This window comes from Chelon labrosus, assembly GCF_963514085.1.
Source record: "Chelon labrosus genome assembly, chromosome: 5".
Lineage (NCBI taxonomy): Eukaryota > Metazoa > Chordata > Actinopteri > Mugiliformes > Mugilidae > Chelon > Chelon labrosus.
In genome coordinates this window covers 20,929,449-21,033,856 of record NC_140341.1, presented here as the reverse complement: position 1 = coordinate 21,033,856, position 104,408 = coordinate 20,929,449, and the positions used below count along the sequence as shown (strand labels likewise).

Here is a 104,408-nt window from a genome sequence, read left to right as displayed (position 1 = left end):
TTCCTCGTTAGTGTTTGAGACTGGCCAAAAAAGGCTGGAAAAGGATGTGGATAGAATGTCACTGGTTATACTGGGCGTAGTGGAGAGTACTTCAGATCCAAGGGTCTTCACATGAAGCCAGAACTGAAAGACAACAAGAGAGAGATTTCAATGACAATGTGTCTGGATGCAGATTAAATGTCAACTTAAAGCAACGCCCTGTGAGGCTCTGGGCCTTCGTCGTCAGTCTGGATGCTCGTCTACACAAATCTGAAATGTTAGAAGGTGGTGGTGAGACTTTATGCGCATCTTAAAACAGCAAATCACTGATGACTCATCCATTTCGCCGCCCCTGCCAGCGACACGTGCAATTTTAAGGACGCTGAGTATTTCCCGAACATACACCAGCATCAGTGTTCAGATATGCTCCTTACTTCTTACGGTCCTTGTCCTTCTTGCCGTTGGCGGTGAGGCTCTGGGCCTGCAGGAGCTGAGCGGCGGCCCGTCTCTTGCTGAAGGAGCTCTGGTCGTCGTCCAGAAGCCGCTTCTTTTCCTCCAGAGACGCTTTCTCGTCTGCGTGGAGGCGCTTCAGCTGCTCAAAGCGGCCTTGCAGCTGGAACGGATACAGTAGAGGACTCACATTAGTTACCCAGCACAGGAGAGTTTTATTTTCTCACTAAAACTGTGTGATACTGTAGAGAAGAAATCAAGCATTAACTTCTTCCCACATTTGTAATAAATAGCTATTAGTGATGTGCAGACTATGGTTTTATCCATGGGTTAGACAGGATGGGTCATAAAAATGGGACTGATCTTTAAAATGTGAACTGTTGTCTGGTGCAACATTCATACTAGTGGAAATAGTGGAGATTGTGGAAATAGTTGTCGCCAATTTTCATTTTAGAAAGGAGATAAAGTTTTAAGATTAAGTGCTTCAAATAAATTGTTGTTTTCTTTATCTTCATGCCAGCCTACCTCAGGGTAAAGTTACCACATCATCACGATTAGACAAATCTCATTGAGAAATAATTGGGTGCGTGCCTCCAAATCGTTTTTTTTTTTTTTTTTTAGGTGGGTGGATGATTCATGCAGATCCGGATGGCGTCAGAACCCATCCTCGCATCGCTAATAGCCATTTTAATTTCTGTGGCTGATGCAAGATTTCAACAACGGAAGAAATTCTATTGAAATGAGGAGTTTGTCTGTTTACATCTCTCTCAGCCTCCTTCAGCTCAGCTTCCTTCTCCTTCACCCTCTGCACAAACATCTGCCTCATCTCATCCTCTCTCCTCTGCAGCTCCACCAGGAACTCCTGACGCTTGGCCTCGTACGTCTGCTGCAAACTGTAAACACGCACAGTCAAGCCATTAGTCGCGTCGCCCAGTTGTACCATTTGCGCGGACGTTTCGCAGATGTGCGGCCAGCTGACCTGACAGGCTTGCACTCGGGGTCCGTGTCTTTGAAGCCCATCTCCTCCAGCTTGCAGCGTCTGTACAGCTCGTAGTGGCGAGTGTGCGTCTGCTCCCGGAGGTCCTCCATGTTCACACAGATCAGCATCTCCCTCAGCTTCACGAAGTCGCAGTGGTTCTCGTTCTCCACTGACGCACACATCAGCACACATTAGACAAACTACAGGGGCTTTTCAAAAAGCATTTCAACTGTGAAACTGAAAGTCACCGGAGCAAAAAACTAAGATTAGGCTGGTTTCAAGGCAGTTTTTGTTCTCATTTCTAGATGGGGAAAAGTGTGAGAATTCTTTCAAGCGGATTAAACTGTCAATGTAACACTACTATTAACAGAAATATCTTTGGCAATACTGGATACATTTTATAAAGTGATATACAAACACAGCCTGGAAGCCAGCCTAAAGTTTAACCGCCCACAAAATTTTAGAGGGTAAATTATAGTCTGGAGTCGCACAGTTCGGAAATAAATGATTAAATTGTGCCCACTGAAGATATGCAAATACAAACACACAATAATCCATCCTACCTTGCACTACGCCCCATGGGTACTGGCGAGCTTTCACCATCTTATTTCCAACTGAGACCTCCTCTGTGCTGCCTACCACAGCAAACGGCAAATGGCCCTACAAAAACAAAAGTGTGCATGAATACGTGGAAAACAAACTGCATGCAGAGACACGACACAACCGAACACAATCTCGACCTTTAGACGCTGATGAAAAGATTAAGAGAGGAGTGTGTGTGTGTGTGTCTCCTTACGTTCATAGTCGTGTTGACTTTGGCCACAGTCTCATCGTCCAGGGGGAACTGGTAGATCTGGACACCATTGCTGACCAGCTCACTCATGATTTTGATCTTGAACTTGTGCAGCTCGCTCTTGCTGATGGTGTCGGCTTTGGCGATCACCGGGATGATGTTCACCTACAGGAAGATGTGATGGGATTCATTTTACCATGATAAACAGCTGTCATTATTCAATGCAAATGCAGGCTTTTAAATAAAATAGCATAGTTTTTGATGTACATAAAAAATAAAAAATAAACATTTTATTAACTAAGAAATCATCTGGAGTATTTTTCATCTCAGGTCTGATCAGTCACATGTTCGCATCAGCCTTCAACTCTGTCAACAAACTGTGTTCCCTGCACAAAATGATGAGACACTTTCAGTAAAGAATGCCAAGTAGCACCAGGATCATTATAAATGACTCACTCCACTTAAAAAGATGGAACAGCAGAGAGAACGAAGGCAGGGAAGCTACTAGAATTCCTCCCATGTTAGAGGAAAAATATTTTTAAATTACATATTATGTCTTCATATAGTCATAGTAGCAATAGTTAAAAAAAACTGATGACTTCAAGATCTAATCCAGATGACTGCAGAGACTTTGGTGTGGTAGAAATATGCATTTATTTTTGTATCAAACACTTCCTTCAGGACAACATTTATGAGGCTAACTTCTCCAAACGGAGCACGTCCCATTGGCTGTGGCCTTCAGTAATCAAGCTATCAAATTTCATGTCTTAGGTCAGGAATCTACATGTAAAACAATTGAAAACCTCCAGTCTGTATATAAAAAAGCAGCATTTAACAAAAAACAAACCGTATTTGTTTATATTTCTTTATCTGAAGTCCTCCCTTTCGATAAGCCTTATATAAACCATGTTTTCTGGTGTTATTTCTGGCCCAGCAGTTCAATCTGCTGTCCAAGCCACCCCACATTCCTGCCTGTCTGTCATCCTGTCGTACCAAAGAGAGGCTTGGAATGAGTTGTTGTCACCGGGCAAGCTTCTGGGCCAGACCACACACTCGTATACGCATACAGAACACACACTGATCCCAGCAGAGAAAACAAAACAATGCTAGGAGATCTGTTCCAACAGCTGTCCGAGTGAGTGACTGTCTATCCGTCACTGCTGCCCGTTCAACAATTGGCTCTTTCTGTGTGTATCTGTACAGTGACACAAAAGGACAACTCAAGTGTGTGTGTGCGTGAGGTGATTACAGCATTCCACTGCTTTTTCTGGTCCTTTCAGACGCAAATCCAGGGTTACTGACACTCCGCAGCAGTGAAACCGCGCAAGAAAAACACAAAGTCACAACACACAGAGAGCATGGGAAAGTTTCTGACCATTTCAAGGGAAATGGAAGGGGGTTCAGTTAGCTGGATGGTGAACTTCTCCCAACAGCCAGACATAAAAACAACCACAACATAGTCCCTTACACAGAACCTCACACTGTCTCTCACACATATATCAACTTGCTTTCAAGTAGTGGTCACGTCAGCTTCCACAGAAAATGCTGCTTCCAAACTAAAAAAGACCACTGAAAAAAGCAAAGTCTTCCAGTAATCGCTTCCAAGTATGGCATTTATTTTCAGAAAATGGTGAAGCATCACAAATTTCTTTTTCCCCTAATTCCTTTAGAGAAGACAAGATCAGCAATTTTGGCAGCTCTGTCATTTTACAGCTTGTTAAGCTGCCCCCCCCTCCCCCCCCAGTTAACCAAGTCCAAGTGCAAGTTGCAAAACCAGGATGTTGTTGTTAGCAATACCAGTGGACAACAATGCACTTTGTGGTATTTTGCACATAGAAACCGTGTGAATAAATGTTCACCGATTGAAGCTGGGCAGCACTTTGTGTATGACTGATGTAATGACACACAAATAGACAAAAGAACACCTTTCATAACTGCAGAGCACTGTTGGTTTCCAAGGACAGAGTTGGTGAGATTCTTTTGACTTTCAGACAGAAACCTAGCTGAAATTCCAACCGGTTAAAACCATCATTAATTCAGCCTTCACTCCAGTTAAAAGGCTTTTGCAATCTCTTCCAAAAAGACCTATTGCAATTACTATGTGAGACAACTTCAGTCGAATGAACTCAAATGTAAAACTGCCTGATTCCCTTGAATATTCCCTGTATATTCCTGTCTGGGACATACATGTTGTATGGCACCTTCAACACAACTGAACACTGCGGTCCTTCTCCTACCTTGCTGTCTAGTTTCTTCATGGTGACCAGGTCCAGGGATTTAAGAGAATGGCCAGAGGGTGAGATGAAGTAAAGGCAGGCATGGACTCGTGAGTCATGGTAGTTGTGAAGAGAGCGCTTGATTTTTAGCTCCTCCTGCAGATAACTCTCAAACTGCCTGTCAATGTAGTCCACCACTGGCTGATAGCTACGGGAGAAAAACATGATGATGATCACAGAATAGTTTAAAAAGCCAGTAAATACAACTAAAAAGACATTTACCGTAACGCTTATTCATAATAACATTCATTACGCAGACTCTCAGTTAAAAGTCAGTCAGATATCTTATACACGCTCACACATCTCTTAGTCTCACCTCTCTTGTTTGTTCATTTGGTCTCCAAAGCCAACGGTGTTGACCACGGTGAGACGCAGTCTGACGTTACTCTCCTGCAGGTCGTAGGTTTGAGCCCGCAGCTTCACCTGAGGTTCAAAGTGGGACGACTCGAAGTTCTCAAAGTTGGTATTAAAAAGAGTGTCCATTAGTGTAGACTTCCCAATGCCGGTCTCACCTAGAGCACAAAAGTTTAAGAGGCAAGTTTGAGTAACTGAACTCGTAGAAGATACAGAGATCCAACTGTAGTGTGATCATTAACATGCCAGATACATCCAGTATTTCTGAAAGTAACTTTAAGTAACATCAAGTAAGTATGACAAGATGAGAAGACTGGATTCTTCTTATCACTCAAGTGTTAATATACACAATAAACACAGTACAATAGTACTACAAACCACAGCCTCCAAAATGAAAACACAACTGAGTCAATAGCTCTCTCTCGGTTATTTTATATAAATGCTGAATACAACAACCTTCGTAAATCTAAGATTTAGAGCAGGACTGTTGTATTAGAATGCACTCATTTCCACTAGTATACCTAGAGAACTGGAAAGTGTGTGTAACTTCTTGTCTACAAGAGCCAACAAGTAAAATTTACTTAAGGTATTAAGTCCTGACACTGTGGTCCGAAATGCAAAGGAGATCGTCATCCTCAGTGGTTAAAGTAAAGGTGTGTGTGTTTGTGACAAGGTACCGATGCAGAGGATATTGAAGCAGAAGCCCTGGCAGATGGATTTGTTGACGAGCTGATCTGGAAGGCTGTCAAAACCCACATGGCCGGCTAGAGACAGAGGCCGGACTCCTTTATTCTGTGGGAATGAATGGCGCACACACAGACAGTTCATACATGTTTTAATAATGCACTCATTATTAGTAACACACAGCAAACGGCCAAGACTCCAATTCAACAGCCAAGTCTTACTTTAATTCAGTAAAAATGTATTTGCTTTGTCAGTTTAGACTACTGAATTGACAACTGGCTCTTGCCATGTTGTATAAAAGGTCTAAATGTCTGTATTGGGGACAGTGACACACAAATATGATGAGATATGATATATTAGTATGTTTCTCCCAACATGTGTGGACTACACAAAGTTTAGAGTCTAATGAATGTTTCACATCCTATCATCTTCCTCTGACTTGACCTCATCTGAACTATTCAAATACTCAGATCTAGTTATGGTTTGGGGGTAAGATTGCAGAGGTAAAGGGAAATCCTCATGATATGGAATCAGCTTTTAATAGCTGTACTCTCTAAACAAAAACAAATGTTTATTGCTGCACAACTGACTTGGTTGGGTGTGAACCAAAGCCAAATTTCATTCAGAAATGTAGCCAAAAGCTTCCCTTAATAGCTAAATGGGTGTGTGAACTTAATGGCTAGGATTGCCCACATAACTTTGCGATGCGTGTGCTAGTGACTGTGGTATGTGAGTGTTTAGGTGTGAAGCAATTCATACTATTCAGTATAAGACAGCTAGTGTTGTGTTAGCATGCTAGCACCCTCCGTACTTTGGTGAAAGATGCAACAATGAATAGCTTTTTAAAAACAAGTTAAACACTGAAGATGACCGCTTGGTGCCCTGGAGATATGTCAACGTGAATGGCAAATATGTTGTTTCCAGTTCTAGAGAGTAGTACCATTTAAACTGACATGTTTTCAGTAACTTTAAAGACTGAAAGAAGTTGTCGGGTTAGCAGAAGCTAACTTAATGATAGCCCTGGACACTCCCTTCTCAACTCTCAAGAACACTGTCAATTGTCAGTCACAGAAGAGAAAAAAATACTAACCGGCTGCCGAGCAACGTCCGAAGAAGCCATAGTTTTAGACAGAATTTAATTTACTAAATACGTTCACAAATAATAAAACTAAACTGACAAAGAGCAACTTCTTTTTTTAGAATCTTGGTCAGTACCGCCTCACAGCGTTCACCGTCGACAACTGGACAGATTAGTCCACTCAAAACAATGTAGGGATGAGGCGACAGGAAAAAAAATACGGTTCTATATATTATGGTTACTGTCACGGGAATTCAAATAAATTTATTTACTTTGTGCATATCGTACACATTAAATCTTCAAGACATTGTCGCAAAACGATAATAATTTAGTGTTTCAACAAAACCCTTCCCCCTATCTTTGTAGGATGGTACAGCGCAACTTAATTTTCCCTGTCGCTCCCATTGCTTGTGTTATGTTAAGGATTAAAGGAAAAACGATAAAGTTGAATTCGGGGTAACTAAACAGCTGCTCTTGATGTTGATACTTAATCTCAGGCATGATTTTCACCTCAGAAATTTCACAAAATTATCTTAAAGAAGTTTTATGGACCGCAGTATGTGGTATTGACCATAGACAGATTATGATTACTCTGGAATTTATTGTATATTATTTAATCTATATCAATTCGTTAATTGTTTGATGCATACACGGAATAGATTTCTACTTCATTTTCCGGTTTAGTGACTTAGTCGACACATGAAGGAAAACACAATTTCCAAAAGTTACGATGTCTCCACTCAATAGTTGATTTTACCAGTGCTTGGAAGTCCGAGTTTACGACGAGTACGTGAATGCAACATGATTCTTACCGTGGCGAGCCGTTTTGCTTGGTTGTGCGACCCCTATCTGCAGGAGCTGGACACTGGTCTTCCCCATGGAGGAGAGGAGGAGGCCGGAGAGAAAGATGCTGTCATCTGTTGTCACCGACCTAAGTGAACGCGCTTGAACATGGGTTCATTTTGCACCGTTCACGCGTAAGTAACTTAGTTATCACTGCGCTCCGTGTGTGTTGTTGAGGAGGATGATGGCGTCCCGGTGCACGGAGCAAGCCGTGCAGGAGTTCCTGCTGGAGAGAGGAGGGAGGGTCCAGCAGATGGAGCTGATCGATCATTTCCTATCAGCCTGTGGGAAAAATGACCAGTCAAAGGAAGGTGTGGATCGGGAGGTGCTGAAACGCATCGTTGACGGCGTGGGTGTCGTGAAGGTGGAAAACGGCGTGAAATTTGTGTGCTTAGACGCAGAGATCGGCGCGGGGTCGGTGATGCGTACGAGCGCAGGCGGCCACGATCACGCGGAGTGCAACGGCAACATCCAAGAGACGCTGGACAACAAGTATGTCAACGGTAATCCTGACAACGGAGAGCAGGCAGGTGAGGAAGGATTTCATTTGATTTCATCCACGTGCTTTAACAATAATTTTCCTTTAGGTTATATTTCGTTATGTACATGTTTACATCATCTGTTATTGTGTTTAGGTTGTCTTGCCTCGTTGGTCCTGGTGTAGAATAATAAACACGAGGATTTTCTAAGGGTTTGATCATTGTTTTGAAGGCCAGTACCTATTGTTTTGATTTTATATGCTCCAAAAATCTCATTATCTGTCAATTTTGACCCATTACATAACCGATATCACACACATTCTCCTTGTTTTTAAGATTAACACTATATTCAGTCATATTAATTTTCTGTGAGATACAATGATGTGTATACAGTGATATCTGTCCTATTGTATAATATATAACTGCATGGAGCTGATTGACAATGACAAAAACTTTTCAATGGTTCTGCAGGAGCACAGCGTCCACTGTCTGCCAGCTTGGACAATGACAAACAGTCAAATGGCAATGGGCAGCCTGCAGCACCGTCCCAGTGTAAGACCAACACGGGGACTCCTAGCCCTGCCGGAGGAGGGGAGGTGAAGCTGAGGGACAGGAGGAGGCGAGAGTCGGCTCCAGTTATCGGGGTGCCTGATCTGGACCAGGCCCACTCCGGGGGGTCCCACGTCCAGCAGGTGAGAGGGGCACGCAGGGTGTCCAAAGGCTCCCAGCGGGCCATGCTGACCAGCTGTCTATCTGAAGACAGCGCACTGGAGGGGCTGGACCCTATTGGTGATATCAACACACCCAAAGGAAGTCGCAGGAACTTCATAGAACTGATGATGAGTAGCTCTCCTCAGGTAGGAAATATTGTGATCATTCTATTAGTTTGACAGCTTTATTAAACACTCTACGGGCCTCAAATGTCGCGCTGCTTTTAGAAGTAACAACTATTTCATGTGGCATGATACAAACAACCTAAAAACAATCTAAAGAGAATGCTTTTTTATGTTGTGCCCACAGGTTCGGAGGTCTCTGATCAGCCGTGGCTCACGCCTCAGAGACTCAGTGAGGAGCGACGGCGACTCAGCCTCTCTCCTCTCCTCAGCCACCGACGAGGACTGCGCCTCAGTAACCCTGGACCCGCTGGAGCACGAGTGGATGCTGTGCGCCTCGGACGGACTATGGGAAAGCCTGCAGCCTCTGCTGACTGTCGAGCCGAGCCTAGTGGCCAAGAGAGACTTTGTGACGGGCTTCACCTGCCTCCACTGGGCAGCTAAGCAGGGCAAAGCCGAGCTCCTCTCCCAGCTGCTGGCCTTCGCCAAGGAGAACACTATACCCGTGAATGTAAACGTGAGATCAAGTGCTGGCTACACGCCGCTACACCTGGCTGCCATGCATGGACACACACAGGTGGGTTGCGGGGACGGTGGTGAGAGTGGGGTGTCATGTGTTACACCTGCTCAGTGAGGCAGCACACAGTTACCTGCACTCTGTCTGCTCAAGCTAGAGTCATTACATTAGCTTTAAGACAAAGTAAATGCATTAAATAGAAGTGGTGAGAAGCAGAATTAAAGAATTAACTTTAATCACAAAATCAGATGAAAATATTCAATTATTTGCATTAAATAATACTTATTAATTGTAGAAGTGTGATATCTTGAAAATTAAAGGTTTATTTGTAAACAAGCTAAATTTATGTTTTACTTCAGTATATTTATTTTTATCAAATTGTGTTCAGTGCAAACTTTAAAACCTGCCTTGTTTGCATCTGTAGTTGATTTTCTTCTTTGCTGCTTTTTCTGACATATTAGTGTTTTCTTATGATGGCATATTATTGCCATCTATAGATTAGTACAGTTGCAGGATTTTACAGTGTTGTGCATCTGGCAGTTGCATGCGTGTCCACGTCCAAGGAACAAACAAAAATCCTGTAAAATTTTCCACATTATTGGAGCATTAGAAATGTCTTGTGTTTGGGGTGTTTCAGAAACAACGCTGAGGTTTCATCCTGTGTGCTTTGGATATCAAAGATGGGTTGTAAGGTTAACAAAGACATTTGGGAAATTGTCGCTAGATAGAACGCAGCAGGGAAATGTGCATGCAGTTCTCTGGTAAGAGGAGAACAATAGACAGATGCTACTGTTACACTAGAAAAGTTATTCATAACAGCAATGTCCAGCGTGGCTGTTGGAGTGAAGAAAGCTTAGATACCAGCATGAGAACACCATTATTAAGACATTTTAGGAAGGTAAATTGATTGTTGATTTGTCTTGTATTGAAACCTCAGAAACAGTTTTTGATATCCATTATGTTTTCCATTTTCATGTAACTGCCTTAAGTGAAGAATATGTGTATGTTACAGTTAGGAATGCATGGATTGCTTTGTGATTTTCAGATTTTCAGAGTTGTATAAGCTTAACTTTAGCCACTAAAACACCAGTTCATCCCATACGAATGGCCGTAAAACAAAACTTCAGTGCCTAAACTTTATGTGTGATATGTTGTGATTGACAGGTGGTCCGTGTGCTGCTGTCAGACTGGGAGGCAGACCCCGAAGCTCGAGATTACAGCGGTAGGCGAGCCATCCAGTACCTGCCAGCGCCGCTGGCCGCCAACCTGCAGGAGGAGGGAGTGGTCACCTCGCCGGGGGCTGAGTCAGACAGTGAAAACAGTAACAGCAGCAGTGGTTGGGGCCGTGGCTGGAGGTTTCCCAGAGTCCTGCAGGGCAATCTGAATCCGCTGCGGCTATTGAACCCCCCAGCAGAGTCAGCGGAGGATGGGACGGGGAATGGGAAAGCCAAGGGGGGCATACAGAGGAAGTCTTCCCTGAGTCGGCTCAATGCCCGGCTGCACCGGGGGCGCCCCCGAGCCCAGATCATACATAGCGCCTCCTTCAGGGACACTGGGGAGGTGGGAAGAGGGGAGGACCTCCCCAGCAGTCCTCTCCGAACCAGACCGCTGTCCAACCTGTTTGGATAGCACCACTCTAAACCAGTTTTCATTCATACCTTTATAATCTGACAGGTCAGATATTTTTATGACAAAAATGAATAGTACACATTCTAACAAAGTTGATTTTAAAGTTTTATTATTATAGGATTTACGTTTTTCTAAAACTAATTTATTTTCGTTCCTATCGCAGTTGTTAGGTGGGTTTTTTCACAGGGAGACAGCACAGTTCTCACAGTAGCATTTTGTTTGCCACAAAAAATTTTTAAGGTCTTATTTGGAGCAGGTAGCAAACATTACACCACTAATTTAATTTAACACATTACATTTGATTGGCGTTCACACAAACGCAAAAGAAACAGGCGGCATCATTATCAGTTTTCACTTAAGTTTAGGAGTGCAATTTAAAAACAAGCACTTTGGTTTCATTCTTTTATCCAAAATCATATTTGTGTTTGCAGAGTAATATATTTCTAGAACTCTACATATTTCTACATTTCAACCCTTTGTAGTTGGATGGTGCTGATGTTTTTTAGGACATTTCTGTCAAGTGAACAGATATTCATATTTTTTATGTAGCAGATTTTAATATTCAAACTGCCGTAACCACAGAATTCTTGTACCGATCAGCGACGTACAGTCATCTTGTTTGCACTCGTCACTTTGAGGATGGTTGGTGAATATGGGGGGAAACTGCACAAACTAAAACCATGACAGGTGTTTTCGGTTGGAGTTATAGCTACCATCAAGTCAATACACGTTTAAATGCACAGTCTGCTCTTTATATGAAAGTATGATTTTGTTTCCTACACCTTTCACTTTTGTTCGTCGATTGTTGGCACCAAAAAGAGAATGAGTTGGTAAGTGTTACTCGCACTGATGGGGAGATGTTTCTAAGAATCCTTTAGTTTGATCCAGTGATTTACCTTAAGACATTTCACAGTAAGGCTGTTTTATTGTGTGAAAGCACAGAGATCACATAGTTTACATACAGTTTTCTACAGATTGCAATGTACCTCAAATTTTCTGAAACTGGTTCACTTTTTGCTACTATTCTTTGTGTGCAAGGGTGTGTTTTGATAACTGAAAATCAATTATTTCTATTTGACTGTATCATTCCAAAATTCTGGTCTCACACAGTTTTAACACCTTAAAAACCCGCTGAGAAGTAAATGAGAAACAGTTCCAGACAACCACAGTTCATCACTGGCTTGGGCCTTGGGGCTGTCTTCCTTTGTGGGTGGAGGAAAGTTGGTCTGGAGTCACTCTGTTAGGAACTGATTATGCCCCGCCAAAGATCAAATCAGGCCAGTCTAATTGTTTGGTGGGCTTTACGAGGTGATGAGCAGAAGAGTAACTGCGACGTAGTCAAACATGTCATCCGATTGCATATAGGTGTATTTTTCTGTCTTGATAGAAACACGCCCAATAACAAAATCCAAATACCGTGTTACCAGACACGTATTCTGATAAGAAGTCTGGCTATACCAGGACAGATGTCCAGTATAGCATCCATAATTTTATAAAAAGTAAATATGCAATCAACTGCATCACATTAAAACTGAATATAGGATCCATATTGTCAGCCATGTATTGACCCAAGCTTGCATGTACACAATCATTTGATCACGCCATCTGTGTGTTCAGCTGAGGAGCACAGTGACTTCTTCCTGGTGTCCCAGATATGTGAACCTTACCTACACATCCCAGATTTCTTGAATGTTCCCTTAGTATTTTGTAGCATTTGTACTTAAACTATAGGGCTCTATGTAATTATATGGTTTGACACTTTGATGTAGACATGTATTATAATACAGAAGTACTCCGACGCTGCTTTTCTCCGCTGCATGTAGGGGAGAAAACGTAAATGTTATCCACTGTCAGTTTTCATGTCTGTAAATAACCGTGTCTGTCTCGTTTGTGAAATACTGTGAAGTTTCTACGTGGTTTGAAATGAATGAGTCACTCATGTCTCTACTCATATCCCTAAATGTGAAATAAAGCAATAAATGTCTGCATAAAGTTTCTAAGTCAGTTACACTGCATTTTATGTCTGTATACTGTCACAACAGCGCAAGCAAACAAGTGCAAGTTAATTCATAGGTCTGAGGCAGAACGATATGGGAGCTCATTAAAAAATCAACACACATGATGAATTCTTATGGTGAAGTCAGTCAGAATGGACTAAAGCCCCAACGCTGTGTCGGTCGCTCTTCCTGCTGACACCAAGTCATTGTCCTTGTCTGGTGGTGCTGAATAATTGATGATCTGATGACCCCATGTGCCAGCTTTGGTCCAGCATTTACACTATATCCGCGACTTCCTGTCTAAAGCTGCCCACACTGCACAGCACCAGATATATTCACAGCCAGTCTCATTCTGCGGGTCACGTTTATCTGTGTGTGTTCACTTCTTGTGTTACAAAGACAAAGTGAAGTTCAGAGTGATCTGGACTGTTAGTGATAGGATGGAAACCATCCATAAAACACCTTAATCTGCAGAATATACCAATTAAAATGCATTTTCCATTTTTTTTTTTATTAGTATATTATGCTCGATTAGTTAGATAGTTATTAGTAGGTTTACTGTAAGTAGAACTTTTATCTTCATTATGCAATTTATAATCTTACATACAAGAAGATCAAGATGGGCTGAACAGCACTCTGCTGCAATAGTAAGAGGAGATGGGGACCAACAGGGAGTCCCTTAGGTTTGCACATCATGGCTTCCAGTCTTGTCACTGATAAGACGCCAAAGAGGACATGTAGCTTTCATGTTTCCCCTGTGAGCAGAGATTGTACAGCCCTGCACGTCACTGAGGGAAGGAGAATTATATATAAATATATTTAATTCTATATAATGTTCTTAAGCCTTCATGTTTTCAAAGAGTGTGATATAATCGGTGCCTGGAGCTGCGACAATCCTCTTGTGGCACTGATGTTTTTCTGTCACCCATCCGGCTCTGGTATTCATGTTTACTACATATAATCAACCATATAAAAGTAGGATTACATGTAAACCATCTTTATTTAACACAAATATGCAATTTCTCCTAAATCAGAGTCTATTACTCTGATTACTGTTTTCCTTCAGTCATCTATGAGTCCAAATAGATTTGTAGAGGTCAGAAGTGATGAGCTTTTCCGGGCCCTGCAGAGTCCAGGGCAGCCTTAGGCAGCCTATCTATTAGATGACTGCTGATCAAGACCCAGTAGAGAGCCTGTCTGACTGCAGCTACTGACCTACATGCACAGTGAAGGGAGTAATGCCTGTTATGTAAATTCCACTGCCATCTTTTCAGGGAAACCGTGCCAACTTTTTTGCCCGGGGGGCCTTCTCTGTCTGATTAATCCATGCCCAGCCTATCCACGTCTCTCGCTTTGACAGAAAACTGTTACCACAGTTATGATGAGATTCATAACAGTGCCAAACAGGCATCAAGACTGTATAAACAAAAGTGCTCTATCATCAGGGAGTTCTTTTTTGTTTCGCCACTTACAGCATCTATAAAAAGTATTTTTGATTGTCTTACAACGATGAATCTAATTTAATGTGGGTGTTTTTTTAAAGAAAAAGATTTTATACAAATGATCTGAGTCAAATGTCAGATGCAGAGTCCTCAGGTTTACACTTCATACAGTTATCAATCTTCTTCTATCAATATTTCATTAATTATGTGACTCTAAAACCAAATGGTTGAACCAGACATATGTGATTTATTTACATGTGCCATACTAAATAGGGCAAATACAGTTTATGTTGTATTTTATTTATGTAAATAACTTTACAGGAACCGCTTTGCTGGAATAAGGGATCATTTTTCTCATTGATAATGAAAAATGTTTGATGAATCGTTCGTGTTTCTCCACATCGTTCCACGTGGTGTCGCTGTTATGAAATAACGCCAATGGTGTTTTTACCCTAGGTGTTACACGTTGGTTCTTTCTGAGGTCAAAGTTCACTGCATGCGGAAGTGACCTGCAGTTAGCCATTTAGTAATGGATGTTGATTGTTTTAGTCCTCTGTGTTTGTTTGGTTCCCAGTAAAATATTACAATAAAGTTGCTGCTATTTTGTTTGCCAGAGGCTTATCGATGTCAGGTGGGTTTGGAGTAATTCTTCCGTCATGTTAGCATAACGTTTTGTAAAATCTCTCGGATGCTTTTTAAAGGCTGAAGCGTCAGAGTAACTGAACACTTGAAGCTAACTAGCTAGCACCTGGCTAGGCATAACAATACCGTTGGCTGTTGTTACGAAACAAAACAGTTGTCACGTAGTAACGCATATTTTGTGCAACATTTCTATGTAATGTTTATGTTATCTAGCTTGACATTTCATTCATTTTACAGCCTTCAGTTGTGCATTTTTTGGAACTAACGCTAGCTTTAGCGTCAGCTTCAAGCTAATACTACATTTACGCTAAAAACTTTAAACATTAAAGGCAGCAGCTTTTACGCGTTAGCATAAAATTATAATTTGGTAACATTTCGGCTATCGACATTGTTTATCATATGCACAACTGGCATGTCTACACAGCCCTGTTAGTGCCTCAGATAGCATTATTGTAATGCAACCAATGTAAATCTGTAGAAAGGTTAACATTTGTAAACATAAAAAATGCCGTCTGTATTTCAAATTTAAAAGGGGTGGTGTTGGCATTTAAACACTTCTGAAGCACTGAGCATGAGGTCATAGTGATAAACAGTATAACCCTGCAACATAGAATTTTATTTTGTAAACCACCCTTTTAAGCATTAAGGGCAGATGAGAGTCGTTGATGTTTCTCCAACTATTCTTTTCTCCAGCTCCCTCTGCAACAATGACCACCATCGTCCATGACACTGCAGAGGCAGTGTGCCTCTCCGCTGAGTACAACCTGTACCTAAAGCCCATTGCCAAAATGACAGTCAGCGTGGGTTTGCCCCAGCTCAAACTGCCAGGCAAGAGCATCTCAAACTGGGAGGTAATGGAGAGGGTAAAGGCCATGGTGGTCCCCGAGCAGTTTTCAGCCCTGCGAATATCCAAGAGCACTATGGACTTCATCCGCTTTGAGGGCGAGGTGGAAAACAAGACAGTGGTCAAGAGCCTGTTGGCCCGTCTCGATGGGAAGACCATCAAACTAAGTGGATTTACTGACGTACTAAAGGTAGGGTTTACATGGTATTGTGGCAGCTGTACTTTGTTGATATGTGGTCAATTTGATGACTGCAGTTTGCCATTAAAGCTGATGAAGCTGGTTTGTGGTCTCACTTTTTTTGACAGTGAGAACTATGACACAAATGATCTATGAATTCATATTTTATCTGCTCACTAGTTCTGCCACATGCGTTGACATAGTTACGTAAAAACAGGGAGATTTCCGTGTCTCATCTCGGCTACTAAAATGACCAAAACATGAAAGCAACACCTTCCAGCATGCACTAGATATTATTTAAACCATACTGGACATACATTTTGGCAACTGAGTGTATTTATGTGCCTCTCTTTCCTCAGGTACGTGCTGTAGAAAATAAGGTTGACTTCCCTACACGACATGACTGGGATTCCTTTTTCCGTGATGCCAAGGACATGAATGAGACTCTTCCAGGAGAGAGGCCTGACACTATTCACCTGGAAGGCCTACCATGCCGCTGGTTTAGCCAGAAGGACAGTCCGTACCCAGACCGACCCTCAGAAGAGGTCCTCATTGCTGTTTTTCAGGCATTTGGCAAGGTGGTTCATATTTCTGTTTTTCCACATTTAAAATAACATTTATGAATTTATATTTCATTATCTGTCTTTAATTTTCAAAGTATTAGTAATATTAAATAATTGACCATTGAAAAATAACTTTTACTATTGATTTTAGGTGCGAAATGTTGACATCCCCATGCTGGACCCATATAGAGAGGAGATGCTCGACAAGAACTTCAGCACATTCAGCTTTGGGGGGCATCTGAACTTTGAAGGTTATGTCCAGTATCAGGAATACTGTGGTTTCACAAAAGCGATGGACACTCTGCGTGGCATGAAGCTAATGCTGAAGGGAGACGATGGAAAGGCAGTTGCCTGCAACATCAAGGTACAGCAGGTTACAAAAGTTGTAAAGGAGGAAGCAGAGCATTTAAATGTTATTCTTGAGAGAGAAACTTAGCAGTACAAACTGAAATGGTTCAGGCAGTAAAGACACTTCCTTCTCCAGTTAGGCTAACAGCAAGTAGTAGAACTTGTGTTTCTTTTCAGTTTAATTTCAGTGAGACTCTTGCATTGATAAGGTAATATGCCATGAAAGCTGTATTTCTACTTTATAGATTCAAGTTGTGAATCCTAGGGCTAAAAGGATTGTCCCGGTCTTTCTACAACTCTGAAGTACTTCCACGTAGTATTATAAACCACTATGAGGTGATTGCATCTGATTGAATCTGCCATTCTTAAATAATGTTTAATTTTCTTTCTGGCGCCAGTACCCCCCAGATATGCACACCTCTGCAGTTTTTGGTCTAAACTACTGCTAAGGGCATAACAGAGATGCCTCTCTTTTTGTGTGTGAGGCCACCAGTGCATTACGACTGCTAGAGAGATATTGTGGTTGTCTGCAATTTAGCAATGAGATTGTTCTGTCCAGAGTCACAAAGCAGCTTTAAGACCTTTTACCGGAATGAGAACTGAAGGCGCATCATCATTATTTCCAAGGTAATGAAGGTAGAGAGAGCAGGGTCTCTTAATCCACAGAATAAAGCTGTGGAATCCAAATGAGGGTTAGATTAGAGAAGAGTCTGTGAAAAAACTTCTTCTGCCGGTTTGATACAAAGAGATATTGTTAAATCTCACAAGCACTTACCTGAACACGAACTGTTTTATCTGTCTTGCATATCATATTACTGTCTTTTTTTAACTCAGGCATTGGGGTAAACAACATTTATTCAGACAGTTTATACAGTCTGAAGGGAATAAATATATTTTGAGAATCTAGCTACCGCAATAGTTCAGTTTTTATCGTCTCACAAAAAGATTCTGCTCTTAAATAGAAGCAAGTCACTTGATATGATGTGCATGAATGAATTTTCCTTAGGTGACCTTTGACACCAGCAAGCACCTTAGTGAGTTGGCCCTGAAGAGGAGGAGTCAGGAGAGGCTGAAGTTACAGGAGCTGGAGAGGCAGAGAGAAGAGCAGAAACGGCGAGAAAAGGAAGAGGAGGAGCGGCGCCGGGAGGAAGAGAGGTATGATTGAAGATGAAATGGAAAATGAAAAACAAGGACCACAGAAGTCTCTGAGTTTAAGTTTAGCTACCCTAAGTTTAGCTACCCTGTTGTCAGACTCTTGTGTGTTAAACGTTGTTAATATGTTACCTGTCTGTGAAGTTTACTCTCCTTCACACCTGTCTGCTTCCACTACATTAAAATAGCAGGTGTTAAACTTTTTTTTTAAATTAAAATGACAAAAAAAAGTGAACAGTAATAAGATGAGGATTTTAACCATTTGTTCAGGAAACAGAAGGAACACGAAGAGGAGGAGAAGGAAAGGAAGAAGGAGGAGAAATTGCGGAAGCGAGAGCAGAAGCTGCGAGAGAGGGAGGAGAGGAAGAATCTAAAGAAGGTGAGGCGGCAGCAGGAGGAGGAGCAGAAGAAGCTGCAGATGAAGATCGCCATGGAAGAGAGGAGGCTGCTGCTGGCTCAGCGCAACCTGGAATCAATACGACTCATTGCTGAGCTGCTGGCTAGGGCTAAGGTATGCAGCTGAACCACAGTCCACACTGCGCTTTCTGATCTTAGCTGAGCATTTTAACCAAAGACACCGTAGGCAACTTCTGTAGCTTAACAACTATTTAGACACAAAACACAGTACGTAAGTTACTGAGCAGCTCATGTTGAAGCTACTAAAGCTTGAACAATTCCTTTTGCTGAAATCCCTGCAATGCAGTAAATAGAGATGGTGTGTATGAGGCAGAAATAGGGAGTTAGGGAGTTTTCTGTGCTTGTCCAGTCACTCATAGACTTGGATGAGGAAATGCATTTTGCACCAATCACAGTAGTTGTGGTCAGCGTCACTGTGACATGTAGTAAAATTTCTGAGGAGAAGCATGTCAGGCTTTTGTGTTGGGTGCGGATCTGATGCAGGACCGTAAATCCGGCTCTAAGAAGAACAGTATGTTTAGTTTAAAGATATCAAGAATTAGTCTGCCGTTGAACCTGTTATGAAACCACAAACTATGAAATACACAAAACATGACACCAAAAATTTAAGTTGCTGACACTGTAATGTTGTTTCCCATTCACTCGGATGTTAGAACTTTTTGTTATGACTGTCTTGAAATGGATTTGGGTAACCATGGTCCTGGGACACATTTATTTAGAAACACAAACATCGGGCTTGCATTCCACATGGCATATTTTTTTCATCCTTATAGTTTCTCTTCTCTTTTTCCGTGTGTTCTCCTTCTCCTCAGGCTCTGAAGCAGCAGCAGCAGGAGAAAGAGAGGGCTGAACGTGAGGAGCAGGAGAGGCAGGAGCAGGCTCGTCAAAAGGAAGAATTAGCCCGTCTTCAGCAGCTGGAGGCCTGCCGACGCGAACAAGAGGAGGAGCTGCGGAGGGTGGAGCTGGAGAAGGAGCGAGCACTGGAGCTCCAACGTAGAGAGAAGGAGCTCAGGGAGAAACTAGTTTGCAACATGTTGAAGAAGAGCAGCGGGAAAACTACAGGACCTGCAGGCGCACAGGACCCGACTGGCCCCGTAATGAGTGATGAGACCTCTGATCCTGGGGATGTGATGATGCTGGGGGTCCCGGGTCAGTTGAATGGTGTGAAGGCAGTTGACGGCAAAGAAAAAGAAGTAGCCAGATCTAGCACGCACTCCCAAAGTTTGGGAAGAAATAAAACCAGAGAGGAGAGGAGGGGAGGGGAGGACAGGAAAAAAGACAGAGACGGAAGAAGAGAAGAGGTAGTTAGGAGCAGGAACAGTAGGGAGCGAGCAAGGGGCCACTCACAAAGAGACAGGCAATCACACAGTCAGGGAAAGAGGAGGAGACGCTCTCAGAGCAGGAGGAGAAGGAGTTCCAGCCGCCGAAGGAGGAGCCCCAGTCACCACGGCAGCAGGAGGCGCAGCCACAGCCACTGCAGCAGGAGCACCAGCTCCAGCAGAGATAGGAGCCGGAGCAGCAGCGGGAGGAGTTACAGCAGAGAGAAGAGCCACAGACGTAGACATGGCAGAGGGAGCAGAGGCAGCTCAAGGAGCAGTGATAAAAGTCGAGACCGGAGGAGTCACAGTCACTACAGTCGAAGTTACAGGAAACACAGCCACAGCAGGGATAGGAGCCACTCCAGGCGACGTTAAACTCATCAGTATAATAATTTCACTGACTGATATACAGTATATACCAAGTGGCTGCTTGACATAAAACAAACAAAAAAAATCTCAGATTTAAACATTTCATATGAAAAGTTAATTTCACAAAATCGGTTCAAACCACATACTTGAACCGTGGAAGTTGTTGCACCTGATTCTATAGCTACATCCCCCCAGTAGAATCTGTGTGTTTTCACTGTTTTCACACAAATACTTTACATAAAATACCAGCTGTCCTTTTTGGTTTCACTAGAATGATATTCTTTCCCAAGTGTGACAGATGTATCAGTGTTTGGTCTGCCACATTTCTCTAAGAATGAGGAAGAAAAAAATCTAGCAGTGTATTCAAATTTGGTCCAAAGTTATTAATTATATTCATTATATTGGAAGTTGACAGGAAAAATCTGAATTAAAGGTGTACTTTGAATTCTAATGCTTGCTCATGCAGAAAGCTCTTCTGACGAGTGTCTGATCTGTACAGTATGGCTGCTATAGTTGTGGAGGACTTAAGAAGACTACTGGCCTATAATGAATGGCTACTGCTGCATTACAAATGTGAAGTTTCCACAGACTTTAATTACTTTACTTCTGTTTTAAGGTTGCCATGTTAGCTGCCTAGTTGTTTCTTGAAATACTGTGCCAGTATTGGCTTTTTTCTCTGATAAAGTCTCAGACCGACACGCGACTGAATTCAACAGCAAAGGACTTGACGACGTGACTTAACATCAGCATTTGTGATGATCACAGTTTTAGTTGACAAAGAATAACTTTTATTTTTATTGAGTGTTTGGAAGAAATGTTCAAAAGCATGCGTTATGTGACGACTTGATATTCAAACTCGTAAAGGTGCATACAGACAATTTTTTATTTTTTTATTTTTTTGGTCATTTGTGACTCCAGGTTAAGAGTGATGGATCTGAAGACTGTGGTGTTTATGTCTGTGACAACATTAAGTCTTTAGGAAACCAGCTTTTGAGATTCAAGTCAAGCAGTACAACAGTTGTAGTAAAAATGGATGTTGCAGTGATTTGCTTTCTTTCTTATCAGCTTTCGTTCTTGTAGCTGAAACTGAGCTTGGGGCACGTCGACCCCACTCTTGTTGACGCTTCATTGTCACCTGTACTTGCCACGGAAAAGCTCATTTGTTCTGTATTTGTTCACGATCCACTACTAGAGCATGTCATGGCATATGCTTCAAGTTGGTTAAAATAAAAATCAAAGCTGGGATCTTTTTTTTAAAGCACTGTTTTCTTTTGTTAAAATGTTTGTAATACCGCCCATTTTATTTTCTGCTTTAACAGTGTGTTTTGCGCCACTCTTATCCATGAAATTGAAACCCTGTATTAATCTACAGTGTATTGGGTCCGTGCACTACTTGTATAATGAACTGTGTGACTGAATAATTAATAGTCAAACTGATTAGTGTGTGTAATCTCATCAAGGCATGTGACGTGACAGACTGCATCATTAAGTCTGATACTACCATTAGTATCAAACCTAATTAGAGAAGGCGAGCATATCTTTCATTAGATTCCCTCAAAGGTTTGCTCGTCCCACACTGTTGATTCCATTTAGGGGTCATAAAAACTTTGCTGGAAAGCAGGTCTGGTTTGAGAATGCAATGGGTGAGTGATAATGAACAAGGCAGCAGTGTTTCCACAGAGTTGTTTCTTTGTCTAAAAGACTGAGCCTGCTCTCTAATCTGGGTTATCTGGCTCTAATCAGCTTAGCCCACTGCTACTCTCACTGCTGCTGGGTGGGCACTTTCTCTACTTCTGTCTTTACCGTTGTTCACGCAAACACCTGCTGAAGTGATAGATTTGCAGGGAAAATTCGGTTTTACAGGTTTAAGAGCTTGGAGAAACACTTTCAGGGAGACAAGTCTGAGCTGTGGCCATGGCTGAACGTCAAGAGATGGGTTCAACTGAGGGGGCACCTGCTGGAGACACGTACCCCAGAAAAATATTGGAATATATGGAGGGCTTCCTTATCTCTAAGGTAACACACACACACACACACTCAGTCTAAAGTTGCTCACACGGTTTCCCATCTTCAGCTTGAGGGTTATGGACTCCAGAACTGTAATTTTAAACTTTTTTCATTTGCTGTGGTGTATTTGAGACGAGTCAAGAGACTACAGGTGATTTTTAACCACAGCTTGCTTTTGATTTGCTGACATGATTATTGTATATAACACGTACAACATGTTGAATGATAAAGCTCATCAGGCAACTGAAAAAAATATTATTGCAGGAGCAAACAAAGGCCAGTGAAGGGAATTGGTGCTACATTTTAACACAGAACACAGATTTGGCATAACACATCAAAATGTCTTAAATCCAAAAAAAAGATCTTTTACCACTTCTCCAAGTGGCTTCTTCTCTTCTTCATCTCTTCTTCATCTATGACTGAAGAAGTCACTTGGATGAGTGGTGTAATGTCTTCAAGATAACTCTAACATGTCCGGTTGTTTTTAGCTTTGGTTTTTCTTTGAGTATGTGCTCAGTGTCTTTCTGTCAGACTGGTGGGTCGCATAATTCTTGTTGGATATTTAGTTTCTGTCAAGCCACAGACCTCATAAAATAATAGATATATAAGGCAAACTATACTGCCTTAAATCACTTTTCATCTTTGAATTAGGAGTATAATTAATATATCATGTGATGTGAGTCATCTATTACTCTGCACAGTCTGTCCTAAATATGTGATTTTGCTGATAGAATGTAATAAGGGTAGTAATTTCAAGTCTATGTGCTCTACTACATTCTGCTCTAGCCTCTTAATCTCTACTCTGTCTCCACTGTCTGATCTAGACTTTGTTCACATCCTGCGAGCTGGGTGTGTTTGACGTATTATCGGGTGCAGAGCACCCTCTGTCTGCAGAGGAGATCAGTGAGGCCGTGGGCGCCAGTCTGGACGGCACCCAGAGGCTGCTGGCTGCCTGCACGGGCCTGCAGCTGCTCAAAACACGCCAGGACGACGGACGAGGTCAGCACACGCACCAGACATGACAAATGAAGATGATCTGTTTAAAGCTGTTACAGTTCAAGGATTTAAAAGTACAAAGATGTTTGTAAACTGTGGTTTGAAACACTGATTGTCAAACTGTCCCCTGCACTCATTCATTCAAGTCATCTTCTTCTCTCCTGCCACCTGTTTCAGTGGTTTACAGTAACACAGAGCAGGCCAGTGTCTACCTCACCCGCTCCAGTCCTTTGTCTCTCCACCAGTCCATCCAGTACAGCTCCAGGACCATCTACCTCTGCTGGCACTATCTGACCGATGCCGTCAGGTCAGTGCACACGGAGCGTGGCCACATCTATCCAAGCGGTTTGGACACATTTCATGCTAGAAAGAGTTTATGCAACATTCATGCCGAGAGCCACCATCCTGGAAAGTTAGTTTGAAAACATTTCAGAAACGAATACATTTTTTAATGTTCAAACCAGCACTTGACACGCTACTTGACATGCACTTAGTGAAGTTTTGTAGCTCATTATTTTTACATCTGCAAGTCATTACTTTTTTCCCTTTTGGGTGACTGAAGCAGTAAGTAATTTATTTTCAAAATCCAACACTGTTAATAAGTTTTTTTAATTCAAACTTTAATTAGCTCTACAACACCTACATAACATGTAGAGCAATTCCTGTCATCATTAAAATCTTTTTGACTTTGACTACAAACACTAAGAAACTACACATATTAACAACTGAGAATGAAACCTGATCATTGTTCTTTGAGAAATGGCTCGAACTTTTCATTGACTCAATGACTTTTCATTGATAAGTTGGATTTATAAAGTTAGCTTTGTGATATCCAGATGCTTGTACGATTGTTTTGTTAAAGAGCATTAAGGAGAGTGAAGAGAGAGCCAAATCCTACACAGCAATGTTTTCTTTTAGAACTGCACATGGATTTCCTTTCTCTGTTTGAACATTCTCTCGAGATGGATTTCAGTCTCATTGTTATGTTTGAGGAAGGACAGCAGGCAGCTCTCAGGCAACGTGAATGGATTTACTGTGGCTGACAAGTGAAGTCCCATCTGTGAGCGAAACTGAAAAAAGACATTGGAGTAAAGAGGATCTCTAAAAAAAAAAAAATGAAGCAGATGTTAAACAGTGACAAACTCAATACTTAGATCTCTTATTATATGCTAATATCATACATATAACAAGTGAAATATAAGTTATATATAAATATATAGTATACATACACTTATTTCTTTGTCTTTTCCATCTCCCAGAGAGGGAAGAAACCAGTATGAAAAGGCTTTTGGAGTCAGCTCTAAAGACCTGTTTCAAGCCCTCTACAGGTAAGAGGCTTTCTTTGTGTTGAAGTCACACACAGACACATACACACACGGATGAAACACATGTTCCTGCTCATTTAGATTCTGTTCTTGTCTCTCCATCCTAAGCCTGTCTGTCACTTTTTTCTTCTCCGTCCTAAAAAACTGACTTGTGGGATTCATTAGGAGGCAGGAAATGTCTGTGCGTGTGTGTGAGATAGAGAGAGAGAGAAGGGGGGGGGGGGGGGGAGCAGTGATGTGAGGAAGCTCTAGGCAGTGAGAGAGAGAGAGAGGGAATACATCCGCCATTGTCCTTGAGGTCTGGTGTGTTTATAGTATCTTGTGCCCACAGTTTTAACGCTTCACTGATCTGCTGTTCAGCAGTTTTCAGGGGTCACGCGCTCATAGATTCGCACTTTCTTTGCTAACAGACTCTGATCAGCCGGCCCGAGGCCCCCTACTTTAGAACACAGCCAGACCCAAATAACCAGGATGTGTCCAAACTGAAACATAGGAAATATCTTGTTCTGATCACGATATGATTTGCAAAAGCATTGTAATGTGATGGAAGTGGATCTGGACAAGAAGGCAGAATTATTATTTTATGTCAGAACAATGAAATGTTGCCTAATATACCAAAGTTAGCCCATTTTCAGTGCAGAGAACCTGAGCACATGACACTGCAGAAGAAACATGCAGTATAGAACTAGATATAGTTTGGTGAATTCTGAGCTGTTGTACTCTTTGAAGAATGGTATCTCACACAACGTTACTTTTTATGTTGCTGGCTCTTTGAGACTCATGAATAAATTGCTGTATTTCTGTTCTTTTTTTTTTGTTCTCATATCTTTTTGCAAAAGCAGATGATGATAAAACAGCAACCGGCTCATTAAACAAAAGATGAATATTCAAAATACGAACCACGCACACAGCGCAATACACAAATTCCCAGTTCAGCTTCAATTGATCTAAAATGAAAAAAATAAAATAAAATAAAATAAAAAAACTCCTTCATCTCCTGCACACAATTGATTTGACATGGAGAAGCAGTTGTTTGTCCCCGCTGATTTCCTCTGTGAATACTGTGGGCAAATTAGCAAGGGGGGGGGGACAACCACCGAAGTCATTCACTGCATTCCTGGAGCTGTGCAGCAGGAGCAGCATGACTCAAAGCTGGAGGGATGACTCAGACTCCTGTTTACTCATCGCCTTTTAACAGTCATGTGCTGCACCTGAATAATTTACACCCAAGTCCCGTGCACGGCTTGAGTTCTCATACTTGGGAAAGCAGCAAAGATTTGGAGAGTTAAGTGGCGAGAGAGAGTGGATCTAGAAATATTTAGAGATTTCGCACACACACAGACACATGGGTTTGCACAGTTTAATCTAAATATAAGTTCTACATTTAGAAATGATGGCATAGAGAGGAGTTAGATAATAAGTAGATGCAGTCACTATTTGGTATTGTGATCAAATTAAATGGGAAATAGAGAAATTAATACTCTGTGGGAGTAGTATAGGCTGCTGACTGCTTAATGAGCTGCTCTTATGTGTAATTATTACAGGGCGAGTATCACATCTGAATGGCCACTTGTCCCCCAGCATGTTTCTAAAGAGCATTTCCTATTATAGAACACTTTTATTCTAGTTGTAAAACCTGTTTTTAAAACTATTTATAATTATTTGCTCGTTAGTGGGTTTTTTTTCTCATGATACAAGCAAGGCATGCGTTAATAAAAGTAAATCTAATAGCACAATAAAAGGCAACTTCACATCACCTCAATCCTGACCTCTTCCAATCTACTAACTGTTCAATTTAGAACTGACTGTAAGATTTAACTGATCACTTGTAAAGCACATTTAGGTTTGACATGACAGAGACTTTGACCTCGTTGGTCCGGGGCCTTCGATCTTCAACTGGGACCCTTCTGGGTTTTCCAAAGCCAAGGCTTAAATCTGAAGGCGGCAGTATTTTTGTCAACAGTGCCTCCCGGATTTGGAACGACCCACCCTCGCAGAGTCAATGACTTCTTTTAAATCACTTGTTACTAGCCATTCCTATAGCTTTGAATTGATGTCATCTCTTCCTTTTCCAGTTTTTATACTGTTGTATGGTGTTTTATTGTTGTGTTCCTGTTTTTTATTCATATTTACACTATATTAGTTTATTCATTTATTTCATGTTTTCACTTTTGTTTGTCTTCTTATAACTCCATGGTTTGTTTCTATACTTTCTATGTGAACATTTTATACTCTGTAGTTAACGGTTTTAATCAGTGTGGCAGACAGCAGTGTACACATGGACTGTGACAGTTTTTATCTGGATTGTTCTTTTCTGCAACAAGTTCCTGAAGGTGTCTCACCACCACTGTCCTCAATTAGATTTTCTGCCCTGCTGGCTTTGCCTCAACCAACAGAGTACCAGTATATCGTAGCAGTGATAAATCATGTAAATATCAACATGCTGGCAGAGCTGAAAGCACAAACCCATATAAAGTGGGTCACATTTGAAACATGTCCGGTCACTCTTCTTTTAGTGGTGGGAGCATGTAGCGGGCGAAGCATCAAGACAAACATTAGCTATAACTCAGAGAAGCACAGATGTGACAGGGACCTGCGGGGACGTTAAGGACATAAGACATGTCTGTGCAGAGGGCAGACGGATCATAAACCACAAGTTCTAATGATGTATACAAGGACAAGGATAACCAGGGTAAGCACCTTCTCCTTTATATAATTGAAGACAGGATGAGATATCGTGCAAGTAAATGTCCTCCCTCATGGGCACAAAAGGTCTGAAGCTGGGGGTGCATTCAATATCGAGTGCCTAAAATGCTTTTTTCAAATTAAAGTTGACAGTCCGCTGTTTGGCCTCACAGTCATTTTATCTTTTCACATCCAATGCAATCAGAGTCTGAAGCCAGCAGTGAGTCACTTTCAAAGTTCTTCTGGAGGTCACCGTGTCATCTGAAGTTGCCTTGCATATCGGACGACCGATCGCTGTGCTACAGCATCGTTTGGATGAGTAAAATCCTGGTGTTACGGAGCGGAGGGTGTTTGTGTGTTTATGAGCATCCCTCTCGGCAGGGCTGAGTTCTGGTTGATGAGGTGGAGATTCCTCAGAGCAGCAGCAGTCACCACAGGCTCTTGTGTTCTGCAGCACCCTGTCTCGTGCACCCACACGCACACCGTGGTGTCGCCACAGGGAGAAACTTTGAATATGACAGCAGCCACCATGTGTGGATGTGTTTGTGTTAGCGAGCTGACCCTTAGGGGACAGCTTGCAGAAAACGATAAAGAGACTTTTGCATAGATGAAAGGGGGGCCGTAATAAAAGTAAGTGTTCTTTTCGTTGTGTGCGTGTAGGTCTGATGAGGAGATGGTGAAATTTATGCAGCTAATGAACTCTATCTGGAACATCTGCGGTAGAGATGTGGTCACGGCCTTTGACCTTTCACCTTTCAAAGTCATCTGTGACCTTGGAGGTAAGTTTCGCGAGTGTGTTTATCTTATTTCCATAAGGTTGTGGGTTCACGGTCATTAATCACGTGTTAACGGAGAGACAGCTGGCTCAGCCACACACGTATTTATACAAGATGTATGTGCGCACAAAAAGGTAGAACACACACAATCAACTGTGACCTTTATATAAGATGCCACCCTCAACTTCTGTGAGTTAATGACTTTCAGTATATTAGTCAGTCTTTGCAACACACACACACCTGGATCTGCACACATACCTAGAGTTTCTCTTGTTGTTTTGCCAGAGATTTGAAAGACTCACATTATAGTGCATCTGTAACGAAAATACACGTAGTACATAAATACACATATGAAACATTGAATTTAAAACTGTGTTTTGCTAGAGAAATTAGCAAGAAGACAGATTATTGAGATGTAAGATCAATACCTTTTTGTGAAATTCTTTGATACGGTCACTAAATTGTTAAAAAATATTTTGGTACATGAAACTTGACCTCATGGATCCCCCTGCCACTGGTGGCTCACCTGTTTTGGCAGATAATAGTCTTGAAATTATTTATTTATTTTTATCATTTTTTGTCCCATACTAGTCTTAATGTTGTTTCATGCTAATTTCATGCTATTTTCTTTTCTTTTCTTTTCAAAAATCCAATAGCACCTTTAGAATATGGGACGACTTTTATAGATCTACAGTATATGTTTCAGCTTAAACCCTTTGTGAGGGTCGTCAAGAAACAGCTGACGTTTTGAAGTTGCTCCAAAAATCCAACTCCACTTCTACACCTTCCTTTCACGTTAAAATCATTAGTCCTTTATTTCTTTCTGGGCAAAGTTGTTGATTTTTTATTTTTTTTCTCAGTTGACTTCCTGGTTGAGAAAGGCTAAATAATATATTTTTTTGAATTCACTTCTACACAAATTTCTCAAGGCCACAGTTGCAAAGAGAAACCATTTTTCTGATTGTATTTCAGACCGACTGTTGTCAGAATAATGGGTAACGTTTATGTTTATCAGTGCATTACGCTAATGCATTTGTTTAGAAGCTGAAACGGGAAGATGTCATTAAGAACTGTGTGCTCCTCAACGGTGAAAACATAATCAGAGTTTACAGAGAGACAACGGTCTGTTGAACTCTTCTCCTTACCAGATAATGACTGTAACACGTGACTTTAGTTTGTATCTAGTATTTTTTTATACGATTTGAGCCCTATCACCACATTTTTGCCAAGTTCCTGGCAGACAAGCAATGTTCATCTGCCGGTAAATAAGGACAAACATTTAGCTCCATCTTTTGTTCAACAGACTGGTTGAAGAGTGTGAATCCTCTGAATATGAAACAAGATGTCACACACAGCCAAGTCTGTCTTCTTAGGATACTTAAGAAGAGGTGGCTTTGTGACTTCAACTCGTGTGCGCTGGCTTATCAAATCCGATTTATTTATAAAAACCTCTTTGAAGAACAGGTTCCTTACAAAACACTTTACACTTAGAGTGAATGGTGCTCTGATTAAAATGTGTCACGGAGAAAAAAGACGGAACAAACACAATGTGAACTCCGCGATGAATGGACCTCTAAAGAAAAGCAGATAAACACGTCGACAATGCAGCAGGATCAAATAGAAAGCACGGAAAGGAATATAAAGGCGAAAAATTAATCTGTTGAAGAGTTTTCATATAATGCTAAAAAATGCCTTTACACGGGAGCTTTGCTCCTAAAGATATTGTTCAAAATCTCTTTTTTCCTGGCTTACAAGTTGAACAAAGAGCTGAACATTGCGATGGATTATAAATCATAACTTAGGACTAATAAACAATTTGAAGCTATTATCTCTAAGGATAAATGTGTAGTCGTTCACTGATAAGACCACGCTCAATGATAATTACATCATTATACACCAAAATATCAACAAGGAAAAGCTAGTATTGGTAACTTTGAAGAGTCCCCTCTGTGAAATCTGGTTAGATGTGGAGATGTGCTAGATGTGAGAGGTATTGGACAGACTCCAGTTCTATTCTGTTGATTCAAAAAACTACAACTGCAGGCTCATTCAGGCTACGAAACAGTGAGCAGCTTACTGTATACCACCCACATCTGGCCACCTGCTGCATGTAACACCTCAGCTGACCACACAGGGGAGCTGTGAAGCCACTAATTCTCTCTTCTGTCTCTCTTGCACACACACACACACACACACACACACACCACACACACACACACACACACACACACACACACACACTTGTGTGTGCACACAGACAGCCAGGACAGTTTCAGTGTCTGTTCCCACTCCTCTCTGACTCTCCCAGCATGAGGTTATGTGTTCATACTTATGCATGAGGCTGCATCACTCAGAAGTGTGTGTATGTGAACAGAAGGAGTCTGAAGGGTGTGACTGCAGCATCCCATGTAGAGTTTCTCTCTCACACAGCATCTGTTGTGTCTGAGCACACCTGCTGCTCAGGAACTCACTATTTTCTATCTGTCGATCTGTCCGTCTGTCCGCCTTTCCGCCTGTCCACCTGTCCGTCACTGTTTCCGTGTGTAGGCACTTCATCTATTTATTTTAATGTGACATTTTTCATTGGTATGTTTTCTTTAAAAAAAAAAAGAATTATCAACTTAAAGGTTACAATAACCTATTCTGACTTTACATTTTGAAGCTGATTGTTTTTTCACATGCTTCATCTTGCTTGTGTATTTTATAGGTGAAGTGGTGGAAAAACATGATCCATGATCAGATTGTTTTTTGTTTTTACATCTGCTTCTTAATGACTACATTACTGATGTAAACACATTTTAGGGGCCTCAGAAATCTCAGCTGACATATTATCAAGCTGAGAGTTGTTTATTTTCTGGCTGTTTGATTCTGTGTAACGGTAGAAATATTTAATCAACATTTAGTTGGCATTTGAATGTTAATTTTAGATTAAAATGGTACTCCGGTGACAAATAAGTATGCTATGCCTATTAATGACTAATGACTCAAACTATATGAAGCAAGTTTAGTTCTGTAGTATGGATCCACTTCTATGAACACTTGTCGTGATGTATCTCAGTGATGTGTTTTATAAGACCTTCTCTGCAGAAATCTTCACTGTGTTTTAAACTCGTCCAAGTCCCAGACCTGATATCTCTCAGCTGTCCGCACAGGCTGACTAGTACTCTCCATTGTCCCCATCCTCCTCCTTGAACAGGTAGTCTCTGATATCCAGTTGCTGACACACTACTAATGAATACACTTCTTACATATCTCTATGCAGTTAAAGCTAGTGAGTTTTATGAAACAAAAATAAACATATACTACTGTAGATTTGCACATATGTAGAAATACACTGATCAGACATAACATTATGACCACTGACAGAAGAAGTACGTAACCATCTTGTGACAATACAATGTTCTGCTGGGAAACACCCACCGAGATCAGACCAGACACCCCCACCCCATAGCAATGACACTCCTTGATGGCAGCAGCCATCCCCAGCAGGATGCAGCCTGACACAGACACACAAAAACAGTTTAGGAGCAACTAAAAAAACATGACAAACAGCACAAGGTGACCTGGCCTCCAAATTCACTAGATCCCAAACTGATCAAGTATCTGTGGGATCCACAGAGGCCCCTCCCCTCAACCCACAGGACCCAGACTCCCCCACTAACAGCATTGTGTTTCCAGACCCCACAGGACACCCTCAGAAGGCCCATGTCCATTCTCTGATGAGTCACAACTGTTTTAGAGGAACAAGGGAGACCTACACAATATTAGGAAGGCGGTCATAATGCTTTGCCGGATTGGTGTAAATGCTTATTAGGTACTCACAGAGTAAACATAAAAGCAAGTAAAAAAAAAAATAAACAATGTTGCAGAAAATCACAGACCCTTCAAAGGATTTCACTAACAAACTGAAGCAGCCAGGTTAGCTCGAGGTCTTGAACAGCGTGCCGTGTTTGGTTTTGCTCTTCCTTGTTGCTCTTTGATTTTTGTCCTCCACTGACCCCTGTTTGATGTGAGAGCGTGATGTGTGTGTGGGAAAGAGTGTGTGTGTGTGTGTGGGTGTGTGTCAAAAAGGAGAATGCTTTGTAAGAATACAGACTGGTAGAGCAGAGAGAGGTCATGTTAGAAGGAAGGCACCACGGGGCTAGACGGCTTGCCCCGCACGTACACAAACACACACACTCACACACACATTGGCCCAAGTCCGACTGGCTTTGTAGCTTTGTCAAATAGCGATCCTTTGATCCTGTATTCCACCTCACTGCCTCTCTCCATCCCATTCATACCTTTTCCATCCAGCTCTCTCTTTCTCCCCATCTATTGCTTTTTTCACTCTATCACTATCTGTCACTTTCTCTTTCATTCTCGCCGTTTTATATTCAGTTTGCTTTATGAAGCATGAAGGATGATAATAATGCTTCCAACACATCAAGTTGAAAGATTCATGTTTTCACACTGAACCCACACTTCTGCCCTGGTTTGTGTTTGTGTGTTTTTGTGTGTTCATACGCTCACTTCAGTTCCTCTGACCTCTGACCTACAATGAGTTAGTTGTGCAGAGCAACAGCACACAGGTCTCTGACTGTCATGTGAAATGCCTATATGCACATCTGATCACGCTAGCATGCTCTATCGACAACAAAGGTCGACTGTGATGTCACCTCATGTCTGCTGTGTCTGGGCCAGAAACTGCACTTCCATAAAGACTAGAGCCAATGGCTAGCCGGCACACACTATATATTCTAAATATATAAGGAAATAAGGAAATAATTCTTGATACCACAAGGTGGCAGTAGTCTGTATTCATCATTCATGCTTCAATTAGCTAGGGAAGCTAGGCAACAATTTGTCTATATGTCAAATTTGTTATAGCGCTTGCCTCTCCTGAATTGTGCTGATCTTTGAATATTTGCTAATATCTTTTATGTTTGTATGTTGAACTTTGTCACTTCGCCTTCTTCCTTTTCTCTTTTTGTGCACTGGTTCTCTGAGCTGCTCAGCCAGTCAGACACAGACACTCACTGACGACTTTTAAACAAAAACATTCTCCTTTTTCAGACAAAGCACAGGTGTCTGCATTTCACGTACGAGAGTTCCTTCTTGTGTACACTATGGTTTGCTTTCATGTCTTATTGTGGCACTTAAAATAACTGAGCCATCAGTAATACCTAGTGCTCTCTCAACTATGACAGTCAAAATGTCTTTACAAAATAAAGATTTTACCTCATGGTGGGTCCAATAAAATGGAGGGTAACAGACATTTTATTTGAGGCATATTACTGAATAAGTAAGGGTTGCGGGCGGCACAGTGGCGAGGTGGTTAGCACTGATGCCTCACAGCAAGAAGGTCACCGGTTCGAATCCATGGGCCGGCTGGCCTTTCTGTGTGGAGTTTGCATGTTCTCCCTGTGTCTGCGTGGGTTCTCTCCAGGTACTCCGGCTTCCTCCCACCATCCAAAGACATGCTCATTAGGTTAATTGGTGATTCTAAATTGTCCTTAGGTGTGCATGTGAGTGTGAATGCAGGTTGTCTGTCTCTGTGTGTGGCCCTGCGATGGACTGGCGACCTGTCCAGGGTGTACCCCTGCCTCTCGCCCGATGACGGCTGGGATAGGCTCCAGCAGACCCCCGCGACCCTTAACAGGACTAAACGGGTATAGAAGATGATGATGAAGTAAGGGTTGCTTGTGGTGCTCTAGCTTAAGGCTAGACAGTTGTTACGCTATGTACATTTAATATTTGTACAGTATCTCGTAGCAATCCGTTCAATAGTTGCTGAGATATTTCATTCGGCAGATTGACATTGCCATCCCGGCAACCATGCAGCTAAAGGCGTCAAGTCAAATGCATTCAAATATCACCATTTAAATTCAAATGTATGAAATCAGTTTTGGCCAGATAACGATCAAATTGAATCGTATATGTTAGTTTTTATACAAAGAATTGATTCTTCAGTTCTGGACAGCAACTCTGCTGTCTGGTTCTATATAAGGCATTTGTCTCTCTACATTCAGTTCAATTCATTCTGCTTTATTGGCATGAATGTTAGATGGGCTGTATACCCAAAGCCACTTCTCACAACTGAATATAAATCATGCAAATAAATACCTGTAAGCATCTGTTCCATTCATATGACTGTGTGAGAGATGCACTCCATTATTAATGAAGTTTGTGTATTTGTTTTAATTCTCTCTCTCTCTCTCTCTGTCTCTCTCTCTGTCTCTCTCTCTCTCTCTCTCTCTCTCTCTCTCTCTCTCTCTCTCTCTCTCTCTCTCTCTCTCTGCAGGCTGCAGTGGAGCATTAGCCAAGCAGTGCACGTCGGCCTACCCAGAATGCACTGTGACGATCTTTGACCTCCCCAAGGTGGTGCGTACGTCGAGGGAACACTTTGTCAGTGAGTCTGACCAGAGGATAAGCTTCCATGAAGGTAACATCATTACAAGTGTGAGAAATCACTTGACGTTTATAATTGTACACTGCCAAGACCCTTTGCCTTTTACACACATACATGCACATAATCAAAAACAGAAAGAGCGTAAATCATTTCAGGTGTGAGACAGACACTATGTCATAACACACACAGAGAATAAAAGGACTGTAATGAATCCTCTCAGAGCTGATTGGTATCCATTATGCTGCAGTATTCCTTTTTCGTGAAAGAGTGTCCATTGCGTATTGAATATTAACATGCAATCTGTATTTGGATACCTTATCTGAGCTTTTGTATTTACACATAGTAATAAGTATTATTATTAACTTCTTTCTCCCTTCACTGCAATCAGATCTAAATGTGCATAAATTACATAAATAGAGAGTGGGGTTTGTCAAAACTGGCACATACCCGGTCGAGGAAATTGAAGGCTCTGGTGATGTTTTTTTTGTCATTGTCATGAAAAGACAAAAATTCACAACCAATTACTCCTTTGAGCATGTACTGTGTAGCCAAAGCCAAACACAGTAAATTCGCCTGTGCTCTAAACCTCTACTCTTGTCCAAAAACGTGTCCACATTAGCAAATGATATGATTACACTGGATGCCGTGTTCCCACATTAACATGAGCACTGTAGTTTATTTTAACTCAATCCCCTAAACTCCCTAAAAGCCCACAGTCACATTTGTTTCTGTTTGAGGAACATTTGCACAAACTGTCTTTTTATAACTCTATGTTTGTGATCTTTAACTGTAGATGTAAGTCATTAAGGACCCAAAAGACTGGGGGCAACAAAGTATTTAATGTTGACTGTTTATGGGGTCTTTTCCCAAGATTGGTAGATTTTATCGGTCACTGTTATAAACAGAAGATTCAAACTTGCCCCCTGCCCCCCCATTGACTCATTGAATGGCTGCTACGTGCCCACTTCCCAAAGTCTTAGCTCAGAAACATCACAAAAACAGCAAAAGTAGAAGAATGTAAAGGCAAATGGGGTAGTCTGCAGATAAACCAGTGTATAAGTGAGTCTATTAATTAATTTATTTTTTTGGAAATGGTTGCATTTTATGCTTTTAACGAATATCTCGGCTTTATTCTTTGTCTTTCTTTAAAAATCACAACATAACAATAGCTGCAATCAAGCTGAGTTTTTAAATTTTGGAGGAACAATTCATAGCATTTTCTCTGCCCTCTTTGTTTTTACCGAAGGACTTGAACATCATTCCTCAGTATTTATTAAGATTAACTTTGCTACCTACCATTGCTGTGTGTCTGAAAATAACATACAACTGATCTGAAAACAGAAGAAGTATAACACTCTCTTGATGCTGTCAGCTTGACGAGTGTCATTCTCACATTCCCATACTGAACTGCTGCTTCAGGGCTGGGCACATCGTGTACAAACCTATCAGTTTATACCTCACGTTTTTTCTTTGTATCACGTCTCCAACACAGAATTTAATGTCGAGGAAAAAAAGGTCACATCTGTTGGCAATCTTGAAAATAGTCTAAATCAGTTCCTGCCTCTCCTGCTGTTTTTATAGCCATGATGGTGTTCAACACAATGGGTGCTCTAACGTTGCATTTTAAGAGCCTTTATGTGGTTTGTTTCTCAACACAAATGATTGTGAATGCTGTCACAATGGACAGCAAAGACACAGTCACTGTTTATACATTAAGCAGCTGTGCTGATATTAAAGCCATGGCGTAGTGACTGTCTAGCTGAATAAACCATTTGAAACCATAATCCACAAATAACTTATTTCGGCCAATATCATCACCACTGAATGTTTGAAAGGAGCTGAAATGATGCTGTAATCATGCATTAGGTCAAACGTATTTGACATCATTTGATTACAGCAGCCATCATCCCTTTGTTGTAATTATGTTTGAGAATGTAAACCACTAATCGGGTCATGTCTTATTACTTAAAGGCTTGTCAGAATAATTAATAATTACATGTAATGATTAAATGAAATAAAGAGAAGATTGCAAACTAGTTAAGGCAGCCCAACTCAGGTCCTCGAGTGACACAACCCTCTCGCTGCAACACATATCCAACACCATTATCCATCCATCCATTATCTGATACCACTTAGAGGGTCACGGCGGTTGTTGGGTGAGAGGCGGGGTACACCCTGAACAGGACGCCAGTCTGTCACAGAGCACATCTAACAGGCTCTTTTTTTTAATCATGGTGATGGGTTTAAGCCATTAGTGCCAGACCCATTCTTCTTCTGTGCATACTGCTCTTCTAAAAGCTACTTTTGAATTCAGTTATAGACAACATTTCAGATGCATCACTCCCACCTCAGCATCCGCCTGTACGCCTTAAGTCTAGCTTCGAACTCTGGGGGAACGGTTGTCGATTCACTCCGTTTTGAGAGTCTTGACCCAGCAAACATTAATGATGTACAGAGTTTACAATCACAGCAACTCTTCCAATGGTGTTGGCTCACTGGAATATGGCAATTTCTCAAGAATTCGTTACAGTTGTGTGTGTGTGTGTGTTTCAGGGGACTTCTTCAAAGACCCTCTGCCAGATGCTGACCTCTATATTCTTGCCAGAATCCTCCACGACTGGACAGACGAACGCTGCATAGAGCTACTGCGTAGAATCTATCAAGCCTGCAAACCAGGTCTGTTTGTGTGTATGCGCGTCTGTGTTTGTGTAATGGATGAAAACTTTTTTCACTTCTGCTGGAAATGAGCTGGCAGATTGTATCCCACAAAGCAGCTGATCCCAGAAAAATCTGTCCTTCTGACTTTGATCAAAGTCAGGCACACACACACACACACACACACACACAAGCAGCAGACACTATCAGAGAACAGACAGTACATAGTTCAAAAGGAGAAGGAAAAAGAAACCAAGAGATAAAAAAAAAAGTAGGGAAGCCCAGTTTTTCTGGAGAGCAAATATAGCCTGTTTTTCCATACACAGTGCCACATCATGCCCTTCAGGATTTCTACATAAAAATATCTAAAACATCAGTGGACCTTCACTCAAGTCCCAAGAGTAGACAAAGAGAACCCAATCGAACAAATGAAACAGAAGTTTGTTCAGGAAAATGAGCCAATGTTACATATCTGAGATGTGCCAAAGTGTACTGTATTCTGAAGTTTTCTCACAGCTGACATTTTCCGTTTTATAGCAAGAAAAAACTAATAACATTAAAAAGAGCAGAGTTTGTTAAGTAATAGCTGGGCTGTTAACAATGGTCTATGAAGGCATGGACACCCCAAGCCAGCATGAAAGAACAAATGGCAATAAAGGCTGATTTGACGTCACCTCACGTTCGCTGTATCTGGACCAAAAACTTGCACTTCCATACACCTCAAAGACTACAATTGCTGAATATGCTGAAGACATGAGGAGACTAGTGCCAACGTTGAGGGACACACTGGAAAAACTAGGACCACAGACCCTCACTGAGGGTTGGTCACTGGAAAAAACAACTGTCGCCTTTTTGGGTCACAGTCCTCAGAAGCTTTACCAGTAGTGCTCATCAGTAAAGTCTGAAACATTATTATTGCTATCTATGCATCACCTTTTTATTTACCCACTGTCTTGATGAATTGTAATATAAGACCTGAAACGGATTCAACGAAGTAACTAAAATACTCTGCCCTATCTACTTTAGTTGATAAGTAGAGCATGTGCTTTTGATGTACAGTGGAGCTATGCAACATTTAACCGACTACATAATGAGAGACCTGTTGCGGTTATGTTAGTAAAACTCTCACCAGCTAAATAAGCTTTGCCTGCACTCTTGTTAAAATAAGTCAGAGAATGAGGGAAAGAAACTGACAAGCTGTTCCCCTGTTCCCTGCTGCAGGAGGTGCTGTGTTGCTGGTGGAGGCCCTGCTCAATGAGGACGGTTCTGGCCCGCTGACAGTTCAGCTCTACTCCCTGAACATGTTGGTGCAGACGGAGGGCAGAGAGAGGACAGACGCTCAGTATGCTGTCCTGCTGGCCGCTGCCGGCTTCACCAACATCCAGCACTGCCGCACCGGAAAGATCTACGATGCTGTGCTGGGACACAAAGAGAGACCTGGCAGATGAGGGAAAATGCTGTTGACACAGTAAGGCTGTCAAGACTCACAACACCTTGAAAAAATGTTCTGCTAATATGGTATGTTTTTTTTTCAGTGAGTCCGATGTTTAGTTTCTAAGAGTGAGAATGAAAATACCAAATCTTGTTTTTCATTGAATCTGTATAAAAATATTCAAATTCCGTGCCCAGCCTTCAGATATGGATACTGTGCTTTTCTTTTGCATAACTTTAAATATATTTCTATTAAAGTAGCATGTTTGGTAATATTGAAAACTCAGTATCAACTATACTTGGCTTCAGATCATCAGTGTACTCAGTTAGCATGATGCTAAGTATTGCATTCTAATGGAAACAAAATAATGTGCCACAAACAAGTTAAAATGAATGGGAAGCAGGCTGATCAAAGCGAACCAAGTCAGACTAGAGCTCTCATTTTATTTGCTCTGTCAGAATTCATCTGGCCCCACTTCCTTTCAAAGAGAATTTTTGTTCCTAGTACTGCCATCAAGGCACTACAGATGCTCTAACACAAAACACTTTAATTCATTTCTAATTGACAGCACTAATGTAACTATGGTGTCCAAATGTAGCATAGATTTTAACCAAAATTGCCAACACTGGAAAACCTAACTTACTTACTGGTCTCCTAAGTGGGTGCTGTCAGAAGTGTTATCCTTATTAGAATTATCAGAACATTTTCTGCCCATTTGATTGGCAACCAGGTCCTGAAGACAGCCTTCAATCAATGCTTGAAGGGCCCTGCAAGAACAGCTGGAAATGGTGCGGCATTTAATATTAATAGCTATATTATAACATGTCTGCATTCAGGTATATAAATGACTGTAAAGGATTGCTGTAATTTCATCCTATTGCTGCAAAAGTTGGGACTAATGCAGCATTCCTTCTCTATAGCAAACACAACACAACAACACTTTATAATTTTTTGAAAGGAAGTGTCACCAGGTCTTGCAAGAGGGTGCTGTTAAATCACAAATAACTCTTAAATGAAATAAATAAAAAAAATCTCAGCTTGAATGTGTGATATTTTAGTGTGGTACATTTTCTCCGATTGGTTGTACATCTCTCTAATTGGTCTGCGCCCATTTAAAAAAAACCCTTGTAAAGCACAAAATTAACTAAGAGGTTCCAGACTAATTTGCATTTGTGCATTTGTCTGGTGATGCTGGACTGCATCTAATCTGCTCTAGTGGAGTATTCTAGTCATGAAGTGACACAGTTTAATTCATCTCTGAGTCATTTTCTTATCTACCACACTGCATTCACAAAAATATGGATTAATGGAAAAATATAATACTCCATATTTTGTCATTTGTCTCAGACTAATTCCAAGAATCAATTCCAAGAATCACACTAAACCAATACCCAGCCTATTCGTTGTGTTGATGTTTGAAAAACAAAGTAATATTTTTTAGATTTAAAGTAACATACTTATTGCCTCTTGTGTAAATGTTAATATCTCTGTGGCCTGTTCGCTTGATGTTTGGTGGGGAAGACTGACTAGTGGTTCTGTCTTCAGTTGTAATGCTGACCAAATGTGTACATTCAGTCGTGTGACCCAAAATAAAAGGCAGTTCAAATTAAATTATCCTTAGAAAAGTTTAAACGCTAAGTCTCTGCAGAAGCAAGTCTCGGAACATGCACCAAGCCTTTAATTGATTCCTCATTAATTGACTGTAAATACAACTTCGGTACATTAAATATGTATATTCAGTGTACCTTTTAACCAAACTGTACCTTTTAACCAAAATTAGAAACAATCAGAAATCCAAATGAATTCCAGTTTCCATCAGCTACCCTTAAACAACTATTTATAGGGGGATAGGATGCCTCGTCATTGACGTCACTGAAAAAACACCAGCAAAACCTCAAACAGTGGGGAAAAACATGACGAAAATGATTTTAAGTGTAAGTTTCATGTGTTACTTCGAGGTAGTTCACAGTTTCCTCCTCTGTTCCCACAGCCGCTAGTTTTTGTTTCTCTGGATCATGAAAACACTTTATTCACTTTCATCATTCTTTTATCTGTTTCTTTTGCATTCTCTCCACCAATCACGCCATTTTCCGGCTCAGACATGCTCAAAATGTTTTTGTTATAATGCGATTTGATTTGATTAGATTTTTTTCAGTTGTGCATAAACCTACTTCTAGACTGACGTGATGGTTAAAATTAGCCTTACAATACAAATCGGATATGGCACAGACAGCTTTGATATAGTACATTAAATTACAGTAACTTAATTACAGTAAACTGATATGCATCACTACCTCAAGAACATTCCCAGTTCTGATACTATTTCTGCTCCACCAGTTAGGGCCAGTGTAGAATTCTTAATTAGTGTTTCATTTAGTTTTTTTTTTTTTTTTTTTTTTTTGCCAAAATTACATCTTAATTATGTCTCATCAATGCTCATTATTCTGTCACTCCAAGTGTTCTGGATGGTGTTAAATTTTATGAATTGTGAAGTGGGTTTGCACTAATAGAAGGCGTGAAGTTGGCCTCTAAATACAATCACACAGACTGTGTGTTAAATAATGCTTCTAACAATACAATACCAAAACGTGCTTATTTCATCAATAGTCTTTCTACCATTCTGCTCCAAATCCAGACAATCAAGTATGACTAAGCCCAGTCCAGCCGTATTCTGTTGTAAAAGATTAGCTGTACACTGCAAAGGTCAAAGCCTATTAGATGGTATGCAGAGTGAGCTTTCAGTCTCATTGCTAAGCAGATGAACTTCCTTGCATATCTGCACTCATCTTTCAATCCTAAACCCTGTGTCTGAACTTCTCGCTTTTTTCCCCGTGTTCTTAACAGCCTAGTAAAGCTGCCTTTGTACTGTGTGCTTTGTAATGACGGACGTGACTCAATAAATCTTCTCCACAATGGCCCGGCCCCCATCTTTAATTCTCCTGCCCTCATCTTCTGTGCACAGGTTTTATTCAAAATGCAGATATCAGCCTTTTATTAGAACCTCAGCCTGTCATTGTTCTCCACCTCTGTTGTGACACGCATATTACTGAGCTGGTCGTTGCTGAAGAAACTCTCCATCCAACAGATAAATTGGTTTCCACACAAGTATTTGTGAATGTAATTCATATTCAGTTCCACCGGTACCTAACTGTCATTATCACTGCATTAAAATGGACGCGCCAAATACAATTTCACACAATATAAGTTTTCTGGATGCCTTGGTTGATGAAGATTATCATCGGCCTTCAGAAGCCAATATAGTTTGAAGCCCGCTCTGCATTCAGACGACTGCACACCACCACAGATCACTTTTCTGTTACTTTTCTATTCTCACTGCCCTTTGTATCCTCGTCTCTCCTTCCCTTTTCCTCCCTTGTAATTGTGAATTAATCAGACTTCAAAGAGCAACAAATTAGAATTGATGTCAAATCCTTGTGGACAGCTTTACAGAGAGTCGGCCTAATGAAGGGAAATGAAGTGCAGAGGCTAAAGACGGCTTGACCTGTGCCTAGAACGGAGACAGTGGAGGTACCGAGTGATGCGTGCAGTATTACATGGTACTTAACTAGTGCTGTGTACCACTGCCTATGAGAAATATATGTACACTCTGTAGTGGCACCACTACAACTCTCTTGCCAGTTCTTTAGGTACAGAAGAGAAAACTGAAGCATTGTAATATTACAGTGTTTTGTGTTTAATTCATTCCAATTTAACAGCATCACAAACTACATCCTCCTAAATGATCATACAGTTGAATGACCACCTTTGTTATACTGTTTCAACATAAACTGAACACTAGAACAGTCATGAAGTTAGACTTGGCACAGGACTGCTCTATAAAAGTGGATTCCCTTTCACTTTCAATGTTTTGGCAAGTGAGTGTATATGTTAGAGCTAAACGAGTGTTTTCGTGCTAATGCTGTTTTTCTCAACAGCCCTATTAGGTTTTTCACACTTTGACACTGTGAATAATACTCTGCTAAAGGTTTCTGTAAATGTACAGAATGCTCAAAAGATAAGGTAATCCTTTATCCCATGATCCCCACTAATAACTGTATCTATTAGGTGGGACAAAGTCCATAAAAGATACTGGGCTGACTTCACACTTCCTGTAACTATTTTTTTATTCTTTGTTCATTTAAATGGGAACATATACTCATTTATTTGCTGATGATACTGTTTTATATGTGCCCTCTTTATTGGACTTTTAACTGCTGTCTGCATTTAATATTTTACAGTTTTAGCTTCATGTTAAGTTTGTTCTGAACACAGACAAAATCAAATTGTTTTCTAAAGCAAGAAAAAGAAAACCTTCAAAGACTGCTAATAGATTTTGGTAAGTATTTTTTGGGTTTTATTTTAGACCTGTTTTTTTTTTTTTTTTGAAGCCTGGTTGCAGCCACCTTCTTACCACTCAATGATTACGGCAACTTGTTCACAATCAAAAACATCCAGGGCTGAAGAAGAAAACCTGCTTTTTCCTCAAATGTTCAACTGAGGCTGGCTCCAAAAGTGAGTCCATTCCGTTCAATATCCATGAACCCCCAGGTAAACGTTACTAACATTACATGCTCTCTGGCTATTTCTGATCCTCAATCCTCTGCACGGTGTAAGATACGTCACATGACTGAGGTAGGAAATGTAACAATTTTGTCAACAACATAAAAAATATGCAAAAATATACTGGTGAGAGCAAGAGGATCCAAATTTAAGGTGCAATGTCTCGTGTTATCTTTCTAACTCGCACAGACAAGAGAGGAAGCTTTAATGTTCTCTGCTCCAGCTATCAGGAAGAGTTTACAGTAGGTAAATTAATGTAAAAACTTGAAATTGACTCATTTTAATTAATTCTGACAATTGTTTGGGAAATAATGTTTCCTCAAACATTATCACCTGGTTTTTAATAACGGTTTTATTTAGCTAGGTCTCCCCCACGGTCTAATTATTGTTAAATGAAGGTGAAATTAAAGAAAAGTAAGATATATCTAACATATAGATATGTGGGTGAATTTCAATGAATCCTCAACAGTTATGATCATCATTACCTGATTTTACGTTACGTTATTATGCATTACGTAATCTTGACGTCACGCTAGCCAGATTAGATACCAATAAGCTTTTCTATTTCTTCACTTAACCTTCTCTGAATGAACGTTTCTTTGCCTTTTAAAGTAACCACTGGAAATCAGCACTATTTAATTCATTAAATTATTCATAAGAATAAAAAATATCTTCTGGTTTTATAAATGAAAGGCAGCTCATGACATCACAGTAAAAAACAAATATGGGAAGAATTTTGGGAGGAAAAAATATCTTCTGAAAGAATTAAGTGAGATATATACTGCAGAAAATCAACAGTAATTCTGTGAGAGTATCTCTTTAAGTCCTGCCTTTGCTTTTCGTCAATGATTTAGACTCAGGTCAATGTTTTCCACTTCAGCAGAGAAAGGTGCATACATTTCTCCTCTCTGCTTTTCAGTTCCATTTACTGCTCCATCTCACGAGGCTATTATTGCGCCGGCCTCAGGTTCAACCTGAGTGGGTTTTTATGGATGCTTCTTGAAAGTTGGAGCTATAAAAACAGGGAACTGTGACGGAGAAGGGGATAGTGAGATGTCCAGGGAAGTCAGACCAGAGGGAACACACAACTCCAAAATAACACAGAGGCAGAGGAAATCCTTGCTGCCTAGTGTTTTTCGATGTCCCTGTCCCCGCGGCCACAATGCCTCTGATTTATATCTGGCCTTGGACTACTGTGACATTTAGATTCCTCATCAGTGTTAAAATAAAGGCAAACATGCACAATGAATAATTAAAGGAAAAGCTGCATCAAATAACGGCTGTGTTTGTGTGTTTGACTCCTACTTGTTTATTATTATGTGTGCAAGCACATTTCCCTCCAGGAAACAAATGAGAAGTTAGAAATATAATAAAATCTCCTGAGTGTCTCTTAATTATGGCACAGTAAGTAGAATTTATTACTTACAGCAATGCATCTATTTTATTGTGTGTTTTGTACGAGTGCTGCTGCACGTGTCTGTAGCAGCGTACGTGTTAATTGGCGCGTAGAAAACCTTGTGTGTTCACCTGTGTGTCTGTATTCATTCTGTGTGTGCATACTACACTCTTTGGGGACACTCTAAATCTGCTCCACGAGTCATGCACGCTCCAACCCTCAAGCTCCAGGATGCCTCTCTAAGATAACAACTTCAGGGCGTTTCAGGGAACACGATGATTTTATGCCTGAGACTTTGCGAGCGCGGGTGTGTGCGTTTGTGCAAGAGTCTGTGTGTGTGTGTGTGTGTGTGTGTGTGTGTGTGTGTGTGCGTGTACACTGCTTATCAAAATTCCTATTTTTTATTTTTTTTTTTGTGATGCACTTATGTTTTCATTACAAACTTTTCAACAGGAAACAGAAAGTTCAGAGCTGGTTTCCGGTTTTGTTACAGCAAACCTCGACGTCTCAGCGTTTACTCTTGCAAAATCACAATGTAAAGAACAGAAATACTCAACCGAGACAGATCAGCTTTCACTGTGGGATTTCATTTGTGTCCTCACTTTCACAATTTTAAATGTAAGTATTTGATATGTATATAAAATGTTCATTTTAAGTTTTTTGAAAATTGCCCTTAAAGTGAAGAGTTGTGCGCAAATGTGAATTAATGTTTGAGTTAATATATGATTTAATTAATAATTATCCAGTTATGTATTAACCCCCCACCACCTTTAAGTTAAATTTAATGTGTTAAACACACAAAAGAAGTGTCATCATTGCTATCACTGTTCACTTTTTTGGTGTCAGACAAACCTGTTTCCACATCGTGTTTTCAGGGGTTCTTCCCTGAATTTCATCCACCTGTGTTGCCATAGTAACCTGACGTGACACCATTTTGCCGTAGAAAAGAAGAAAAAGTGCTTCCAAAAATGACATCCACACTTTACCTTATGTGACATGACCTATTTATTTAGAATTTCACTCTCATGGTCTTGAGCGAGCGACGGGATCCAGATATGCACTTTACGGGCGTGTTTATAATGCAAGAGGAGCCACATGGCAGGTGCAAAGTAAAACCCCTGCCCTAACCACAAGTTTGATAAAATAACTGGAATAAATATAATCATTTGTGGAGACAGTCTCCGAAGATGTGCCTGCCTCAAACCACAGTTTGTTTTGTTGTGGCAGCTGCATGTCAGGAACAGGCAGAAACAAGAGAGGCTGAGATGGAAGAATTGCCTCAACAGAGAAACAATGAGGCAAAGTGGAGATGGGAATAGAGGTGATCTGCGTTTTTTTCATCAGAACCACGAAGAGGGGATTAACGCTCGCACACACACATACACATGCCCACACTTTCGCACATCCATCACGTCTCACAACTCAATAAAACTGTCTCTTGGCTGTAAGCTGTGCTTTGTCACTTCCAAACACTTCCATAATTCATGGCCTGGTGACAGCGCTATTGAACTGAGGACAAAGATGTCTGCCCTGTAGGCATTACACACACACACAAACACACAAAGACACGCAAGCAATAGGTGGTCATAGATTTTCATGGGCTACGAACACAAAAACCCCCACAGAGAATGAACTGTATGTTAGTGGAGGCACAATGAAGCTTTGCTAGGTTGTGTGTCTGTCCGGTATTATGTGTATTTTGTGGACCAACCCCTTTCTCAGGACATGACAAATCTGTTCCTACTTGTCCCCCTTTTGGAGACAACTGCGTATAGCGTAAATTGTTCAGTTTTAGGGTGAAGGCTTGATTTAATGTTTAGGTAATATTTAGGATTAGGTGGATAGTTGTTAGGGTTATAGTAAGGACTAACGCTGCATTCAAACAGAACTCATGAGCCCGTAGTTAGTTATGGGGAAGCCCTCCATACAAAATGCCTGGGGTTTAAGTGGTAACATGAAAGTCATAAGCTGTGAGAACACCACTGCTAAGCCACTTTCGACATCTATGACCGACAGAGGCTAACAGTTTAGCCTGCAAACAACTGGTTGCTTAATCTACAGCAAACGCAAACTGATAATGAAAGGATGAGGCTTTTGGGAATGTCAAGAGTTTCTTCAGACATGTTGTAAAATTATGAAGTACACTCTCTACAAATAAATTACAAGATATTAACTGCAAATCCACCTTAACCATTTCCGAAAACATCAGCAAACATGTCACAACTCGTGAACTCGAACTTTGCCAAAAATGTCCACTTATTGCTCATGTGGCTTCTTCTCTGTAAACAAAAAGGGCACCGAATGTTAAGGTAAAACTCAAGGAAATGAGTCACTGTCCTCTTAAGTGATGGAAACATGACCGTGGCGTGTGTGTGTGTGCGAGTTTGTGTTACACTTCTTTGCTTTATAGTGACTAATCCCTCCTGTTTTGCCCTCCGTCCTCTCTGTCACTTACTGTTGCTTCTGTTTTTTGTATCTTTGTCCTGCCCCTTAGCATGACTAAATACAGTCCGTCTCCAACTCACACACACACATACGCAGACAGCAGGAGGTTGTGGCTGTCTGGCAGACATATTTCAGCCACAAGGTTGTCACTTCTACCTCGAGGCAAGATGTCACCCACCCACATGCCCCCTCCCCAAAAAACAGGATCGGGGACAGAAATACATCCTTGTCCTGGGCTTGACGTCATTTGGTTCTCAAGCCAAACTGAGGAACACACACGTACAGCCAACTGTTTCTATTCATTAAAGTGATTTTTCACAACTCTTATCCGGGACTGAGAAAGGACGGCATCACAAGTGTCACTGTTGCCTTTGCAGCGGCGACCATGAAGGTGTGAAACCCTTGAAATGAAACGCAAACCATTCTACTGGACGTACATCTTGTAAAAGAAAATGGGAGAAGGTTGAGATGTCATTGTTATAGAGCCTTCACATATAAGGTCGCAGATGAAATGCCATGTGCTTTAATTTACATATTTATTTTCAAAACAGCTACTAATTAACTGCGACGGGTGTAAATGTCAACTATGCTGTATGTGGCTGCCAGAAACAGCTCAGGGACTCTTTGAAGTGGATCCAGGTGATTTCCATTAAAATGACTAAAACGGACAGTTACAAAAAGTAAGCTTTCATCAGGGACAAGATTTAGCTTCCAGAAGATATAAGTGGTTCGGACTCGGACTGCATACTTGTACGAGGAGTGTTGACCAGTCACATCACATTTTTACAGCAGCTATCTTTAAAAGGGAGGTGTATGGGTTTTAAACTGTTGATTGTGTTACGTGCTAGGCACGGGGCAATGTATTTTCTGTGTTTCTCTCTCTCCCCCCTCCCAGTTTGTTTTTGTAGGTTGATCGCACAATTGGTTTCCACCTGGGAAGTCCGGTGGTGCATGCTGATTGGTTGGTTCGACCCCAGATTGTCCAATTACGACCCAGGGCCTACATGAAAAGGGACCCAGCTGCAGGATCCTTTTTTTCTGCTTGCTCATGCTGCTGCTGCTGCTACTACTGCTGCTTATTGTTGCTTACTTTTATGTCTGCTACCTGCCTTATTTCTTAGTTATTGAGACGGGTGGACCTATGCTCTCCGAATATGTAAGGTGGAAGGTGCAGATATATAGATAAGATTAAGATACCCTCCACACCTCCTCATGTAGGAAACCTTTTCTTTATAAACCCTAGAATTACTGATTGTGCCACAGTGTAATTTTGATTACACCTTTTTGTAGATTAGACAGTTAAGCCTTTTGTTTGTTGCTTTCAACTTGACAAGGTTTCTTAGTCAGGTCTAGTTTTGTTATATTGCTTTCATTTATTTGGCACAACCACGTGGTCCAATCTTTCCTCACTGTGTACGCTTCAAGCAGTTTTTTTGTTTCGTTTTTGGAATGAACTTATTAAGTTTGCCTTACATCCAGACTTGACTTCATTGGTTTTCATGTGTTCGTCCCCTAGATCCACCTAGGGACGTAACAACTAAGTGCAACCTGTGCATTTGTAGATGTCCTCTCCCAACTTCAACTCTTCCCGTCTCAAGTTGCTAGTTGGACTGTAGCAAGTGAATTGCACGTCTTGGATATCTGCTGTGTATCTGCAATAGAAGCACCGACACCGTGGCACTTGCCTCCAAAGAGTAATGCTGTGTTCAGGCTACTGGTGGAATAGCTATAGGTTACAATTTATTTTCAATCAAAGCCATTGACTTAATTTTTCAGCACTACAGTAACACTGGGAAGCATCAACTTTTGTGTATGAATTAAATATGATAAATCTAAATTAATAAAATATCCCAATAAAAATTATAAATGAAAGAAATGAGATCACACCACACACAGAGTACAGACAATTAAACAATACCATAATAAATGGCCATCAAACTAACACCAGAATTAGATCCAGGAGACGAGTAGCCTAGCTTAGCATAATGACTTGATGCTGGGCTAAACGGCTCACCTGGATCTGTGCAAAGTACAAAAATATGCGTGTGTTTGAGCTGTTTAGTTTATTTCGTGCACAAACGGGAATGTAAAAGTCCCAGCATGTGGGTGAATATTCTTCTTAGTTATACAAGCTACAGATCACAGTTCTGTTTTAATCTGAAGACCCTTCAGCCAAGTAGTGTTTCTTTTTCTGAACTCTCGTCTCTCACTCAACCTAATTTAGGTTGTAGAGATGAGTGTAGAGTGTCACTACACAGCTGTTAAGAGGGATACAACATAGTCTCAGAGTGTAAACCATAGTTTCAATGAAACTGACTATATAAAATGTTACAATGAGTTGTCACAGTCCGTATGTCTGCCATGTCTATATTAGGGTTATGTGTAAGTGAATGTGCGCGTGGGAGTTAAACACAAAGACAAACTCAATGGGTCACTCAGCCAACTGAGAGAGACAGACTGAAAAGACCTTACAGGTCTGATATACACTCACCGGCCACTTTATTAGGTACACCTTGCTAGTACCGGGTTGGACCCCCTTTTGCCTTCAGAACTGCTTTAATCCTTCGTGGCATAGATTCAACAAGGTACTGGAAACATTCCTCAGAGAGTTTGGTCCATATTGACATGATAGCATCACGCAGTTGCTGCAGATTTGTCGGCTGCACATCCATGATGCGAATCTCCCGTTCCACCACATCCCAAAGGTGCTCTATTGGATTGAGATCTGGTGACTGTGGAGGCCATTTGAGTACAGTGAACTTGTACTGTTACACCCAATGTGACCCTGTGTCCTAATTGAGCTTCACAGCCAGCTAAACTCTTCTTGCATCATTTCCTCCAAGGAACAGACAGGTGTTGTGTTTGGCCAGGATTTAATACAAAAAGTGTGAAACTGCAACATACAAGATACAAAATACAAATAAGTATTATGTAAAATTAACAATGCACATTAACTGTTATCACTATGTAGACAATTACTTGTTAACAGTAGCTAAGCATTAGTACAGACAACTTAAATAGGCTCCGCTATCACCACTGGAACACAACTCAAATCAAATGCAAATGTTGTCTAAAAAATTTCACAACCTATGACAAGTGCAACAAATATACCTGCCAAGATTCATAACTAACATAAAACTTACTCATATTTCCACTCAAAGGGCTGGAAATGAGAGGATGGCTTAAGTGAGGAAAAACACACCTCATGGACTGATTGTCACTTTCCAAGCTAGCTTTTCTTTTCTTTTTTCTTCTGACCACCTACTGGTTGAATACATCACCACAATTGTCAATAGCGCCTCCTAGCGGCTGGATGAACATAACATAAACAGTTCCAACACACTCCCCGCCTGGCATTATTTTAAGAATGCCACTATAACCCAACTAAACAGTGGAGGATAACAGTAAAATACAGTCTGAGATAGGTCTATAAAAGGTTTTCATAGTCTTGTCATGCGCCACTTTGACCTCCACCTTCCTCACAACTCCATCCTTGCTTGGAAGAGTCTTCACAATGATTCCCATGGACCATTCGCTCCGTTTTAGTTGCTTGTCTTTCAGGAGAACGATGTCCTTTTCCTTCAGATTTGGTTTGTTGCATTGCCACTTCTGACGACTTTGAAGCATGTTGAGGTACTCTCTTTGCCATCTAGCCCAGAAGGTGTCGGCGAGGACTTGAACTCTTTTCCACTGATGTTTGAACATGTCCGCATTGGTGAAATCTCCTGGTGGAACTGGGATTGCCTTTGTCTTTTGTGTTAGGAGTGTCATGGGAGTCAAGATCAGAGGCGTGTCAGGATCTGAGGAGACGGGCACCAAGGGCCTTGCATTGATGATGGCTGTTACTTCAGCCAGCAATGTCGTCAGGGCCTCATGAGTCAGTGAGGGCTTTGCTGCTTGTAAGAGCATAGAGTCAAGAATACGACGTGCTATTCCTATCATACGCTCCCACGTGCCTCCCATGTGGGATGAGTGAGGAGGGTTGAACACCCAGGAGCACCTTTGTTCACGTAGATAGTCATCCACACTTGCGTCACCAGGCTTTGGGGACTGCAACTTCAGCTCTTTGGATGCGCCGACGAAGTTGGTACCGCAGTCGGACCGTAACTGTTTAGCGGGCCCTCTGATAGAGAAAAATCTACGAAGAGCATTGATGAAGCTTGAGGAGCTTAGCGTCTCGATAACTTCAATATGAACTGCTCTTGTAGACATGCAAGAGAACAGGACAGCCCAGCGTTTGCTATTGGCATGACCACCTCTAGTGCGGCGTGTTGTGACTTCCCACGGTCCGAATACATCTAGGCCAACATACGAGAATGGGGGATCAGTTTGTAGACGTTCGGCGGGCAGGTCTGCCATGATTTGCTGCTCTGTTTTCCCTCGAAGCTTTCTGCAAGTCACACATTTGTGGATGAAACTGCTGATAGATCTCTTAGCACCAACCAACCACAAACCACTTGCTCGCACTGCTCCCTCGGTGAAGTGTCTTCCCTGATGCTTGACAGCTTCATGATGATGTCGGATGAGCAGGAGAGCAATGTGATGGTTTCTCGGGATCAGAAGAGGATTGGCTTCTTGACTGGTCAGGTTGGATTCTGACAAGCGTCCGCCAACACGGAGTAGGTCTTCGTCATCAATGATCGGCTTGAGCTTGTACAGAGGACTGTTGCATGGCAGATCTTGTTTTGCCTTGATGCGTTTGATTTCTTCCGCATACGCTTCATTTTGGACACACCTGATGATAGTGTGCTCTGCTTGAGTCAAGGTTTCTTCTGTAAGACTTGTTCTGCAGAGGTGCCAGCCTTTACAATCTTTGGACTTGAAACTGTGAGCTATATGACGAAGGTATGCAACTGCTTTGACAAGAGAGGTCCACTTTGAGAATCGTTCAAAGCGTGTTGAACCTAAACTGCTTGATGAGGTTCTGGTCACCAGCACAGTAGCGTTCTGACGGATTTCTGCATCTGACTCCGGGTCAATGAGTTCAAATGGGCCTTTTTCAGGAGCAACACTCTTGGTCTTCAGAAGAAAGGCTGGGCCAGACCACCATGATGTGCTTTCGATTTTCTCTGCCGCTAGTGAGCGAGAACCATGGTCAGCTGGATTGTGCTCAGTTGGAACATACTTCCACTGCTCTGGGAGAGAAGATTGCTTGATCCTCTGGACACGATTGTTCACATATACGTGGAATCTCCTGTTCTTGTTGAAGATGTATCCCAGAACCACTTTGCTGTCAGTGAGAAATGTGATCCTGTCAAACTTGATCTTAAGCTCGTCTTTCAGAAGCTCTGACATCTCCACCGCAAGCACTGCAGCACAAAGTTCCAATCTGGGAACGGTGAGCTCTGGCATAGGAGCAAGTTTGGCTTTGCCCATGACGAAACCAACTTCGCTGTGACCATCCTCATGTGTTGCTTTCACATAGGCTACTGCTGCGATTGCTTTCACCGAAGCATCTGAGAACATGCAGAGTTCGATGAAGATGGCTTGTGAGATGGAGAAAGAGACATAGGTACGAGGAATGTGCAAGGCTGTAAGATGCTGCAACGAGTCCTGCCATCTTCTCCATTCGTCATACATGTCTTGTGGCAACGGGGTGTCCCACTCAAGGTTGCGGCTGGTGAGCTCCCTGAGTAGCAGTCTGCCTTTAATAGTTACAGGTGCGAGCAGCCCAAGAGGATCGAACAAACTATTTACAGTTGAGAGCACACCGCGTCGAGTTAAGGGCTTCTGCTCTTGAGGAACATCAAACATGAATGCGTCTGATGTGGTGTTCCAAATCACACCCAAACTGCGTTGGACTGGGAGCTTGTCTGTAGTTAGATCAAGTTCTTTGATCTCCTTTGCTCTATCTTCAGAAGGGAAAGCACTCACCACCTCCACTTTGTTGGAGGCTATCTTGTGGAGACGTAGATTAGAGAGGGCGAGCATTTTCTGGGCTCTCTGTAGGACGTCAATTGCCTCAGCTTCTGTAGGGAAAGACTTCAGTGCGTCATCCACATAAAAGTCTTGCTCGATGAAGTTGCGAGCATCAGTTCCATATTCACCTTCGGCTTCCTTTGCTGCCATCCTCAATCCGTAGATCGCTACTGCTGGGGAGGGGCTGTTACCGAAAACGTGCACTCTCATGCGATAGTCTACCACCTCCTTGGTTAGGTCGTTGTCTTCATACCACAGGAAACGAAGGTAATCTCTGTGGTCCTCCTGAACAACAAAGCAGTAAAACATCTGCTCAATGTCAGCTGTGATAGCGACAGGTTCCTTCCTGAATCGCAGGAGCACACCCACAAGTGTGTTGTTGAGATCGGGCCCAGAAAGCAGAACATCATTGAGAGACACTCCATCAAACTGAGCACTAGAGTCAAACACCACACGGATCTTCCCGGGCTTCTGTGGGTGGTAAACACCGAAGGTGGGAAGATACCAGGTCTCTTTATTCTTGGTGCGAGGTGGTGCAAGCTCTGCATGCTTGTTGTCAAGCATTTTCTGCATGAACTCAATGAAGTGAGCCTTCATGTCTGGCTTCTTGTTGAGTGTGCGTCGAAGTGACTCTAGGCGCTTAAGGGCGTAGCACCTGTTGTCTGGGAGGAGACGTCTTGGGCTTCGAAATGGGAGTGGTGCAACCAAGCTGTTAGTGTCATCTTTGAAGATCTGTTCCATCTTTTTCAGAAAGACGAGGTCCTCAGCTGAATGTGCAAGACGGTTGTCTTCGTTGGTTTGGCAGAAAACATTCTCTCCTAGATTCTCATCTGTGAGCTTTGTTTGTAGGCTTGCAGGTGCCACTGGTTTGGAAATGGCTTTGGACTGGCTCAGTGTGAAGCTCTCTTTCACGTTGAAGCGGCTGCTGCAGGGAGTGAGATAGCTTGGGCGACCATTGTCCAGTATATGTGTCTTGAGAACATTTACTTCACTTGGCTTGTGGGCATTACCCAGACATACATCCCCTATAATGACCCAGCCCAGGTCAAGCCTTTGTGCAAATGGGTCATTGTGCTTGCCACATATTTGTTTTCTGACCTTGTGGACACTCAGCAGATTTCGTCCAATCAGCAGCAGAATGTCGGCATCAGGATCGAGGTGTGGTATCTCAGCAGCTATGGCTCTCAGGTGAGGATGGTGTGAAGCAGCTTCTGCAGTGGGTATCTCATCTTTATTGTTTGGGATAGCATTGCACTCTATAAGCATGGGGAGAGGAAAGCTCATTTTTCCATCAAATGACTGAACAACGTAGTCACAGGCTCTTCTGCCACTTACTCGAGTCACACCGGAGCAGGTTTTTAATGTGTATGGCATAGTTGAGCCTTGTATTGCAAACATGTCGAAAAACTCTGTCTTTGCTAGTGACTCGTTACTTTGATCGTCTATTATTGCATACATTTTCTTCGTGTTGTGTGGCTCACCTCTGTGGTGGACTTGCACCAAACAGATCTTGGAGCAGGACTTTCCTGTGATCTCATTCCCACATACCTCGGTACATGTGGCTGTAACATCAACCTCCTGTGCAGGTTCTTGCTCCCCGCCATACTCCTTTGGGAATGAAGGAGGCTTGGATGTTGATGGTGCTGGACCTGGGTGAAGAGCTCCTAGATGTCTCTCGCTGCCACACTCATCACACTTTATTGTAGCTTTACATTCCTTGGCTTGGTGAGTGGTAGAAGCGAGGCAGCGATAGCAGATGTTATTTTCTTTGAGCAACTTTTTTCTATCTTCCAGCAGCATCATTCTGAAACCTCTGCATCTTTTCAGTGGATGTGGTTTGTGATGTATGGGGCATTCTTTTTGAATGTCTGTCTGTCTTGTGTCTTTTGTCTTGTCTGTCTCTAACACTTCTGTCTTGTGTGCTGTGACGGACTGTCTTTGGCTGTAGTTGCTTGTTAGCTTTCCTTTTTTGTAACTAACTGCAGGATTGACAGGTGGGTTGTAAGCTGTGGTAAAGCTTGGGTCATTCCTCGCTTTGGCTTGGCGTTTCACAAAGTCCACAAAGAACGAGAAGGGTGGAAAGCTTACATTATGATCCTCTTTATAATTCGACCCCACCATTGTCCATCTCTCTTGAAGGGGAAAGGGCAGCTTCTCAACAATTGGACCCACTCCTCTAGCTGTATCGAGGTAACTCAACCCCGTGAGATATCCATCTAATTTTGCACCTTCCAGTTCACACAGCAGATCTGACAGGTCACGAAGCTTGTGAGGCTCTTTGCTCGAAAGCTTTGGAAAGTTCTGTAACCTTGTGAAAAGAGAGTTTTCTATTGCTTCTGGAGAGCCGTAGCATTCTTCTAATCTCTCCCATATCATGTTCAGACCAGCAAGTGGGAATCTAATGTTGACCGCCTTCAATCTTTTTGCATGATCAGAAGACTCAGGGCCGAGCCATTTGATGAGGAGGTTAATTTCTTCGCTAGCTGTAAGACCCAGTTCTCTGATAGTGCACTGGAAAGTAGCCTTCCAGCTGAGATAACTCTCTGGTTTATCATCAAATTTAGTCAGCCCTCCGGTTACTAGTTGACTCTTGGCTAGAAACCTGGCAAGGTCACTGGTTGTGTTGTCAGCGCTATTTGGACTTAAAAACTGCTTTGGTTGTTCGATTACGTCTCTTATCGGTGGTCGTTTGGCGCCATCTGGTGGCTGGACTGAGTAATTGTTTGCTTCCTGTTTAACGTGAAAAGATGTGTGAACATCTGGTTGGTATTGTTCCTGACGTGTAGGGCTGTGTTGAAAAGTCTCTCTTTTTTGAGTCGGCTCATCTTTGTAACTGTGTCTGTTTATGTACTCACTCACTTTCTCCTCCGTAGTTGGTTGTAAGGGCAAGAAACTCAGTTCGTTACTTTTTTCCATGTCCTCATACTGAGCTGCGGCTGCCTCCATTACCTCAGCTTTGGCCATGGCAGCATCTGCCTCCTTCTGGAGATTGAGCACATCAAGTGTTGCTTCTAACCGTGCTTTTTCCACTTTGATGCTCAGTTCTTTCTCAGCATAGGCTAGCCTGGCTTTGGCGGCTTGAGCATCTGCTTGAGCGCGTGCCGCAGCCATACTGGCTCGGCTTGAAGCTGATGACCTTGTAGATGCTCCAGCTTTTGAGCGAACAGTTAGATTTCCTGAACATATTGACTTTGCTACAGGTGCCTTTGATGAGTGAGAGGAGTGTGAGCTTTGACTTTTAGTTTCTTCCTTCTCCATAGTAGCCTTTAGCAGGATTGCAGATTGTGTTTTCTTCCACCAACCGTTCACCGTAGTCCCTCGTAGAGCGTTATGATTTCACTGTACTGTTACACCCAATGTGACCCTGTGTCCTAATTGAGCTTCACAGCCAGCTAAACTCTTCTTGCATCATTTCCTCCAAGGAACAGACAGGTGTTGTGTTTGGCCAGGATTTAATACAAAAAGTGTGAAACTGCAACATACAAGATACAAAATACAAATAAGTATTATGTAAAATTAACAATGCACATTAACTGTTATCACTATGTAGACAATTACTTGTTAACAGTAGCTAAGCATTAGTACAGACAACTTAAATAGGCTCCGCTATCACCACTGGAACACAACTCAAATCAAATGCAAATGTTGTCTAAAAAATTTCACAACCTATGACAAGTGCAACAAATATACCTGCCAAGATTCATAACTAACATAAAACTTACTCATATTTCCACTCAAAGGGCTGGAAATGAGAGGATGGCTTAAGTGAGGAAAAACACACCTCATGGACTGATTGTCACTTTCCAAGCTAGCTTTTCTTTTCTTTTTTCTTCTGACCACCTACTGGTTGAATACATCACCACAATTGTCAATAGCGCCTCCTAGCGGCTGGATGAACATAACATAAACAGTTCCAACACAGAACTCATTGTCATGTTCAAGAAACCAGTCTGAGATGATTCGCGCTTTATGACATGGCGCGTTATCCTGCTGGAAGTAGCCATCAGAAGATGGGTACACTGTGGTCATAAAGGGATGGACATGGTCAGCTACAATACTCAGGTAGGCTGTGGCGTTGACACGATGCTCAATTGGTACTAATGGGCCCAAAGTGTGCCAAGAAAATATCCCCCACACCATTACACCACCACCACCAGCCTGAACCGTTGATACAAGGCAGGATGGATCCATGCTTTCATGTTGTTGACGCCAAATTCTGACCCTACCATCCGAATGTCGCAGCAGAAATCGAGACTCATCAGACCAGGCAACGTTTTTCCAATCTTCTATTGTCCAATTTTGGTGAGCCTGTGCGAATTGTATCCTCAGTTTCCTGTTCTTAGCTGACAGGAGTGGCACCCGGTGTGGTCTTCTGCTGCTGTAGCCCATCCGCCTCAAGGTTCGACGTGTTGTGCGTTCAGAGATGCTCTTCTTCGAACCAGTCTGGCCATTCTCCTCTGACCTCTGGCATCAACAAGGAATTTGCGCCCACAGAACTGCCGCTCACTGGATATTTTCTCTTTTTCGGACCATTCTCTGTAAACCCTAGAGATGGTTGTGCGTGAAAATCCCAGTAGATCAGCAGTTTCTGAAATACTCAGACCAGCCCGTCTGGCACTAACAACCATGCCACGTTCAAAGTCACTTAAATCACCTTTCTTCCCCATTCTGATGCTCGGTTTGAACTGCAGCAGATCGTCTTGACCATGTCTACATGCCTAAATGCATTGAGTTGCTGCCATGTGATTGGCAGATTATAAATTTAAGTTAACGAGCAGTTGGACAGGTGTACCTAATAAAGTGGCCGGTGAGTGTATAACTTCCTGCTGAGATTAGACAATATCCACGTCTGCTCCTTCTTCTTTTTCTCTTTTCTTATTTAATTGTACTATTTTGATTTTCTGAATAGTGGACTTAACACCCCTGTATGTCAAATTACAAAAGAGTGCTTCCGTCTCTTACTGTACAACCAAGTCCTCCATTCACTTCAGATCTCGTCCCCTGAGATTCAACGGCACATTTAAATCTTGTTTGACTGACTGACTGTTTGACCTCTCTGAAGATGCCACTTTCAGATCTATCTGTGAAGTAGATTACATAAATTTAAAGTGCTCCTGGGGTTACATGGGAAAAAAAAAAAAATGTTGACCTGGAGTTAAAACCCTGGCAAACATCTTTACTCTGTTGTATATCTTTTTGTCATTGTCTTAGATGGAGCAAATATAATAGACCAAGCTTGTTCTCCTGCCGGAGTTCTGTACTGTACACACATGCAGTAGGAAAACGAGGTAAGAACAAGCAGAGACATCATTTGTGTTTGTTGTCCAGATTATATCCATTATTCATTTGACACAGTTTGAGCTTTGTACCATGGTTTCCTTAGAAAAAAAATACAAATTAAAACACAATTTTTGGCCTTTATTTAATTATATCCTTTGATTTCTTTATTAACTAGTTCAGTTTGTTTTAATAGTGATGCAGACAAAAAGATAAACTGTCTTGTTGTCCATCATAACTTAAAAAAGCAACTGCTTGTATTCTTCGTTTTTCGAAGATGATTGTTTTATCATTTTTAAGTACACAAGATGCTGTTCTTTATGTAAATAAAGCATGACATTTATGCTGAATGCATTATGCTGGCTAGTACTTATATGATACTATGAATTCTTCTGGTGTTCGTCACATTAAGCCTGTGCCCGCCTCAGTAATTCCTTCCCTCATAGCTATAATCGAGCTCTAGCCGCCATACAGGATACTGTACTCATTCCACGATTCGCTCTGGTTTACTAGGATTAGTCCACTGTGTATAACAGTTCATTTACAGCACTTTGAATTATTGAGCAGAATCATTCCCACTTGGTAATAATGTCCCTTCAAGCCTTGTGAGCGCTGATACATTTCCCCCCTGGTTGTTACCTGTAAATGTTACCCAGGCAGTTATGCATAATCTTCTCTCTGTGATCAAACAGCAGATATCAGTCTGCGCAGTGTATATGTTACACCGCATGCATGGGTCAAATACAGAGCCATAATGGTTATAGCTAAATGGATTCAGTTGCCATAGGTGATTACTCACAGGAGCGTCTGGCCTTTTTAAAAGAGCACAGTTTGTTTCAACCAACCAGAGTCGAGCGTATTAACATATTTCCCATGATTGTTTTCATTAGTGTGTAAATGCCAGGGTCACCACGGTCCCTGTCCCTGAGGGAATCAGAACAGGCAAAGCACACTGTCTGCTTGATGGACAGGAGGGTGGAGGGCAGCTGATTAATATTCCTGAGACATACTGTAGGTGTATCAGTAAGCCTAACTACACATGCAGGTGCATGCTCCTACTCTTCTGCATGTAATCTCACCACAGAGTGCCACCAATCTGCATTACTCTGTCAAGTTACAACATCCACAGGGGGAAAAGACTCCCATTTGTTTAATTCAAGAGATTATTAGCTGTCTGCACTCACGTTAATTCAGAGCATCAGTTTGAGCAGCAGGGACAGAGGTTAGGCCCGGCTCTGCCAGAGCACCTTTTCAGCTCCATCTCTTTTTATGTGCTTTCCTTTACAAGGAAATGTTCAGGTTTTGCAAAGTACAGAGCTGGGTTAAACCTCCAGCAGCAACCAAGATTTTACCTGCTGTGGATAAAAGGAGCAATAGGAAGCTATATGTCAGACCATGCCACAGCAGGGGAGCTGACATTTTATGGCAATATCCAGACTAATTTTTGTGTGTGTGTTTGCAGCCTACAGGGCAGACATCTTTGTCCTCGGTTTAATACTGCTGTCACCTCTCTTGCATGCGAGCCGTGAAAGTAAAAATGTATTCATAAAACCAGGTCAGATGCGAGTGTAAATGAAAACTCTGAATGTTACTTCCTTTACACAATAGCTATATTTTACATTCAATTTAAATGCAAATCTGTCCCACAAAGTAGATTGATACAAACTTAGTTATTCCTTGACTTATTGTAAAGTGCAAAAGACACAGCAGGCGTTATTTAGGCTCATTTCTATAAACAGATACAAATGTGCAGATTCTGTAAGTACAAGATTTCGGTACTGGAAGCTTTCTGGTTTAAATTTGTTGTCTAGTAGTATTTACCAATCTCACTGCCCTGTCCAAAAGTGGTTTTACACTGTTAAGTCAGTGTAAAGTGTCCGGTCATCAACGTCACCTCTCAGCTTCTATTGCATTCACACGCTGGAGTTGCCAGTAATCTGTGAACTCTGACCAGCAGACTGAACAGAAATATGTCTGATAGTTTGGCTGGTATATTTACTGGCTACACTGGAAGCCCAAAAGCACTGCTAAAATAATATTTGCTGTGCTCCAATGACACAGTGACACATCAACCAATCATGTGTCTGTTTTATCCATGGATAAACAACGTCAATGAGCAACTTTTAGAATTTAGCTTGCCACAGTTGTCCATTTTGGTTGTCTCTCAAAGTGGGAACAGAGCAAGTCATTAAATGAGAGCTGATGGGTTTGCAGATTGCATTAAAGCTAGTGTAAATGGGCATGATTAAACTCCCAAGGGAAATTCTTTGTTGCATTCTTAGTTGCTGTCGCTATCAGACTTTCCAGTCTGCTGGTGTTTACAGTCATAATGTCTGGGTCTATGAATTCACATACAGTATAAGCCAGTTTGTTTTGCAGAATGACAACCTAGTGGAAATGTGTCCTCCATCAAAAGACAGCTACTATGCAGCTTTAACAGTGTTAACTGGCTAGTTGAAGAAAAGGAAATTCAGACAGTGGCAGTACTTTATTGTCAGTATTTTCAAACATTTTTCATTTTTAAATATTGAAGCTGCGCTTGGCCAACTTTACATTAATCTTCCAAAATCCAATAAAAGGTGTAGAGACGCTAATGTTCCTCTAAACACTCACAAAACAACAGAACATCGTAGTTAGCCAATGCTACGCTCTGTGGCTTTGGAAACAACATTACATTGATACTGCTGCATGTCGCCAACGTTTACATGTGCAGCAGCTTGCATTAGATCTGACAAACACGCTGTCTAATACATTCTTTACGCACCACTTTGGCATTTGGAAATTACTGAACTATGATGTCTTTCTTTTGAATTGGCAAGCATTCATTTGGGGGTTATAAGGATATATTTTTTCTTGGTCTCCCCAAGCTTAATGTAAAGGGCACATAATGACCCTGTAATTGACACCAAAGTAATTTGAAGGAGAGCCATAATGAAATCAAATGGCAGCAGCACGCATTGGTGCCCACGTAACGGCAAAGCTTCACGTGGGCAGCAGGCACGCACACACCAGCGCAGTGAGCGGAGAGCAGGATGCAGACAAAAGGTCGGAGGGAATTCTCCCCGTCTTTCCTGCTTCTCCGTTTCCAAGATCCTGCTCTTATCGTCCACCCATCCCTCTTCCTGCACTAATCCAGAGCAGTTTGTAGCTGCATCCTCCCCTCCCCCTCTGCATCTAACACTAAAATGACCTTCACCAGCTCAACATGCCGGAAGAAGGGAAAGACAGAAGCACAGTGGTGCGGAGACAAACAAGTGTGAAGTGGGGTGGGGGTGTGTGGGTAAATGAATAGAAAGAGGTGTATTGAGAAGGAGGAGATGGATGGCATGGGTGGCGGGAGGATGATGAAACAGAAGAGGGAGAAAAATTACATAAATGAGAGCAGTGAACACCAAAAGAAGAAGCTGAATGGGATGAAGAATAAAGAGTGAGATATTGTGATGAATGGCAGCACACTGTGATAAACCCTTGTTTTGCACTTGAACCTGGGATCCCGGTAGTCTCGTTAGCTCAGGTAACATCAACCCTATTGTATTCACTCACTAATAGATAGCAAGCAATGATGCAGAGCAGTGTATTCTTCTAACAAAGATAATTGAGTCTCTCCTGGAGGAGCAGAGCCCCATGTGGCCGGAATGACAGGAATTAGATTAACTGTGTCCATGTGTATTTGACCTTCTCTTTAACCTTGTTTAGCCCTGTTTCACTGCACCGGAGATCAACACACACACAGTGAGGAGAGAGAGAGGGAGAGAGAAGGGAAAGAGTAAGGAGAGTGTTCTCATAGCGCCGCAGGCTTTGACGCCTTAACTCTCTCTTCCCTCTCTGACTCATCACAAAGTCATAAAATACTAAAGCGGTTAAAGGGAGATTATTTAAAAACTATCTTATACATTCTGGAGGAAAGCATGACTGTCAGCTCGGGCAAAACACCCAGCAAGATACGGAGAATCTCCCCCTCTGTCTTACTGTCTCTATCTCACTCTTTTGCTCTCTATCTTGCACTTGCACTCTGTATAATCTTCACCTCATTAGCATTTCAAAAATCATATCTTTATGAGTCATGCATTGCAGCCGCTCTAGTGAGTTTGCCGTTACTTGGTTATGAAACCGGGGCAAGTCAGCCTCCCCATGCAAGACTCAGTTCAGGATCCGACAAATTCACAAAAAACACACTCTGTCGTAGGCATACAGAGGAGTAACACGAAAGCGGCATGCACGTAAAGCACATAAAATAATAGATGAAAATTCACTGATCTCCACGGAGAAACTGGGTCACTGCAGCATGAGGTGTTAAGAGGATTCGGCACAAATAAAGAAATGCACGAGAATAGAAAGTGTGGAAGGTTTAAAATGACAAGCGGTCATGTCAGCATGTCAAGACAATTTTACACCAGCAGGTAAAACAGATATAGGCGAGCAAAACAAAAAGGAACGAGGCAAAAAAGAAGCAGGGGATTAAATTAGCTTTATTTATTTTTTTAAGGTTTTAATTTGACTTTCACAGAGGATACAAGCAAAATCATACCCTTCTTACACAACAAAAAGATGCAGAGAGGAGGTCAGAGTACTCTCATTTCACGTATTTATTTTGGCTCACGTCATGCAGTTCATACATTCGTAAAATGTAAGTATTCTTTAGTCCTGGATTTGGAAGCTTGAGATGTGCTAGATTTGTTATACACGGTGGAAAACATTTGAATTTTGGTGAAGTGTAGCACAGAGGAAGCTTACACATGTTGAAGCACAACCTCTCTTTGTAACATGGACTTCTTGTAACTGCAAACAAAACTCACCCAATGCCAAAAGAAAACTACAGAACACCCACCCTTCTGAACTCTATGCAAAAAATAATGTACGAAATTTATTGTCCATTTAGTGCTTATCAGAGGAAATTTTCAGATTGAGAGAGGTGCAACCTAGTCCATGGATAATATTAGCGCCAAATAGCCATGTAAACACTTAAACATTTCTATCTGGCTGAAATGAATACACCACGTGTGCTGAACGTAACCAGGGTGACTTTTGACATCGCCATAAAAACTCGAAACCATCTTAGTCATCTTCTTCTACTGACTGAATTCGGTGTTGTCCTTTCGTTATATTTTCAACAGTTTTGACGCCCCACAGCGGGCTGAACTTCTTTGTGTATGTCACAGAATTTAATTTCTGACTGATGTTTTGGGCCATGTAAACACAAATATCTTATCAGATTGTTTCATTTAGCGTTCATGTTAACAGCTAAGCTGGAATCTCGGATCAGAAATATCTAATTTAGGCTAAAGATATGATGTCCATGTAAACAAAGCCATTGTGTCGATAAAATATCTCTTATATGTAAATGTATTCATATGATATTATATTTAAAAACATCTTTTATTCTCTGAGGATAATTAACTTGACGTAAAGATATTAAAAATATGGGCAGCCACGTCCATTCTTGTCTTCATATGTGGTGCTTCTATAATTTGTTCAAGGCGAAAGGTTAAGCGAATGAATTTCGGCATCCACTGTTACATAAAGAGCTATAATAATGTTTGTGCATTAGCCGTATGCTAGTGTGTTGTTTTTTCTTTGTTTGTTTGTTTATAGATAAATTATTTGATTCCTGTGCGGCAGAGATTTGCCGATCCTTCAAACTGATTCACGACCGCCTGCATTAACGATCTGATTAACTTCCACCATTCAGGAGATTACATTCCCACTGGAGTAAACACATACTCAGTTTAACACTAGCGTGCAGTTTGTCTCACCCATTGCAAAACCAACATTGCAGAGAGACTCTTGTACACGCATCTGTGTGCTCCACAATGACGGCGTGCACTGCATGCTGCATGTAAACAGACAACTGAAGGCGAGAAAGATTTCATTTCTATGAAAGAAGTTTATTTTTCTCCCACTCTGGTCTCTTGTGAAAACATCTTTATGAAAACTCATCAAACAGCTTTATCACTGCATCTTCAGGAAAACACTGACATGGTGTTTGTCATTGCTGTAAACTATGAGAAGTAGAGAGAAAAGACATAAAAGAACAGCTGACAGACTGCATCAGCAGTGAAAACTGCCTCTTTATCCTTTATGCAGAGAAGGCTGACTTTTTTTTTTAGAAAGACCTGTACTTGTTGAACATGTCTGGTTTGTTAAGACTCATGGGATGGTAATGAATCAGATCAGACTAATGAAACTGCTTGTTTGCATTTCTGGGTCTTCTCCTGTGGTTCCAGTTACAGTTACAAAACGATGTGATGTGATAATGGCGAGATCGATGGCAGGAAGCTGTTCTATTGACGCCAAAATGCAACATTTTGTTCTAAACGGCGGTTCCTTTCAGTGTGATGCAGTCATTACCGCCATGCAAACGCATTACTGCTGCACTATTCTGCGCAGGTGCCACTTAATGAGAATGGCAACATCGATTAAGGGTTTGGTAATTACCACGTGCAGTAATGTCATGTTTGTGTGCAGGGCGAGGGGACTGAAATGTCAGAGTAAATCAAAGACAGCAAAATTACAGCGTTGTCATCAGTAGATGTCTGGATCTTTAGAAGCAAGTCGGAGGCAATAATAGAGAATGGTTTAGGAGAAGGTATCTTAGAATACTCCATTTTGAAGCACCTTAAAAGTGGAGCGTAGAAACCCGAGCAGTAAAAAAAGAAAACAACAAACAAAACCAGAAAAAAAAAAAAGCTATAGTCTGTTCCAAAACACAGCTGCCTCTAATTTTCCCCCTCATGTGCACAAGATGTTCCAGGATGCCAAGTCTTTGCTCCTGTGCTCATCAGCTCATTCAGTGCATCAAGAGGCCAAATCAACTGTGACAAATGTTTAATTAGTGAAGGTTTAATTATCGAGTGTAAAGTGAAACCGAACATTTCAGCATTTCAGGAACTGACGCCGAGGGCATGGTTATAGATATTGAATTAATATATTTTTTTATTTAAGAATTTCAAACTTTTCATGTGGCTGTAACAAGAATGATGTTCCTGATTAGGAAGGTTTTGACCTGAGAATTACGCAAAGAGTGATGTGGAAGAGTGATTGTGGCACACTGACGTCAAACCACCAAATTATCTAAGTGGATACCAGAACGATCCCTGTGGGTCTCTGTGAGGACTCATTTCTTCATGTTGTTTTTCAATAGCTTTGCACCATGACCTGCAGAGTGAGTGTATAATTACATCCTTAGAAGCCCCAGCTCACCATATCACAATTATCTAGTTATCTTCAGCCCTCTGTGAAGCAGGTGAGAGTGTGGTCTGATGGTGCTATGGAAGTGCTACAGGACTGTTTTGAGTGTACAGACTGGGATGGGGTGTTCAGAGCAGCAGCAACATACAACCAGCGCATCAGTGTGGATGAATATGCTACGTCTGTGTCAGGAAGGATACATACAGAAGTGCATGGAGGACGTCATTGTCATTAGGAACATCACTACCTGTGCCAACCACAAACCCTGGATGACTGGAGAAGTACGCTTTAAAGGCAATGTTCTGTGCTTTCAGCAAAGAACACTGCCTTTAGATCTGTCGCAGAGGCTCTAAGATCATTCATTCATTCATTCATCTTCTGTAACCGCTTGTCCTGTGAAGGGCCGCGGTTCTTTGGCAGATTTGAGGCGCTGAACATCAACAAAGCGAGGAAAACAGTACCACAGCCCGGGAAAATACTCAGAGAGTGTGCGGACCAACTGGCCTGGTTCAGGCAGGTGAACCAGGCCAGTTGGTCCGCACTGTACCATCATGTTTTAAGCAGGCCACTATCATACCAGTGCCAAAAAAGTCCTCAATAACCAGCCTAAATTACCCTGTAGCACTGACTCCTAATGATGAAGTGCTTCGAGAGGCTGATAAAGCACCACATAATCTCCCACCTCCCCTCCACATTTGACCAGTTCCAGTTTGCCTACAGTCCAAACCGATCTACAAACTGATCTAATTTGCACTCCACCTGAGCCTTAACCACCTGAAGGAGAAGAACACTCATGTGCGAATGCTGATTGTTGATTTCAGTTCAGCATTCAACACCATCATTCCCGAGAATCTGGTAAGCAAACTGTCACCCCTGGGCTTCAACACCACCTTGTGCAACTGGAGTTCCTCTCTGACAGGCCCCAGTCCCTGTGCGTGGGGAAGAATACCTCAGTCATCACCCTGAGCACCAGATATCCTCAGGGTTGCATCCTGAGTCCGTCTGCGTTGCCAGGTCCCCTACTAACTACATCATAAAGTACACTGAACAAAAATATAAACGCAACACTTTTGTTTTTGCTCCCATTTTTCATGAGATGAACTCAAAGATCTAAAACATTTTCTATATACACAAAATAACAATTTCTCTCAAATATTGTTCACAAATCTGTCTAAATCTGTGATAGTGAGCACTTCTCCTTTGCCGAGATTATCCATCCCACCTCATAGGTGTGGCATATCAAGATGCTGATTAGACAGCATGAATATTGCACAGGTGTGCCTTAGGCTGGCCACAATAAAAGGCCACTCTGAAACGTGCAGTTTTCTTTTATTGGGGGGGTCTAGGGGGGTCAGAAAACCAGTCAGTATCTGGTGTGACCACCATTTGCTTCACGCAGTGCAACACATCTCCTTCGCATAGCGTTGATCAGGTTGTTGATTGTGGCCTGTGGAATGTTGGTCCACTCCTCTTCAATGGCTGTGCGAAGTTGCTGGATATTGGCAGGAACTTGAACACGCTGTCGTATACGCCGATCCAGAGCATCCCAAACATGCTCAATGGGTGACATGTCCGGTGAGTATGCTGGCCATGCAAGAACTGGGATGTTTTCAGCTTCCAGGAATTGTGTACAGATCCTTGCAACATGGGGCCGTGCATTATCATGCTGCAACATGAGGTGATGGTTGTGGATGAATGGCACAACATTGGGCCTCAGGATCTCGTCACGGTATCTCTGTGCATTCACAATGCACAGAGGTACCTGTGTTCGTCGTCCATAACATACGCCTGCCCATACCATAACCCCCCCGCCACCATGGGCCACTCGATCCACAACATTGACATCAGAAAACCGCTCACCCACACGATGCCACACACGCTGTCTGCCATCTGCCCTGGTCTCAGACGATCTTGGAGGTAAACATGCTGGATGTGGAGGTCCTGGGCTGGTGTGGTTACACGTGGTCTGCGGTTGTGAGGCTGGTTGGATGTACTGCCAAATTCTCTGAAACGCCTTTGGAGACGGCTTATGGTAGAGAAATGAACATTCAATTCACTGGCAACAGCTCTGGTGGACATTCCTGCTGCCAGCATGCCAATTGCATGCACCCTCAAAACTTGCGACATCTGTGGCATTGTGCTGTGTGATAAAACTGAACATTTTAGAGTGGCCTTTTATTGTGGCCAGCCTAAGGCACACCTGTGCAATATTCATGATGTCTAATCAGCATCTTGATATGCCACACCTGTGAGGTGGGATGGATTATCTCGGCAAAAAAGAAGTGCTCACTATCACAGATTTAGACAGATTTGTGAACAATATTTGAGAGAAATGGTTATTTTGTGTATATAGAAAATGTTTTAGATCTTTGAGTTCATCTCATGAAAAATGGGAGCAAAAACAAAAGTGTTGCGTTTATATTTTTGTTCAGTGTATGTAGACGATACTACAGTAGTGGGCCTGATTTGGAACTACGACGACCAGGCCTACAGAGAGAAGGTGCTGCATCTGGCTGACTGGTGCAGGCGGAACAATCTCCTCCTGAATGTCGACAAAACAAAAGAACTCACTGTTGACTTCAGGAAGAGCCCACCCTGCCACTCTCCACTGATTGTTAACAACACAACGGTGGAGGTGGTAGAAAGCACCAAGTTCCTGGGGATGCACATAACAAACAATCTACCCTGGACCCAGAACACCACACCACTCTCTGTCATCATCATCCTCCATTGTCCATCTGTCATCATCATCACCCATCTATCACCATCATCATCATCCATCATCATCCATGTATCATCATCATTATCCATCATCATCCATCTATCATCATCGTCATCATCCATTGTCCATCAATGGTCATCGTCATCCGTCTATCATCATCATCCATTGTCCATCTATCATCATCATCATCATCGTCATCATCCTCCATCATCATCCATCTATCAACATCATCATCCATCATCCATCTATCATCATCATCCACCATCATCCATTTGTCATAATCATCATCATCCATCATCCATCTATCATCATCATTATCCATGATCATCCATCTATCATCATCATCCATCATCCATCGTCCATCATCCATCCATCATCATCATTATCCTTCATCATCCATCCATCTATCATCATCATCATCCATCATCATCCATCTATCATCATCATCTATCATCATCATCATCCATCATCATCCATCTATCATCATCATCATCCATCATCATCCATCTATTATCATCATCCATATATCATCATCATCATCCATCATCATCCATCATCAAACTATCATCATCTATCATCCATCATCCATCTATCATCATCTATCATCCATCATCCATCATCATCATCATCATCATCCATCGTGCATCTGTCATCATCCATCTATCATCATCATCATCCATCGTGCATCTGTCATCATCCATCTATTATCATCATCATCCATTGTCCATCTATCATCATCATTCATCTATCACTATCTATCATCATCATCCATCATCATCCATCTATCATCATCCATCATCATCCATCTATCACTATCTATCATCATCATCATCCATCTATCATCATCAGCATCATCCATCTATCATCATCATCATCCATCATCATCATCATCCATCGTCCATCTATCATCATCATCATCATCATCCGTCATCATCATCATCCATCATCATCATCCATCATCATCCATCATCATCCATCTATCATCATCATCATCATCATCATCCATCTATCATCATCATCATCATCCATCTATCATCATCATGCATCATCATCATCCATCGTCCATCTTTTATCATCATCATCCATCGCCCATCTATCATCATCATCCATCTTCCATCTGTCATGATTATCCATCATCATCATCCATCTTCCATCTATCATCATCTATCATCCATCATATCAATTGGGTTGTGGGCTGTTTTAACCTTTGTTTGCTTCGTTGTGTTTCAGGGAGTTTTTGTTACTTTTTTGATTTTCAGTGCATCTATCATCATCATCATCCATTATCCATCATCATCATCATCATCCATCTATCTTCATCATCATCCATCTATCATCATCATCATCATCCATCGTGCATCTATCATCATCCATCTATTATCATCATCATCCATTGTCCATCTATCATCATCATCCATCTATCACTATCTATCATCATCATCATCATCATCCATCTATCATCATCATCATCATCATCCATCGTGCATCTGTCATCATCCATCTATTATCATCATCATCCATTGTCCATCTATCATCATCATCCATCTATCACTATCTATCATCATCATCCATCATCATCCATCTATCATCATCATCATCCATCTATCACTATCTATCATCATCATCATCCATCTATCATCATCAGCATAATCCATCTATCATCATCATCCATCTATCATCATCAGCATCCATCGTCCATCTATCATCATCATCATCCATCTATCATCATCATCCATCTATCATCATCAGCATCCATCGTCCATCTATCATCATCATCATCCATCTATCATCATCCATCATCATCCATCTGTCATCATCATCATCCGTCATCATCATCATCCATCATCATCCATCATCATCCATCATCATCCATCTATCATCATCATCATCATCATCCATCTATCATCATCATGCATCTTCATCATCCATCGTCCATCTTTTATCATCATCATCCATCACCCATCTATCATCATCATCCATCTTCCATCTGTCATGATTATCCATCATCATCATCCATCTTCCATCTGTCATCATCATCCATCTATCGTCATCATCCATCTTGCATCTGTCATCATCATCCATCTCTAATCATCATCCATCTTGCATTTGTCATTATCATCCATCTCTAATCATCATCCATCTTGCATCTGTCATCATCATCCATCTGTCATCATCATCCATCTGTCATCATCATCCATCTATCACACAGCAGGTGTGCTGCACAGAAGACCTGTGAGGAAAGACAAGAGCACTTCAGATAAAAACTGCTCATTATGGAGCACCAAGACCATCACCACTGTCATTGACATTGCCCCTCCATCACCTGATGCTCCTTGGGGACTCTCAGCAATAGTGAATTTGGAGGTAGAAACCAAAATAGCGGATGGTGTTTCCTTGCAGTAAAAGCTTGGGGAACTTCGTCATGTCATGTCGATCAGTTTCTCAGCATTGCTCAATGCCTCAGTTTCATTTAGTCAAAGTTCAGATTGGTCGCCAATGGTTTCTTCGCTTGTCGTTCTTACGCCTCACTAAATTGTACGAACATTTCATATCGTCAACATCACAGCTGATCTCTTAATTCTTAACTCTTAATTTGAAAATGCCAACTGCTCAGTGTGATAATAAGGTCTTTGCTAACAGGTTAGCATATCCTTGGAGTTACTGTGCTGGATCACAGTGACCAAAGCCTACCTGACTTCCTCCTCCCACTTTTGTAGCCGAAAGTTGGTCTGGAGTCTTTCCCTTGAGAACTGATTGTGCCCCGGCAAAGATCTGCCAGACCCATCAAATTGTTTGGGTGGGCTTGTACGGAGTGATGAACAGAAGAGTAATAGTGTCCTAGTCCTCCCCACCATCTGAGCACTACTGAGTTGAATTTGTTCGCACAATGCTCTGATTGGTTACAGGACTCTCCATTTGTTTGTGGAGGTATTTTCTTCTCTGCGTCAGTTGAAACATGCCCCTTTGTGGCATGATTCCAGGCACATATTCTGATAAGAATTAACTTTGGGGACACACAAGACTACAAGATCCTTATCATTATTAACTCCTACCAAAAGTCTGTGAAATAGATTTTCAGTTGCTGATTTTCCATCGTCCTTCAAATAATTATTAAAAGGATGAAGAGCTAGTTCTATTGCTTTCATATTTTAGCTCTACCTCTGTGATTTCAACAATGTTTTCTGTATCTGCACACAGAGGTGACTCTGCCCTGAACTCGAACCTGTACTACCTTGAGATGAGCCTGTTGCATAAAGATGTAAAGCACTTGTCATTTTCATCACTGCAGAAGTGGCGGGTTCGTGTTGGGTTAATAATACTGCAGCTAATCCTCTAGTTTTTGGCAGAAATGTGTAAATCTTCACCACATACACGGCTGTGTCCTCCTCCACAACACCTCAGTGATGTTTTCTTTGTACAAAATTGCAAGGTAATCTAATGGAGCAGCAAATCACCCTCCTCCTCATGTACACTCACAGCAGCAATCACACAGCATTTGCCTTGGGGGCTAATCGCAAATGATGAAAAAGAAGACACTGCCTTTGAACCTGCAGAATCTCACACCGAAAGTGCAAATTGACTTTCAGCTGTTTCCAGAGATAATGTCCTTTAATGCATGTTTCCTTGTAATTTACCGTGGCGGGTTTTGATGTTTGGAAGAATTGAGATACTAACTTATATTTAATATATTTTATTTATGAACAAAGCTTCTATTCAAGATGTAAACCATTTCTTTCTTTCTTTTCAGAACAAGGATCAGTTTTGTTTTCTTTGCATAATGCGCTATTGATCGTCTACTGAAGCCTTGTAGATACAAACTACAGAAATGCATTTTTTTTCTTTGAGTGGAGGAACGTCTTGAGGAGACCACAAACAATTCCTCTTGCCTCATTAGCTATACTACAACATAAATGACAGAGAATCTTCAGATATACATTCGTTTATGCTCATATATTTTAAGCTTTTGCATGTCCAATCATGGAAATCACATTTTTCTTTTTTATATCCATACATATACATCCATATATATGGTCATTTCTTTATATTTATTAATATTTATATATTATTTTATATATTAAGGTTTTAAGAGCCTTTAGATTATTATTATTATTATTATTTTTTTACTTTCCTCACCTGTGTAAATTATACAAGTAGAGGTCAATGCAGAATGTCGGGGTAAAGTCAGCCCAAAATAAATTAGGGCAGGTTTTTAAATGCACTATCCCAGCTGTTTTAAATAGGAAGTGAATGAAAACAAATGCTTTGGTGTATTAAAACAGATATTTGCACATGAATTATGAATGTAGAGTGGCCAGACGTAAAAGAGATTAATGAAATATTGCCTTCTTTCCACTTTGGAGAAATGATTGCAGCAAACATCAAACCTGATCATATTATGGAATACACTTGCATTTGCACTTATATTTAGTTTTTTACTAAAAATAACTATCATTTGGTGGTCAGTGTTCTGTAGTTTCTTGCAAGATCTCTTGGAGCTTTAAAGAAAAGCAAGTTTGTGGATTTGAGGGTAAACAGAGGTAAAGTCTTCAGATTCGCTGATAGCCTTGAAAGCGTTTGAGTTCATTGAAATGCAGCAAACTGTTTCATCGATAAACCTCGGCTTTGCTTTCTTCTCAGGATCAGTGCATGACATCCTGGGAACCTGGGACACAGATTAGCGTTGACACAGCCTCAGTGTTTAGAGATTTCTCCCAGAGTTTCAATCCGACATGATAACGTATAAAAATGTCTTTTCTTTTAGTTCTGAATGCAACAGTTTGCGGAGCTGTAAGAAGTAAATGCGTTGTCCTTGACTGCGACAGTCATCATTATCTCTCCAGCATTTGAGAAAGTCTCCTGAAGTTCTGAGAGCATATGATTCAGGATCTGCTGTTTTTACAGAACCGACTGTGTCTTGCAACTATTCTCCAGAAATAGTCAGTCTGCAGTGCTCAGCAACAAGATAAAGAACCACTCGTCATCTCCAACACAGCCACTTCACTGAGACAACAACCCTGTGACCCTCTATTGACTCAGACTTTTGGAACTTAAATTAAAAACACACCAATGTGGAACTGAGACTTCCTGCCATTTGAAGAGAGACAAAGGAAAACAAAGAACTGAAGAATAAGTAGTCAAGATTTTATCTTTAATACTTTATCACAATATGTATTTACATGCAATCATGCATGTTTAGCTATGCTGTTATTTCTCTATCATTAACTCAAAAAGTAGACCAATAATAGAACTGTAAAAGTGGATCCGGGTGCGCACATCCAAATAAAATAGTTCAGGTGCTAGACAAAAAGGATATATATTGAAAAAATGGTCTGCACACTGTGTATGCTCCAAGTGCAATTTATTTATTTTAAACAGGCAATGTTTCGATCCTATGGGATCTTCATCAGACAATGAGGGAAATAGTTGGGATGACTTATATCACGTGACCCCCCACAGGGCACCTGTCTAGAGAAAAGAGTGCACCACGTAGGTGACAATTGGCATAGCATGTGCTCAAAGGCACTGGCTTACATGCATTAAACCACAAGAATAATCAAAATTAGGTGTGTGTATCACAATTAGCAGACCATTAAAAAGACAATCAAAAGAAGTTTTTGATAGTACACATTGATATATACATATATACGCAAGTACATTACAAGTAAATTCATATATAAACTTTTGAATGTAAAGAGTGAGCAATCAAAGAAAAGGCCTAAGGTCAGACTCCATATTGAGGCCCTTAGGAGACAGTGTATTTAGCATATATATATAAAATGCCTCCCTCCTAAGGAGAAGATTGTCAATGTCTCCTCCACGTCTGGGGGTGGAAACATGTTCAATACCAATGTATCTCAAGGTAGACAAATTATGTTTAAAGGCATTAAAATGAACAGCCACTGGGTTCTTTTGGTCATTTGATCTTATGCTGCTTCTATGTTCTGAGATCCGTGTTTTAATGCAGCGTGTAATCTTACCTATATAAGCAAGGCCGCAAGGGCACTTTATCATGTAGATCACGTTCTTAGTGTTGCATGATATGACCCCTTTTATTTTTAGGGTCTTCCCTGTGTGTGGATGGCAGTATGTTTTACACTTATGAGTGAAATTACACTGCGCACACTGTGCGCACCTGTAATTTCCATCGGGAGGTGGTGGGAAAAACTGCGGGGGCTTATCGAGTGGTTGGTCTGCTCTGACGATCATATTGGAGATATTGAGTGAGCGCTTATAGGCAAAACGAGGAGGCTGTCCAAATGACGCATCCTTCAGAGTAGGATCGGAACTTAAGATGGGCCAGTGTTTTCGTAAAATATTTTCAAATTCTCTACTTAGTGGAGAATATTGCGAAACACATATTAATCTATTGTCAGTTTTGGCCTGTTTTTTTCTTCCCAGACATTCCTCTTGATCCATATCTTTAAAACGGCCTGAGGCCGATTGGATCCAAGGCTCTACGTAGTCCCTTTCTCTGAAGCGCTGAACCATTTGGGCATTGCGTAAAGCATATTCTTGGTCAGAGCTACATATACGGCGTATTCTGTTAAATTGACTGATCGGTAAGCTTCTTTTTAAACTGGTGGGATGGTAACTTCTCCCATGTGTTTTTATCAGTAGGTTTTTTGTACAAATCGGTTTTTAAAGTATCACCATCTTTGGAGATCAAAAGATCTAGAAAACTGATTTCACTGTGGTTAAAATCTCCAGTGAACCTGAGGTGCTCACTTTTATCATTAAGATATGCTTGAAAGACAGACAGTTCACTACATGTACCCAACCATAGAAGGAAAATATCATCAATGTATCTACGCCACATTAAGATCTTATGGTAGAAGGGGTTAACATCAGGATTAAGTACAAACGTTTTTTCGAAAAGGCCCACAAATAAATTAGCGTAATTGGGTGCCATCGTGCTGCCCATTGCAGTGCCTTTAATCTGTAAGAAGAAGTCATTTTTAAACATGAAGAAGTTCTTTTTTAACACAATTTCAGTTAATTGTTTGACACATTCAACACTGGGGGTTATGCTCGTCTGTGCGTCCCTCAAAAAGAAATCAACCGCCTCGATGCCCCCATCATGCGGTATGTTGGTGTAAAGGGACTCCACGTCAAAAGTAGCTAGCATTGTGTCAACAGGTGGTAATTTCACTTCTTTTAAAGCCTTAATCATGTCCATAGAGTCTTTGACAAATGAAGGGAGAGCCACCACATGTGGTTTTAAAAAGGAATCTATGAAGATGGAGATCTTCTCTGTGAGAGATCCAATTCCAGCAATAATTGGCCTCCCTGGAGGTTTTTCATTGTCCTTATGGATCTTTGGCAGCGTATAGATTACCGGTGTAATCGGGTGGTCGACTTTCATAAAGTTAAACTCATTTTTGCTTATTTCTCCATTTTCTAGAAGATACTGAAGAACACCATGTATATGAATGTAAATACGCCTTTTATTTTTCAAAATCATTAGTAGAAAGAAAATCAAGTTAACTCTCTTCTTCATTTTAGACTACAGAATAAAAGAAACATTTATTTTCTTCTAGTTTTCATTTCTGGTTTTGAGAGGAAACCTGGAACACCAAAAAATGCACGGACCCCAGACTTTACAGCAAGAAGGATCTGAGTTTGAATCCACCAGGGTTGAATTCATCAACAGTCCCACTGGAAATTAAAAACAAGAGGCAGCAAAACAGCTGGGATCAATTAGGAAAACAGACCAGCATTTATGAATGCGAAAGTAAAACAGTCAAGGGAATTAAATGATCATAGTTGGAATGGGTGCAGGATTAATGACAGCAGCCAATCATCTTAATGTTTCTTTAAAAAACATAACTGTGCTGACGCTACAGGATCTGACGTTAAAAAAACAAACAAAAAAAAACAGACGATGAATTGCATCCAGCTTAAACAGTAGCTGTGATAATGCCCAACATCGAGAACAACACTGAATCTGTTCATGGACACTGTGAGAGACACCGCTAACATCAGTAAACACTCTGTAACCATGGTAACTGCACACATATAAAAAAAGGGACATACATGCTAAGAATTAAAAGCAAATATGAAATTAAAATTTTACTAAAAGAAAATTAAACAGTAAAAATGAGCCTGTTACGCCCATTTAAAAATATAGACACTCATCGTCTATATTCGGAGGGATGGGTTAGGGTGGACTTCTTTTTTAGTCCAATAATGTTTTAAGGTTTTAAACTTGTGTGTGAAACAGTCTTAGTGATCCTGCATTGAAAGGACAGGATGTACACACTACTACCCCTCAGAAACAAGGTTAACAAACAGGTCTGTCATCACCACTGAGGACATCCAACACATTTGATGAAACACATTATATGATTCCATCTGGCAGAGAGGCTGGAAAGACGAAACAGGAAGGAGATGAAGCGGTGACCTTGGAAACGGCGCAGTCATCACATCTCTCTCTCTCTCGTGTCTAATTATTGTCACAAGCTCGGACTCCTGTCTTAATGCCAGATTTATGTCCGAAATGTTCAAAGGAATGTGTTATTGATGAGCGGAGTTTGAGTCTGAATTTCCCCCATAAAGGTTTAATTCAGCCTGGGAAGGTGAGAAAACTCAATTCTGCACACGGCGGGACTCTCCCTTCTGCTTCTGCTGCCGTCTCCCCGGCTTTCTCACAAACACACATGTGCAGACATGAACGCACACAATACACACATGCAGGGTGATGTGTGTGAAATGTGAAAAGCTTATTCCAGGGAAACCCATCTGATATCTGTTTCAGTCATTACCATAATAATTGGCACTCCACCGCACAGAGTAAGAGCCTGGCGGACTGGGGTGGAATAATAACTAGAGAGGAGCGAGGAGGGAGGGCACACTGCAAAAAATACCAATCCCAACAAGTCAAATGCCTTTCCTCTCACTACAAAGTAGAGACAATTTATGCCCAGTAGGCTGCATTAATTCCTTCTTATTTCAATACAGTTTTTCTCAGGATTTGTCAAGAAAGAAGCGTCATCATTATTTTAAAATGAGGTATAATGAAGGCAAGAAGGAATTATATTTAGTTATTCATTCCATGTTACATACATAGACAAACATATCCATCAGCTACACCTTGCTAATAAGGGGATGGATCCCCTTTCTGTCTCAGAACTGCCTTAATTCTTCATGGCATAGATTCAACAAGGAGCTAGGAAGCATTCCAGAGTTTGGTCCGTATTGACATGATAGCATCACCCAGTCGCTGCAGATTTGTCGGCTGCACATCCATTATGTGAATGTCTCGTTCCACCACATCCCAAAGGTGCCTCTGTATGATTGAGATCTGGTGACTGTGGAGGTTGTTTGAATATAGAGAACTAATGGTCATGAAACCGGTTTGAGATGGTTTTAGCTTTGTGACTTAGCATGTTAACCTGCTGGACGTAGCCCATTGGGGTTCATTGTCATGAATTTCCTTACGTGATCATTTACATAAGACATCGTAATCCTAGAAGTCATATTGCAGTCTTCTTGCTAAATACTGTACACCAGGCCATTATCACTTATCTGCAGTAAGCAGGCTGGTCAAGGACAGGTTTGTCTACTGAACACAATAGTTGCTGCAGTGTTGACTCACACTACCACCCAGAGTTATTAAGAGGAGAAGCACATGCTGCTTCAAGTCAGTGGTGTGGATTTTCCCTTTGTTTTGTGTGGGAAGATACCACTTCATGGGCTTAAAAAATGTTCCTTAAGTGAGCTCAAGAGGCCACTTGAAGACATACTAAAAAGCAAGTTTACTGATTGACTATTTTTTGAATTTGCTGGGATTTAGGTGGAGTCGGGCACTGCCAAAACCACAACAAGCCTAAACAAAGCTTTCATGAATCCAGTGGGTAAAGTAACGAATGGTTTGTCCATCTTTACATACAGTCGGTGGGACAGTTGGGTGGCAGTGTGCTTTTGACACGGCTAAACCTCTCCTTTGCAGTGCTCCTGTCCTGATTTCTACCCACCATTCCAGCTGGAGCTTGACGCCAGTGCTTTTAGAGACGGCGTTGTATTGTCTGAAGAACATACGTCGCCAACCGCCCTTCCCCCATGCTGCAGGAAGTGATTGAGTACACCTGATGACACTTACTCATCAAGGAGGAAACTACAAAGGGTGAGGGAGAAGACAGTTGTTGTCTGTCTATAGATATGCTACCTGTGTGTTCCTGAATTCAGTATTGCTTAATGTCATTGCTTTATGGCTTCAGAAGTTTGGTTTCACCACTTTTTTATTCCTGGTTACTTTTTATTGTTACTCACCTCATCCCCTAGTCAAATGGTGGCCATAACCATACAAATCGTCACAGTTTTGTCACACAACAAGCAGATGAACGTAGCATTTAGCAGAGAGTATAATGCCATAATTTTTGTTGCTGTGGATAATTGAGCTGTTCATTCCCATTTTAAGGATCGGGTTTAGGCTCTTCAAACTTGATTTGCCATTTCCAATCAAGTATGAGAACTTGTTACTTGTTGGGCTTCCAGTTTGATTTTGCAACCTCCACAACAGCAACACAATGAGGCAGTGCTCACAAGAAAATCAGAAGAAAGCAGGCTTTTGAAGAAACCAGGGCTAATATTTCTGGCAGAGGCAGAACAGAATGAGCTGAATACATTAAAGTTTTTAAATGCAAAGCTACTCTGGTGATGTCCCACTATAAAAATATCAAGCTAAAAATTAACATAATAATTTCCCTTCAAAGAAAAATGTCTTGTATCATATAACAAAAATAAGGTCTAAAAGGACACTGGTGGTTTCTATATTGTATATATTTTACAGTGTGGCTGACAGATGAGCAGGTAATGCCAATGGGCATCTGCGGAGCACAGCCCTAATGCTCAGTTTCACATTGTGCATCTGCTCTCCTGGCTGACAGCCATACAAATTTCAGATTTTTCGCTGCCATGTCTTATAAAACATTTTATTGCCATGTCATATGAGATTCATCTTTATGTTGCCATCTTACAAAAAATACCCTCTGTTCTGCCTTTCTCTCTCTCCTTTTCCACAACTGATTTTGCTCCGAGCATGCAGGTCCAAGTGATGATGAATGGCTTCATTTAGGTGTGCCGGCTACACTGAATAGATTAAACAGAGATTCATGCTGTCTTTGGGATCTCCGTTGTTGTACAGTACAAAGCTACAGGTAGAATAACAGCGATATTTGGGGCTGAGCAACCTGTGTCTTGGAATTGACTATTTATAGAAGTTGGAGCGATTTGGAAAAAAAAGCTCTGCTCTTTGATTTAAGATGGTAAGAAGCTTTTGAAGAATCCAGCAGCATTAAAAGTCCCTCTGGGAGATTTAATCACCCCTTAAATTAGGAATATCAGAAACTGGCACATAGGAGGAGCTTTTGGGGGAGATGTAGCAGGAAATTATATTATAAGAAGTAATAGTTTAGTAACAGCTGCTCTGCCTGAACTGATGCTATCGTAAGTGTCAGTGTTGAAGATTTTAATTAATTTCAATGAATGTTGAACTATCTATTGCCAAATGAGCCAACACAATACTGTCAGAGCTTTTAACCAGATGATAAAATTATATGGAAGTCACTGCATTTATGATATTTGGAACTGGGTGTCTGCAGTGATGTTACCATGCAAAATCACAAGCCACGCACCGTTATTGTGTGTTCACAAGTGACGGGCAATATTTTCAATGGAAGTCAGTGATACGAAGCTACAAACTGCTGTCTTTGCCGTTTTTGGATCAAAGATGAAGGGGAGCAAATTTAAGATATTTGAGACTGCCATTTCAGAGGTTTGTTTAGCAATTCTAATCCTGTATACTTTTGGTCAAATTCATCAAATTTCTCTTCATAGCTGTCAGTTCTGTGTGTGCTAGAAGGAAAGCTGGTGTTTGTACACAGTGGCACTGGAAAGGGGGAACCTTTTCGTCTTGTTTGCATGTTCACTCTACAGTAACTGTGGACAGTTCGTTAACCTACGACTTTACTTTTGTCGTTGTTCGCTCTCTGTGCTGGTATTGTTGCCTTGGCTTCTACAATTATGGGGGGCTGCATTTGTTTGGTTGGTTGCTGGAAAAAGAAACCTCAGCAGTCTATCTCAGGAATGTCTGATTCCTAGCCTGAAAGCCAGCCTGACTTCCCCCATCCACAAAATTTTGATGGGGAAAGATGAGCTGGAGTTGCCCCCTTGATTATGGCATGAGATTAGGTCCAACCGTATTGTTTGGGTGGGCTTTATGCAGTCATGGACAAAAGAATAACAGTAACATATATCATCTGGATCTGGAGTTGAATTTGGTTACAACACAAAGGGTCTGATTGGTTGTAGGACAATCTAATTGCGTGCAGAGGTACTTTTTTTTTTTCTCTGAATCAATTGAAATATATAATGAAATCCAATGTTACCAGATCAGTGTCTGGTTATGCTAGGCTAGCTGACTCCTCCTTTAAGGTTAATATTGTGGTTTGGTTCCAAAAACACATGGTTACATTTTAGGCAACATGCATCTTCAGAAACTGTCTTATTGAAACTCAAAAAGGCAGTCAGTTCATTTTATTTTTACTTTTTGTAACTTCTGATCAGAGTGAAAATGTCTCTCAAATCTCATCTCCTTTTATGATGTCTTCTTCACCATAATTGCCATCACATATCCACATTTCAATTATATGCAGTGTGTTAAGTGCCAGAATTGTTTTACCTGCCCTCACGGATTCAGTTTCTGACCTCTTTGTTGGAGGAACAAAGGTGAACACTTGGCTTGGCCAGAGGGAGTTCAGTTTGCATTAATCACACAAACTTTGACTGGTACTGTTACAACCACCCAGACAGTCACTGAACCACATGGATTTACCAGTGAGACTATCTCCAGCTGTAAGGAGGCTGCTAATAACCATGCAAGACACATTGCAAATATTTTCACCATGTTGGAAAAAAACCCTATGAATGGAATTCCAGTTGCTCAGCAAGGAAACTTTGAAGGTGAACATTCATTTGAAAAAAGGTCAGTTTTACATCCTCTCCCTGGTCCCACTATTCCTGGTGGTCACTGGGATAATGGAGCCGCTGGAGGTTCAACACAAAAGTGCTTGAAGGCTCCAGACTGCTGCTGCAGCTGTGCCCCCCGATGAGAAATTAAAGAGGAGAAAGGCATAAAGATGGACCGTTGGCGGGTTTACACTTGTGCTGGCCAGTTTCCTCCAAGGTCAGGGAGGAGGTGGTGTATGAGTCATAGAATTAGTTCATAAATCATTCAATGGGCGATGAGATAAAAAGTCAATATCTGGAAGCAGTGTGGTGCAGGCGGTGCCCTGTCTGCAACAAATACAATGTACACAACTAATTTGCTTTGCCAAATGCTGTACATATTGGAGGGAACAGTTGCTGTCTGGTGTCCACAGGTGCAAGGAGGTGATCGGAGGTTAATGGCTGAAGATCAGGGTTTGTACTTTGGACCTTATTGTTGTTAGTTTGTGACTTAATTTGATGTATTGTATAACGTACTCAGGAGGAGATAGAGATAGATTATCCCTATCTTCTGTAAATTAGGTTTATAGTAATACGTATTATGTTCTCACCAGAGACATCCATGTGTGGTTAAAGCTAGCTAACAAAAGCACATGAGAAAGAGGTTTAACAAACATGATGAATGCACTTCTTTGCTAATAAACCCCTTCCGTCTTACATTCTATTGCTCCATTTCTTTATACATTACCACCACCTGCTGCACCTAAACCAGGGGTTTCCAAACTACGGACCGCGGGCCAACTGCGGCCCGCGGTCCAGTTTTTATTGGCCCGCAGCAACTTCTGAAAATGATAATTGAATATGGCCCGCACAAGAAGCTTGAGCTGAACTTTGTTGCACTTCTCAGTTTCAACACTAGATGGAGCCAGCCACGGAAACGGTGCTTCTCCGCTAAACAAAATTAAGCAAAGAATAACTTTTACCGCCAGTCACCAGAGATGGCAGCACCGAAGAAACGCAAAATAGCAAGTGAGTGTAGAAGATTTCAAACACGGTGGGAAAACGAATATTTCTTCAAAGAAATCAACGGAAAGTGTGTGTGTTTGATTTGCAATGAAGATGTTGCTGTGATGAAAGAGTATAATGTCCGTCGGCACTATGAGACCAAACATCAGAGCTACACATCGTACACCGGTGCCGAGCGAACACAGAAATTCAAGCAAATGGCAGCTAGCCTACAAGCTCAACAACAGTTTTTTTTTCGTGCCAACAAAATACAGGAAAACGCCACAACGGCAAGCTATGAAGTCGCTAAACTTATTGCCCAGCACGGCAAACCGTTCTCAGACGGTGGTTTCATAAAGCAGTGCCTCATCAAAGTCACAGAAATAATGTGCCCGGAAAAAGTGCAGGACTTCAACAACGTGAGTTTATCCAGAAATACAGTGGTGCGGAGAATTGAGGACTTGTCAGCTAACTTGAAACTTCAGTTGAGAGACAAAGCCTGTGCTTTTGATTTTTACTCGATAGCATGCGATGAGAGCACAGATGCCACAGACACCGCGCAGCTGTTAATTTTTTTGCGGGGAGTAGACAGAGGTGGACAGAGTACACACCTTCACTACTTGAGTAAAAGTACAGATACTCCTTGTCAAATATTACTCCAATACAAGTAAAAGTAGCTTAGTCAAAATATTACTTAAGTAAAGTACTAAAGTATTTGCTTAAAAAAATACTTAAGTAAAAGTATTTAAAAAGTATCTCAGGAAATACAGGAAAGGAAAGTAGCTTTATTGTCATTATACAATCCACTCTACAATCCACAGCCTCACTCTTTCTCTTGCAGGTCAGCTGCGGTCAGTTCAGTATATTTTTGCATCTGACATCCATGCTTTCTCTACATAAAAAAAAGATAGAAAATATGAACTGAAAATCTTCAGTTAAATAGGCAGTACAATAACTTATATTGACGGATAAACAACTTATTGGCTAGTTTACTTTACTTATATCATGCATCACAGCCAAACATGAGCCAGATAACCCACATCAAAGACACACATCACTAACGTACGCGCGCGCACCCACCTAGTCTCTCTCTCTCTCTCTCTCTCTCTCTCTCACACACACTCACTCACTACAAGCTCATACAATTACGTTTAAAATGTTCATCAGCAATTTAACAAACATTAAGCTAGCTAACGTCAGTAGCTACTTTACATACCGCGACGTGCTTTTTCAGGTTGGAAGACGAGTTCTTGTAGGCCGTGATATAATTTGGTCGCGGTAAGCACAACAAACATTTAAACTGAAACAAATCACTTTTTGTGGCAAAAATCTCAAACGTGGGTTTGAGATAAGGCCACGGGTGCTCGGTGGGAGTTTCTCCAGGTGTTTCTCCAGTTTCTTCCTCCATTGTATGGACTGTATGGCATGACGTACAGGTACGACAACACGACTAAGACAAACCATATGTGAATCAGCAGAAACAGTTTATTTTCTCAGAATTTTGAAAAAAAATGAAAAAAATAATCAGCTGACGTAAGCTCAAAAGTAGCGAGTAACGAGAGCATCATCAGAAATGTAGTGGAGTAAAAAGTACAATATTTGTCCTTCAAATGTAGTGGAGTGAAAGTAAAAGTATCCCCCCAAAATAATACTCAAGTAAAGTACAGATACTCAAAAACTGTACTTAAGTACAGTACTCAAGTAAATTTACTTCGTTACTGTCCACCACTGGGAGTAGATGAGAATTTTTGCTGTACGGAGGAGCTGCTTGATATGGTGAGCCTAAAAGGCACAACAACGGGAAGAGATATTTTTGAAGCTGTGTCAGAGTCGGTTGAAAAGATGGGGCTTAAATGGGACAAGCTCTGTGGAGTAACAACAGATGGAGCTCCGGCCATGATGGGCGAGCGCAAAGGAATGGCATCGATGGTGTGCGCCAAGGTAAGAGAGAGCGGAGGTGAGGCTGTTAGGATGAACTGTATAATCCACCAAGAAGCACTGTGTGCCAAGACTGTCCAGCTGGGCGATGTGATGAACACTGTTGTAAAAACTATCAACATAATTCGAGCTAGAGGACTGTACCACAGAGAATTTCAAGTTTTCTTATCTGATGTGGATGCTGAATACGGGGATGTACTCTACCACTCTGATGTGCGCTGGCTCAGCCGCGGCGCTGTGCTGCAGCGGTTTTATTCGCTGAGATCAGAAATCGACCAGTTTTTGAAAGAGAAGAGCCGAGCTCTTCATGAACTGAGTGACCCTCTGTGGCTGGCAGACCTGGCATTTTTAGTTGATCTTACTCATCATCTGAATACACTGAACAAGAACCTACAAGGCAAAGAACAGCTGGTGCCACACCTGTATGCGCACATGAAAGCTTTCTGTGTAAAACTCCGCCTGTTTGAGACACAACTACGAAGCTTTAATGCTGCACACTTCCCTGCGCTGTCTGAAATCAGTTCTGCTTTTCCAAAGGCCGACCTTTGTGCTAAAAAGGAGAAATATGTGTCTGTTATTGCATCTCTCTTGACAGAATTCAACCGGCGTTTCCAAGATTTTTCTGTCATTGAAAAGCAAATCAAGCTGTTCTCGACCCCCTTCCTGGTGGATGCAGAAGAAGTGGAAGAGAGTCTGCAGTTAGAACTGATTGAAATGCAATGTGATGATTCTCTGAAGAGTCAACATCAGCTTCTCTCCCTCCCTGACTTCTATCGGAGTTTGGATAATGCCAAGTTTCCACTGATGAGACGCCATGCAAAAAGAATGATGAGCCTCTTCGGCTCAACATACATATGTGAACAAACATTTTCTCTGTTAAATCAGAACAAAAGCAGACTGAGAACCAGAATGACTGATAGCCATCTTTGTGAAGTCCTTCGTGTCTCAACCACCAAACTTTCGCCTGACATGTCAGCCATCCTTCAGTCCAAAGGACAGCATCACTGCTCCCACTGACTGCAATGTTCTTCACATTATATGTGAGTTAGAAATACACACAGTATTCATGTGTCAATTTGTCACCTCTAATGTGTGGCCCGGCCCTTTGCTTATTTTTTTGTATTTGGCCCTCACTAAAAAAACTTTGGACACCCCTGACCTAAACCATCGTTTCTTCATTAGGAGTAAAAGTCTAATCCGGGCTTACAAACCAAATGCAGCTATTGCTACACAATAATAACTCTTAGGCAACTGATTTGGCAGCAGAACTTTGTCTGGTCATTGACGGATGTAGGCATGGCTGATCTCCAGGGGCTGGAAATCAGCCAATCCTCCATTTATTTACTCATTTAAATCCGTCTGACAGCTGCATCGTGTTTAATGTCATCAGGCTCCAGATAATAAGTTAATAATATTGCCTCTCTTCTTTCACTGCCCACCCTCCCTGTCTGGGAAACAGAACCTAGAGGTGTTGATGACAGAGAGACGACAGATTGAATTGAGTTATCTTTTTGCTGGTTCTTGTCTTACCCACTTCTCCCTCGATTTTTCTCTCTTTCCTCCTCCTCGGGTCGTTATAGGGTGATATTTGCCTGCTAATTTAGCCCAGGTTTATCCTGATTTGTCATTAGGCGCTCATAGTTGCACAAGTCACACCTTCCCTTCTTCCTTATTGCCTCAATTTAGCGTGACCTTCCCGGAGCTCTGTCTAGCCAATATGTCTCATTATTGCACCGTGGGGGGCTGAGACAGACAGACAGATACACACACTGAACAGTGAAATATACGCACACACAAATCACAGATAATTAAAGACAGCAGAATAGTGACAAGCACGCACATGCAAATCAAATGCTTGAAAACACAAGACACAAGGCTTTGCCGTTTCCTTGTTTTCACGAGCACACACACACACACGCACACACACATACAGGCACAAAGACTAACTGCAGAGCATGAATGACAGGAAAGCTCGAGGGAGAGAAAGAAAAGGGTCTAAAAAGTTGGACAACATGAAAGCTTCACAAATGTAAGCATACACACACTCTCAAACACACACAGAGATAGAAATTCACAGGATGGCAAACCTAAGAAGAAGTGGAACAAACGGCGCATAGTGACGTGTAGAGTGTTACTCCCACAGATACACTGCCTGGCCAAAAAACAAGTAGCCACCTGGATTTAACTAAGCAAACGGTTACGATCCCTGGATAATTACTGCATGGGCGATTATCTTTCAGCTGGCAACAAGTTATTTAACCCCAACTGATGCAATGAGTAGCTTCTCATTTCTTAAACAACCATGTCAAAATACAGATCCCGTGGTTGTGGAAAAGATGTTAGTCTGTTTGAGAAGGGTCAAATCATTGGAATGCATCAAGCAGAGAAAACATCTAAGGAGATTGCAGAAACTACTAAAATTGGGTTGAGAACTGTCCAACACATTATTAAAAACTGGAAAGATAGTGGGGAACCATCAGGGTAAGAAGAGAGGCAGATGAAGTGAAGCACCCATCATGCCTAGTGTCTACTGTACAAGCCTGTGGGGGCAGTGCTATGATCTGGGGTTGCTGCAGTTGCTCAGGTCTAGGTTCAGCAACATTATGTGCCCAAAGAATGAGGTCAGCTGACTACCTGAATATACTGAATGACCAGGTTATTCCATCAATGGATTTTTTCTTCTCTGATGGCACGGGCATATTCCAAGATGACAATGCCAGGATTCATCGGGCTCAAATTTTGAAAGAGTGGTTCAGGGAGCATGAGACATCATTTTCACACATGGATTGGCCACCACAGAGTCCAGACCTTAACCCCATTGAGAATCTTTGGGATGTGCTGGAGAAGGCTTTGTGCAGTGGTCAGACCCTCCCATCATCAATACAAGATCTTGGTGAAAAATTAATGCAACACTGGATGGAAATAAATCTTGAGACACTGCAGAAGCTTATCGAAACAATGCCACAGCGAATGCGTGCTGTAATCAAAGCTAAAGGCGGTCCAACAAAATATTAGAGTGTGTGACCTTTTTTTGGTGGTGACTTTTTTTTGGCCAGGTAGTGTATTTCGCTGCTCGTCTTGATGATAAAGGTTATTTAAAAACTAGTTCTGCTATTAGAATTAGTATGATTACTAACTACTGTGACAGCTGGGATAGGCTACAGCAGACCCCCATGACCCTTAACAGGAATAAGCAGGTACAGAAGATGAATGAATGAATGAATGAATGAATGAACTAACTACTGTATTACTACCAGTGTACTGTATAACGTATGCTTCAGGAAAAAAAAAAACTATAATCCAGATTGCATTGTTTCCCTGACAATGCGGTTTTCTAATAATAAAGATAATTTATAATACCTTTACCTGTAATACACACAACTTGGAAGAGATATATTTATTTTTCCACTGTAGTACAGAGGATTTCTTTTCTTCACGCTGGAGCTGTAGCTGCAGCTGCAGCTGTAATTTATATACTGAGTCACTGTTAACCATTAATAAACCCCTGGGAGGGCTTCAGTGTGACACAGCTGGACCAAAAACAACATTACCCTTGTGTAGTGACACACCATTGGGATTTCATCATGGAATATGTTTCAACCGATACAGAGAAAAAAATGTCTCTGCGTGTAATTGAAAGGTCTTGCAACCAGTCAGAGCCATTTTGTTGAAAACAAATTCAGCTCTACAGTCATCAGATGATATGTACAGTATGACTACATCATTGTTATAGTACTCTTCTGTCCATCACAGTGTAAAGCCCACCTTAACAATTTGAGTAGCCCATCATTTACCCATCCAAAATAATCTTAATTTAGAAATCTTATTTTATTATTACAGAATTTATATTGGGTTGGCATTTAACAGGAAACTGCACCATTTCTTCACAATGATACATTTTTGTTCAAAAAATGGAGATTTAAGACATTTGTGACATTTGTGACTTGTTCCATAAAGCACACCCCAATACACATAGCCTTTTCATGCAACGTTGACCACCCAAGGGGCAGTATTTTTTACGTCTTGGTAACAACCGTCAGTACACTCTTGACAAAGTTGAAGAGAATCTATCCTCAGATGGCTTCTGAACTTTCTTTCTTTCTTTCTGTCATTCTTGCCTTTGTTCCAGCTTTGTCTTGGATGCATGCCATATAGTTGTCAGACTGCTTAGGGGGATTCAAAAAACAAGCTGTAACAAGGGCAACAGGACTCGTAGAGTTTCTTAAAGACATTTCACCACGCATGACTAGTGTCTGCCAATGACCAGATCTGATCATTTTGAGACCCTTTTCATGCAAGTTTCTGATGGGCAACACCCACAGATGCTCCGCACCAGTATTTTAGAACCGAAAAAGCAACTTGGATGAGTGGGGAAATGTCTTCAGGAAACTCTAGTAGTCCACTTGCCTTTGTTTCGGCTAATTTTGTAAGGGGTATATCGCAATTAAAACAATCAAAAAGATAAAGGTAAAGGTAAAAGCTGGTTGAACAAAACAGTGCTACAAAAACAGGCTGCAACTCAGGACCCTCAATAGCACTTAGTACTCCACAGCGAGATCGGATAGCGTAGCTGGGATAAAAACAATGTGGTATTTCTCTGAAGCCTTCTCCGTGTACTGCAGCTAAAGGTCTGATAACTGTGACAATGAAATTCACCAACAAATTGTCAGTTTGCTGCCTCCTTCTCTGTTTGGTTCTGGGCGTTTGGTGGAGTTGTTAACCGACTGCTGTTGAGAGGATTTGGACCGTTCCTCTGCTAGCATTAGCAGATGCCTTTTCAAATGAGTGTACACTGCAGTAGCATTTTTGTTGTATTTCAGAACTGACTTAGGTATTCTGCATGCCACGATAGAATGGGCTTCATCTTTAGGTAAGTATTTTCACACACTTAATGAACCACTGCTAGTTTGCTGCAATGACCCACTGGGCTCCTCACCTGTCTTCTCTGAGGCATCTGCGTTGTTATTGTCGCGTGATCAGTGACTAGTCGTCATGATGCTTGAGGCGTCATGGCACAGCAGTGAAACAGACAAACCGACTAGTCGACTAATCTGTACAGCTCCTACCAGCTAGCCGTTGCTAGTCATACCAAACAACCTCGGTTGTTAAATGAGAGATGAGATTAGGATGGCAAAATGCGACTGTTTAACTAATCTCATCACCCAAGTCATTATCCAGACTCTTTTACGCTGTTTGATGAGTGTGGCTGACACAAAAGCACTGAGATGATTAATCGTTTGTTTCCCTCATCACGGACATACCGAACTATGGATGAAAATGACAGAATGTCTCTTTAAAGCATACTGTAGATGCTTTGGTGTGAGCATGTTGGAAAGTGCAGTCCTTGGGGTGGCTGTGCTGTGTGTGTGTGCCCCTGTCAGAGGAAGAGCTTGTGTTCACACGATGACAAATTGTCTCTCTAGCAGACTGTGCGTTCATGCCGTGTCACTCATTTGTCTCCTGTACACTGCTCTCACCCACGCACACACACACAGGCTGTCAGTTATCTGGACAGCCTTGACAGCCTATGTGTTCGTGTGTAGGTATGTGTGTCACTACAATCTAATGGCTTTATTGACCTGAAGCCCAAGGACTCCACAGCACTCCCAAACTTAAACCAAATGGTTGCTTAATGGATGGCTCTCCTCCCTCTCCTCTTTTCATCCACAGCATCCCCCTCTTTCCTCCTTAACCCCCAACCTATGATTTCCTCCCATCTCATGGACTCCTTCTCCCTTATTGTCCCTCCTCTCCTTAATCTCTTCAATCTCTATATTATATCATGCTCTCTTCAAAGTCCTAGATAAGTGAACAGGGAAGAGGTGAGGAATTAGAGTCAGAGAGGTGTCGCCCCGAAGTACACACTCCTACACATTCGCTCACACTTCATACACTCCATTTAAAGTGAAATGAAGTGTCTGGTAAAAGCTGCACCTCCTTAATATACCAGAGAATATAAGGGGAAGCTTGGATGTGCAGTATGTCTGTGAATGAAGTGGATGCAAATTCCCACATTTTTGCATGCATGTGCATTTATATTCTTTCTTTTTTTTCAGTGCATGCCAAATTGATGTGGTTTTGTTTTGTATTACAAGCTTTTTGATGTACGATATAGCTCTGTAACACATGTAAGCACTGGTAAGTGAGCTGCACTGTATGAGACTACCGCCCCTGGGAGCAGAGACATAAAAGTAGAACAGTGTCCATTGCGCCTCATTGACCCCAGGGCTTAGCTGAGCCCATTTAAAACCCATTTGGTACTTCATCCATATAGGAATATCAAAGACATTTAAAACTTTGACATATTAAAAAATAACGATGTTCGTTCAACGTTTTAATCCACTTCATACAAACCCATTTTCCCAACACTTTTCCTTATTGCTATTGGACATCTGCAACCGACAATTTTTGAACACTGACAATCTGACAAGCATGCCCACTTTATACAGATATTGGCCAGCTGGGCAAATGTAAGAATGTACTGTAATGGGGATTTGAGACACACAAAAACAAAATCAGCCCCCGCACAAATAGAAACTTCTCCGGGGTGACTTGATGGCCATGTGGTTGGGGCTCGCACCATATGGCCACATATGCCCTCGGCAGGGGGCCCCCAGTTCAATTACTGTTTGACCTAACAATGTGCAGCATGTCATTCCCTGACTCTTTCACAGTTTTCTCTCTTCACTTCACCAGCGACTCTCTTCAGTGGCTCTGTCGAATAAAGGACGATAATGATTGGAACAAAAAGACAGAAAAACTACTATTAAAGTAACATGCGTACACATGGGAAGAGACTAGCAACAATGTGGTGACAATAGTTAGGGTGGAATGTTAATGACGTTCAAAAAATGACCAATGTCAGCACTGAGTTCCTCAAATTTTTACTGCAAGGACACACCATCTATGACTCCTACCACATTTAGTCACGACGCTGAAGGCAGGTTTAGAACATAGGTTGAACACAAAAGAAATATAGAAATACAAATAGAGAGCAGTGAAGACAACACGAGCTTGCTCCTTCAAACACTAGCTATATTTTTATGTTTTGCTAGTTTCAGCTCGTTTTAGGATGGGGAATATACTTGAGGGATATCCAGGCAATCCGAGACTGAACGTCTATTAGTGTTCTAGCCTGGAAGCCAGCTCGACTTCAACCCAATATGCCCTGGTAAAAATCTGCCAGGCCAATCCAATCATGTTGGCGGGCTTTATGCGCTGATGGACAAAAGAGTAACAGCAACGCAGTTATCATCTAAGAGCTGTACAACAAAAGGGCTCTGATTGGTTGTAGGACTATCCAGTTTCATGCAGAGACAATTTCTTTTTCCTGTATTGGTTGAAACACGGCCCATAATGAAGTCCAAGTGGCGTGTTACCACTCATGAAGCTACTCATGACCAACTGTCAGTTATAAAGTGGGTTTCAGAGTAAAACGTTTAGCGACCAAGTCATAGCAGCTTTTTCAGATTTCCATGTATAGTTATATACTGTGTGTGTATAGTTAATATGCCAAATGTTCATTTGATGACGGTGTTTGAGGAAAAGTTATCGATGTGATGACTGTTATATAACAGTGCAGGTTGCACTTGGGAGTAATGTGGTGGACCGTTTGAAAACAAAAGCTAAATTGTAGCTATCACAGCCTTAAAGACATGCGCCTTGCTATGTGGGTGTGTTTTTTTTACAGTTAATAGATTAAATCGTGCTGCAGCTGTACACTGAGGAGATCTCCTCACAGTTTTATTGGTCATTTGCAAGAAGTCTCTGAGGCCCTCTAACCACCGTCAGCGTCTAGATTGTGTACCACCAGAGGAAAATATTCATCTGCTGTCTTCGCAGGTTGTTAATTAATTCCAGGATGGGGTCTAATCACTAAAGTCTCCTGTGTAAATTATTCACTCGTTTGCAATTTCCCTCATAAAGCACAAACTTTTATCGTGACACGGTGTGGGTGTGAAAAATCTCAGTGTGAGTAGTTTTTCTTGTGGCGTGACATTTCTGCAGCTTTAGTCTCAGACACAACAACACAGCGGTTTATTTCTCTGCTACACTCCCTGCACCGGGAAACACGGCCCAGTCAAAACTTCAATCATGTTTTTCAGTGACACGTCGAAATTCACGCCTTACAGTGATTTACGAAACAACAGTCCATGAAGCAATAATTGTGAGTTGGAAATGTTGTTTTTGTTCTGATAAATAACTTTTAGGCAATAACCTACAGGGGACAAAATCGTTTTGTCAAAAATCCATCATGGACAAGCAGGAGAAGAATTGTTTCTAATGGATTTCATTTAACAGGCTCCTTCACAGGCTGCCTTTAAATCAAGAGCAACAGCGTGAATAGCAGAGCTTCTTACATTGATCCCTGACAATATGTCACCATTTGCTTCATTAACAACAATTATGCTCAAAACATTAAACTAAACTGACTGCAGGACAGTGTGGACAGATGCCAGTTACACCAATGAAGAGCTGGATGTGTTGTCAACCAGGTTCCTATTAAACGTAAGCCGCTCAGTAGAAAGAACTATTCCAAATCAGAGCGCTACAACATATTAGTTTTGCACAGTCAGTGGTTATCTCATCATTATTTTATCCAGAGTCTGTTCATCTCTCCTTGAGAAGTAGTCAGAAACCTTTCTACCTATCTTTGGTAGAAACTGTGTTCATACAGCTGCAACTATCAGGACATTTGTGTCCGGGCTGACCTCTAGCTTAGAGGAAGCCAACCTCTGGCTGATGCATATTCTTATTTAAATGAAGATTACGGGCCTAGATATAAACCTTGGCATTGCAAGCAGTGGGCATAAAATGAGCACTAGCTTACCTCAGCTTTGTAGATGCTCTGTGAAGTTGTTCAGACACCAGGTGCTCTGAAATGCTCTTGCCCGCTTTACACAGCACCATAAGAAGGCCCACGCACAAAGTTAGCTTGCGCTCCATCCATCAAGTTTCATCCAGAGCTTTATAAATGTGTAAATGCACTCAAGAGGCACTCAAGACAGATTGAGAAGCAAAGAGATCCATTCCGCCAGATGATGAAAAATTCTTTTATGGTACTGAAAATATGTACAGTAAGCGGCCTGTGGAAGTAGAATCTGGGATGGTCCCTGGTACCTTGTGATAATGGAAAATATAATTAGACGCAGTTCTACGTGCCATTGATTTCAGTACACGCACGCAGATGTGACTCTACCTGTTATAGCCGATAGACAGACAGACAGACAGACAGACAGATAGATATCTAAGATAAGGGTAATTCAGTTTCTACAGTCCACCATCTAGACATACAACCATTCACACAACAATAATACGCATTAGAAACACATGTTAATAACTAAAAAAATTAAGTAGTGCCAAGTAAATAGATGAGTAATAAATAACTGAATAAATAAATGGATGAATGAGTTGCACATAGCCGTTCTACCTAAAGTGTGTTGTGCCAAGAACAGATCAGTCAATAATCATTTTCTTAACTCAGTATTTAACAGCGTAATAGCTGAAGGAATAAATGATCTTGCATAGCGGTTTGTCTTTCTGGGAGGCAGCAAGTAGCGCCGACCTGATGGCATAAAAACAAATTCATTTCCGAGAGTATGATGTTGGTTCATCAGACTTTTAGCTTTTCGGAGGACACTTTTCTCCCAAAGAGAGTTCAAGTCGCACATTTGGGTTCCAATAATTTTGGAGCAGACTTTCACAATATTATTTAAACAATTACAGTCCTTCACTGTTATATTACCAAACCAACAAATAAAAGAAAAAGCTCTCATTATGACAAGTACACACGAAGTATAGATTTGGAGACACCAAAGGATTTAATTCTGTGCAATACACAAACTCTCTGGTGGGCAAGTTTGACCACTGACTCAGAGTTCTTTTCAAACTTCAGCTGAGAATCAAAAACCGTTCACAGATATTTATAAGAATTTACAATCTCCACATCCTCACCATGAATCCTGCATACTGAGGTATTTGTCACATTTTTCCTAAAATCAATGACAAGTTCCTTCGTTTTAGAGACACTGAGGTCAAGAAAGCTGTCATCGCACCACTTTGCGAAATCAGGAAGTGCACGTCCGTGGTCTGACTGCACTATGGAGGAGTGACAGCAGAGCAGTATCATTATTTCATTATATCAAAATTTAACAAGAAAACTTTCCTCTGTAAGAGACCTGCAGCTATCCGTGTATAGAATGAAAAGCAGTGGGGAAAGTAAACAACCTTGTGGGGAAGCTGTGTTGGAGACACAGGTTTTAGACATAACACCATTTACACCTGCTGTGTCCTGTCAGTCAAGAAGTTTAAGAGCAAGGCTAAAAGCTGGTCAGGCAGATCACGCAAGCCTCTCAATTAAAATATCAGCACACATCAGTACACAGAAAAAATAACAAAGTATAAAAAAGGTCAAAAATAAGTATAATGGTGTAAGGTATTTGTATTATTCACGTATGAGTTAATGCTAGCTGGCAAATTGTTGATTATGAACTGTACAAGTCCACAAGTTATTCTTTATTTTGTATAAATACTTTATTGGTGCATACGCTGTCCGGGAACCACATGGTATGGGTTATAGTTACCATATCCACCACCCTCTAAATGCAGTAGAGTTGACCATGTAAAGTGGAAAAAATGCCACTTCAGGTGTCTTGAAGCTGCATGCCAAGACACCTGAAGTGGCATGTCAAATAAATTTCCCAAAACAAAACTGAGGCCAGAATTTTCATTTTGTAGGCAGTCTCCATTGCACCTGTCGGTCCCATTGCTCTAGTCAGGGTTAGTTAGAGCGGCGGTGCTCGAAATGTCATTATTTCTACAGTAAAGAATTGATGAATGGAGCCCTTCAGCGCACAAGCAGTTTGTTCTCTGTTTGTTTTATTATTGGCTTTCTTCCAGTCCAGATGTGCATGTCTCATTTTGTGCCGAAGTTGATAAATGTATTCACGTTCACATATTCTTGAGCTTTAGTAAAAAGGCCTGCCTGACATACAGCAGCCATGCCTTTTATATTCATATTTTACAAGAGTGACTGGAAACAGTACACACTGGCTAACCTACTTCCAGTCTTAGTGCTACGCTAGGCTAAATGTTGAAATGACATCGACTTTTTCCTCAGACCGAGAATTGATCTCCATAAGGGCGCCCACGACACCTGTAACGTAAAATATTATTATTATTTACAAGGACTGCACTAACTGTTATAAAATTCTGCCACACTGTTGTCATCATTACAAGCCTGTGACCTGTTACCTTCTTTTTAGCGTTCTGGAAGCCGATGACTGTAAATTACACCAGGTGGACTTTGACTGTGTCCAATTCATGTTTCACGCTGAGCATTGATTCAACTGTAATAGTTTATCGACCGTGATAGCGCGGCGGTGGCTTGGCACACCAGCTCCACGAGCTCACGTGGTCTTGGAGAAGATGGATTGCCATGTGTGAAATCGCCTGGCACTGTAAAGCGTGCATCGCCTCTCAAGGACACTGTAGGGCGAGTGTGTTTTCTTTCCAGAGCGTTCTTCTTCTTTTTTTTCCAGAAAAGGAAGAAGAACGCTCTGGAAGAAGGAAAGGAAGGAAGATAAGCCAGACACCTGAGAGAGGAGGGGAGATTGTCATTCAGCAGGCATCTGATGGCTGTCAGGCTGTTCTCCTCCACTGCAGATGTGACGCAAGCATACCCTCCTCGTTCTCGTCTCTCTCCGCTGTGTCATCCTCTGCCACCCCCACCCCCCACCCCTTCCTCTCTTCTCCACTTTCCTTTCCTTTATCTTCCTCATTTCCTTTCCTTGTTGTTTGCTCTCGCTGTATGCAACTGCTCACTCTCTGGCGTTTTCTTCCCGCTGTCTCTTTCTCCACCTTTTCCTTCTCTTTCTTGCTTTTCTTTCTTAGCTCTCTGCCCTCCCACCCTTCCACCTCTCACATCTACCCCTTCTTCTTTCTTCTATCCATCCTCTCAGTGGAGATGAGTGGGTGGAGTGAAGCATTGTGCCCTGGAGATTGTTGTGCCATCCGCTTTTCAGATGGGCCAGACTCAGCGTGCCCGCTCTGTCTGTGTAAGTGTGTGTGTCCATGTGAGCGTGTGTACTCTCCGAGCCCTCACACAACAACAAGAAAAATGGACTTTTATTCAGGCTTAAATAGATGATCTGAGTTATTGCTTCATCGCCGTTGTCTTACAAATACATAAATCTTGTTTTAAAAATGACAGCTTATTTTCTCTGTCTCCAGCTCTTTTGCTCTCTTTCTCGATTGCGTGTCTGGCCATTTGTCTCTCCTTTTTTTTCCCCTTTTTCTTTTGGGTTCCTCTTTTCTTCCCCATATTTCTCTTACTCATGACTTGTCCTTTTCTCCTCACATTCCTTACCATGTCAGCTCAGAGAGAAATGTGCTTAATCCTCTCTCTTTTGATACATTTCCACGTATCTCCTTCCTCCGTCTCCCCTCCTCCTCCTCCTCCTCCTCCTCCTCTTCCTCTTTGTCCATTTTTAGACAGCAAATCCCATCCTGTCTTTCAGTGCATCTCCGAGTGCCTGAGTGTACGTGAGTATTTGTGTTTGTGCGTTTTTTAAAAGATGGTTAGAGATGCACACACATACAGGCTCTTCAGCAATACACCACTCACTTAATCAGCACTCACGCTGTAAAACACACCGAGTGACACGGCGTCACATAAGCTTTCATTTCTTGGAGAGTGAAAAGGGATCCACTGATGCCAGTTTTTCCACTAGAATAATTGGTTTTACACAGCGGTCGGGTCATTGGTTGGCTAAAGAAATGATTGAAAATGTGACTTATGAAACTTATTTATAACATTCTGGCAGCTGTTTTTCTAACCTAAAACATTTATCGTGCTGTCATTCAGGGTGTGAACTTGTGGTGAGTTATTAGTCTATTTCCTTTCTTTCTTCGCTTTCGCTTCGTTTTTGCCAGCAGGTGAGGCAACCATGGGTTACTGAAGACCAGCACCTGTATTGTTTTTTTCTTTTTGAATCTATAAATAATTGATCTTGTTGCCCCTTTACGTGCGGTCCCAAAATTAGAGATGTCTGCTCAATGTTTTTTCTCTTATGACGATGAGAAACCTTCTTGAAACATTTCCATAAGTATCCAGTTAAACCGGATAACCAGCTGTGTGTCATGACTTAGAGGCAGTTTCACCCAGATATGCCATAACATTAAAACCACTGACAGGGGAAGTAAATAACATTGATCATCTTGTGACAATATGATACTCTACTGAGAAACATTTGGACCTGGCATTCGTGTGGAGGACAGAGGACACAGTTACGTCATTCTGCAACTGGAACAGCAGTATACTTAATGATGCCTGTGTAATGCATTGTTGGAGATCCCAAGTCCACACAAGTTATCTCCTGATAAATAAAACAGGCATTTCCGGGTTTTTGGACTATACTTAGTCAGATGTGTATTTTGAATTGGAACAGTACCTGAGCAGGGATTGATGAAGTCCACAAGCACAGACAAAAACGTACGCCCCTTTTTCTCTCCTGAATCATGCTGATCAGTCGATCTACAGCTCCTTCATTCCAGGTATCATTGTGAAACTATATTTGCACATTGGAATATTCAAATGAGAAAGAACATGGAAAACGAGAGGAACCTTTTGTGAGTTTTGGCTAGAAACTCAAATGCAGGACACAAAATGCTGGTGGGCAGGTTTACAGCTGCTAATTAATGGAACAGAGCTCGACATACTGCTCTTCCCGGGGCTTAAGAATATCCAGAGACAATGAACACAAGCAGGAACTGAAGCAGGCAGGGTAGCAGGAGGGAGTTGAAAACTGGGGTCTATACAGGAAAGTATTAGGTTTTAAAGTCAAAGACTTTGTTAGTCAAGATATAGAAGCCCAATAATTGTAACTCTGGTTGATGACAATTGCTGGGAACAAAAGACAGAGACAAATCTCCAGACTAGGGAAGGAGGAAGGACATGACACTTTAATCTCTGTTCAGGCACTGGTTCACTAAGCTAAACAAAGAGATCAGGTAAATAAACTTTTATTTATAAAGCATCGGTAATGATCCATGAATGTCTCAAGACACAGATCTCTGAGCCTGAAACCCCCAGAGCTACACCAAAGGCAACAGTGGCAAGGAAAAACCTTTTTTAACAGGAAGAAGCCTCAAGCAGAACGTAGCTCTACGTAGCCGATAGGGAGACAGAAACAAAAGAGGGAGGTGGAACAGAAGAGAAGGGAGGGGAGGAGGTGAAGAGAGCAGCAGGAACACATGAATTCATGCAGGCATGTGGATAAAAGCATACATGTAGCGCTTCGACATGATACGAAAACCTACGGCAGCTGGTTCAGCATGCTCAATCGGCTGAAACGTAGCAGACGAGGGTCGAGCTAGGTGACAACGCTGCGGGACACGCCACAAAAACTGGGGCCACAGACGCTCACAGATAGCCTGACATTGGCTGACTGCCAGCTAGCTTGGTCGGCGTGGTGTCTCGGCCCTGAGGAGATCATAAATTTCTCCCGCAGTTGCAGATGTCAGTGCCTAAATTATAGCGGCTTAAAGGAGAGTTTTTTTTACTGCTGAATTTTTCACTTTTACCGTCACTGTCACGAAGTAGTGAGGAGATGCATACTGTAGTAAGACACTGTATTTCATGTGTATCACCAATAAGAGAAACAGAATGCTTCAAGCTTGCCATCTAAGTTTTTAGCAGTTGCAAAATGTGTACATTTATACAAGGAAATAAAAGATAAACAACACAACAGACTTTCCTCCATTCAGTCTCTGACAGCTGCATCTTCATTCTGTGGCAGTGACTCTCTCGGAAGTACTGCAGTTATTTCAACTTAACGTGCTGCAAAAAGCAAATGGTATGAAGCATTTATATCATCCAACAGATAGAGAGATTGTTTCATCTGGTTAAAAACATTTAAGAGAATAATGATCTGCAATGAATAGCAAATGTGACCATAATGCAAAATGACATCACCCAAAGAATGTCACTGATGCAAACAAATGGTATTTCATTTGAAATATATAAAGATGACCATCTGTATTTCTCCTGGCCTTGCGCCGACCCCTGCCAAGCATACACCGGGGACCAAACCAGATCAATCTGACTGCACAATTAGAGAGCACAGAGCGGTCCATAATTACAAATAGATTAAGTGAGATGCATGGCGGTCAAGGTAGGGCTTTATAGAATGAACCACCGTGCGATGGGAGCCCATCTGTCTGAAACGTGGAGCTGGTAATTAGCCAAGAATCACTATCAAATGTATGTTGCTTTATGGTGAATCATAGTATGACATGTTCTCTTTAAAGCTGCTCTATGCATTACATGATTTGAGCCTGTCTATATCTGCAGTAGTTTTAGTACTGACCTCACTGATCTTACTGGTCAGGTGTGGTGGGCATGAATGTGTCCTTTCCTCCACTCATCCATCCCTCCATCAGGATTCTTGACAAGGTCCATGTATCATTTAGCCCTGGGCTGTCAGGCCTTTCCCACAAGCCACAGCTGCCTGCAAGATTAATGACCAACTTAATCTTACACTTAGAGACTTCTAATAGGTGAATGTGGAGAAAGTCAGACTTGTCTCAAACAAGGCAGAGGAACCCTATTTAGTTTTATGCTTTTCTGTAGCAAGTTTTTATCTGCTCATGTCATCAGGTGTCATAGTTTTATCCACCACATGAAAGACAACAGAGTTGTGAATAAAATACAAATGTTGCCTCTTATGTCGTGTCTTAATTGCGTGGAACTATTTAGATTTTGACACTTTGCTCCAGTGATAATTCAAGGAAAGGTCGTTCGGTTTGTTTCCTTTCTTGAGAAGACCAATCAGCGCATCTATTAGACATCTGTCATGCACATCTGTTTGGCACACTGATCACAAACCAGAGGACAAAAAAGAAACCTTCAATGAATTATGAGCCAAAAATGGTGAACAAGATGGTGATGAATTTATGATTAGTGGGCGAGTGGTTTGTATCCTTGAATATACTTTGTGAAAAATAGTGAATGGTGTTCATCTTTCCCCCAACAGCTTATGGCAAGATGCCTCGTGGCGACACGCTGAGCGTTCATCTGTTTTGGAGGCAGCAGGTCGTGACAAATAACTCTGTAATGCACAAAGATAATATCACTGTGCTGCGTCTATCAGAAGCAAATTGTAAATGTAATTTCTGAAATAATATACTGTTTACCAAGACAAAAGAAGCTTTTACTCTTGCCATTACCTTCTCCAAATAGCAGTTTCATATTGCATTGTCGATAAGCGCACATGTTTTTCTAGCAATGCAGGTGATGTGGCTCCTGGGAGGATAATGTTTGTCTGTTGTTTGGTGCACCGCCGAATATCTTGACAGCTACTGGGTGGATTGCCAGGATGTTTTGTTCATCTGTTCTTCGCAGGATTGATGGTAGAAACCCTGGTGATTCTTCCTTTTTGCTCCGATGTCCAGATCAAGATTTTTTGCCTCCCCTGAAGAATCATAAAGTCTTTTCTTGTCTTATTTGTTTTCTCCTGGAGTCGACTGGACTGTGATCATGTCAAATTTTCAACTTGTTTCTAAACCCACATTTTACTTAATTCATTATGCAGCACATCACAGACAAACAGTTCAACTATTTATTAAATATCAGATGATGTGCCTTTTGAACATTTTTATCTCTTCTGTTCCTACAAACTTCATTTCTGGAGGTCGCCATGATTTTCTCCCATTTTGAGCATTGCATGTGCATAGATTGAATATAACATAGTTCTGATTTCCAACTTCCCACGTATGAGGTAGATTGAATGAATCATATGATAAACACACTGACTTGTGTGCAAAGGTGGACAAAGCCTCAATGACATCACACACATTCCTGAAGTGTGGGATGTTTTGAAGCTCAGTGTGGTGTCTCCAACTGCCATCTTGGAAGTGCCTGACGCCGCCCTCAGCCTCGAACTTCTCGCTGAGAAGTGGAGAGTTAGTGTAGCTGAGGCGTTCAGTTGAGGCCTTAGCTAGTCAACTGTGACAGTACTCACCTGTCACTCACCTAAATTTCAGACACCTTTAAACAAATGAGGGTTACTCTTTAAAAATGTAAAGGTGCGAGTTACATTTTTAGAAATCACCCTTTTACAGTTATCATGGAATAGGGACATTAGCAATAATATGTTTATTTCTGATGTAAAATTGGAAGTTTTAACATTAAGGTCTAAAATAATTCACTTCCTTTTAGAGCCAGTCAGTCAGTGTTGCTGCCTGGTTAACCATTAAAGCTACCAACCAAAATGTGATTTTTAGCATAAGTGTGGGCTGTATAGCATGCTAATATTAGCATTAATCCCAGCACTGTACCTCAGCACAATTTCACACTAACAGACACTAACATGGCTCTTAATCTTGTTTCATTCCTCTCAGACTAAGTGGGTAAGAAAGATGTCAGACTGAGGACTGAATGCCTTTCAGGAGTGACCCACGGAATAGCAATTTTTGAGACATTCAATCAGGTAACATCACCTTTGGGATAACTACATATCTCTGCACGACGGCGAAGTCTGGGAAAGTGAAAAAGGTGAATGACTGTTAACGACCTGGTCCCACTTGAATACAGCCATGAGCAATAACGTCCTCTCAGTCATTTCTCAGGTAATTACATAAATTAATGCTTATTAGCCACTGCCCAGTTTATGAGTGTGCATGCAATGAGTTCATTAAATATCCTATAAGGAATTTATTCAGGCAAAGCTGCCACTAAAGGGTTGAATAAGGACCCATTACGTGTGTTTATGATGCCAAGGATTATACTGATTGTTATAAACCCTAATCTGTCCAAAATATATTGGCATCAATTACCAAGAAATAAACAGGAGAAGCAGCAGCCAGTCAAGTGAAGACACACGGTATGTATCACCTTCTTACAACAGCCCTGCATTCTCCTCATTGTGTCAGTTAGTCTAACAAGTAGACACATACATGATGTAACTCTCTGTTCCTGCCATTCAAATGTACCTTGATGAGATGTCTTACATTTTTCCAAGGGTTTTGATTTGCTGCCGATTCTTACTTTCCTTTCAGACACCAGCTCTTCCGTGCCTTACAAGTGCAGAAAGACAGATGTCTCACTTTTTCTGGGTTCATTTTAATTGGGAGCCACAGGGAGAAGACTTACGTTTTTTTGTTTGTTTTTTTCTCCACGGGTTTGTGTGATTTCCTTTCTAAAATATTACCTTGAACAAGTTTACAAAGTTATTTTAGACCCCAACTTCTTAATTATAATTAATTTCTTGATAATTAATCACCATCTTCTGTATGTGTGAAACGCCACATTGAAACGTCTACATGGTACAATATACCTACTTATAGGGTGTGACACCTGGGTCAAACTATGCAATGGGGAGACGTTATGCATTCAAGGTACTCAAAAAAAAAAAAAAAACCTAGTCTCAGTTTTGTATTCAATTTCAATTTCAATTTTTGAATGTGTGTTCTTGTTTTACTACATTGTGGGGACATCTGTCTACACTTGCATTGCAGGGACCTACCTCAGAAAACAATGCAAGTAATGTAAAGCTTTAGGGTGAAGAGATGGTTTAAGCTTAGGGTTAGGGTAATGCTGCCTCCAATGTAACTTGTTGTTATGAACACCACTGTAAGGTGGTGGATGAAGACTCCAAAAGACTAAATAATGTTAACCTACAACTGATCTCGACCAAAAATGTCAACAAATGCTCTGTCGTGAACTCTGGCCCATCTGAAAATTTCCAGTGACAAGGTCGTGAATACACGGTAAACACAACCCCATTTCAAGGCAGCATGAGTCTCCATCAAACGAACGGAAGTCAGTGCAATGTTTTCTGAAGTGATGGTACCATGACTACGTGTGTGTGTTTCACCGATGGATCCTGAGAATGTCTCCAAAGTTCAGACAGCGCTTGAGGCCTGCCGTCTCATGCCGACTGTCACCACACTGACAGTCTCTCGCACACAGCGCAAAAGGACGGAGAGCAAGTGGCACAATGATATGTTTATTGAGAGGCTTTGGATAATAGAAAAAGGTGGTGGCTGCTGCTGGAATGTCACAACCATCGACAAAAACAAAACAAAACATGGACATCAACTCCCTTATCTACACACACACACACACACACACACACACACACACACACAAACACACGCACACGTTCACGCACATACAGTTCAGCTCCACTCTCATCACTCCAAAGAGAATAAAAACTTACAGCAATGCACAGAACAAGACGGTATCACAGTTTCTACAAGTTCATTTCTACATGGAAAAATTCACAGTTGCACATATATGAGGGAGATTTTCTTCTTAGGCACAGCAAAAGCAATAAGATGTTTATCTCAACAACAACGAATAATGATAAAAATAAAAACATTTTACACGTTTCTTAAACCCTCAGCAGCCCAGATGGACTGAATGTTTACACTGGATTCGAGGTGAGAGCATCCTTTATTTGCAGCCTCAAGGGACTCAAGCAAAAGGCCACACTCACAGCAAGGGTGAAGATAGTATGGGGTGTATGCATTAAAGGTTAAAGGATAGAAAAAAAAAACGTGTTTTCTTTAACCTGGAATTGTACCAGAGTAAGGACTCAGTTCATCTGGCTCACATGTATATATCTTTATATTATCTCTTCATATACATATACACATTTAGGATTTGCACAACTTGGGACTAGAACATTTAATATAAATGTAATCCCAGGTCAGTCAGAGGAATGGCTATTGGAGCATTTTCACTCTACACACGTCTCCACTGGTCTCCTCCGGCGCTTTGAAATGATCATATACGAGTAAATCACATACAGACGATATCACAAACAGTTACTTGAGCAGGTTTCTGCTCTTTTTCTATATTCACGATTCAGAAAGTTCACCATGTTGTCCTGTCTGTGTGGAATGCTAAATATATAACCAGGTAACCATTGATAATTTAGCAGCCACTTCCGCTCACCGACAAGAACACCGAAGCAGACCTTCGCGGACCTCCCTCACCTCGTCTTTGGAAAGCCTTGTGCTCAGATAGGAAAGACAGTCACTGATGTTCCCCCCTCTCTCAGGTCTAAATACTGCAGCAGATGGACAGAGAGAAACACGGTAGGTCTTCGACAGGGCGTACAGTACGTCACTTTGTAGCCTTTAAATGAGCGCTGCTGTACAGTAAGCTGGTGTTTGTGTTTGTGTGACAGGAAGCTAGCGCATTTGTCTCACTGGGACTGGGTTTGGTTGCTTGGTATTTACTCAGGACCTTACAGTAGCCTAGGGGAGCCACACAGTCAAACAAGGAAGCACTGAGGCAATAAACAGTTTCCAAGCATTCTGACAACACTGAGAAGAAAAAGCACTCCAAAACTGAAAAATATTGCTGGCTTTTAGAGTCAGTTCCCACACTGCTGCTAATCTAAAAACAAGCATCAAACTTAAGAGATGTAAATATGAATTTTAAATTACTCATTTCATTCAGAGATTGTGGGTTGGGATATTTTGTAAAATGATGTAGTTACATTAAAAGTGGAAATCAACTTAAGCGACCAGGTGACTTGAATAAGCTATTCTCATTCAAGAGACATAAACT

The 104,408-nt window shown here is 41.5% G+C and overlaps 5 protein-coding genes across 6 annotated transcripts in view; 3 read left to right on the top strand and 2 right to left on the bottom strand.

Annotated features, from left to right (window-relative positions):
- septin10 (septin 10) overlaps nt 1-7,031 on the bottom strand; it is a 7,883-nt gene extending 852 nt beyond the window's left edge. The window contains exons 1-10 of the mRNA XM_084544173.1: nt 6,606-7,031; nt 5,509-5,623; nt 4,794-4,989; nt 4,439-4,625; nt 2,205-2,366; nt 1,972-2,068; nt 1,409-1,577; nt 1,190-1,322; nt 414-592; nt 1-123 (exon numbers count right to left, since the gene is read on the bottom strand). The exon at nt 1-123 is cut by the window's left edge and continues 852 nt beyond it. Of these exons, the coding sequence (XP_084400299.1) occupies nt 108-123; nt 414-592; nt 1,190-1,322; nt 1,409-1,577; nt 1,972-2,068; nt 2,205-2,366; nt 4,439-4,625; nt 4,794-4,989; nt 5,509-5,623; nt 6,606-6,635 (1,284 nt within the window). The 5' untranslated portion in view covers nt 6,636-7,031 and the 3' untranslated portion in view covers nt 1-107. The remainder of the gene's footprint in view (nt 124-413; nt 593-1,189; nt 1,323-1,408; nt 1,578-1,971; nt 2,069-2,204; nt 2,367-4,438; nt 4,626-4,793; nt 4,990-5,508; nt 5,624-6,605) is intronic.
- A 569-nt stretch (nt 7,032-7,600) lies between these two features.
- On the top strand, nt 7,601-13,362 carry sowahca (sosondowah ankyrin repeat domain family Ca). The gene is made up of 4 exons (XM_084544209.1): nt 7,601-7,966; nt 8,387-8,772; nt 8,936-9,325; nt 10,430-13,362. Exons 1-4 carry the CDS (start codon nt 7,618-7,620, stop codon nt 10,892-10,894), a joined length of 1,590 nt encoding a protein of 529 aa, XP_084400335.1. The 5' UTR covers nt 7,601-7,617; the 3' UTR covers nt 10,895-13,362.
- Nucleotides 13,363-14,666: 1,304 nt separating this feature from the next.
- Nucleotides 14,667-21,410, top strand: akap17a (A kinase (PRKA) anchor protein 17A). 2 transcript variants are annotated; one of them, XM_084545257.1, is made up of 7 exons: nt 14,667-14,964; nt 15,669-16,009; nt 16,357-16,575; nt 16,712-16,924; nt 17,915-18,063; nt 18,331-18,571; nt 19,290-21,410. In XM_084545257.1, the coding sequence occupies exons 1-7, from the start codon at nt 14,958-14,960 to the stop codon at nt 20,169-20,171; spliced, it is 2,052 nt and encodes a 683-aa protein (XP_084401383.1). In that variant the 5' UTR covers nt 14,667-14,957; the 3' UTR covers nt 20,172-21,410. The 2 variants fall into 2 exon arrangements, with proteins under 2 accessions (XP_084401383.1, XP_084401382.1); XM_084545256.1 differs by having other exon boundaries at nt 14,667-16,009.
- A 197-nt stretch (nt 21,411-21,607) lies between these two features.
- asmt (acetylserotonin O-methyltransferase) lies at nt 21,608-39,236 on the top strand. The gene is made up of 8 exons (XM_084544206.1): nt 21,608-22,181; nt 22,997-23,171; nt 23,346-23,475; nt 24,428-24,496; nt 27,839-27,957; nt 34,238-34,378; nt 36,899-37,021; nt 38,222-39,236. The coding sequence occupies exons 1-8, from the start codon at nt 22,080-22,082 to the stop codon at nt 38,446-38,448; spliced, it is 1,086 nt and encodes a 361-aa protein (XP_084400332.1). The 5' UTR covers nt 21,608-22,079; the 3' UTR covers nt 38,449-39,236.
- Nucleotides 39,237-48,760: 9,524 nt separating this feature from the next.
- Nucleotides 48,761-55,616, bottom strand: LOC311488186 (uncharacterized protein). The gene is made up of 2 exons (XM_084544725.1): nt 50,036-55,616; nt 48,761-49,726 (listed from the first exon to the last, which is right to left on the bottom strand). Exon 1 carries the CDS (start codon nt 55,126-55,128, stop codon nt 50,218-50,220), a length of 4,911 nt encoding a protein of 1,636 aa, XP_084400851.1. The 5' UTR covers nt 55,129-55,616; the 3' UTR covers nt 48,761-49,726; nt 50,036-50,217.
- Between the last annotated feature and the right edge of the window lie 48,792 nt (nt 55,617-104,408).

What these genes read in the sequence shown, in the direction of transcription:
- LOC311488186 (XM_084544725.1), bottom strand. Translation starts at nt 55,128, where the DNA reads ATGATATGGGAGAGATTAGAAGAATGCTACGGCTCTCCAGAAGCAATA.
- asmt (XM_084544206.1), top strand. Translation starts at nt 22,080, where the DNA reads ATGGCTGAACGTCAAGAGATGGGTTCAACTGAGGGGGCACCTGCTGGA. An exon ending in ACGCCAGGACGACGGACGAG is followed by an intron (nt 23,172 to 23,345) that starts GTCAGCACACGC and finishes CACCTGTTTCAG; the next exon opens with TGGTTTACAGTAACACAGAG. An exon ending in CTATCAAGCCTGCAAACCAG is followed by an intron (nt 37,022 to 38,221) that starts GTCTGTTTGTGT and finishes TCCCTGCTGCAG; the next exon opens with GAGGTGCTGTGTTGCTGGTG.
- akap17a (XM_084545256.1), top strand. Translation starts at nt 15,641, where the DNA reads ATGTTTCTCCAACTATTCTTTTCTCCAGCTCCCTCTGCAACAATGACC. An exon ending in TTTTTCAGGCATTTGGCAAG is followed by an intron (nt 16,576 to 16,711) that starts GTGGTTCATATT and finishes TATTGATTTTAG; the next exon opens with GTGCGAAATGTTGACATCCC. An exon ending in AGCTGCTGGCTAGGGCTAAG is followed by an intron (nt 18,572 to 19,289) that starts GTATGCAGCTGA and finishes CCTTCTCCTCAG; the next exon opens with GCTCTGAAGCAGCAGCAGCA.
- sowahca (XM_084544209.1), top strand. Translation starts at nt 7,618, where the DNA reads ATGATGGCGTCCCGGTGCACGGAGCAAGCCGTGCAGGAGTTCCTGCTG. An exon ending in TGACAACGGAGAGCAGGCAG is followed by an intron (nt 7,967 to 8,386) that starts GTGAGGAAGGAT and finishes ATGGTTCTGCAG; the next exon opens with GAGCACAGCGTCCACTGTCT. An exon ending in CCATGCATGGACACACACAG is followed by an intron (nt 9,326 to 10,429) that starts GTGGGTTGCGGG and finishes TGTGATTGACAG; the next exon opens with GTGGTCCGTGTGCTGCTGTC.